Source organism: Budorcas taxicolor, chromosome 1 (assembly GCF_023091745.1).
Source record: "Budorcas taxicolor isolate Tak-1 chromosome 1, Takin1.1, whole genome shotgun sequence".
NCBI classification, from domain to species: domain Eukaryota; kingdom Metazoa; phylum Chordata; class Mammalia; order Artiodactyla; family Bovidae; genus Budorcas; species Budorcas taxicolor.
Window position 1 is genome coordinate 87,496,443 of NC_068910.1, and position 144,179 is coordinate 87,640,621.

At 38.0% G+C, this 144,179-nt stretch overlaps 2 protein-coding genes and 1 non-coding gene across 3 annotated transcripts in view; 2 read left to right on the forward strand and 1 right to left on the reverse strand.

The window, feature by feature from the left end:
• The window catches only part of HSPA13 (heat shock protein family A (Hsp70) member 13), a 10,652-nt gene extending 5,939 nt beyond the window's left edge, over nt 1-4,713 (forward strand). Inside the window, exons 4-5 of the mRNA XM_052647958.1 lie at nt 2,704-2,871; nt 4,035-4,713. Coding sequence (XP_052503918.1) covers nt 2,704-2,871; nt 4,035-4,702 — 836 coding nt within the window. The 3' untranslated portion in view covers nt 4,703-4,713. The remainder of the gene's footprint in view (nt 1-2,703; nt 2,872-4,034) is intronic.
• A 10,762-nt stretch (nt 4,714-15,475) lies between these two features.
• On the reverse strand, nt 15,476-111,245 carry LOC128053856 (multidrug resistance-associated protein 1-like). The gene is made up of 28 exons (XM_052646323.1): nt 111,183-111,245; nt 105,060-105,121; nt 94,690-94,837; nt 93,872-94,014; nt 88,079-88,256; nt 80,502-80,756; nt 77,996-78,061; nt 71,799-71,936; nt 70,292-70,438; nt 68,558-68,642; nt 68,396-68,462; nt 67,867-67,993; nt 59,550-59,726; nt 55,534-55,701; nt 53,297-53,459; nt 48,834-48,909; nt 41,341-41,401; nt 40,625-40,844; nt 34,060-34,214; nt 32,560-32,715; nt 28,970-29,169; nt 27,561-27,687; nt 23,969-24,070; nt 21,353-21,496; nt 18,878-19,036; nt 17,211-17,377; nt 15,974-16,168; nt 15,476-15,632 (listed from the first exon to the last, which is right to left on the reverse strand). Exons 1-28 carry the CDS (start codon nt 111,243-111,245, stop codon nt 15,476-15,478), a joined length of 3,906 nt encoding a protein of 1,301 aa, XP_052502283.1.
• Nucleotides 59,992-60,064, forward strand: TRNAS-ACU (transfer RNA serine (anticodon ACU)). The gene has a single exon. It is a non-coding gene; the product is annotated as a tRNA-Ser (tRNA).
• Nucleotides 111,246-144,179: the final 32,934 nt, after the last annotated feature.

Sequence of the window (144,179 nt, forward strand, 5' to 3'; positions counted from 1 at the left end):
GCTGAAAATCTGTAATGAGGTGTATTATTTTGCAAACCACTTGATTAGGCACCTAGACAAACTATATGGTAGATAAACAATTAAGAAGGCTCCATGGTACAATGTAAAATATGTATATTCTGACAACAGCCTATCAGGTATATGACCAAGGCTGAGAAAAAACATGGACACATTAGCAGTGAGGAGTTTGTTCTCCTGAACATGTTTTAATGTGGAGAGGAATATAATACAATGATTTTTAAAAATCTGAGGTGGGAGAAAATTTATTTGATACCATTCAGCAAATACTGATTACCTAGGTAAACAGAACAGGTAAACCCTTTTTCTCATGGAGCTTATATTCTATTGGAGGAAACAGAAAATCAGTATTGAAGATAAATATAGTGTTCTTACCTTTAACATTCTGTCATTTTTGAGGTTGTACCCAAGTCTGCATTTTGGACTCTTGTTGGTTACGAGGGCTACTCCATTTCTTCTATGGGATTCTTGCCCACAGTAGTAGATACAGTGATCATCTGGATTAAGTTCGCCCATTCTCGTCCATTTTAGTTCACTGATAGCTGAGATGTTGATGTTTATTCTTACCATCTCCTGTTTGACCACATCCAATTTGCCTTGATTCATGGACCTAATACAAGGTTTGGTGTCAGAGGATGAGATGGCTGGATAACATCACTGATACAATCGATATAAACTTGGGCAAACTTCAGCAGATGATGAGGGACAGAGAGGCCTGGTGTGCTGCAGTCCATGGGGTTGCAAAGAGTTGGACATGACTGGGCGACTGAACAACAACCCTTAGCATTATTGACATGTTAGCCTGAATAATTCTTTGTTGGGGAACTATCCTATGTATCATAGGACATTTTGCAGCATCCCTTAACCTGTACTCACTAGAAGCTAGCCAATAGCACTGTCTCTACCAAGTAGTGATAATTTTATGCCTCCAGACATGGCTAGATGTCTTTAGAGGAAGAAAATGATCTCTGGTTGAGAGCCTTGATACAGTGTGTATCAGAAAGTAACATGCTGTGGGAGAGGAAGGTGGGATAGAGGTTTAAGAGGAAGGGGATATATGCATACATATAGCTGATTCACTTCATTGTTCAGCAGAAATTAACACAACATTGTAAAGCAATTTTATGCCAAAAAAAAAAGTAACATTCTATGGCTATGACAACCTAGACAGCATATTAAAAAGCAGAGACATTACATGGCTGACAAAGGTCCGTCTAGTCAAAGCTATGGTTTTTCCAGTAGTCATGTATGGATGTGAGAGTTGGACCATAAAGAAAGCTGAGCACTGAAGAATTGATGCTTTTGAACTGTGGTGTTGGAGAAGACTCTTGAGAGTCCCTTGGACTGCAAGGAGATCAAACCAATCCATCCTAAAGGAGATCAGTCCTGAATATTGATTGGAAGGACTGATCCTGAAGCTGAAGCTCCAATACTTTGGTCACCTGATGCGAAGAACTGACTAATTGGAAAAGACCCTGATGCTGGGAAAGATTGAAGGTGGGAGGAGAAGTGGATGACGGGACGAGATGGTTGGATGTCATCACCAACTCGATGAACATGAGTTTGAGCAAGCTCTGGGAGTTGGTGATGGACAGGGAAGCCTGGCATGCTGCAGTCCATGGGTTGGAAGAGTCAGACACAAATGAGCGACTAAACTGAACATGTTACGGAAGAAAAGACAGGATAAGGGAATGGGCTTGCTAGGTGATCAGAGAGTAGGGGGGACTTGCAGGTTTTGAAGGGAGTGGTCAGATAGACCTCAATGAGAAAGTGATATTTAAGCAGAGTTGAAGGAAACCAGGTAGTGAGCCAAGCAGGTGCATGGAGGAAATATGTTGCAGGAGAGAGAATGGCCAGTGTAGCAGCCATGAGATGAGAATTTAGAAGATGGAAGGTTGGCCAGTGTGACCAAAGGTGAGTGAGTGATGAAATCAGAAAGCTAAGGGGAATAGTATTATGGTCTTTGAATAAATTCTTCAGAGTTTGACTAGTTTCAGTGGCTCTTGATACAGAAAGTCATACTACTTTCAAGGCCACTCATTATATGTGGCAGTTAGTTTAAAGCAGGAATTTTGTTCAAGGAAATTTTGATCTTTTGTTTGCACATCTACTGTTTAGCATTACCTTAAAATCAGATTTTGCTGTATATTTCAAAGTTGCTTTCAAGGATCTTGCATTTTAAATTCTTTTTAAAAATACATTGTAGCTATTAAAGCATATCTTCTCATATTTTTCTTTTTTATCATTTTTCTATCTATTGATTTGTTCTTTTACGAAAAAAGACATTTTTAAAAGAAGAGCACCATAAGCTTATTTCTATAGCTGTTTGTTACAGTATATGGTTAATGTTTCCCTTCCCAAGTAAAATATGAAAGTTAGAAGAGGCTGAGGGATCTTTTAAAATTAAGTATTAAAAAGAATAGAGTGATGTATTTCACTGAATCTGGGCCTTTATTTCTTTATACTGTAGTCATCTTTTAGAATAATTTTAATGATATCCAGTTAGAAGAACCAATATTTGTCCTTCCCGTTTCATTGTTTTATTTGGCTTGTGACTGTTCTTTCTTATTATTACTCAGTGGAGTTCATGTTGGAGAAGATACTAATATGTTGTAGGATTAAGTGAAAAAAAATTCCTTAATCATGTCCTTTAATGATTGTTCTTCCCTCCAACCAATTTTACAGGACTGAAGATCTTAAGAGTAATAAATGAACCCACAGCAGCAGCTATGGCCTATGGTCTCCACAAAGCTGAAGTCTTTCACGTCTTGGTGATAGATTTGGGCGGAGGAACTCTCGATGTGTCATTGTTGAATAAACAAGGAGGAATGTTTTTAACTCGAGCCATGTCTGGTAAGAAAAATGTAGGGAGTGTTAACGCGATTCAGCCATGTTGACATATCTAATGTGTAAAGTGTTCATTTTTCAATGTGTCAGTATTCTTCGCATTCATTTTGGTAATCTTCTGTACTTGTGATCTTAATGCCACCACCTATTTTATTTATAGCAAAAAGTAAAGCCTCTAAAAATGACTGGATATACTGTAAGTCAAATATTTGAGCTAACTGAGCCAGTAGTTTTCACCTCCGTTGTGAAGGGAACAGAATGAAAGAAATCATTTAAAATGAAGGATGGTCAGTTTACTTCATTTAATAATCTGTTTCACTAAATAGCTATGTTTAGGAAATCCAGTAATAGTATTTTGCATTCTAAATTTTTTTATGGTTTTTGTTTTAGTTTAAGGAATTAAGCCTATGGAACTTAAGTTATAGGTACTCTAACTGGACTCCATTTAGAAGCAAGTTCAGTGATGGAAATTTATATCACATTACTCTTTTCCTTATTAAATTACTTTTTCTACTTTTTAGCTCTTAATCATTTAAAAAGGAAATTTTTTTTTTAGATAAATGCTTACTAGTACTTTTTAATTGTAAGAAACACTTCTTTCTTTTGAGACTAATGCCACTTTTTGTTTCTAAATTGCTACTTAAAGCCCAGTCTGTGTTCTCAATTTCTTATTTTCTGAAAAAGTATTTGATGTCACTGAGAGGCTTCCTTTTACATCAGTTGAACCCAGATGTGCACTGTATTTTAATAGTATAGTTTTGAATTAAATACATTAAATAAGGATTTATCATTCCCAGAATATCATTTATACATACATACTACACAGATACATGCATATGTAAACACACACATATAGTCATGCTGCTGCTGCTGCTAAGTCGCTTCAGTCGTGTCTGACTCTGTGCGACCCCATAGACGGCAGCCCACCAGGCTCCCCCGTTCCTGGGATTCTCCAGCAAGAACACTAGAGTGGGTTGCCATTTCCTTCTCCAATGCATGAAAGTGAAAAGTGAAAGTGAAGTCACTCAGTTGTGTCAGACTCTTAGCAACCCCATGGACTGCAGCCCACCAGGCTCCTCCGTCCATGGGATTTTCCAGGCAAGAGTCCTGTAGTGGGGTGCCATTGCCTTAGTCATAATATAATATAAACTTTTTTATTTTTAACTTAGGAAACAATAAACTTGGAGGACAAGACTTCAATCAAAGATTGCTTCAGTACTTATACAAACAGATCTATCAAACATATGGCTTCCTGCCCTCTAGGAAAGAGGAAATCCACCGATTAAGACAAGCTGTAGAAATGGTCAAGTTAAACCTGACACTTCATGAGACTGCCCAGATGTCAGTATTACTAACAGTGGAGGAAAATGACAGAAAGGGACCTCCGCCTAGTGACAGTGGACTGCCAAAGGACAAATTTTCCCCAGCAGATGACCCCCATGTGGACAGCATGTTTGGAGCTAACCTTTCTGAAAAGAAAAATGGAGAGGGTCAGGTTTTATTTGAAACAGAAATATCACGAAAGCTCTTTGACACCCTTAATGAAGATCTTTTCCAGAAAATACTCGTACCCATTCAGCAAGTGTTGAAAGAAGGCCACCTGGAAAAGACTGAGATTGATGAGGTGGTCTTGGTTGGGGGCTCAACTCGTATTCCTCGAATCCGCCAAGTCATCCAAGAGTTCTTCGGAAAGGACCCCAACACGTCTGTAGACCCTGACCTGGCCGTGGTGACAGGAGTGGCTATCCAGGCAGGGATTGATGGAGGCTCTTGGCCTCTCCAAGTCAGTGCTTTAGAAATTCCCAATAAGCATTTACAGAAGACCAACTTCAACTGAAGTACGGAGGGATGGCCATTTGAGATCTTGTCTAATGATCTCTTCCTCTTTATCAGACCACCTCCATCAGCCAAATAAAGTCTCAAAAATGTCTCACACATTTACCTGAAAGATAATGTTTATATATATGAAATTTTGCATAACACTTTAAGATTGAATGTGACCAGATCGATCCTTCTTGATTTTGGAGAGATCCCATTCCTATAAGTACTTATAAAATGATAGAATTGAGGTAAAACTCTCTTATTGGAGCATAGGTGACTGTATTTTCTGGATTCTGGAAGTAGATATCCATGTGCACTTAAAATTATATTCTGTAAACATTGCCTAGTGCCAGTTATATGATTCCCAGTTCTTACTAAATTGTGTTAGCAGGGGCTGGCAATTTATTTACTTGGTTATCAAATGTAATTCTTAATTTGAACTATACTTGAAGGACAGTGTTGATGTCATGTACTTACATTGACTGGGAGATGATAGTGTTATTTATATAAGTGCATATACAATATTCAATAACGGCCATATTATATGACAAAGTTAACCGTCACAAATTCAGTGTCCTGTTATGTGTCCTATTCATGTAACCTGCATTCTCCAGATTTTTAAAATATATTTATTGAATCAGTTTGTTTTCTTTCTAAAAAAGCTACAAATTTATTCAAATATTTCATTACCAATTTATATTTTATTTCTTTAATCTGCTATCATTCTCTGCTTCGATTTCCATGGTTCTGCATGGTTAGAAAACAAAAGAGAATTATTAATTGCATTTTAAAAATGTGTTAATATCACAGTATTTATTACTATAATAATTTTTTTGGTTATTTAAGACCTTTGTAGATGTTGATAAGGGGCTTTCCTGGTGGCTCAGTGGTAAAGAATCTGCCTGTCAATGCAAGGGACACAGGTTCAAGCCCTGGGTTGGAAAGATACCCTGGGGAAGGAAATGGCAACCCTCTCCAGCATTCTTGCCTGGGAACTCCCATGGAGAGGAGTCTGGAGCTACAGTCAGTGGGATCCCAAAGAGTCAGACACACAACTTAGCTACTAAACAACAAGACATTGATAAACAGCAGTAATTAGGTACAGTATTTATTTATTTTATGTTTTTGGGTTTTTTTCAGTGTTTATTGTCAGTAAGCCCTGGAGAATTTAGCTTGCGTTTGTGTCAGCTTTACTGACATTTTTCCCCATATTTAGTTGTGAATGAGGAAAATTGTACTCATTAGCAAAATCCTTGTTATTTGTTTCCTGTCATCATTTAAAAATAATCAGACTTGGACTGTTTTAACCTTAAGGTCAGTTTGTGATAATAACAAAAAACTCATGAATACTGGAAGTAATGTGGAACTCTTACAGAAGGCAATGTTAAAAAATGTCCACAAATCAGTATAGTTTATAGTAATATTGGTTTAGTGCAGTAGTTTTAGTTTGTTTTCTTTTAGAAAAGCTGCAGGAACCAAGGAAGAACACATAGTGGTTTTATTTGTTATGCCCCTATTATTTGAAGATTTTCTTTTTCCTTAATAGAGGCTACTTCCTCTCAATATTCAAAAGTTATACTCTGGTCAACATTTTTGCTAATGTAAAATATGTCTCTATCCATTGCTGAATTAGAAAGGATGTTGAATTTCCAATCACTGAAAAAAAATAAGCAAATTCATTTCAGCAACATCAAAACATTTCTGCTTTTCATAGTAAAATCTAAGTGTTTTTGTAAATTATAAAGAATATTTCTTAGCAATGAAATTGCTGTTAATTTCAATCAGATACTTCTGTGAATAGAAAATGTCTGTAGTAGATAAATAGAAAAATAGAAAATGTCTGTTCACATGTTTTGTTTTAGAACTGAATGGAGAAATGCCAAAGAGGAAGCCTTCACTGCATTATAAATATATTCAAGTGTTCTTTTGAACTTTACAAAAATTTTTACTAGACTTAAAAATTGAAAAAGATCTTTGTGCAAAGGTCTTTTAAAAGAAAAGTGTTCAATTTATTAAAATCTCTGTATATGTATAGCTTTAACTAAAGCATTTTAAGATTTTTTAAAGTTCGAATTTCTCCGATACATGAGATAGTTAGGACAGTCTGTTAAGAGTTCTTAGAAGAAACAATCTGCAAAACAGAACAGCTAATCTCATACTCTAAAATTGGAATTTAAAAAATTTGATTGTGTCTGAAAAATAGAACGGCAGTGTTGGAATTTGGAGCCAATAGTTCAGCATATTCTCTAGTATATTACACTTTTTAAAAAATAGTGTCTGTCTGCAATCATATTTAGGAGGCTATGTATAAATAGTCTTGAAGTCAATGTAGTTTATTTAAAAGGTAAAAATGCATTCTGAAAGGGATCATTTATATATAATAATCTGAAGACATTTTGCATAAAACTATATTTTGGTTGTACATCTTGCTAGTGTTTTTTGAAGTACATAACTTTAAAAAAAAATTAACTGTCATATGATTAGAATATGTGAATAATTTATTTGGTGTCAGGAATGTTTTGGTACCTCCTGTTTTCACTGGAACCACTGATGTATCAGCAGACACTATTGTGTGTAACATGTTCTGAAAATCATAGTTACTGCGCATAACATTGTGCCTCTTAACTTTGTGTGCATACAGGTGGTTTACGTTTTAATGTAAATAAATGCCACTTTGCAGTTTGTTTTTTAAACTGTGTCCTTTATTTTCTATTTGAGACTATGCCAGAGCACATTTTTGAGGTATATAAATAAGAAAGGAAATGGGAATAGAGCTGATCTGATGCTTACGGCACATGACCTCAGCAGATATGGCCTAATTTCCTGCATCCTGAATGTCCCTGATTGCTTACTTTTCTACTTATTTATTTTTTAATTAATGTTTATTGGAGTATAGTTTCTTTACAGTGTTTTGTTTCTGCTGCACAGCTAAGTGAGTCAGTGGTACGTGTACACATATCCCCTCTTTTCTGGATTACCTTCCCATGTAGGTCACCGCAGAGCACTGAAGAGACTTCCATGTGCTATATAGTAGTTTCTCATTAGTTATCCATTTTATGTATAGTATCAATAGTGTATATATGTCAGTCCCAATCTCCCAATTCTTCCCTCCTCTCTGCTTATCATTTGTTCTCTAGGCCTGTGTCTCTGGCTTTTCTTTGAAAATAAGTTCATCGGTATCATTTTTATAGATTCCATGTATAAGCAATGTAGTGTTTGTTTTTCTAGATTAGTTTTGGCTCCATTATAGTCAGAAGCTGTGAATTTATATTTAGAATTCTGGGTATCCTATTCATGATACAGGAAATGTCTCTTCTAATTTAAAGAAATGACATATACCTAGAATTCTGAATACAAGTTCATGGCTTTTGACTAATGGAGCCAAAACTAATTTAGATAGTTAATAACCCTGCTTAATAACTTTGGTTGGTGATTAATACTTTATAATTCTCCAATAAAGTTTGCATTATTCTTTGGATAAAAAAACTTTTTTTTAAAGAAGTTCATTCGATTCATGTAGTCTTTTCAAATGAGCCCTTAAAAACAGATTCCTGGAAAATCCCATGGACAGAGTATTCTGGCAGGTTCCAGCCTATAGGGTTGCTAAAGAGACACAACTGAAGCAACTTAGCATGCATACACTGTTAACCCATTTTCAGGTATGTAAATTAAGGTACAGATGTATTATGTAATTAATACATCATTACACAGCTAGTAAGTAGCAGAGTTATTCAAATCCAGTCCATGAACAGAGGAGCCTGGCAGGCTATAGTCTATGGGGTCACAAAGAGTTGGACACAACTGAGTGACTGAGCACACACATTTAATTCTTCACATTACTGAGAAATTTGAATTTACAGATTTTTCAGATACAAAATGAAGATAATATTACCTAATTCACTGGGGTTTGGTAAGTGCCTGGCACAGAAAGTGCCAAGTATTATGAATGGAGATGATAAATAATTCTCCATAAGAAACATTGAAACAAGTTTCAGTGACAGGCTAATTTTATAAGAATTGTAAGAAAATGCCACAAATGTAGGTTTTTTTCCCTAATATACTCAAAGCCCTAATTCTATGAGTCTAAAACTTCTGAAAATTTTTGGGAATTCTGAAGAGGAGAGAAGATAAATTTGCCATGGTAAAGCATTTATTTAATTTTGGAAAGAATTAATAGCTTGCCTTACCTCAAGTTATTTGGATGTTAAGAAAGTAACAAATGCAGTTTCTTTTATACCCCTTTGAATTAACCATGCTTTGGCTTACCTAAAAAGACATTTAAAATGTTTTAAAATGGCTTACATAAAATATGTAACACAACTTTGATGTGGACTTTTTTTTTTAAGTTATTGAATGTGTTACAATATCACTTCTTAAAATCCTTAAGCCAAGGGATCTTAGCTCCTTGACCAGGATCAAACCCACACTCTTGCATTGGAAGGCAAATTATTAGTCACAACTTTGTATATATACATATATATAATAATATAAATACATACTTCTGTTAAGAGTTTATCCATTCACCTTAAATTGTTTAATGTGTCCTATGTAGTATTGGAAACTAGAAATTGGATCTTAATTATTAGTTGTAAATAGTACCTCTCATTTGTCTCCCAAGTAACTAAGAGTATTTTGTCAAGATTGAAAAATATTAATACTTTGTTACACGCCAAAGAATTGGTGCTTTCTAACTGTGGTGCTGGAGAAGACTCTTGAGAGTCCCTTGGACTGCAAGGAGATCAAACGAGTCAATCTTAAAGGAAATCAACCCTGAATATTCACTGGAAGGAAAGATGCTGAAGCTGACGCTCCAATAATTTGGCCACCTAATGTGAAGAGCCGACTCATTGGAAGAGACTCTGATGTTGGGAAAGATTGAAGGCAGGAGGAGAAGGGGTCATCATCAACTCAATTAACATGAGTTTGAGCAAACTCCAGGAGACAGTGAAGGACAGGGAAGCCTGGCGTGCTGCAGTCCATGGGGTCGCAAAGAGTCAGATACAATTTAGTGACTAACAACAACAAAAAAAGTGGTCGTGGCAGATCCTGCTAAATGCTACCGCAATATCTTTTCTGTTCATTCTTGCTTCAGAAGTGAGTTTTTTTGGAGAGGCAACATCCCATACTTTTAAATTATTTTCCAGCTTCCTCTGCAGCTAGGGATGAGTATGTGACATAACTCTGACTTACCTTCTTGAAATACCTACATGAGGCTGGAGATAAAGCAATGAATTTGCAACTAACAATCAACAGACATGTAATGGGTGGTTGAGCCAAGGGCAGAAGCAGCCAGTGGTGTCATGTAACTGCTCTGGCCATGTTTGTCCTTTCTACCTTGGGACTTCTTTCTGCCTAAGAAAAATAAGCCCTCAGTTGTTTACACTTCTTTGTTTTCCTTCTTTCGTTCTTTGTGTTTTTGAACCTTTGACCCTTAATTTATGGTTAAACATTTTGTTAAATTGTTATTTGTTGGCTGTCTGGCCAAGATGGAATAAAAAGGAAGTGGTTTAAGTAAAAAAGAAGAAAATACACGAAACGGTTTTTTCAAGACCTTATGCATCACAGTCGACATTAATTCTTGTCTGTTATCTCTGTAAAATCATAGCTCTGGCAATACAGGGAAAGCAGAGTCTGTTGTGTAATACCTGGAGATTGTTGCACAAATGCTCAGAACAGAAAGCCAGAAGCAAATGTTCAGACAGAATTAGTGTTGACTAAAGCTGGATTAATATTTATGCCTAGTTCCTGTGGTACTCCACTGTAACACATTCTCAATCATTCATTTAGTCTTATTCTCTGACGACCATATTACATTTTCTATTATGTCTATTAAAAGTTGAAAAATAGCAATAAACCCATAATCATCCCCAAGTATATTAATGATAAGCTGAGTGCTATAAGTATGAACTCAAAATCAACCCTGTATCCCTTCCTTTGACACACAAAAATGCATATGTGTCATTTTCCTTTTAAATGTTTTGGAAACATATTTCTCAAAATTTTCACAAATATCACAGATAATTTTTTAGTTTATGATGTTATTTTTACATTTTGCTCATATGCCTATTCATTTTTCTTTTTCTCTTGTGCTGCCCTCATGAGATAAAATGTTACTATCATTGATCAGCTATGATAACTAAGCATGGGTTCAATCTGGTCAGTCTGTAAATAGCAAGTGACCAAGCTTGGTTACCTAGTCAGCAATCATTAACAAAAGAAGCTGAAATGGAGCGGGACCCTATGGATCCTTGTCCCCCATGTCCTCTGCCTGACTTTTGTCTGTGGAAAAACTTTTGCCAAAGAATAAGGCTAATCAGAGATGTGAGAACATACAGAAACAAAGGAAAACAGTCAAAGGAGACCAAATAATAAAATGTACTCATTAAGCATAGTCCAGGACTTTTAGTTTCTTCTCAAAGCCTATAGATAATACTCTGAGCCACATCCTGTGAGCTGTTTAATAGATACTGAAGGCACCCCACCAGGTGGAGAAGTTAACTACATGATGATCAGGCTTTAGCCATGACATAGCTGACAATTCTGAGAACAGGCCGCAAGAAATGGAAGCAAAGTGCCCTGGAATTGAAGATTAACTGTACTTAAAACAATCAAGATGATGCTGGTCAGACCACTGACCAATTTCAAGGTGACTGTCAGAGCTAACTATGCTGTTTCTGTATGTAGCCCCCTCTGTCTAGAAAAGCTCTTGCTCCCTGATTGTTTGAGCTGGGGGGAATTGGCCTTTGGACAGGAGTCTGTCCTCCCCCTGCCCCCAACTGTCCACATACAAAATAAAGCAAACTTTCCTTTACCTCAACCTTGACACTTCATTGGCTTTTAGAGAGGTCTGCAGCCAGACCCCACTTTTGGTCACAAAACCAATCAGCCTTTACCAGGTTTATTACCCATTACCTTGGCACCATTAACCCAATGGCGTAGCAGTTGCCATACAAACTACTGAGGTAGTCTTCATTTTCATGAAAAAGATTTAGAGAAATGTGGCTCAGAATATTGCCAGAAGTCCTGATTTCTATATTCCACAGATGGTCTACTTACTCGGAAAACGACAGCTAGAAAAGCAAGAGCTAGGCTAACTGAAAGGACTAGAAAGAGATCTGCCCTGCTACTGCCTTCGCAGTGTTGCTTAATCTCACCAAGATCATATTGTACACAATTGAGGACCATATCTTATTTTAATATCCAATTATCCCCAAGTTGCTGTGCAATAGACTATCATAAATATTGGTTGTTTCACCCTTTTTGTTTACTTAAAACTGTGTCCTATGTGATCTTGTTTGTAAACATGAGACTATATATAACTACAAGAAACTATGAATGTTAATATCTAAGTGGTTATTAAATATTTTCTATATTCCAGAAAGTGTTCTCTCTGTCCTAAATGTTGTGTCATCTCATTTAATTTCCAAAAAAAGAAACTTTAAGGGGTAGATAAAATTCTTACACCCAAATAAGTTCAGAGAAATAAGTTAATTTGCCCAAGTTTGCACATCTAGAAAGCTGTGGAGTTGAGATTTAACAAAAATATTCTGTCTCTAGATTCTGAACTCTTTTAACTACAATAAAATTTTCTTATTTTAATTTTGTTGATTATTTTTCCCAGAATAAAAGCCCTCTAGATCAGTTATAACTACTTGTTATTTTCATGTGTATTAAAATACTTCATTACATCCTCTTAACACTAACTTAGATATCAAAGTTAAATTGAAAAGTATGTGAAATTGCCTTTATTCAACCATTTTTTACCTACAATGATAACTAATTCATTTGGGTTTAACTAATATTATATTTGAAGAAGAACCCAGACCCCAAGACAAATACCATTTATCTACTTGAAAGCTATTGGTTTAAAATTCTTCTCTCCCATTCTTTAATTATAGACTCTTTAAGTGGCTCTTCCAGAAATGAGACATATTATTAGAGACCTGAAATGAGCATCAACAGTTTTACAGTCACCTGGGTCTGGATTTTACAATTTGTTGTCTAAGATCCTCTTGGTATCTTATCATGTTTGGTAAAAAAGGGTAGGTAGTAATACCTTCCTTATGTTCTTCAGTGAGAATTAAAAGTAATAAATTATTCTAGTGCTTTGTACATCACTTGGAATATAGTGGGCTTTCAGTGATAAATATTCTTATCCTAAAGTAATTCAACTTAATGCTGCTTAGAATTTCCTTCTGTTAGCTAAGATGAATATTTCTGCATGTCAAAAATAATAATTATTTTCTTAATCTATTTTTTAAGTTACAATTTGAAATAAATCAATCATTTAATCAATGCAGGAGATCCAGACTTGATTCCTGGGTCAAGAAGATCCCCTAGAATAGGCAATGGCTACCCACTCCAGGATTCATGCCTGGAGAATTCTGTGGACAGAGGAACCTGGTGCACTATAGTCCATGGGGTCACATAGAGTGAGACATGACTGAGCAAAATTTAAATTTACTACTTCTCTATAATCCAGTCTTTTAAATTTCTCGCATTTTGCTTCAAAGACCACATAAATCATTGAACAAACTTGATGGACATAGTAGAAATTAGAATGAAATATTAATTGTTTAAAAAACATTTAAAATTTTACTTTTTTATTCTTTAACTGTATTATATAAATATAAATATTTATGACATAAATATATACTATATAAATATATATTATATATAAATATATAAACTATATTATACATGCATGCATATATACTAATGTCACTTCAGTCACCTTCGACTCTGCGATCCTATAGACTGCAGCCCCAAAGCTTCTTCTGTCCATGAGATTCTCCAGCAAGAATACTGGAGTTTCCATGCCCTCCAGAGGATCTTTCCCAATACAGGGATTGAAGCTGCATCTCTGATGTCTCCTGGATTGGCAGGTAGGTTCTTTACCACTAGCACCACCTGGAAAGCCCATACATGAGATAAATATATAAATCTATCTACATTTGTACAAACCATGATGATTTTCACAAACTGAACCAATACTCAGACCCAGATCAAGAAACAGTACATGACCATTTTCCAGAAACCCACCTTGTTTACCCTATCATTACCCATCATTGGAAAAGACTCTGATCCTGGGAATGATTGAGGGCTGGAGGAGAAGGGGTAAACAGAAGATGAGATGGTTGGATGGCATCCTTGACTCAATGGACATGAATTTGAGCAAACTCTGGGAGACAGTGAAGGATAGGGAAGCCTGGTATGCTGCAGTTCATAGGGTCACAAAGAGACAGACATGACCGAGCGACTTAACACCAGCAACCAAGAGTAACCAGTATCCCAACTTCTAGGAGTATAATTGTCTTTTACCTTTTTAAAAAACAAACTTTCATATCAATGGAATCATGGGATCATATAAGAGTATTCTTTGTGCTTTACTTCTTTCACTCCACATTATGCATGTGAGATTCATTGGTGTTATTGCCTGTAGTGATTGTTCATTCTTATAGCTGTGTAGAATTCCATGGTATGAAGATACCACAGTATATCTACGTGACTGTTGACATACCATTAGACTGTTAAATTATGCAATGTCTCTGACTGACTTATTACAGATGTAAAGAAGCTAAGACATAAACTTTAACTGATGTTAATGAAATATACAATTCCTTTCTTAAGAGATTTCAACAAATATTTATTCAATGCCTACTGAACACAAAACATAATGGTAAGTACTACAGGAATATCAAGACAGGACAACACTGTCAGTAGCTAATGTTTTAAGCAAGGAAATTTTAGATAATGTAGGGTTTTACAATTTAAGTTAACATTTCAGAAATACCTGTAGGGGATGAAGCAAGGTTATGCAAAGTTGTTAAGGAGAAAAGGAGGATAGAAGAAATGACTGACGGGTCTGAACAGGGTAAAACATTTTATTAAAATAATCTTGAAAGGAAAATATAATTGAAGTTTGGAAACTTCAAATTTGAAGGGCAATTCAGAGAAATAATGTTGCTTCTATTACATAAAACTACCAAATGAACAAGCCATTCAAAATATAATTAGTACCACAAATTAACAATTACTTGTGAATGCATACCATCTGATATATAACTCACTGAGCTTAATCAATTAAAAAATGACATTCCATAGAAAATACTGGCTTTTTACTCAAATGGTAAAAATATTATAAAATATTATTTTTAAATAAAGCACACCATAAATAATATATACTTTCTCTTTCAAAAAAGCAGCTGAATAACTCAAAGTTTTTCTGATTCCTCCAAAATTTTATATACTGTACGGTAACTCAAAACTTTGTTCATATGTAAATAGGTGCCTATATAGTATTACTCTAAAGTGCCTAATGATTTATTCTACAAATGTTTGTTGAGTATCAACAATCTGAAAGCACTATGCTAGCAACCCAACATACAAAGATAATAAAACTAGGCTCTTGCCTTCAAGTAGCTTTAAGGGGAGGCGCACTAAAAGAATTTAAACAGATTTTGGTCCTTGCCGTGATAAAGGTATGCACATAGGGCTAGTCAGAGCATATCAAAGGGTATCTAGATAAGACCGGGGACCAAGGAGAGAAACCAAGAGATACTTTGTGCAGAAGATAACTCCTGAACAAAGTCAGAGACTTAAAGGATAAGTGGCATTTTGCACTTTGGAAAATCAGTAAAAGGCATATATTCAGGAGGGCAGAATGGAAGAAAGAAGGTTGGACACAGTTCAGGATGGTTAGAACTATGGTGCTTATCTCTGTTTGTGCCAACCTAGGCCTACTTTTCGGCATTTCTCTCCTGTCTTTATTTTTTCAAATAATATTTTTTTATTTGGTATAATCCATAAATAACTGTTTATTTTTCGCCCCTGAGTCTCCCGTTATTCCGGCTTCTGTTAGCATGTCAAAGAAAAGTCCTCTCTTGTGTATCAAATTCTGTGGTGTTTCAAATTCTATAATTCTTCCAGAGTCTAGAACAAGTACCCTGCAATGTGAAAAGAATCCAGTCAGGTAACCTATAATCAGTATTTCAGTTCACCTTTCTTGTTCTTGCAACTGTAAAGTTTAAATTACTAGGTAAGTTCTATCAGTACGAAATAAAAGTACAATTTGACTCAGGAAATATATCAAGTTTTCTAATATTCTCTTAGCATTAACGCTTTCCTCTAATTATTTTGGAAAGTATCTTCCATACTATTAGGGGACACTTTGTATCTCTCAGCACAGATAAAATCCATTATTAGTGGCAAGTAATTACTGTGTTTCAGATGTGCAATAGCTATCTCTATAGAAATTGTTTTACTTCTGAAAACAAATAAAGCATACCTGTCTGAATCAATGATAGAATGCAGTCTGTGAGCAATCGTCAGGATGGTGCAATCAGAAAACTCCTTCCTGATTGTGGTCTGCACCAAGTTATCAGTCTCAAAATCGATGGAGGCTGTTGCCTCATCCAAGATGAGAATTTTTGTTTTTCTCAGCAAAGCACGAGCAAGACAGACTAGCTGTCGTTGTCCAACACTGTTATAAAAAATAGTAAAATGGTCTCAACAATGGATTTTATGGTCACACACTTCCTATTCTAAAATTCTGATGACATTGTTATTCTTTTCCTAAGCCACATTCATTCATTCTTTAAGAAGTATTCCCTGAGTGATTATGCCAGCCTCTGGTTCAAGTTCTGCAAACAGAACAATGGATTAAACAGACAAAAGTCTGTGGGTTTTCATGGGGAGACAAAAAATATACAAGATAAATGAGCAAAAGGCATAAGAAGAATTCGAATATACAGAAAGGCAGGATGTAAAATGTGGGCATGGGGTGGAGATTTTTGATGAGCATGCCAAAGAAATCCTCACTGAGACAATGCCTTTAGATTCAAGACCTGAAAAAAATGGAAAGTGAATCCTACCGATTTCCAACGGGAACTTGCTCCTGGCAAAGTGATTGGCAGATGTAAAATTCCTGAGGCAGGCAGGAACTGGCCTGGCATATTCAAGGAACTGTAAGAAACCAACGAGGCCAAGGTGGCAGAAACAGAGAGAGGGAGAGCAGGGAGTAAGCAAAGAAGCAGCTGAGTCATGCAGGCTGCGTCTCTTAGGTGCAGAGAGGGTCTGATTGATTTTCCTTAGGTTTCTGACAGTGATGAAGAAAAAGCAGCATTTTGTTGTCGTTGTTCAGTCTTTCAGTCGTGTCTGACTCTTTGCAACCCCACAGACTGGAACATGCCAGGCTTCCCTGTCCTTCCTATCTCCCAGTTTGCTCAAACATTTTTTTCAGGAAAGAAGCTATTAGGGTAGGAGTCTTTACTAAAGAGGAGTCAGTTAACTAATGACTTTCCACACTGCATTGTTGCTTTCCTTCCCCTCCATTTTCCTTCACCAGCAGTTTTCCAGCTGGTGGCTACCATTTTATTTATTCCTGTCTCTCTTCTCTAGAAGGAATGATGTGCTTTGAACAACAAAATCCATGGTGGCTCAGGAGTGACTTCCCTCTGGGGCCAACTTGTTTCTAAAAAGCCCGGAATGAGTAACTCAGGCAAGCTCTGTTCTTTTAAGCTTACCTGAGGTTTTCACCACCCTCTGAAATCTCATGCAGCAGCTTCTTGGGAAGGGACTGCACAAACTCTTTTAAGTGACATAGTTCCAGCACCTCCCATAGCTCATGATCAGGATACTTGTCTAGGGGATCCAGGTTCATTCGAAGGGTTCCCGAAAATAAAACAGGATCCTAGAGAATAGAACAATCACTGGTAATCTTATTGTCACATGAGGCATGGGTACATTAAATAAGGAAAAAGCAAAATGATGAAAAACTAAATAGTTATCAAATTCATTTTATATTGAAACCAAAAGCAGAAGGTCAGAATAAGCTGTGTTTGATTAAATTATTATAAACTTCCTGATTCTTCTTCTTTCTCTAGTTCACAATGTTGACAACAGCTTTCCAACCACAATAATAATGATGACAGTAGACACCATTTAGTCAGGGATATAATATAATATGGGCTTCCCAGGTGGCTTAGTGGTAAAAGAATCCAGCTGCCAATGCAAGAGATGGGGGGGTTTGATCCCTGGGTAAGGAAGATCCATTGGAGAAGGAAATGGCAATCCACTTCAGTATTCTTACCTGGAGAATCCCAGGGACAGAGGAGCCTTGTCGGCTACAATCCAAGGGGTTGCAAAAGAGTCAGACATGAGCTAGCAACTAAACAACAACATAATATATAATATAGAGAAGAATAGAATAAACGTCTCTATAGTATGTATATAATATTATCAATGAGCCCACCAACCCAGAAATAAGGAAGCAAACACTCTTGTTAGACAGATAGAGAACTAGAGGTTCCGAAAAGCTCCTGTCCAAGGACACACAGAACGTAAGTGCTTAAGCAGAATTCAAAGACAACAAGCCCATGCTTTTTCTAATACATTTACACGTCTAGTGAAACTGCATTTTACTACACCTGTTTTGATTTATAAGAAAGGAACGACAGTTCCTTTTCTCCACCAATTTTTTTCCCTGCCAAAATTTCAGATTTTACTTAAATTTGTTCCAAAATTAATTCATGAATGCCAGTATATGTTTAAACAATATGACAAAGAGATGATAGCATTTTTAGAAGCAAATATAAACATACTTCATAAATTCTCAGCTCAAATCTTTCAAACACAACTGAATGAGTCATATTTGACTGTAGAAGCATATTATTGAGCCGATTTGCATACTTGTTAATGATCAAGTTCCTTTGATGCCACAGATGGAAAAATCAAAGGAGCTGGAAAAAAAGATCTAACTGAATTATGGTTCCTTTAATTTAAAAAAAAATTTTTTTCTAAACCTCAAGTCAAAAAGTCAAAAAAGTCAAAATTCAACAAAGTACCAACTAATAAGCAAAAGCCTTACTAATTGCTTTTTTCTTCTAAGAAATACCAGTGTGTTTCAGTATGATTTCTTCATTTAAATTTTATTTGTATTTACTATTATGAAGGAAACTTGCAAAGCAACGTACTAGTTTTTCAAATAGATAAATGCACTTAGGAAGAATGCATCAGGGTAGAGTATTTAATAGGACTTAATTACATAATTATTTTTCACAATATATTTAAAATAGTTTGGCTCTCAAATCCAAATGTATAGGCTTGAAAGGAATATATTCTTAAAAAACAACAACAAAAAAGAAGTTTACCAGAGGGAGTTAAGAAAGACTAGCAGCAAAACCATCTTTACCTGTGGAATAATATTAAGTTTGCCACGAAGGTCATGAAGCCCAATAGTAGATATGTCAATTCCATCAATTATAATTTTGCCTCCCGATCTTTCTACAATTCGAAATAGGCAGTTTGATAGTGTTGATTTGCCTGCTCCAGTTCGTCCTACAATTCCAACCTATAATGAATTAATCATAAACAATTTACACCACACTTTGTGTAAGGGAAGGAGACATTTGTACTGACCAAAAAATACATTATGTGTCTGGTAAGTGGGATCTAACTGCCAACTAGAGTAAACCTGACTATCATGGAGGACTTAACATGACTTTCAAGGATCCATCTTTATCTAGGTACCACTTACTATGGTGGCTCAGAGCTACAGAATCTGCCTGCAGTGCGGAAGACCTGGGTTTGATCCCTGGATAGGGAAGATCCCCTGGAGAAGGAAATGACAACTCTTTTCAGTATTCTTGCCTGGAGAATTCCATGGACAGAGGAGCCTGGTGGACTACAGTCCATTGAGTTGCCAAGAGTCGCACCCACCTGAGCAACTAACACTTTCACTTTACTCACTAGAAAGGCTTGGGCTAATTTGTGTGTTTCCTCTGGTTTTGAATAGTTTAGTTATCACCCAGCAAGAACGGCCCCAGACAGAGCAGATCATCCCTGAACCATCCCTGAACTAGCCATTAAATGTGGGGTTTAAGGAGAGACTGATAAAGGGGTTGATTCCATGAGACTTTCTGAACGAGGCTTCTCTTCCATTCTTCCTCCAAAACAAACAAGCAAACAAAGGAGATGGGAACCCTGTGCTGAGATAGGCTAGAAAATCTAAAGGAATGCCTGCAAAACAACTATTGCATCAAAACTACTAAGGGTGGTCATAGATTATGTCTGAGGATTTTGGACTTTTGGAGAAAAATAATCAGCTTGTCATAGGCATCCAGTGATTGCAGTGTTCCTTTGGCCATGAGATCTAAAGCAACCTCCTCTGGGTGTTGGTTAGTGTCTTGGTGTTAATGGAAACAGTGGATGGAAAGAACATTTGGTGGTTGGTTTGCCCTAATTAAAGATCTTAAATCTGACATACTACATCTGACAACCAGGAATACACTGAATGAAATGGAATAATTAAAATTCCACAATTATTTCCAAAAATTAATTCTTCCTTGAGGCTGCCTCAGTGGACCTGGTTTAGAGGGTTAGAAAAGGAGAATTTGGGTTTATCTGAAACAAGTCTTAGGAAAGGGGAAAGTGGAATACTGCTGTTCCTTAAAAAAATTTTTTTTTACCTTTATTTATTTGTAAAATATCAATCTGATCAGGGAAATAATATGTTTTCATAAAACACTTTCAAAAAATATAGAAGCGAAAATCATCTAAATCCCAACACCTGGAGAGAATCACTGTTTATATTTTGTAACCATTCTTTTTGCTATTAGTAATATGTCTATCTGTTTGCTTTTTTAAAACACAAAAATGATACATTGTCAAAAGATTTGTATATTGTTCTTATTAACTAAATTACATCTCAAGAATTTCCCCATTTCACTGATAGTCTTGGAAAACATAATGTCACTGACTATACAAACATTCTCACCTGTGTATTACTGGATAGTAACTATTATCTTACTGTCTTATTGCTGCACTTCACTTACTAGAGGAAGTAAAAATAAAATATACTAATAATACTGGATGTGTAGCCAAAGGAAATGAAATTTGTATGATGAAGAGAAACATGCATTCTCAAGTTCATTGCAATACTACAGTAGCCAAGAAGATATCAAAACAACCTAAATACGTGCTATGGATGAATGGATAAAGAAAGTATATATATATATAATTCTGCCATAAAAAATGTAGAAAATCCTGCTATTTGTGGTAACATGGGTGAACCTGTAGGACATTAAGCTAAGCAAAAGAAGCCAGACGGAGGAAAGTATTTTATAATCTCACTTACATGTAGAATCTCAAAATGTAAAATTCACAGACAGTAGATAGTGCTTACCAGGGGTTGAGTGGGAAAATGGGAAGATATTGGTCAAAGGGTATAAACTTTCAGTTATAAGACACATAAATTCTAGATATCTAAGACATAGCATGGTGACTATAGTTAATAACACAGAAATTTGCTAAGAGATCATAAGCGCTTAAAATTATGATAATAATTTCACAATTTATGCATATTAAGCTGTACACCCCATGTATACTGTACACTCTAAATATACACAATTTTCATTTGTCAATTATACCTCAATGTAGGTAAACATAGTAAAATCATGTTTCAGAATAGATTATGAACAATTTAAAATATATATTTTTATTTGTAGAGGAAAAATTTATTCTTTACATACCAACAACGTCTTTACTATTTTTAAATGAAATTTGAACAAATGACCATCTTATACTCAATACCACAGTATATTTTGGCCTTGAGAATAAATATATTCAGATAAAAGGTAAAGTGAAACTTATGAAATATTTATGGTACCTTCTCTTCTCCATGAGTCTGGAAAGTGATATCTTGTAATGCTAAACCAAGATCATCTCGGTATCGAGCTCGATAATCAACAAACTCCACTACCCCTTTATTGGGCCATTGTGATGGAGGCCTCTTAGACGTTATCCAGGGTGCCTTAAAACAAATAAATACTTTTTAAACTGCAGTTACAATAAAAATACCTTCCCTCCAAAAAAAAAAATTGTTCTCAGGCATAAAAACAGAAGTGATGAAACAAAAATGAGGAAAGACAACATTTGTAAATATTACGATTTTTCTGAAAATAGTTTTAAATAATACCAACATAAAACTTCTCATCTAGTTATAAGAAGATTTTATAAATCAATTTTCACACATAAAATGGCTTCCATCTTCTATTAAGTTATCAAGAAAAGTCTTCTATAACTTAATAAAGGATATGAAAGTAACCTAAAATTTTAACTGACAGGGGACAGTTTGTCATTTATTTCCCACATACTGAGTGTTTACCACACCAGTCAATGCTTTAGTTGTTGGAGATTTAGCAGTGAGAAAAACACAATAAATAATAAACATAAACTCTCCCTTCAGGAGAGTACTTGCTGGTGATGAGAGACAGAAAGAATCTTACAGTTTATGCAGAATACTCTTGCTGTTGTTGCTCAGTTGCTAAGTCGTATTCAACTCTTTTGTGACCTCATGGACTGTGGGTCACCAAGCTCCTCTGTCCATGGGATTATCCCAGCAAGAATACTGGAGTGGGTTGCTGTTTCCTCCTTCAGTGGATCTTTCCGACCCAGGGATCAAACCCGTGTTTCCTGCAGTGGCAGGTGGATTCTTTACCACTGGCCACCAGGGAGGCCCATGCAGAATGTTAGTTGATGATAAAGTTTTGAAGGTCAAGAAATAGGCAGTGTTGGTGTAATTTTAAGAAGGGTGGTTAAGAAAGTCTTGACTGGACCTGATTGGGAAACAAGCCATTTGGATATCAGAGGAAGGGCTTTCCAGGTAAAAGAAGCTGGGTATATAATCTGAGGACCTGAGACACTGGAGGAAGAACAGGAGGTAGAATACACAGGAGAGTGCGTCCGGCCAGTGAGGGGAAGTGTTTTCATGAAAGGAAGTGATCACAAGCATCAAAAGATAGTCTAGGTAAAGTGAAGACTGAGAGGCTGCCGCTGGTGACGTTGACCAGGGCAGGCGCAGTGAAGAGGTGGGAGTTAAAGCCTGTGTGAAGAGGTTCCAACAAAGAATGAGAAAAGGAGTTAGACAGAGCAAGTACAGGAACTATTCCCAAGAACTTTGCTGTAAAGAGGAGCAGAGAAATGGGGCTATTGAGTAAATATGGTTATTTGGACGTATTTACTTTTTTCCATATCAACAGTTTTTGTAATGGTATCTCTTACCTTACAAGGCATCAAATTATACAAGGGTAATTTTTAAAAATGTGTGTGCACACACACACATTTTATTGTCTTTTTTTTTTTGCAAAATAAAAAATATATATTAATAGCAAAAGGTTTAGAAAATACAGAAAACAACTTCTTTTTCCTTTCTTTTGTCCATGCCATGTGGCATGTGGGATCTTGGGTTTCCAGACCAGGGATCAAAACCACATTCCCTGAATTGGAAGTGAAGTGGAATCTTAACCACTGGACTACTAGGGAAGTCCTGAGAATGATAAAATTTTAATATAGTCCTTATATAGCAGTAGGCTGAACAAACTAAATATTGATAATTATGATTGTGAAGGTAGACTAATCTTTCAAGAAATTTTTGTGAAAAATGAAGGTAAGACTCAGGGAAGAATCTGGAGGAAGAATCAACATTTAGGTAGGAGTTGGAGTATGCAGAAAATATTTTACCATATTTGTAGGCTGAAAGGAGCAAAGGGGTTAGGGTGCTGAAGTTAGGACTTAGAGAAGATGGTTAATGGAACAAGGTCTGAGAAAAGACATGAAGAGATGTTACCAAAAATACAACTGGAAATCTGCAGGTTTTTATTTGGAGGAGGAATACACCTTCTTGAGTTATGAGCAAAGGAGGAATTTTTCATGAAGATTTAGATGTCTTTATAGTCAGATTGAAGAAGATATAGAAATTCAACATATAACCTTTATCATCTGCCCTGTTAATTCATGGAACTGGGAGACAGAGTAACTGAAATTAACAAAATATGCAGATAATGCAACCATTATACTCTGTCGATAGTCTAATTCTTCTGTCCCTCAAATTATACTTAATTAAAGGGAAAAAAGCAGACTGATTTATCCTCTTCTTCCTTCCCGTCCACAGAGATGCTAATGATGAGTAAATGAAACAGAAGGTATAAACAATAAAGGCATACTTAATTTTTAAATTATACAATCAGACTCTAAATAATTAAGAGATGACTATATTAAGACACTTCTCAAGGTAAAATCTTTACAAAGTTGTAATCAGAGGTCGCATATTTTACTCTACATTGGTAGGGGACAAATCACTGTGCCTCTTAAAAACAGGTGATCATGTTTCATTTTTATAACAAATACAGATTTTGTTCAGAATTGATTTTCAGAATGTCTGTTCAAGGTGCACTGCAATATCTTAAATTCTGTATCTGTTTATTGGTTATTCATGAGTGCTTACCTCTTTATCCATATCTTCATATTCACAAACTCTTTCAATGGAAACTGCATTGGCTTCAATTTCACATGCTTTTCTTACCCAAAAATTCAGGGTTCGAGTAATCTGGGAGTGAAAAACCAAGAGCTTAATGAATAAGTAGCCGTCTTTTACACAACATTAATAATACTTTACAAAGCATTTTCCCCAGAGTTTTAGTATGTTTTATCCCTTTGAATTATTTAACAACTTAATTCAAAGTAAGCATTTTTATCTACAGACACACATATGTGCTGTTTTAGGTTTGTTCAATTCATTAATGCCATAAATAATGGTTATTTGGCAGAAGATAGACTGGTTACTATATATTAAAGGGGCCCATACTTGGTGTAAGGAAAGATGAGTACCAAGACTGATGGGATAGGCCCTAAGAAATGTACATCCTAAGCGGGGGAAAAAATTTGTGCACAATGTTACCTTTGCCACACTTTACCATTTTCCACTAGAAGGATTCTTCTAATTTTCTGACTACAACTGTCTCCCTTTTTCCCCCCCAAATTTTACATTCTTCACACTCACCTTTCTTCAAAATACAAGTTCTCCAAGGTTATAACCTCAAATGTACTTCTGAAAGTCAAAAAGCCCTCACAATTCAAATTTTTCTTGAGTTTGTTGTTAAAAGATTTGATGGCCAACCTGACTTGAACTAATGTGGGCCTCTTTAAGGTGTTGATTTAATTCACTCAGGCTACACATTCACATGTTTCACTGCAGAACAAATAGTTTGACTACAGAGTTCTGCCCAGGCACTCCACATACTATGTATATGCATGTGTGCATGCCAAGTTTCTTCAGGCATGTCCAACTCTTTGCAACTGTATGGAATGTAGCCCGCCAGGTTCCTTTATCCACGAGATTCTCCAGGCAAGAATCCTGGAGTGGATTGTCATGCCCTCCTGCAGGGGATCTTCCCAATCCATGGATCAAACCCATGTTTCTTACGTCTCCTGCATTGGCAAGCAGGCGCTTCACTACTAGTGCCACACCTGGGAAGCATATATATATATGCTATATATATGTATATATGTATATGTGTATGTATACATATATATGTATATATATGTATATATGTTATATTTCTTTTCTAGAAGCCTAAATTCTTAATTCTGAAATGCAACTGACCTTGAAGATTTTAGATAAGTGATTAAGAGCATGTATGCAAATTATCTACACTCACCTTATAAATAATATGTGTATATATATATATATATAAAGCAGTATAAGACATTTTCTGTTTTACAAAGGGGACCTGAACACAGTCATACCACTAGCACTTTGCAGTATAATATACACAGAGCTTATTAGGGAAAAAAGTAAAAGCAGAGAGGAAGCAGAGGATATATTCTTCCCAGAACTTGCATTATTTCTGCTTAGGTTGGATAAACTATCAAGTTAGTGCAAAAGTAATTGCAGTTTTTGCACTGTTGAAATTAGCCATTTGTAAGAATTAAAGATTTTAAAATTAAAAAAAAATTAAAGTTGATAATAAATTGCATAATATAAAAAAAATAAAATAAAAAAATCTTAAAAAAAAAAAGAAATTAGCCATTTGATGTTGGAATTCATTCTTAAATGTGGTTACATTATACATCATTTTAATGTACATTTCTTGCTTTGTGTCTTTGCTAATGACTTATTATTTGCTGCTTATTTTATATTTATTTTAGACTATGGAAATGATGTTAGAAAAAGAGCAAATTTGAGCAATGTTATTATTCGAGTTCAAATTGGGTTGTAAAGCAGCAGATACAACTCGAAACATCAACGACGCATTTGGCCCAGGAACTGCTAATAAACATACACTGCAGTGGTGATTCAAGAAGTTTTGCAAAGGAGACAAGAGCCTTGAAGATGAGGGCATAGTGACTGGCTATGGGAAGTTGACAAGATCTAATTGAGAGGATCATCAAAGCTGATCCTCTTACAACTACATGAACAGTTGCCCAAAAACTCAACATCAACCATTCTACAGCCATTCGGCATTTGAACAAATTGGAAAGGTAAAAATGTTCAGTAAGTGGGTGCCTTATGAGCTTCCCTGGTAGCTCAGATGGTAAAGAATTCACCTGCAGTGCAGGAGACCTGGGTTTGATCCCTGGGTTGGGAAGAACCCCTGGAGAAGGGAATGGCAACTCTTCCAGTATTCTTGCCTGGAGAACCCCATGGACAGAGGAGCCTGGCAGGCTATAGCCCGTGGGGTCTCAAAGAGCTGGACACGACTGAGTGACTTTCACTTTCATGAGCTGACAAGAAATCAAAAAAACTGTCATTTGGAAGTGTCACCTTCTCTTATTCTTTGCAACAACAACAAACCATTTCTTCATCAGATTGTGATGTGTGATGAAAAGTGGATTTTATACACAATCAGTGATGACCAGCTCAGTGGTTGGACCAAGAAGAAACTCCAGAGCACTTCCCAAAGCCAAACTTGCATCAGAAGAAGGTCACGATCACTGTCTGGTGGTCTGCTGCCAGTCTGATTCACTACAGCTTTCTGAATCCTGGCAGAACCACTACATCTGAGAAACATGCTCAGTAAATCAATGAGATGCACCAAAAACTGCATGCTGCAGCCAGGACTGATCAACAGAAAAGGCTCGATTCCCCATGACAGTGCCCTACTACATGTCACACAGCCAATGCTTCAAAAGCTGAACTAATTGGGCTATGAAGTTTTGCCTCATCTACTTTATTCACCTGACCTTTCGCCTATTGACTACCCCTTCTTCAAGCATCTCCAAAACTTTTTGCTGGGAAAATGCTTCCACAACCAGCAGGAGGCAGCAAATGCACTCCAAGAGGGCATCAAATCCTGAAGCATGGAGTTTTATGCATCAGGAATAAACTTATTTCTCATTGGCAAAAATGCATTGATTTTAAAGGTTCCTATTTTGATGAATAAAGATGTGTTAGAGCCTAGTTACAAAGATTTAAAATTCATGGTCTGAGACCACAATTACCTTTGCCCCAACATAATAGATGGACAGGACATGGTAGAGAAAGTCCCTACCCTTGTTGTGTGCATGGCATGCGTGCTAAGTTGCTTCGGTCTTGTCACTCTTTGTGACCCTACGAACTGTAGCCCTCCAGGCTCCTGTCTCCATGAAATTCTCCAGGCAAGAATACGGGAGTGGGTTGTCATGCCACCAGGGGATCTTCCTGACCCATGGATTGAACCTGTATCTCTAACGTCTACCCTGCATTGGCAGGCGGTATCTTTTTACTAGCACCACCTGGGAAGCCCCCTACCCTTGTTACACTTTACAATCTATAAGGATAGGAGAGAATGAAATGTCTCGGTAATGATGCAACACTAGGATCCTGGTCCTCTAGCACTGAGCCTTGGGGATCAGCTTTCTTTCTGTGAACTGCCTTAGAACTGCTGAGCCAGCTATTTTGCTAGCAGCAAAAGAGAAAAAGAAATGCGCCTCCAGAGCAATCCAGATTTGTCTCTCATTACTTAGTTACTACCATCTCTTATTCAGACAGGAAAAGAAGAAAGCTTAATTAATTGTATTATAAACATGTCATATACCACACAATCATTATTACTTACATTTAGGGCATAGGATATAGACAAACCAACTATTGCTGAATCTATAGAATTGCCAGCCAGCACAGTAAGCACTGCAGTGAAGAACACCATTAAGCTGCCAAGAAATTCAAGTCTAACAGACAGCCACCTGAAATAATGGAAAATATTCCTGAAATGAGATGCAAAAGCTTTGGTGCACTCAATATGAACTCTCCTCTGGGAAATGAAGACATAAACATCAATAGCTGCTTTCTACTTTTTTTCTCACTTAGTTAGAACTCAATCAAACATAGAATGGTTGCAATGACAATAAAGAATTTATTTTCATAAAAATATGCTTTACTTTTGCAGAACTTTGCTTTTAAACTTCAGTTCAGTTCAGTTCAGTTCAGGCGCTCAATCATGTCCGACTGTTTGCAACCCCATGAACCACAGCGTGCCAGGCCTCCCTGTCCATCACCAACTCCCGGAGTCCACCCAAACCCATGTCCATTGAGTCAGTGATGCCATCCAGCCATCTCATCCTCTGTTGTCCACTTCTCCTCCTGCCCTCAATCTTTCCTGGCATCAGGGTCTTTCCAAATGAGTCAGCTCTTTGCATCAGGTGGCCAAAGTATTGGATTTTCAGCTTCAACATCAGTCCCTCCAATGAACACCCAAGACTGATCTCCCTTAGGATGGACTGGTTGGATCTCTTTGCAGTCTAAGGGACTCTCAAGAGTCTTTTCCACACCACAGTTCAAAAGCATCAATTCTTCAGCGCTCAGCTTTCTTTACAATCCAACTCTCACATCCATACATGACCACTGGAAAAACCATAGCCTTGACTAGATGGACTTTTGTTGGCAAAGTAATGTCTCTACTTTTTAATATGCTGTCCAGGTTGGTCATAACTTTCCTTCCAAGGAGTAAACTTAGTCAAAATTAAAAAGAAAAAGGAAAGAACACCATCTGAAATGATGCATTTATTTTAAAATCTCATTGGAAAATCACTTACCTTTCTGATTACATGCACATTTTATACAATAAAATTAATCTCTAAAAGTTAAAATGTGCCTAAGTACTATTTAACGTTCCCCCACACTGGGTGAAATGTATAGCATTAAATTCAAAATATTATAAATGATTTTATGCAAATAAAATGTATGTTCACATATGTAAATACAACATAGAGTCATATCTTTAGTAATTCTAATAGCATCCTGTGTAACTTTCAAAATATGTAGGAACTTATATTTACGTAAGTAGCATGGACTATTCATATGGATATAAATAGATGTACTTTAACTTAAATGTGTATTAAATACTAGAAATATTTAAGGTTTTAATATTTTTGATGAAATGTTACTAAAAATACTCTATTTAGATGTCAATAAACAAAACATCCAAGAAGGGGCTAGTCCTGAATTAGGTATGTGGATATGACTTACCTGTTTGAAATCACATTGTTGTAGAAACAGACCAAGTTCTCATTCACCACCTCTTTGTTTTGCTGGATGAACCTCTGTTCATGTCCAAACGCCCTGATAGTGGACACCCCCAGCAGAGTCTCACAGAAATGGGAAATGACTGGAGAGTGAGATGCTCCTGCCAGGCGTCGAATCTGCCGAGAACTCGCCATGTAGTATCTCTAACAGGAAAACAGAAAGAGGGGGTCTCGCAGATGTAGCCAAAATTTCTTCAGCAGTTTGAAAATGCCAAGATACGTGTGTAGTGGGCTAATGAACAGCCCCCAGAAGTTAAACTCAAGTTCTAACCTCCATTGCCTGTGAATATGACCTTATTTGGAAAGAGGATATTAGCAGATGTCATTAATATCTTGAGATGAGATCCTTAGGGTTGGCCTGAAAGCCAGTCTGAGTGTTATAAAAAATAGAAAAGGAGAAGACACAGACATAGGGAGAAACCCATGGAGGACAAGATTGGAGTGATGTACCTGGGAGCCAAGGAAAATGCCAGGGGTCACTGACAGTCACCAGAAGCTAGGACAGAAGCATGCAACAGAGGCCTACTCCTGGATTTTGGACTTGTGGCCTCTAGAACTGTGAAAGAATAAAATTTCTGTTGTTTTAAGCGACCAAGTTTGTTATAGGAGCCCCAGGAAAGGAATGTACCTTTGTAACAGTGAAAGTGAACCTGTTAGTAACAGTAAAAAGCCCAAATTCCGGATAGCACAACTCAAACATAATTGGGCAAAATTTCACCTTGGTAATGCTCTCAAACAACCATTACTGAGCACCTACTGTGGAAAAAGCTCTGTTAAATAGTTGAAATTGCGGCCAGGTGGTTAACCCATTAAATGAAGGAAGCCTACCGAGTGCACAAGCAATAATATTTTTGTGATAGTGAATGTGTTCAGTCATTCAGTCATGTCCAGCTCTTTGTAATCCCATGGACTGTAGCCCACCAGGCTCCTCTGTCCATGGAGTTTTCCAGGCAACAACAATGGGGAAGGTTGCCATTTCCTCCTCTAGGAGATCTTCCTGACCCAGGGATCAAACCCAGGTCTCTTGCATTGTAGGCAAATTCTTTACCATCTGAGCCACCTATACCTAACTATAATTATGGAAAATTTTTCCACTAAAAAATTTCTATATGCCCACACTTATAATTGGTGCTTCCCCTCTGGATAGTTGAGATGAGTGGACTGTGGAAAGCTAGAAGGAGTAAGCCTAAGTTAACTGGACCATCATCATTCATCAGCCCCAAATAGTTGCTATAAACTGGAAATGAAAATAAAGAGTTGCCACATCTTACAATTTTTTTTTCAGAAAAATCTTTTATGTAAAATTCCTGATTTTAAAAATGTCTTCATTTTAGTAAGAAACATTGAGCTAGCTAAGTGAAAACACATCTGAAGCCACATGTGGTCTATCATCTGGGCGTTTACAAGCTCTGCTCTATGCTAAGTGCTCTGGAGAATACAAAGGATGATGGCATTCTGAGCCCACCAGGGGACTCAAGAGATTGTCCCAAAAAGAGTTTCATAACAGTTCAATGAATTGTTGAAGCCCTGGAGTCTCTCCATAAAATTATAGAGAGCTCTGAGCTTAAGAACCTTTGATCTAGATTGTTGTGTTAGTAGCTCAGTCGTGCCTGACTCTCTGCGACCCCATGGACTGCAGGCCTCTAGGCCCCTCTGTCCATGAGATTTTCCAGGCAAGGATACTGGAGTTCCTTCTCCAGGGGATCTTCCCAACCCAGGCATCAAACCCGGGTCTCCTGCACTGCAGGCAGATTCTTGACCAACTGAGCTACAAGGGAAGCCCCTTGATCTAGATTAATGCTTCTCATAGATCAATGCTTCTCATATTTCAGCAAAAATTACCAAAGGATTATAAAAACACAGATTTCTGGGCCCCAACCTGAGAGATTTTTCATCCCTCCACCCCAGCTCTATTAGGGTATGATAAATAAAAATTATACATATTTGCTTGCAAAATATGATATTTTTAAAAGAAGAGGTACAATTGGAGATTCTGATTCAATAGGTCCATGGGTCCAGGGACCACACTTTGAGTAGCACTGATCTAAAGCAAACTTCTTATCTTACAGGTGAAAGAAATGTAGGTTGGAAAGGGAAGTGATGTACCAAGCACAGGAGTCAAGAAAGCGACTAGAATTTGAGGCTCCTGACTCTACCTTCTGGGCTCAACCTATTAAGTTCCCCTTCACAAAACATGGTTTCTAGACTCTTTTCCATTCCTAGTCACCCTATTAGAGTGCACCAAGCACAAAATTTTCACTTGTGATATGCTTTGTTGTTTTTGGTTTTTTAAGCAGATACAATTGATTCTCAATGTCATTCATCAATTTTTTTGGTTATTTTTAAACTATAAGACATAGTGTCTGCCCCAGAGAACTTACAATCTTATTGAGCAGACAATTTTAGGCCCACTAAAAAATAAAACAACAACAAAACAACCCACAAAATAATATAGCATAATACAATAATATTCTGTAATAATATAGTATAATAAATCCATAATACCTTCGTAAGTCATATCTTTGCACTGTTTTGGTAGAGAATGCTTCACACAGAAAGTAGAATATAACCTATGCATAAAGGGTGAGTAAGATCCAGTGGCAGAGAGAAGAGGGGCATCATAAGAAATAGGAACAATAATGATAGTAGACATGTAGAAATGAGCAAATGATTAACAGCTTGGTTTGGACAAATTGAACTCCAATAAGAATTTTAAAATTTGGATTTTGAGAAAACACTAAACTACAAGAATGGCATCCTTTCATATAAAGAGCCTCAAAACACTATTAAATTTAATTTAAACAAGTGTTAAATTTTGTTTTTACACTATAGCCTCCCAGTGACATTATCTTGAAATTCAAATTGGCTGACTACATTTTAATTAGAATATAAAGTTGTACACCTATCATTAGAGATGTGTTTAATACTTCTAGCAATAGTTTCTTGATAGCAGGGTAACAGGGCAAAAGGGAATATTTGTTTCTCTCTTGAATCTTCAGGCAAATTGACTTTCTGCTAAAATGTAAATAACACCTAGTTTTTGTGGTGGCCATCAAAACGCACAACTCGGTTCTCTTGTTGCAGGGCACATTGCTGCCTGACTTGACTTTCTGCTAAAATGTAAATAACACCTAGTTTTTGTGGTGGCCATCAAAACGCACAACTCGGTTCTCTTGTTGCAGGGCACATTGCTGCCTGACAGCGTGGCTGCTGTCTTTCCAAATCCACTCCTATTTTAGAATGGAGGCCATTTTCCCCTCAGGTGGCTCCCAGGAAATGACTCAGCAGGGAAGGGGTTTTAAAACAGACTCATTCAGAGGTCACATGGGAGTATCAATGGGCAGTATTGGTTGTGGACTTTCTATTCATTCAACCAAACCTCTTATGAAACTGTCCTGCAGTCCAAGACTTCCTACCATCCTCTTCCTTTCCCTTCTTCCTCAGACTCCTAACCATCTGAGCCATTAGGGAAGCCCAACTAGTATTTGACTGTGAACTTGGAAGTTATTAAAACATAAACATTCATGAACTTACCTGTATAGTGAAATAGAGGAAAACTAAGGGAATAACCCCCAGAATGAAGAGTGGTAAAGCTCCCACAATGACCAAAACTGTTCCAATAACATCCAGTGTACAATTCACCCAGGTCCGTAGATAGTAATGGAAACGCATATCAATTATAAACATGTCCTGAAAAATTTGACATGAGATCACTTTATTTTTAACTCTTCATGGTTTAAAATGAGGGGAGGAAGACATATATCATTCAGTGTAAAAATAAAAACATTTACCCAGAAGTGACAATCTGAATCTTAAGTGATTTTTGCCCTCCTCAACTCACCCCTACATATTTTTCAGTTATAACAATTAAGAGGGTTTTACAGTCCCAAGATGTCTATGATCAAGCAATCTGCATTTCCCAGTCACAACTACATGACACTTGATTTATACGGCTGCCATAATTTAAGGTTATGGCTATGCACAGTCTAATACAGGAGCCACTAGCAAATATATGGCTATTGAGTACTTGAAATGTGGCTACTGCAAATTGAGATATAACCTAAGTCTACAACACAAATCAGATTCTAAAGATTTGGTAAGAATAAAAAATCAGGTATGCAATTAATATTTTTACATTTATTACACTTTAATGTTTCAGATATTCAGATATTCTGTCAGCTACTCTACACATTAAGATACATTATTAGAAATAATAATGTCAACTGTTTCTTTTTAATTTCCTATTGTTGCTACTAGAAAATTTTAAATTACCGATGTGGTTTGCATATTTTACTGGCCAATACAATTAAAAGTACTTAGCTGTAAACACAATGGGTAAGCAGAGACATTCTGGGAACCTCCAACCATTCCTCATTCATTACTAGTGAGTCGATAGTTTTTTTAAAAGGTTTTTTAAAACTTTTTTTTTTAAGTCTCTAAGCATGTTTAGGGACTTTCATGGTGGTCCAGTGCTTAAGAATTCATTTTGCAATGCAGGGGATGTGGGTTCAATCCCTGGTCAGGGAACTAAGATCCCACGTGCCATGGAGCAAATAAGCCTGTGTGCCGTAACTAGGGAGCCCACTTGCCACAACTAGAGAGTCTGTGGGCTGCAATGAAAAATCTTACACAATGCAACTTAGACCCAATGCAGCCACATAAAGAAAGAAAGAAAGATATTTTTTAAAAGGTACAATGCTTAAAATCCAGATATCTCAATATAGACTTACATATTCTTCCCCTTCTCTGTCTGAACCACTGATTCTCAAACTATATGTGTGTAAGAATTAGAGCTCTAGACACCAGGGCACATGCACTTCTTGGATTCTTTCAACAATTTTTTAAGAGTTTTAATTATGTGTATTAGATGCGACTCTGTTATACATCAATTATGAATGTCCCAAGAATTAGAAATGAAACAATGAAATCTACACTGAACATAATCTCATTTTTTGAGAATGAGACTTTTCACAAATGAGATTATAAATCATCATTTATTTACATATGCTATCTAATAAGATAGGGTTTCCTTACCTTGGTGAACCTATTGATGACCTGGCCTATGGGATTGGTTTCAAAAAACTGGAGTGGGAGATGCAGCACATTGTCCAAAAGCTGAGCATGCAGAACTCGAGAGGCAGCCAAGGATCCCCTGGTGACTACGTAAGCTCCAGAGCACACAAAGAGACCTAAACACAAACTGCTATCAGGGACATGTTAACAGCCTAAACTTCACATTTTAACACTCAAGAAATTGCATATAATAGAATTTATTTTTAGTGGAAAACTCAAGTATCAAACTTCAGAATGTGTAACTCTGGACCAAACTAAGTATAAACGTACATGGCACACTGAAAATAAATACAGATGCTCTGATGGGGTATCAGAGCAGGGCTCTCTTATTTTTGAGCATAGCTTCTAGAGAAATGCTCTGAAGATAAGAGATCAACCAGGTGGATAGAATGTTAGCAACCTATTAATTTTATAATGTCCTGAGGGACAATGGTAGTCACTGGTGCTACTAGGTGAACAGTTTCAGTTCTCCTAATTTCTAGGTCCATGGTAGAATTGTACTTTTTGACCCCTTTGTGATTGGAGAGAACAAAGAGATAGTTCTGTACAATACATTGAGGGAAAAACAACACATGACACTTCCAGATTGGAGCATTTAATTGTTGGTGCCGGATCTGCTAAAGCTCCTATTCCCTTTGCACGGTGCCTGCCAAAGTTTTAAAAAAAAAACATAGTTGGGTTGGTTTTTCAACATGGGCTCTAGAATCAGAAAAATCCCCCTCGCAATCCACAATGCACAAGTGGTGTGAGTGAGGAATAAATGTTTTTGGCCTGTCAAGCCACGGAGGTGTGGTTGGTGGAAGGGTTGTTCTTGATGAACTAAAAAGTCAGAAAATATAATCAACATGTAACTTTAGTGGAAGAGGTTAAAAAACAGTTAACAGAATCTATTGACAATTGCAAGCTGTGTTTGACAAAATACTGAATATAACAAGAAAGAGGCAAGCTCAGAAAAGAGCTATCCAGGTGTGCAAGAAGAAATGAAAGGACAAAGAATCGCCAACTTGGGGAACATGTAAGGTTGGAAGAAGAGATGTTTGGTTATAATGATTGATTCAAAGATGGATATATAACTCGGTTGTTTCAAGGAGAGTAATTTCCTGGGTTTCTATGAAGGGAGATTCTTTGAAAGATAACATTTCCATCACCATGTGAAGCTTAAGGATTAAGCCAATGAGGAAAATGAGTAGAACTGATAAATAAAGAGTAGTGGATACTTAGTTTGAGCCGCCTGGATCAAATGAGTTTAAAGACTTGTGCCTGGACTTCTCCATTTGAGACATCAATAAACTTTCATGTTATCTGAGACATTTGCTTTTGAGTCTTCTGGGATACACAATTACTTTGTTGATCTCTACTATATAAAATTGCTGATAAAAGTGTGTTGGCAACATGATTCTTGTAGGTATAATGTGTAAAACAAAGCAAAACAAAAATAGTTGACCCTGACTATTTCAAATTATTTTAGCTACTTCTATTATATTTTAAATAATATCACACGTGACTGTTTAATAATTTCTTACTCTTAACTATTTCTTATTATATTCCTACCTCAATCCCCCATACTTTCTTCTAGCCCTTCTAAAAATAGGTTGTTGGCCTTTTTTCCCTCAAATATTCAGTGTTTACATTACTACTAAACATGGTATTCATGAAGTTCACTACATTTACAATGCTTATACCACTATTTTTCTAGGCAACAAGAAATCATCTATTACCAAACAATTCAATAGTCAGCAAAATTCTTTTGAATATATTCAAACTTATCAGATATTCTATTATTTCTTTTATCCTCTTTTGCCCCCTCCTCTTGCAACATAAATACTATCTTGGAATCCCCTGTATTTCTGCTCTGAACTGGAACATTTGTGGGGACAGGCTTCAGTTTTCTTTAATTACAGAAAACGTCGTTAAATATTATATATTTGATAATTTCTATCTGCATTTACCTAAAGTCTTACTATAGGGATGTTGAACATCCTGGATTGTTACTTTAATTTTTCCTTATTTATCATTTGCCATCTGTTTCTGATGTGGTACATCTGGGACTATCTCCTCCAATTTATCTTCTCACACTTGTACAATCTCTTCAAATTCTTTAAATTTTTTAAGAACTTTCTTGCTCTTAGACTGACCTTATTTCAGCATATTCTGCACTTGCTTTTCTTCTGCCATTTGAATATCTAAAGATACTAATTAGATATTTTAAGCTTCTCTTATATACTGAGTATGAGCATTTTACTTCCTGGTTCCACTGTTCTATTTGTTAGCTCTTATTTATACTGTTCACTGGATTAAAATGCATGACCATCCATCATGACCAGTTTAAACATGAGAGATAAAGAGATGGTTAATCAAGAGGTACTTGGCATGCCTTTCTTCGGCCAATGTATACATTAATTTCCCCCAACATTTCTCTCCTCTGAATGGAAGTTCCACATAAGCGGGTGTGACACTGCAAGTCTTATATCGTGATTTAGACATGCAGGCTTGGAGAAGGCAATGGCACCCCACTCCAGTACTCTTGCCTGGAAAATCCCTTGGGCAGAGGAGCCTGGTGGGCTGCAGTCCATGGGGTCGCTAAGAGTCAGGCATGACTGAGCGACTTCACTTTCACTTTTAACTTGCATGCATTGGAGAAGGAAATGGCAACCCACTCGTGTTCTTGCCTGGAGAATCCCAGGGATGGGGAGCCTGGTGGGCTGCCATCTATGGGGTCACACACAGTCGGTCACGACTGAAGCAACTTAGCAGCAGCAGCAGCAGCAGACATGCAGGCTGGAACTTCTTCAAAAGCCACATAAGGAGGCCATCCTTAACATATGCCACACACACAAGTAACCTTCATTTTCTTTTTAAGCATCAGCTCCTAGTTTTCACTGTACTACTGCTGTGCCAGTTGGTATATAATAATACATAGATAGTGCTGGGGGTGGGGCTGAGCTTGTAGGAGAGGCTGACAGGCCAGAACAAAGCTCTAGTGAACCACTTTGATTATTTCCATGCTACTTAATCTTACTCCCTGTACTTGTCTTTCTCCAGTGGATGGCCTGAACCACTTTGCTTTTACAGCTTCATCTAGTATTTGTTCCTGGTTACAGGTTCTTCTACCCTTGATTATCAGTATAATCGCTTATGTAGAAATTCCCTGAACCCTTTACTTTTGGATTTGTTCACTGTCATTTCAGTGGAATTTTGTGAGGTAAGTAAAGTAAATGACCCACTCATTCATCTCAAACAGGGAGTAGCAGTGTACTCCTTAAATACTACACGTTGAAAATAAGGTGTCTATATTTTACACATTGGGTTGGAAAAGGAAGTTCCTAACAAGGGGGCATAAAACACAATAGATTAGGGATGTCCAGAGTGTTCCAGAGAGGCAGCACATAGCTGAGAACCAGAAATAAAATGTTTAGGGCTATTTCTTTTTCAGAAGATAAGGTAAGATCATTACTATTGTTATAAAATATAGATGCAGTATTTTCTGCTTCAGTACTCTAGTTTTGTTTGAATGTTAGCCTTCTATATTATTCATAGCAGTCCTCTGGTATTAACACGTGAAAGTGCTATTTATGCTTTAAAGCTCAGAAATTAATGTAAGCTTTTATGATATCAGTGAATACACCCTGCTTTTGATTGGATCAGGTTCCAGAGGATGCAGCTGTGGATCACTAATAAAATCAGAAATTATATAGAGTTTCATTTCTTATGAAATACATTTAAAATTTATAACATAATAAGTCAAAACTTTAAATTTTTAAATGTAAAAAATAAAAATCCAGTCATGAAAAAATCTTTTTGATTAAATTGTATATAATCTGTTACTTTCATTACAAAATACTTTTTATACCTCCTGACAGTTAGTTAAAGTAAACGAGTAAAATTTTGAATACTAAACTTGCACACCTTGCCTAGTATAGGAAAATAACGGTATTTGGTCACTTAAAACATTCTCCAAAGGATACTGAATCTCCCTTAAAATTGCAACATGAATCTGCCATGGGTGTATATGAGCTCCCAATCCTGAATCCCCCTCCCACCTCCCACCCCATATCATCTCAAAACCAATACAGTATTGTAAAGTAAAATAAAGTAAAAATAAAATTAAAAAATATATATATTTAAAAAATTAAAAAATAAAAATAAATAAAGAAATAAAATAAAAGAAACTCTAAAAAAAAAAAAAAACTGCAACATGAGCTCACTAGGTTGATAAAAGTTTAACTCTCCTATATATGATGATAGACATAGGTATAGAGATGTATGTGGGATATTTTTTTTGCTGCTCAGCATTCTATTGATATATCTCTAAATCTACCTTCACCTCATTGACTTGCAAACCACGAGCCAATAAACTTGACTCACTGGTTAGAACCAAGCAAATTCTAAGTCCCTGAATCTCATTTTAGTTGTTAACATAACAACTCTTTTCCCAATGCATGTAACAAAACAAGCATAAATTTGCCTCAAAATATTTGTTTACTTTCCGATGGAGATACTTATAGGTAGTACTAAGGCAGTCCAACCAGTCCATCCTAAAGGAGATGGACTTATGTTAAAGCTGAAACTACAATACTTTGGCCACCTCATGCAAAGAGTTCACTCATTAGAAAAGACTGATGCTGGGAGGGATTGGGGGCAGGAGGAGAAGGGGACGACAGAGGATGAGATGGCTGGATGGCATCACTGACTCAATGGACATGAGTTTGGGTAGACTCCGGGAGTTGGTGATGGACAGGGAGGCCTGGCATGCTGCGATTCATCGGGTCACAAAGAGTCGGACACGACTGAACAACTGAACTGAACTGATGGTGACATAATAAAAAATATGATGGGAGAGGAGAAAACAAAGCAAGGCCTTGAATCACATACTTTTAAATGTTATCCTCATTTTCTGTTACCAAAAGTATGTATTCTTTCTGTCTTCCCTTATGCATATCCTTAGATAGCAAGATTTCCATGTAGCTGATTTGTTATTTAACTTTATCACTCTCCTTCACGTTATCCTCTTTTCTCCTTATAAATAAACAAAGATTGTCTCTAATTTAAAAAACCTTTCCTTTAATGGTTCTGTACTTTTGAGTACTGTATTTTTGAGAATCTTTCTTCTTACTCTTTCAAATCACTTAACTTCTTTGAAGGACAGTGTGAATCTACTTTGCTTACTGGGGGGAAAAGCAGCAGAAAAATATATCCACACTTCCCACTAAATGTGTTTCAAACTGAATTAATAATTTCTCTGTTTTATCACTTAAGACTCTTCCCCACTGGTTTCTTTACTTCTGTCTTCATTGTTTTCCCAATTACTCGAACTTCAAAATCTCAAGTGATGCGCTCTTCTTACCTACAACAAATTTTATATATCTTTTCACCACAATGTCTTTCCTATCCATCCCTTTTCTCCACCCCCACTGCAGTTCTCTGACCCTTCCTCCATTCATACTTTATATTCAGCCTTATTCCACACCCTACCCATTGGTTAGCACTGGACTAGATGCTTTGGGTGACAAGGAGATTGATCAGATAAGAGATCTTTTTGTACTAGAGTATCTCTCATCTAGACGCCTGACAATACTTGGTTATTTTTATCCCTGCCGATCCCAACTTCTCCCTGGTCTCTGACTTTAGTTCCTCCAATAAAAATCCATCTGTTTTTTCATCACGCCAAGTTTATTCATATTCTGAAAAATAACTCCAAATTCTGTCATTTCTTTTTCCCCCAATTCTCAAAGTTTTCCACTTGCCTTTCCAACCATCATGTTTAACACATTTCCATACTACCTTTCTACCTCCAGTTCCTCTCCTGCCCCATCAGTTACCTGAAGATGACTCAGCCTGGCATCCTCAGCTATGCCTGGATCCCCCTCCCCTTTCCTATCCATCTTTATGAACATCTTTCTCTGGACCTCTCACCTTCCCTTCTCTGTGATCTGGTAAAACTCAATCCGTCTTTTCAGTGTCGCCTTGAATGCCAACTATGCCTTGGGAATTATCTTAATCTCTCAATCAAATATAGTTTTCCCCTGCTCTAAATCCTCCGAGTGTCATCTTTTACTATTATACAAATATTGCTTGCCATGTAGTATTAAACTTTACTTACAACGCAGATTTTAACAGACTCACTTACTGATCTTCACATCAGTCACAAGTCTCCCACATACGGTGAATGGCCATGTAGTCAAGACTTTGAGTCCTGAATGACTTAACAGATAAACCTCCATTTTCTCAGCTGTAAAATGGGGATAATGATACCTTTCTAAATACTTACTGGCAAGATTAAATGAGATAAATTTTTTAGCATGGGTCATGTAGTTGACACATACAAGTTTCTGTGTACTCTTTCAAATATGCTGAATTAAAAATATATGCATTTGAATTATACCAAAGTATCTGAATATTATGATGTAGATTTAAAAACAAACAAACAAACAAACAAAACATGCCTTATGCTTGCATCCAGATCAGTTAGGTTAGAAAAAGAAAAGAAAAGCAACTGAAAAAAAAAAAGCTAGACTTTTTTTTTAACCTTGCATTAATCCCAGTAATCCATAGATGCTTAATTTATTGCTTCTTATTTGCTTCCATTGTGTGAAATCATTCATGTGCTTTGCTTCTTTTGCCCAGGTACTAAGCCAGAGATTCTGTCCAGTTCCCACCAAATTCTGCCCCAGGCAAGTGACCACATTCAGCCACACCCAGAGCCAGCCGAAGGCTTGAAGATACTTCAGAATGACTGAAAACTTCACCTAAAAGCAAAATTATTTTTTTAAAATGATAAATTACTGTAATTAAAAGTCACACTAAAAGCTAGATTTAAACCTACTGTGATATATTCTAAGCTTTATGACCTTGATTCAAGTTGCTAACTCCTCTAATCCTCAGATTACTCATTTATAAATTGGAATAATAATAGTAGCCACCTTATACGTATAAGCAAAGTACCTGCACAGTTTCCTGACGGCTTTAAAATAAGTGCTCAAATAATGTTAGTTACTATCACTAACAAGCATATACATAGTGAAATATACACAGCTAAATAACTTTGGTAAATAAGAGTATACACAGCTAAATATACATAGCTAAATAATTAAACGTCACTCTAATGTCCGATAGGTCATTTAATTTCTTCAAAATATTATATAGCAACTCCCTTCAAATTCAATAAACTATAGATGGTATCTGTTAATAATACTTACATGGGAGTGGTTAGTAACAAATAACAATAATTACTCTGGTACTCACCCCACCAACAGGAATCTTTTCTTTTCTCACTGAGAACTGTTTCCTTTGATCCAATAAGGGCCTGATAAAGCAAGACAACGTTATTTTTTTCCTTTTGATTTTTAGATCAACCAAACATTTTTTAAAAGTTATACATTCTCAATCCATTTTTTTACATATTCGTCTGCTTCATTAACAGCAATCTGACTTGCCTTGATAATAACTTTGTTTCTTTAATCTTCTGGAAGGGAAATTGTTTATTCTTCCATACTGCCTGATTTTTCCACTGTTTCTTCTAGAAAATTATCCTGCAAACTTGAGCCGAACTCCTAGATTGTTTAAGCTAATTCCATCTGGCTGGACCATAATCTGTGCCTCCTCAGGTCCTTGCCTCCTGTCCTACCAGAAGACTAGCATCAAGCTAATTCATGTCACCTCATTCTGCCACCATTCTGGGAGATGGCATAGGTGACAAAGGACAACTGCATTCAACTCAATCTCTTTTCAACTTCATGACCTCATACTTTCAAAGTCTGTCAGCAGCATGCTACACTGGCCATCAGCTTTCATGACCATAAACCATGAATCTTATTACCTGGAACTAATCCACCTTTGAAAACTCAGCTCTAATTATTCCAGCCTCTGGCCATAATGTAGCCTCTTCTATTTCTAAATTGTACCTTCAGTTAGTCTCACTATATTTGGTTCTTATTCTATCAAGACTCCCAGTTTAAAAATGCAACTTTCTATCATCCATGCTCCCTAGGATGATCAATGATCCTGGTTTACCTGGGATCTTCCTGGTTTTAGAAACAACGGTCCCACGTTCAGGAAAACTCTCAGGGCTACGCACACCTATGTCCTGTCTTGAATCTTTTCATTATTCAGCCTGTACTCCATGATTACATTTCACCCAAATGGTGGTGATATTGTAAACTTTAATAGTTTTCCTTTTCCTTCTATTAAGCTTCAACATTAGAACTCACAAGTCAGTGCTGATCATACTTGCTCCCTATATGTGGAGTGCTACTTCAGAAGATCATAAAGCCCTGCAAACTGGCTCCACCATAAATTAGTATCTTCCTTCCATGTGGGTTTTCATAGTGCCTAGAAATTCTTGCATCTCTCAGAAGGGGCCTTCACATCCTTTCTGATGGAGAAAGTCAACACAGACAGGGAAGTCAGTCGCCACACTTCTACATTTACCCGCATCTCCACTCTGCCTTTTCTGACTCTCTCCTATAAAAAGCAAAGATAATTCTCTCCTCAGACCCAAGGAGAACCTTATGACCCGAGTCACATTCTGCCCATTTCCTCAAAATACATTTACTAACTATAATTGTTTCCATACTTTCCTGCTGATGAGTCACTTGACAGTGCTTGATAAAAATGCAGACTGTAAGATTCCCCCTCTGGAAACCTATCGTTAAAGGAATGATGCAAGGGATCATTTTATCGTAAGGCAAATTTTAAGACCCTCAATTGTTCTCTCTTTTTTAATCTTCAACTTCCTTTCAAGCATTTCTTTCCCATCAGCCCACAGAGAACTACACATTTTTCTCATCTTATAATTAATACCATCACCACAAAAATGATTCCACCCTCCTTCCTATGTTCAGTTACCCTCTTACTTCCTGCCTTCCTTCTGTAGCCAAATATTTTTCTGCCAAACCACCTTTTTTTTTCTCCTTGAACTTTCCAACACCTGGCTGAAAGAGTTTCCATCAGTGGGGCCTTGATAAAGAAAGTACAATTGTACTTTATCCCAAGAATATATTCTTGGGAAACTTTGAAAATCACCTCACCTAAACTCTTCATAGAAATTAACATCATTCATCATCCGCTTGTTTAAGATATGTTTCCTTTTACTTCCTTACCATCATACCTTTGTGTTTTCTTCCACCTGTCTGGGTTTCCATTAGTTTCTTTGTCTTCTTTTAACATTTATATTTCATGACACTCAGCTCTAGCCATTATTCCTTTCGTATGCTCCTCTTCTGAGCAATCTCCTCCACCCCCAGTTTCAACAAACTTCTCTGTTGGTAACTCTCAAATGGATTTCTCAAGTCCAAACCTCTTTTCTGAGCTCCAGATACATACAGCAAAAAGCCTACTTGCCATCTGCTTCATCTCTACTTGTTCATCTCAATCACCCTGCACTGAACCAGTTATTTCTTACCTCTTCTAAAGCTTACTTTGGCCAAAACACTTCCTCTGTCTCAATCTTGACACATTTCCAACCATCATCATGGAACTGTCAATTCTTCTGGAATTGTATTGCTGAAGAAATATTTGGAAAATACCAAATAGCACAAAGAAGAACAAGGACAAAGGAGGAGAGACAAGAAAGAAAACAGAGAAGGAATAGAAGCCGAAGGAAAATACTCATAATGCTAATATTCCAGAGATATCTGGTACTAAGGTGCTTGTGAGTACTGCTAGAGTCTTTATGTGTGGTGTGTGTGTGTGTCTCTCAGTCATGTCCGACTCTTTGTGACCCCATGGACTGTAGCCTGCCAGGCTCCTCTGTCCATGAGGTTCTCCAGGAAAGAACACTGGAGTGGGTTTCTATTTCCTTCTCCAATATGTGTGGTGTCATAATTCAAATGTTGCTCCATAACCAGTCTTACTTTTTTTTTTAATGTATACATGGTCTTTGCAACTCAATATAAAATGCAGAGATATTTGTACAAAGGTACAGACCTTTGCCAACAAAGGTCTGTACAGTCAAAGCTATGGTTTTTCCAGTAGTCATGTATGAATGTGAAAGTTGGAACATAAAGAAGACTAAGGGCCAAAATATTGATGGTTTTGAACTGTGGTATTGGAGAAGACTCTTGAGAGTCCCTTGGACAGCAAGAAGATCAAATCAGTCAATCCTAAAGGAAATCAACCCTGAATATTCATTGGAAGGACTGATGCTGAAGCTGAAGCTCCCATACTTTGGCCACCTGATGTGAAGAGCTGACTCATTAGAAAAGACCCTGATGCTGGGAAAAATTGAAGGCAGCAGTACAAGGGGATAACAGGGGATGAGATGATTGGATGGCATCACCAACTCAGTGGTCATGAGTTTAATCAGGCTGCAGGCGATGGTGAAGGACAGGGAAGCCTGGCGTGCTATAGTCCATGGGGCCGCAAAAAGTCAGACACGACTGAGTGACTGAACAACAACAAACATAATCAACCTCAAATATCATTCTATAATAACATTTTATTCTGTCATATGGCAACATAAGATTTTATCTATTTACTAAAGTAAGACTTAACAAAATCAAAATGTATGCCTGTTGCAGATTTTTCCTACTTCATTATTGCTATAATGCTCTTTTTGTATATATCTCTCATGGTCCCTTGGAAGGACATAGGAGCATAAGACACGCTAAGTTTTAAGTCATTTGATATATGAAATATCAAACTGACCTCTAGAAATTCTGAGTTGAGGTATATGCATGCCCCCATTTCTCCATGCTTCCTATTCTGTTTATCAGAATAAGAAATGGCTATTTGATCAGTTCAGTAGTTTTTCCCTGCCCATCTTTGGCATTTCTGTCAAGAAACATTCTGTGGGAGGTCGCGATACATGCCCTTTGCCAGATCAGTTTCACCATCAGAAAAAAAGATACACTATTTCACAGACACTTTCATTGGAATAGCTCCTGGTATATGATTTGGGTTAATTACTGTCATCATCCTTCAAGCCCTTGGCATGGCTTCTGTTTGGATAAGCAAATTTAGCATTGGTGTCAAGCCAAAAAATTAATTCTTAATGTAGTGGGATATAAAATGCTATGAAACCCAACTGTTAAAAGGGAATTAAAGCATCTTAATTAGATGTAACTAACAAAGACCAATAATCTAATGAACACTACACAAAAAGTTTCAGTTTTTCCAAACCACAATGTTAATTATTCTTTTTCCACAAAAATACTGCATTTGATCCTGGGCATTTTGTTGTGAATAACAGGTTTTATTTGAATTTTAAAAAAGCAAATTATTTTGTGCTGGTAGAGAAGTTTTAAAAATGAGTCTTGTTCTGTCCTTCAGAAACACTTGGGAAAGTTGGCACAATACCTGTCTGCATATTTTTGTATAAAATATATAAAATTAACATACTGAAACCATTAACCCTGAACTGAGCATACAGTTGTAAAATATGGAGTATGTATGGGAGAATTAAAGTGAGTAATAGAATCTGACATGAAAGCCAGAAGGGGGCAGTCTAGATACTAAAATGGCATTTCCAGTTTATTTTATTCAAGGAAGATAGTAATAAGGATTTTAAGGAAATAAAATAATTAATATATACCATACAAAATTAAACCACAAAAGGAAGAATAAAATGTTGAAACAGTTCCAATTATTTTAGTCCCTATTTGAAAACAAAACTAATGTCATAAAGCAATTCTAATTCTTAAATTTCAAAAGGAGAGACTCTCAAACATTATTTGGTCCACATTCCTTTCCACCTTTTCTCTTGATGGGTAGTCAGTTTTCCTGAGAATCCTTCCACAAGGAAGGTTCATTGTTCTATCTCAGTACATCCACCTGTAGAGAGTCTTTGTTCTCGTTATTACTTCCTTGTACCTTCCAATCTCTAATTCGGCACAAATTGAAATAACTGAGTAAGTTTAAGAAAGACAAGTTAGGCTGAAAGTCAGGAAAATTTTCTCCATATAATGTTATTTTATCAAAAAGGAAAGTGGATTAAAAAAAACGAAAGCTAGACTAGGGATCGTATAGAAAGTCATAAAGTAGGAAACACATGGAAATATGTAAAGAAATGCACATATTTTGGAGAAATGAAAATAAGTCTCTGATCTCTCTCTCATAGACAACATAAAAATGGAATGGAGGACTCAGGGACCTCCACTAACACTTTTATCATTTTTAATTACTTTTAGTAATTAAAAAGTAAGTTTGAGGCCAGACTGTGTTGACATGAATGTACCATAGTAGAATGAGGTAATCTTTTTGATGTGATCTTTACTGAAGAAGTAACTTTCGGCAAGCTGGTTTCTGTTTGAGCCTCTATAACTTGATAAATGTTTAGAAATCAGATCTGTAAACAAACCTCTATAAGGACTGGGGTTCTTTTTTTAAGGAAAAATTTTGCAAAAGTGGTCCACCAAAACTTTGAGAGGCTCAATGACTTATAAACAAGGAAAATGATTTATTATAGAGGAAAGGGTATGATTATGTTTACAACAATAATTATTACTTTTTCACTTTTAACCTTTAAAGCAAGCTACTTGTTGAGTGTATGGTGAGACCATACACAAATGGAAACTATGATTCAGAGATGTGTGCCACAGCACACAAATTTCAAAGTCTGCTTCAGTGTTTCTGCTTCAGTGGATTTGCTTTTCTTGGAGACCCTTAAAAATTGCACTCATATAAATGAAACACTGTTATAATGGTAAGAAAAAATAAAATGATAGTTTAAAGTTCCCTGGGTGTTCTTTCAGTCTCTAGTTTTTTATTCATCCATTCAAAATGCTTATTGAACACCAGGTTACAAGCTGTTGAGTGTTTAGTTGAAATGTGTTATTTAAATGGCAGTAACAGAGAACAAAAAGACAAAAATTCCTGCTCTTATAAAGCTTAAAACCTAGAAGTAAGAGAAAGACAAAATACAAGCAAATACATTTCTACTATGCAGGTAATTAATAAAAATTATGGGGAGAAAAGCACAGAAGGGATAGGAAGTATTGTGATATAAAATAGGGGGGTTGGACAAGTCTTCATTGATGAGGTGACACTTGAGGAAAGACTTGCAGAAGGTGGGAGAACATAAGCCATGTGCATATCTGGGAGAAAAATGCCCTAACCAGTGGGATCCAAGGGAAGGAGCGTGTCTGATGGCCCAGGAATAGCAGAGTCAGGGCTGCTGGAATAGAATAGTGAAAGGAGCTTTAGGAGGTTCTGAGATAAAAAAGATAAACAGGTTCAGGTCCCCCAAGGCTTTAAGCATATGTGCGTGCTAAATTGCTTCAGTTGAGTCTGACTCTTTGTGACCCCGTGGACTGTAGCTTGCCAAGGGATTCTCCAGGCAAGAATACTGGAGTGGGTTGCCATGCTCTCCTCAGGGGATCTTCCTGACTCAGGATGGAACCCACATGTCTTACATCCACCTGCATTGGCAGGTGGGTTATTTACCACTGGCACCACCTGGGAAGCCCTTAACAGGCCCTTGTAAAGACTTGAGATTTCACTCTGAGATGTGAATCTTTGGAGATTTGGGACAGAAGACTGATATGATCTGACTCATATCTGTGAAACAAACAACTTCATGTATGTTGTGAACAGACAGTACAGGGACAGGCTGTTGGCAGGAAGACTCATAAGAAGACAATTACAATCATTCAAGTGAGAAATGATAGTGATTTGGACAAAGGGTAGCTGTGAAATTGATGAGCAGTGTTTGAATTCTGGGTTATTCGATATACTTTGAAGATAGAGCCAATGGGGACTTGATGATGGATTGGATGTGGAAAAAGAGAGAGGTCAAGGGTGATTGCAAGATATTTTTATCTAAGTAACTGGAAGAACAGTGTTGCCATGAGCTGAGATTAGATGTCAAAGAGGAGGGTCCACCTCTGGGGTTCAGAGGACAGGTTGGGCTGGAGATATAAACTTGGAGTAAAGGTAACTAATGTCAAGAGACTGGATGACAATACCTAGCCAAAAAAAGAAGCAGTCCAAGGTCTTTAGGATCAAAGAGGAACAATTTAGTTTACCTACTCATCTAAACCTGGTATACAAACAAAGCTCCAATGTGCAGCATCTGTATCATATACACATTCATAGGACTATCAATCCTTTAAAACAATTCAAGGCTGAAACTACAAAATTCTGAGCTATTAGATTCTAAAGTATTCATTTCTCTGTAGTTCATTCCAGCTCTCAACATTAGCAACTTTGACACAAGGCAGCTTTCAGTAATACTAGGTATTTATTTTTAAATGACTCGTTACTATTATTTCTTTATTTCTTTCAATCTCTTCTTTGCAACTCTTGGGGGTAGAATTAGGGCAAATAGCTGATTAGGCTAATTTTCTTCAATCACTGCTCATTTTAGTTATTTACAAAAAGGAAAAATAAGTATAACAATTCAGTCAGAGTCAGAGTTTTATTATTTTTTTTCTCTTTCACTTTCTCTTATTCTTTCCTCTCTCCTTCCTTCTCTCCCTTCCTTCCTCTCATTTTTCTAAATAGATTCATTTGGGGGATATTATTAGCACTTACATGCACAAATCAGAGTAGATTTCTTCTAGTAGAATTTGACTAGAAATTACTAAGACTTACTATGTTTCCCAAACTAAGTCAGATACATCTCACTTAAATACTTTGACACAACCGTGTAACTTATAGTTTAAAATTTGGAAACCACTAAGTACATTTTATATCCATCATAACATATAGATCCTTTTTATAGGATACATTTTAAATGCTAAAAATGTAATCAATTAGTCTATAATCCCCAAAAATCTAGTATTGTCCTTAATACTCACCTGTCATTTTGCACCAGGATTTGGTCTTTCAGTACAGTTCTGGAGTTGATTCCACTGACTTGCTTTAAAGCATGAGCTGGGGAAGAAGATGGTGAGTGCTTTTATATCCATAAAGGCAATCAATGCACAAAATAGAAACATCATGGAGGATTATACAAATTAGAGGATTCTTTGTGTTCTGGATTCACAGGTATACTGGGAGCCCTTCCATTTCCCCCAGTATTTTCCCCTCATCTAAAATGTCCTGTAATGTCCTGATAAAACTAAGGTTCTATAATGAAAAAGCCTACAGAAAATTCTTTCTTAGACATTAGAGAGAGTGCTAAGTTGTTTTGGATCTTCCACAGAAGGGTTTCATGCTTGCCAAAGTGGAATGATTTTCTTTCTTTAAAAGAAAAATGGAATATTATCAAGTCTTATTATTGTAAAATGCTATTATGGTGAAAATCGTTGAGAAAATGCAGTGTGAATTCCCAAATCTCTGTCTTGTTCTTACTAATGTCAGTAATATTAACAACAGCTTCCTATGTGTCAGCAATATTCTAAATGTTTTATATATTTTAACTCTTATGTTTCAAAAGTAACCCTGTGAGGAAGATCCTACAATTATCCTTATTTTACAGATAAAAAGTACAGAGAAGTAAAGCAGGTTACACAAATCAAAGTCGCACATCTGGAACTATAAGAATAAGGCTCAAGTTGTGTGAGCATGAATGTGCGCTCAATCATGTCCAGCTCTTTGACACTCCCTGGACTGTAGCCTGGCAGGCTCCTCTGTCCATGGGATTTCCTAGGTAATAATACTGGAGGGGGTTGCCCCTTCCTTCTCTAGAGGATCATCCTAACCCAGGTATCTATCCCTTGTCTCTTGCATTTCCTAAACTCCAGGCAGGGTTTTTATGAGCTGAGCCACTGGAGAAGCCCCGAGGTACAAATTGCTGTTAGTGAATTCCATGGGAAACATCTCGAGTTCGGCAGACTTTTGTCTTTTTTTCATAGTATAATACTTGAATTTCAGACTTCCTATTTTTAAAAGGAAGGAATTGGAGATGTCTGAGCTCTCTACATGCATTCTATGCTTTTTATTTCTAGAAATAAACATCTGGCCCTTAAAGGAAGCATCTGATTTGCATCAAGTGCCTCTTTGAAACATAGGATTCCATGTTTCACAGAATGAAAATCTGGGGATGTTGTAGCCTCTTCTGCCTAAGGCACATTTTCATCTTCATAGTTGATAATGATAAACATTTAAATTTACGTATTTACAATTTACAGAATATGTTCACATACATTGTACAATTTGAGCATCAGAATGACCCGATAAGATAAACAGAATAGAATAGGTAAGCTTATCCATATTTTTCAGGGAAAAGTAAAATTCAGGACAAGTGACTTGCCTAAAGCCCAAAGTTGTCAAAGAGACAAACAGGGAGAGAGAGAGAGAGAGAGAAAGATTGACACATTCCTTCCTGTCTTTCACTCTAAGTCAATGGGCTTGTTCCTACAAATTTGATATAATGTTTAAGAGCTTGATTGGCCCCTGGCATGCAACAGAGGCAGTGATGGATTTAAATTTTGCAATTTATCATCTGTCTTAACTTGTGCAAGATACATATTCTCTTTGTAAAATCAGGACCATGCACCCTCAGGAGGTTTTGGGAGAGATTTAAGCAAAACATTTGTGAATATACTGACAAAATTAATATCCAAGACATCCTAGCTATCATAAGTATTATTAATATGAATAAGAGCCTAAAGTGATAAATATGTAAATTTACCTTTATGTTTCATACTTTTGGCTTTTATTTTTCATATCTTTTTTGATAAAGTCTTCTCTCACTCCTGATCGATTCTGGTTTATAATATACCCATGAGGTGAGACTTGTAGGTTTTTCAGAGCTGGATGGATTTTTGAAGATCTGATGTATCCAAACCAAATAATAATATAAACTCTACTTGAAAGAAAGTGAAAGTCGCTCAGCCGTGTCCGACTCTTTGTGACCCCATGGACTATACAGTCTATGGAATTTTCCAGGTCAGAATACTGGAGTGGGTAGCCTTTCCCTTCTCCAAGGGATCTTCCCAACCCAGGGATTGAACTCAGGTCTCCCACATTGCAGGCGATTTCTTTATCAGCTGAGCCACAAGAGAAGTCCAAGAATATTGGAGTGGGTAGCCTACCCTTCTCCAGTGGATTTTCCTGATTTAGGATTAAACCGGGGTCTCCTGCATTGCAGGCAGATTCTTTTATCAGCTGAGCTATGAGGGAAGCCCATAAACTCTACTTATCTGTCATCAGCTCTGGTAGCGAGAGGGCGAATGATAGGAAAAGAACAAGTGTCTGGGTCATCAGCAGTGAGGAAAGGCAGAGCAGGGACATAGTAGAGGACTGGACACCGCTGGCCCAAATCCAAGGGAAATCACTGCAGGCATGTGACACTAACTGTAGCTAGATTTGAAGTTGTTTGCTGGGATGTTTTATTATCAATTTTATATCAGTTAATCTATTTTTTGCCCTGTTCTGTGTGATCAGTAATAAAATGACAATATATATGGCTGACCTTTTACATATATCTATCTATCTAGCATTACCATGAGTACTATTTTGCCTGCTTTTTAAAAGCTTTCATGCATTTTTTACTCAGCATCCAAAAAATCAAAATCCCAGAAATATTCACTTTGGAAAACATATTCTAGTTCCAGTATAAAAATGATCTCTACTCACCACCTTTCTGAATTGTAACAGAGAACACACAATATTGAAATAATTAGAAAAAAGTTCCATTTACATTTTTCTAATTATGGCATTTTTCTGATGGTGAGATTGTAACATCTATTAATGTCAGCCCAGCTTCAAGAATATTTTCCACTTGTTACCGCAGAGGACTGGTGTACTTAAGAAGTTTTATCAGTGCTGGGAAGGAATGATGTTTTTTTCCAAAACTGGAGATTTAAACAAGAGCCGCAGCTTTCAAAAGTGTGTTCCATATTTTATGGGCAATTAAATATTGAACTTAAAACTTACATATTGCCTGCTTTTAAAGCTATATTTCCCAAGGTAATGTAACTTATATTTCATGTGATCTTTAAAATAAATAGCAATACTGGCTCATTACAAATCATTCCATTAACTCTGAATAGACATACTTTTGGTAGAAACAATGGAGGCAAATTCATCTGTTTAACAGTTATGGAGTGCCTAGCATGAGGCTACCTAAGTGCTGGGGACAGAGACAATGACAGACTGCATCCTCATTCTAGCCCTCAGAGATACTCATAGACCTGCCTTTCCTACACACTAAACGTAAGTTATTACTTAGGCTGACCAAGCAGGCAAGGGCTCATTTCCAAAATTGCTAGCCTTTAAGAAAAGATAAGGTGCCTCTCTTACTAAGAATGACCACAGCCATCTGACGATGCATCAGATATTTCTGAATGCATCTACATGTAGAACATTTCAATTTGAGAAAGGAGTGTAAACAAGGAATAAAAAAATAGTAGTGCATACCTAATGTGTTTAGCTTAGAAAAAACCAGCAAAATGGCTTTGTTTTGTTGATTTCATGGCATTCAAATACTAAATTGCACTGATCCTATTATGAACTGGTTTCATATCTTTCTGACCTTTACATCCAGGTAAAATGTAAAGCGAATTAATAGATAACAGTTCATGCAGAAAATTCTAAGACATAACCCTATGTTTCTTTTTAGCCTGGAATTTTGAAATAGTTCACTGATTTTATAGTCATTTCTCAGTGGTGTCCCAGAAAGGTATAGCACAAGGATCATGATGGTGGTCTATATGAGAAACCATCTATAGCTGGGAAAAGAGATAATGGCATATCAAGTTTTCAGAGTGGGAAAATGATGTATCTCTAGAACATTAAACTAATGCTGATTTCAAACACCCTCGTGTCCTAATTACATAAAGATTAAACAGCTTCATTTCTACAAACATCTTTGGATCTTAATTTAAAATGCTAGGACTATAGAAATAAGAATTAGTAGTAAATAAACTCATTAGTTGTTTTGTAAAAGTTAGACAGCAATTATTCCCCTTTGTCATTCTTCAGATTTTCTTTTTGTTTGTCTCTCTCCCACAACATGCAATAATACAGTTTAAAGACTTATTATTTATTTGATATGGATCTAATGTAAACAAAGCAGAATGTTTAGATTCATTATATTCTAAATTTGCAGTAGAGTTCATAAATTATCTAACCTCTTATTTCATAGATGAACAAACTGATCCTGGGGCATAACATTTTGCTTAAAAATCATATATGAGGTTGATTTTTAGCTGATGTATCCCAAAGTATTTGTTTCTTTTCTAGAGAAAGGAAGATATTCGGCTCCTGACTTAACAATCATGAATGAAGAAAAATGCGGAGTAAGAAATCAGACAATCAATGGCCTTTCAGAATGGGTTAGCACACTGTATCTTAGGCTTATTTGTGTCCTCACCTTTTTCTTGTTCATTGAAGGCCTGAAGCAAACTCGTGAGATTTTTGGTTTTAGACAGAATTTCCTGGTATGTTCCCATCTGTGCTACTCTGCCACTTTCCATCACAACAATGAGATCCATCTGTGGTAGAAGTGTGAGGTTGTGTGTCACTAAAATTCGAGTCTGAAAAAGAGTATTTTATCCCTTGGGTTAACAAAGGATGGTCAAAATAACTATTTTAAAGAGAGCTTCAGGGCGTCTCTGGTGGCTCAGTGGTAAAAAATTCACCTGACAATGTAAGACACGGGTTCCATCCCTGGTCAGGGAAGAGGAGCTAAGCCCACGCGTCACAACTACTGAGACTGTGATCTAGAGCTGGGGACCACAACTATTGTGCTCACATGCCGCAGCTACTAAGCCCGATCCCCCTAGAGTCTGTGCTCCACAACAACAGAAGCCACCACAATAAGAAGGCCCATGCATTGCAGCTAGAGAAAAGATTGCACAGCAATGGAGACCTAGCACAACTAAAAATAAATAAATAAAATTTAAAAAAAGAGAGCAGCAATCATTATTTTTTGTCTTTACTATTTTAGAGTATAATTCTTGGGAGGCACCAGTTTAAGATAGCACATAAATATTTCACAGTGAATGATGATACACTACTTGACAAAAATAAAAAAAATAGTCAGCAAATGTTTTACCCCATTAGTTCAGTTTTTCTTCATTCATTAAGAATGAATCAAATTTACAACAAATTAAAAACAGTCTTATAACTGTCATTCTTGCATCCTTTTTTGAAGGTCCTGTACTGTTACAAGGGGCTTCCCAGGTGGTGCTACTGGTGAAGAACTGGCCTCCCAATGCAGGAGATGCAAGAGACCTGGGTTCAAGCCCTGGGAAGATGCCCTGGAGAAGGGCATGGCAACCCACTCTAGTGGGTTTTCTTGCCTAGAGAATCCCGTGAACAGAGAAGCCTGGCAGGCTACAGTCCATGGCGTTGGAAAGAGTTGGACACAACTGAAGCAACTTAGCATGCACGTAGTGTTACAAAAACATGTTTAAGTTATAACACATAATCTTTAATTTTAAATCTTTCCATATTATTGTATAATATACACTAAATTGAATGAGAAGATTTATCTTGGGTTCATTTCAATAAGTAAAGACATTTGTCTGTGATTTACCTACATATTCATTTTGCCATCTTATACATTTATTTACTTTTTCCAGAATTCTCTGTTTAAATAAATTTATAAGCACACACTGTGGATACATGCATATGGCTCTGCAGTCAGAGAGACTTTTAAAAATCTCTGTGGTTCTTGGGGTTTCCCTGGTGGTTCAGTGGTAAAGAATCCATCTGCCAATGCAGGAGACATTGGTGTTATCCCTGATTCGGGAAGACCCCCCATGCTGCAGAGCAACTAAGCCTGTGCGTACCATAGCTATTGAGCCTGAGCCCTAGAGCTGAGAACCACAACTATTAGCTCATGTGCTGAAGCTACCGAAACCCCTGCCCACAGAGCTTGTGCTCTGCCTCAAGAGAAACCACTGTAATGAGAGGCCCGTACACCGCAACTAGAGAGCAGACCCTGCTCTCCACAACTAGAGGAAGCCTGCACAGCAATGAAGACCCAGCACAGCCAAAAAAAAAAAAAAAATTTCTGTGGTTCCTAAATTGGGCAAACTATATCAAGTCATTATGAGTTCCAAGTCTCTTCATATATAAAACAGGAGTATTGATAATGCTTATCTCAGAGACTTTCTATAAGAACTAAATGAACAAATTTAGTGTCAAATTAGTCATATTTAACTAGTGTCAAATATGATATGCACTTGGTAAATATTAATTCTTTTTTCTTTTGTTCCTTCACAAAACAATTGGATTGTTATTAAGGTTGTGTTTAAAATACCTAATTTTAAGTAAAAAATAATAAATACTATTTTCCATAAGAGTGCCATACAACAAAATTCCATTTTTCCAAAAAATGGTCAGCTAAACTTAAATCACTCATTTTGATGTGTAAATCACCTTTGGACACAGTATGAATCAATGAGGTAGTAATCACATAAGTAAACTTGTAAGAATTTTTAAATGTTCATTAAAGTCTGTGAAAGAGCAATATACCATCCCATTCTTTAGGTGAAATTTGACTACTCTGCACCAACAAATAAAATATTAGAATTCGGTGCCCAATGCTACGTAGATTATTCTCCCTTTCCCTCACACAAGCATCTGTGATGCTGTGGCTACCTTGTTCCTTAACATGCCAGAGGACCCAATCACATTTTCAAAAAGCTGCTTTGCAACACGAACATCAACTGCAGACAAGGGATCATCCAGGAGGTAGATGTCAGCCCCACTGTAGACAGCTCTGGCCAGACACACTCGATGCTTCTGTCCACCACTTATATTCACACCCTGAAAATGAAGCAGGAGGAAAAAAAGTAGGAAAAATGTGTAAATCTCAAAGAACACAGGCGTGCATGAGCGTGTGCTCAGTTGCTCCGGTCATGTCTGACTCTGCGACACTAAGGGCTGGAGCCCACCAGGCGCCTCTGTCCATGGGATTCTCCAGGCAAGAATACTGAGGGGGTAGCCATTCCCTTCTATAGGGGATCTTTCTGACCCAGGGATCTAGCCCAGGTCTCCTCCACTGGCAAGTAGGTTCTTTACCATGGCGCCAACTGGGAAGCACCAAAGAACAGTTATGTCCAAATTCTCTTCTGTAGCAGGGATAGGTAATAACTCAGGATTCACATTTCAACCTTTCTTTCTTCTGAAATTCCAAAAGCCTCTATTTCCCAGTGCCATTAATTTGTGTAAATTAACAGACATATCTGCTTTCTCTTAATTGCTTGCTTTTAAAAAGTAGATACTAACAGTTATGGAGAAAACAATGTCCAATTCCTTACCTCTGAAAGGTTGTGCCTGTGGAATATTAAAGGAGACTTTTTTGGCTGTCATTTGTATACTCACACTGCTGATAATTTTTAAATTGACATATAGGAAATTGAGAATAATAGCTAAATTACCAAAGCAGTAATCAACATGTCCTATTTTCTTCTGTAGAAAGATTACTACAAGTCTTACTGGCAAAAGTACAACTCTAAGAAGCAAGAATAAGGAATATACATCACTCTATGTGAGAATTAGAATCGACATGTACAGCTATGTATGGAGAATTATGTGGCCAGGCCCAATGTACTTGATTTATTTTATATTCAGTGTTTACAGATCTGGTTTAAAAGCTCTCCATGCAGCACATAACTTAACCAGTGCCCTTTAATTATAAAATGCCATTGCTTCTTTGCCTTTTTCATCTTCCCTCTACTCAACAAATATCTACTATATTCTGAGAGCTGTTAAAGAATATGAAAGTGCTAGTCTCTCAGTCATGTCCGACTCTTTGAGACCCCACGGACTGTAGCCTGCTTCCCTCCGTGGAATTCCCCAGCAAAAATACTGAAATATGTTGCCATTCCTTCTTCGGGTGGAGAGCTATGCTAGCACTTGGGATTTAATGATAAATGAAACTGAGCCTCTGTCATGGGGAGGTCATATTTTAGCAAAGGAGACAAGAGCAAAAAAATACATACAAAGTAATATGATACATAAATACAACAAAGTAATATGATTCATATATCTGTGAGTATGTGTGATTGTAACAGTCTCCAATCACGGGTTTGTCATGAGCATTTAATGAGCTTAAACTATCTAGGATGAATCCAATACTGAGTACAGATATAATACACATTAGCTATTGTCACTCAATCACTTCTCTCTCTAATCCGTCCTCTGACTTGTCATGATGTATCCTGCAATTATGTCATCTTGCTTAAAAACCTTGGATAGCCACTTCTTTCTCTTCTCATCATTCATGAGCAACAGCAAATTCCTTAGTAGAAATCCAAGGCACTTATATTTTGGCATTAATTCATCTTTCAACCACTCACCCAATGCTGCCCTCAAGTGACTGACCTACAATCAGACTAGCCTGCCGTCTCCTATCTGCACAGAGTGTTCACTCTGCTTGGGCACCCACACCCTCCCTTTGCAACTCAAAAGCTACACACTGCAAGTATTCTTTGAAATCAATCTTCTACCCAGAGTTTCAGGTAAAGCGATTCCTTCCCTTCCTTCTTGTCTTATAGTTTTCTGTTTACTCATCCATTGCTAGAAATAGCAATACTCATGTCAGCATCTCATTCTCCTATCCACTCCTACCTAGTTTACCCTTGCACTCCCAGCACATAGTGTCCAAATAAATACTGGTAAAGGCAATTGATAACATCATTGGCAGAGATCCAGTTGATTCCAATCCCTTGCAGACAAAGCGATAGCTCTCTTGCTCACCCTTATGCACTCCATTGTAGAAAAAGGGCAAATAACAGATTAATAAATATTTGTGTTCAATTGAATTACATCAAAGAAAAAGATAATAAAGATGAAGAAAAATCCCACATTTATTATCTTTGTCATCTCATTTTTTAGTTGGCAAGTCGAGTCTGACTCTTTGTGAACCCATGGACCATAAACAGCTGTAAACAGATATCCTTCCGAAATATTCGATTACATTTTTAAGGTACATCATCAGATTGGGAGAAATTTAATTATAAAATATAAAAAGCAGAATTTAAAAGTGGTAATAACACTTAAGGACTATTAAACCTATAGTTCACATTTTTAATTTTCCACTTTAATTTTTTAGTTACATATGATTAGCTATTTCCATCTTCCCAAGTGGCAATAGTGGTAAAGAACCTGCCTGCCAATGTAAGAGACATAAATGATGCTGGTTTGATCCCTGGATTGGGAAGATCCCCTGGAGAAGAGAATGGTAACATACTGCAGTATTGTTGCCTGGAGAATCCCATGGACAGAGGAGCCTGGTGGGCTACAATAGGGTCGCAAAGAGTAGGACATGACTGAAGCGACCGAGCATGCACACACGCATTAGCTATTTCATATTATTAAAGATTGGCTTTATCAGCAAAATATTCAACATGTATTAACAAGTTTGAAGGAGTCGCATTTCTGTATAATTTTAGCTATGGTGCTATTGCCTAGAGGGATAGTGAAGATGCCAGAAAAAACACAGAGGTTGCAAAAAATTAAATCTACTTTACACTTTGAAAACATACATCTGCAAAGTAACAGGTTATGAATAAAAACAGTGTAAGTCTAGTTAAAAGGTAAGATCTACCTTGTCCTAGCTTTTATATTTTATTGAAATATAGATGATTTACAATGTTGTGTTAGCTTCAGATGTACAGCAAAGTGTACATCCTAGATTTTAAATACTGGCACTTTCTACAATTTTGTTTATGGTTTTCAATTTATATAACAAGACAATTAAATAATAAGAGGCCAGGGTAAAAACGCTTAACAACATGATGCTAACTCTCTTCTCAGAAATTCAAAACACTAAGGATTATTTACTTATCTTCATAGTACATGTGAATCGTAGGCAGAGGCTGCTTTTGCATTCATGTTTAATTAATGGATTTTAGTCAAGGATTGGGGATAATCTCTTGGGATTCATTATTTGACTTGTGATATCTTACTTTGTTTTGTTTTTAACTACAAAACACTGGGCAGCATGATAACTCTTCATCCAGTTCAGTTCAGTTCAGTCGCTCAGTCGTGTCCGACTCTTTGTAACCCCATAAATCACAGCACGCCAGGCCTCCCTCTCCATCACTAACTCCCGGAGTCACTATTCATTAACTCGATGAAAACAAATAGAACAAAGAATATGACGTCTGGGAAACAAGCTCCTCCTAAGGAAGAATGTGTGAGCATGGAACGGGTACATAATGACAGTGCCGTCTCGGAGCTTTGTTGGAACCTGGTCTTGGTGCCACCGCTGGAGACTGGGGCTCCGCTGCTACTCTCCTAGGCTTGACTTTGTGCGCAAGAGATTCACAAAGAAACAAAACTACTGCTCCCTCATTAGATAGCGAAGAGCATTATGCCAGAAACTAAGGCAAAGTGTTGATGATCCTCTTGGTGGGCTTTCATTCCCCTGTACAGACACTAACAACAGAATTTCCTGCTGATTTTTAACCTGCTTTCCAAGTAGTCAATAAAAAATAAATAATTATTCATCCTTAATACTGCCATGTCTTTCATAGGACTTCTACAATAACTTTTAAAAATTATAGTTGTGTAGCTCTTCAAGACCTCAGGAAAAGGGCTATAGATGTTTTATTAGTGCTGCTGATTGGAATGTTATTCCTGCATGGGATAAAATATGTTTTCCTTACTTTTTCTCCAATCTCAGTTTGATCTCCATTTGGTAACTGCTCCAAATCAGGAAGGAGAACACAGGCTTCCAAAACTCTCTCATAAAGCTGCTTCTGCATGACAGAGCCGAAGAGAATGTTTTCTTGCAAAATGCAATTCTGAATCCAGGCCTGCTGGGAAACATAAGCCACGGAGCCCTAAAAAAGAAAAAATAAAAGAAATACTCTTAACAGGGGAAAGGAGAACTTGCATGTGCCTGATAAGGGGAACATATTTGTCCAAGGTTTTGGTTCCTTTAAATTGAATTTTTAAAAAAGATTAGATTATTTCTTAAATGTAAATATATTCCATATATATTTTAATCTTATATCCTGTTTTAATCTTATGTATTTTTATTAGAGGCCCCTTCAAATGAATTACTTTGTGTTTTTTATTTACTTTCAAGTAGCTTCTACCAAGACTTCCCTGGTGGCTCAGATGGTAAAGGCATCTGCCTACTATGCGGGAGACCCAGGTTCGATCCCTGGGTTGGGAAGATCCCCTGGAGAAAGAAAAGGCAACCCATTTCCTTTCTATCAAAGGTCCCTGGTGAGATTTTTGGCAGACACTGCATTTACTAGTCAGCTCTTCCTACTCTCACAAGGTAACATGAACTGAGTGGCTTAAACAATAGAATTTTTTTTTTTTTCTTCTCGATTCTGAGATCAAGGTGTTGGCACATGTGAGGAGAGAGTAAATTAGCCAAGATGGTGTGTTCAGACTCCCTCACCCCACATTCTATGAATAATGACCCTGTGACAGCTGAGGTCATTCATAGCACTGCACACGCACATCATGAGGTACTTGGTTGGTCACGAGCTGTTTGTGCTGTAGGGATATGTGAGCTCCACCTAGAAAGTGGTGGCATTACTGCTATGTCACAGCTGTGTCTGTTGGGTCAGCCATGAGAGCAGAGAAAATAGCGTGTCTGCTGCTACGGCTGCTGTGCCAGCCAGGAGAGAATAAACATGTCTGCAGTTCCTGCAGCTCTTCCCATCTTCTTCCAGCCTCTTAGCTTGCACCTTGCCTACCCTGGGTTCAACGAACAGTGGGCACAGTGTGAACAGCAAGACAACTGGCATCATGACCAGGACAGCATGACTGGTTTCTCCTAAGACCCATCTCCTTGGCTTGAAGATGGCTGTCTTCTCCCCAGTCTTCACATGGTCCTTCCTTTGTGTATGTGTCTTAATTTCTTTTCCTAAGATATCAGCCAAAGGGCCCACCCTATTAACCTTATTTTAACTTATGGCCCCCTTGAAGACCCTATCTCCAAATACAGTCACATTCTCAGGTACTGGGGGTTAGAACTTTGACATATGGATATGGCGAGAAGACAATTCAGTCCATAACACTGAAGTCTGGGTGCAAGTTGTTTTGGAGGGATGAATTCCTGTGGAATTCTTATGGAAAGGAAATGGAGAAGCAGGATTGGATAGAGGGGTAGGTCACATGGTGACCCAGATCCAAGAAAGATTTGATCAACCTTCCAGAGAGCTGTGGAAGTGTATTACCCAGCAGAGGGATTCTGTTGTTAGGCTGAACTGGCCTGGCCTTTATGGTTGGAACCCAGCAAGCCATCACAAAGGTGCTAATGTGTTTGATGTACTCCCAAAGCTGGTGGCAAGCCCCCTAGAAGGGGGCTCTGGACACCACATTCCTGTGTCTTCCATGCACTCACTGCTCTTAAATTCATTTTCTGATAATCTGATGTCTTGACATTATTCCTGAATAACTCTGATGCATGAAATATTCTTTTAACCAACCTTTGTCTTCTAAAGGACTCCCAGTATTTGAACTAGAGACTCACCTTTCAATCTGCCCCATGGACTCTATCCAAACACTGACTTGAGTACTCTGATTATTCCTCACTCTAACAATACTGTACATTTAAAGTACTTTCTGACATAGACCTGTAAGTAACTACCAGTCTTGTGATTTCTACCAACTGCTCTGAAGAACGGAGATTAACTTTTAATTCTTCTTTGTTGAGCAAGTAAGACACAGAATGGATTTTGAGCCAAAACAATATAATTCGATCTGACTTGATCTTGAACCCAAAAGTAATTGCTCTTGAACTACCTCGCTTAGTGAATAACCTTTGATTAGGATAGCATAATAAATCAGTCCTCAGGTGATGGAGATTCTGAATTCTTGATATACATCAGGCAAGATAAGGAGAACAGAGAGTGAAGAACATAGGAAAGAAGAATGCAGAACAGGGGAAAATGGTGTATAATATAAAATAGAAACTAAATACTACATTGAGAAATAGGGACTTAATGTATTGGTGTAACAGGAGCTGAAAAAGAGTTGATAAATTTTCACAGAGATGTAAAACTTTCCTTGTATTATCATTACATCTCACATACAAATGAAAATGTGTATTTGTTTCATTTCATTCTTAATAATAAAACTACAATAGCAGTTTGATTAATTAAAAAATGGACTCTAAATCTCTGATGTTCCATCAAAGAACACTGAATATTGGATATGCTACATGAATGATGTCTGGTATAAACTTCTGATACTGGGAATAAGGGATCTTAGAATTTGTACACTGTAATGATATGCATCAAACAATTGAGAATGTGAAACCTTGAGAAACAGAAAGATGTAAACAAAAGCACCTTATAAATACCAATGTTAGGTTGGCCATGCCATTATTATGATTGAGAGTGAAAGCATCAGTCACCCAATGGTGTCCCATCTTTTCGTGACCCCACACATGGACTGTAGCCCTCCAGGCTTCTCTGTCCATGGAATTCTCCAGGGAAGAATTCTGTAGTGGGTTGCCATTCCCTTCTCCAGGAGATCTTCCCAACCCACGGATTGAACCTGGGTCTCCCAAATTGCTGGCAGACTTTTTTTTTTTTACCATCAGAGCCGCCAGGGAAGCCCATTACTATTAAATTAGAGATAATCAGGGTAATACTTATAAGTTTAGCATTAGACTTGTTTTAGGAAATAACTGAGAGTATGGAATATGGAATAATTCAGAATGTGAAATAATTAAAATCTTGCCACTGATCCAGACCAATAAGCTTCCTAAAGAACAAAGTGGCCAGTTATATAGACAGATAATACTGTCTCTCTTTCACATCCCTTGCTTAATATAAACAAAGTGAGTCCTCTCTACTTTATGATTAGTAATAGCAATGTTATGGTATCTATTATCACCATGAACACTTTCATAACTATGAATCCTCAAAAGTATCAGAAATAATCTTTAAGTCTTACCACGAGCCCCTCAACAATCATAATGAAGATAACAATAACCATAAAAATTCTTAGGGAGCCACATGACTGACTCTGTGCCAAGAACCAGTCTAGGTCTTCGCGCATTATCTTATTCAATCTGATCCTTAAAATTTAAGTTTATTATTATCATTTATGTATCATGTGAAACTTAAAAGTGATATTGGTTTTATCTTGATGAATTCCTTATCATTTTTCAAGATTAAATAAAAGGCTACCTATTTTGATTATTTTTTTAACTCTTCAAAGCAGAATTTGTTGCTTTTTATAGTTTCATTTCAAAAATCAAAATATTTATTGTAATTGATTTTAGCATCTCCCTCACTTGACTACAAACTCTTTAAGAAAAGTAGCATATCCTATTCATGTTTATTTCCTTGGTACTACACCAGGCACATAGTATATGCTCAATAGTCGCTTTCTGAAAATTGAAGAAACTGAATGAAAATAAAATCAATATGTCAATAAAATCATATATACCAATATGACAAGTATTATATTTTTAAAGGATATTTACTGGCCATGTGGGGCCACCCAAGACAGCCGGGTCATGGTGGAGAGATCTAACAGAATGTGGTCCACTGGAGAAGGGAATGGCAAACCACTTCAGTATTCTTGCCTTGAGAGCCCCAGGAACAGTATGAAAAGGCAGAATGACAGGACACTGAAAGATGAACTCCCTGGGTCGGTAGGTGCCCAATATGCTACTGGAGATCAGTGGAGAAAAACCTCCGGAAAGAATGAAGGGATGGAGCCAAAGCAAAAACAACACCCAGTTGTGAGTGGGACTGGTGATGGAAGCAGAGTTCAATGCTGTAAACAGCAATATTGCATAGGAACCTGGAATGTTAGGTCCATGAATCAAGGCAAATTGGAAGTGGTCAAACAGGAGATGGCAAGAGTGAACATCTATATTCTAGGAATCAGTGAACTAAGATGGACTGAAATGGGTGAATTTAACTCAGATGAACATTATATCTACTACTGTGGGCAGGAATCCCTTAGAAGAAATGCAGTAGCCATCATAGTCAACAAAAGAGTCCGAAATGCAGTACTTGGATGCAGTCTCAAAAATGACAGAATGATCTCTGTTCGTTCCAAGGCAAACCATTCAATGTCACGGCAATCCAAGCCTATACCCCGAATAGTAACATTGAAGAAGCTGAAGTTGAACAGTTCTATGAAGACCTACAAGACCTTCTAGAACTAACACCCCCAAAAGATGTCCTTTTCATTATAGGGGACTGGAACGCTAAAGTAGGAAGTCAAGAAACACCTGAAGTAACAGGCAAATTTGGCCTTGGAGTGCAGAATGAAGCAGGGCAAAGGCTAATAGAGTTTTGCCAAGAGAACGCACTGGTCATAGCAAACACCCTCTTCCAAGAACACAAGAGAAGACTACACATGGACATCACCAGATGGTCAACACCGAAGTCAGATAGATTATATTCTTTGCAGTCAAAGATAGAGAAGCTCTATACAGTCAGCAAAAACGAGACTGGGAGCTGACTGTGGCTCAGATCATGAACTCCTTATTGCCAAATTCAGACTGAAATTGAAGAAAGTGGAGAAAATACTACATCATTCAGGTATGACCTAAATCAAATCCACTATGACTATACAGTGGAAGTGAGAAATAGATTTAAGTGACGAGATCTGATAGACAGAGTGCCTGATGAACGATGGACTGAGGTTTGTGACACTGTACAGGAGACAGGAATCAAGACCATTCCCAAGAAAAAGAAATGCAAAAAAACAAAATGGCTGTCTGAGGAGGACTTACAAATAGCTGTGAAAAGAAGGGAAGTGAAAAGCAAAGGAGAAAAGGAAAGATATACCCATTTGAATGCAGAGTTCCAAAGAATAGAAGGAGAGATAAGAAAGCCTTCCTCAGTGATCAATGCAAAGAAATAGAGGAAAACAATAGAATGGGAAAGACAAGAGATCTCTTCAAGAAAATTAGAGATACCAAGGGAACATTTCATGCGAAGATGGACTCAATAAAGGACAGAAATAGTAGGGACCTAACAGAAGCAGAGGCTATTAAGAAGAGGTGGCAAGAATACACAGAAGAACTGTACAAAAAAATCATCATAAACCAGATAATCATGATGGTTTGATCACTCACCTAGAGCCAGACATCCTGGAATGTGAAGTCAAGTGGGCCTTAGGAAGCATCACTATAAACAAAGCTAGTGGAGGTGATGGAATTCCAGTAGACCTATTTCAAATCCTAAAAGATGATGCTGTGAAAGTGCTGCACTCAATATACCAGCAAATTAGGAAAACTCAGCAGTGGCCACAGGACTGGAAAAGGTCAATTTCATTCCAATCCCTAAGAAAGTCAATGCCAAACAATGCTCAAACTGCTGCACAATTGCACTCATCTCACACGCTAGTAAAATAATACTTAAAATTCTCTAAGCCAAGCTTCAGCAATACAGGAACTGTGAACTTACAGATGTTCAAGCTGGTTTTAGAAAAGGCAAAGGAACCAGAAGTCAAATTGCCAACATCTGCTGGATCATGGAAAAAGCAAGAGAGTTCCAGAAAAACATCTATTTCTGCTTTCTTGACTATGCCAAAGCCTTTGACAGCGTGGATCACAATAAACTGTAGAAAATTCTGAAAGAGATGGGAATACCAGACCACCTGACCCGCTTCTTGAGAAACCTGTATGCCGGTCAGGAAGCAACAGTTAGAACTGGACATGGAACACCAGACTGGTTCCACATAGGAAAAGGAGTACCTCAAGGCTGTACATTGTCACACTGCTTATTTAAATTATATGCAGAGTATATCATAAGAAATGCTGGGCTGGAGGAAGCACAAGCTGGAATCAAGATTGCTGGGAGAAATATCAATAACCTCAGATACAGATGATACCACCCTTATGGCAGAAAGTGAAAAAGAACTAAAGAGCCTCTTGATGAAAGTGAAAGAGAAGAGTGAAAAAGTTGGCTTAAAGCTCAACATTCAGAAAACAAAGATCATGGCATCTGGTCCCATCACTTCATGGCAAACAGATAGGGAAACAGTAGAAATAGTGGCTGACTTTATTTTTGGGGGCTCCAAAATCACTGCAGATGGTGATTGCAGCCATGAAATTAAAAGATGCTTACTCCTTGGAAGGAAAGTTATGCCCAGCCTAGACAGCGTAATCAAAAGCAGAGATATTACTTTGCCAACAAAGGTCCATCTAGTCAAGGGTATGGTTTTTCCTGTGGTCATGTATGGATGTGAGAGTTGGACTATAAAGAAAGCTGAGCGCTGAAGAATTGATGCTTTTGAACTGTGGTGTTGGAGAAGACTCTTGAGAGGCCCTTAGACTGCAAGGACATCCAACCAGTCTATCCTAAAGGAGATCAGTCCTGGGTGTTCATTGGAAGCACTTATGTTGAAGCTGAAATTCCAATACTTTGGCCACCTGATGTGAAGAGCTGTCTCATTTCAAAAGACCCTGATGCTGGGAAAGATTGAGGGCAGAAGGAGAAGGGGATGACAGAGGATGAAATGGTTGGATGGCATCACCGACTTGATGGACATGGGTTTGGGTGGACTCCGGGAGTTGGTGATGGGCAGGGAGGCCTGGCATGGTGTGGTTCATGGGTTCTCAAAGAGTCAGACACGACTGAGTGATTGAACTGTACTGAACTGGGATAGGAAAATTTATAGTCATCTTAATCAACAGACTAATGGCTGATTGTAATCTTTAAAGAGAACATAAGTAGAAAAGATAGTATATTTAAAGTTAAAAGTAGTGGTATTTATTAAGTGTAATCTTATCAGAAAAAGTCCTTGAAATTATGCTTGATTCCAAACTAAGAATATGTTTCGATGAGAGAAAAATAAATAAAAAATTAATCACTAAAAACCTGGAATCAGGAAAAATATAAAGACATGAAATTGAACTTGAACTTGAAAGTCACTCAGTTGTGTCTGACTCTTGCAACCCCATGGACTACACAGCCCATGGAATTCTCCAGGCCAGAATACTGGAAAAGTTGCCAGTCCCTTCTCCAGGGGATCTTCCCAACTCAGGGATGGAACCCAGGTCTCCCACATTGTAAGTGGATTCTTTACCAATTAATCACTAAAGACCTAGAATCAGGAAAGATATAAAGACACGCTTAGTTGCTCAGTTGTGTCTGACTCTTTGTGACCCCACGGAATGTAGCCCACCAGGTTCCTCTGTCCATGGGATTTTCAAGGTGAGAATACTGGAGGGGGCTGCGGTTTCCTTCTCCAGAGGAGAATAAATATACACAACAAGGAATAATACATCATGAACAAAAATAAAAAGGTCTGGAGTTGATTTTTCCTAGAGGAAAAAAACAAAAAAACTATGAAGACATTAGTTTCATATTCACAGAGCCTCTCCATATTGTCAGAAGTGAGAAGGAGTGATTAGGTAATATTTTACCTTCTTAGGGAGTAGGTCTAAGGAAAAATTCATTGGCTAGCCATTGAAGTACTACTTCAAAAAAGAAATAGCAGATGAAGAACGTGTTGAATTCTTATTCCTATTGACCTTTAAGAATAGAACAAATGGCTGGAAGTAGACCTCTCCATAGTCCAAAAGCTGAAATTTAAATGTAAGCTATTAATGATTATTATTTTCCTGAGATTTTCCTAGGTCAGAGATCCTTCTTGTGAGCAACTACACCATTTCTTAGAAATGGAATGGCCGTAATTACTTAGGAAACATTGCAATGAATGATAATTAGAAACCTAATCAAATTATGTTATAAACCACATTCATTTCTCCATAATTGGTTGCAATTTAGTTAATATCATCAAACAATTACCATAAGCATTCCTAAATGATTTGCTGAAGTATATGGAGGACAGAATGCTCTGACTAATCCATCCATAGCAAATCAATTTCTGTAGAAATTTAAATGTTTGTTACAAACTAGAAATGCTCATTAAATACTTCGTTCTTCAATTCAACTTGATAAATTCTTATTGACACTAACGATGTGCTGGCTGTAGTCCATTACACTAGGAGATGTGCAAAGAATGCATTGTTGACTTTACCTTTCTTTGGACTACTCCTTTTAGTTTCTCCATTTCCCCAAGAATTGCAGAAAGCACAGATGATTTTCCAGACCCAACTTGCCCTACAACAGCCACTAAGGCTCCTTCTGGAATCTTTATGTTCAAGCTGCACAACAAAGAAAGAAAGAGATGATATAGGAAGTTCTGTTATAATTGTTTTTAATGTATATTCCCAGAAAAGTCACTGTATCACAAGTCACTATATACAGGGCATCATCTTTGAAATTGCTGCTATTCACATTGTCCTACATTATTATACAAACACCCAACCTTTCAAAATGAAAGCAGTAAATGCTGCAAAGAAAATAGAGGAAATGAACAGGGGGTAAAAAAGATTGTAAAACAATCATAAACATGAAAGATGTAGTGAGAGGTTTTTAAAAAAATCCTACAAATTCCAATAGATTCATCTTCTGCTTAAAACCTCTAAAAAATAAACACATGAGGCATGATAGAATCTATGCTAATTTTCTGTTTTGTTTTTAATTTTCCCCAAATCATGACTTACTCTTTTAATACTGGAGTCCCTGTTTTATCCCAGGAAAAGGAAGCGTTTATAAAACCAATGGCATGATCTAGGAAGAAAAATAAATACAGAAATGTATCTTAGAATCAATTGTCTTCAGCCCAGAAGTCAAATAAACATTAAACACAAAAAAGAACTGCTAACCTCCTATGTAGTTTGCTTCAATACTATGTGGAAGAAGTTCCTCAGTGTTCAGAAAGTCTTCCAAATGAACCAGTGATATTCTTGTCTATCAAAATAAATACAAATGGAATTTTTGGGTTTCAAGAAGTTAAATGAAAAAACATTTAAAAGTTTTTGATGTAAACTGGAGATATTGATACAAATATTCAGCAAGCATGATTTGCATTGTTTTAATGTTTATAAATAAGTCCATTGATAAAGAAAAAGAAGTTTCAAGAATCAAAAAACAAAACAAACATATATATGCAGGAAAACATGAGGGGTTAGAAGCCAAAAATTCTCCTTAACATTCTAGCAAAAACATAACTGATTAATTAATAATCATAGAATAATTAGTTTTTAAGAGCGACTTCAGGTTGGTTGAATGAAATCTGCTTGTGAGAATTAACAAAATAATAATTTTAGCAATGGTAACATTTAATTAATAGAATAGCTATAAATGTTTTGCTACAGATAGGATAAATAGAATCATTTTTCCTCTGATACTGACTTGCATGAAACCTCTAGTACATTTTTATTCACTTTATGTTAGGATATGTCTACTGTTAATGGATAAGATATAATTAAAAGCTGTGATTTTGTTTACCAAGTGTGTCATACCAGTATGCAAGGTTGGTTCTTTTTCTTTTTTTTTTTTGACAATTGTTCTCCTTATTTGTTTAGTGACAGTAGTAGCATACCACTAGGAGTTGGAAAACACTCTGGGATACCAGACATTTAGCTAGAATATAGTTTCAAAAGCAAAACAGAACCATTATTCTAAGAATATTTGTTTTAAGAGAAGTGTGCTGTGAAATGTGCTAAAAGCATCAATAGTGCTTCTATGCCCTCTGCTGGTGATTATTAGCAAAAGAATATAAAAACAGTATTATGGAACAAAAATAGCTTAAGTGCTATTTACTATAGAATTATGTTACTTTTCATTCAGATATAATTTCTATATCTCAATTTTTATGAATTAAAAGGAAAAGTTCTTAGATCAAAGAGCTAGTTCCAGTAAGCAAAAATTCACTTTGTTTATGAACCCAGACTTGAAAAAGTTTTGATCGGTGAATACCCAAACCTGATATTGAAAAAATTTAATTGAGAAAATCTAGGGGTAAAGGGATCAAAGAACTCACTTCTTTAGATTTCCTATGGTTTTGGCTGCTTTCTACTCATCATAGCATCTAAAGAGGCTTCCGTGATTGGAGATTACAATAAAAGCAGGCTAAACGAGATACCTCATACAAGGTTGGCTGACAGACTGATATCATCAGTGCACTTTTGTCCCTAGTTTATTATTTCAGTACAGATGAAGTTTTGCTGAACCCTGGGAAAATTCAGACCTACTACTGTGCAAATCACTTACTCAAAATTTTTCAACTGAAACCGGAAAATAAACCATTTGATGGCATAGCGTCAAACTCCAAATTTTAAAAAGCTAAACAAGAGAACCAACACTTAGCAAAGAAAACAATATCACATGTTGAAATGCTTAAAAGTCATTTTTATACATGAAAAGCATAGGCAAAGAAAACATGATTCTTTTCATTATATAATATGCTCTATTGCTCATTAACTTAGAGAAATTTTGAAAGCAGCATAAAACAACTACAAAAAGCAAAATTTAAAAAAAAGATTAAGAAGTGAAATATGCAAAACTAAAGATTTCAGTGAGGAATGATTCTCAGTTTAAGGATAATTTGGACGTACCTGGACCACAGCTGAGATCACCATCGGTAAATCAAACAGAGGAAGCCTCAAGATATTAAACAAAGACATAGATGTGAACACTTTAGTGGCTGTTAAAATGTTTCCTTCATCCAGTAAGAAATAGACACCAAATGTTGCCAGGGACACCTTAAAAGTAGACATGTAATTTTCTTCAATTGTGCAATTATTAATTACAGACTCAAAATTAGGAAAGAAATCTTCAATAACATTTGTTGTTGTTGTTTACCAAAATTTGGTACTATTTAGTACTATTGCTGAAGAATATGAAATAAATGTTTAGTACAGACCATACAATTAAGTATCTTAGATAATGACATCCTATGAACATGTCATAGGTCCAGCTCCCTTCTTTGACATGGCACATTTTCACTACATAATTATCCCCATTTAACACATACAACAGTTCATTTTTTCCTTCCTTGTGTAACTTTTTCCAGTGATGCGTGCATACCTTTTGTCTCATATGCAGAAATTTTACTTTCTCTGTGTCTTAATATTAACTGAAGAATGTATAAATAAATCATGACTAGTAGGATTTATATTTACTTGCATAAGTTTCATTTAGAAAAGGCAGAAAAGTTCATTTATGCATGAGACTGTATTGACTATTTATCATGTACATAAGACTGTCTTAAGCAAATGCTTACTGGCTATTTTTACTAAAGTATTCCAAATGTAAATATTGCTTTTACATTCATAATATCCACGTTTGTTTAAATAAAAAATAATAATATTTTAAATTAACAAAAGGGGAGACATATAGAATGTTTCCTGACCCCATCACTATTGAGAGTGGCTAAAATTGATCCTTCAGTTATACATGGTTTTCTTATCTTTTGGCTTCCAGCCACTGCTTCAGTATCTCAAGGCAATTTATACTCTTTAAATAGAATGAGATTCCCAATATTTGCATGAAGTGACAGAAAGAAAGAGACTTCAATTCATATCAATTCACCTACAAATACTAGTTCTATAACTCTGAGGATATTTCCAAACTATTTCCATTTCCTCTTGTGAAATGAGAAAAGTAATACCTTAGTATTGCAAGAATGAAATAAAATGCATATAATTTGTCTGATACACAGTAGAAATGCTCAATAATGTCCCTTTCCAACTCTACATAATGTGCCTTTCAGTCTTGCTTAAAAGGGATTAATCATGAAAAATAATCGAGCTGAAAAGGAACTCTGAAGTATAGGTTATATTTTTTTAAGATTGAGGATGGCATGTGTTCAATCTATGAAAAATTTACAAAGATGCAAAATCTTATTAAATATAAAAAATACAGACCAGTGTAAATGCACCAAAAATTTTTCCCCATCTTTAAAACTTTCATTCTCTTCTCTCTACAGATTAATGACTGCATTTTTTGAAAATTTAAATTTAGATATAGACTTCACCTTGGAAACCTTAATTCCAGGGAATTTGAAGGTGAAAATGCAAATCAAACTTGAAAATCAAAACAAGAAATAATATACACACTTACCAAGAATGGAATGCAAGTTAAAGTTAGCATGGAAAATACAGTAAGATACCCAGCTGATTTTTGAACTTCCAATTCCTGTTCTCGAATTTCAATAATCTTCTTTTTATAGGAGGGTTCCCATGCATAAAGTTTGAGAATCTGTAAAGAAGTCAGATGATGACAATCAATATCATAGAAGAAATAAAAAAGCATGCACACATACAAATACACACACACTGTAACACACACACACACTCATAACTGTGAAGGTGAAAATGGTACCCAGGAAGTAAATTACTCCTGTTTTCGACTGAGTCATAATATTTCCTGTGGTGTTTTTCTAGGGTGAGTAGGTGGAGGAAATCACCATTTCCCCACTCTTATGTCTCTCTTACCCACTACTAGCTTATTCCTGAGCCAGACTTTGACAACATCCCAGCTCCTGGAGCTCCATAGCAGTTTCTGTCTAGCTTGAAAGTGAAAGTGAGAGTCGCTCAGGTATGTTTGACTCTTTGTCCACAGATGCATTATGGACATGTCTGAGCCACCAGGGAAGCCCTCTGTCTAGTTTAATCCTGACAAATGTTCCACTGGTCCAACTCTCAATTCTATTCTTTTCACATCTTTTAATAGTTAAGCTTCTCCCCTGGCCTCCCAACTTCTTGAAAACTTATGTCTTGGGATGTCAAGCCATTTTCCGAAAGGTTACAGGTGTTTTGAGATTGCAAACTACTTCCTGAGATGGAAAACATGGAGAAGCAGAATCATGCAATGGCTTACCACATACTTTTTAGAATTAGACAGACCTACATTCAAATTCCAGGCCTCTTATGTTGTTCATTTGCTCAGTCACGTCCAACTCTTTGTGACCCCATGGACGGTAGCTCACCAGGCTTCATTGTCCTTCACTGTCTCCTGGAGTTTGCTCAAGCTTTTGTCCATTGACTTGATAAAGCAACCAACCATTTCATCCTCTGTCACCCCTTCTCCTCCAGCCTTCAATCTTTCCCAGCATCAGGGTCTTTTCAAATGAGTCAGTTCTTTGCTTCAGGTGGCCAAAGTATTGGAGCTTCAGCTTCAGCAGTTCTTGCAATGTATATTCAGGGTTGATTTCCTTTAGGATTAACTGGTTTGATCTCCTTGCTTTCCAAGGAACTCTCAAGAGTCTTCTCCAACACCACAGTTCAAAAGCATTAATTCTTTGGTACTCAGCTTTCTTTATGGTCCAACTCTCACATCCACACATGACTACCGTAAAAACCATACCTTTGACTATATGGACCTTTGCCAGTAAAATGATGTCTCTGCTTTTTAATATGCTGTCTAGATTTATCACAGTTTTCTTTCCAAGGAACAAGCATCTTTTAATTTCCTGGCTGCAGTCACTGACCACAGTGATTCTGGAACCCAAGAAAATAAAATTTGTCACTGTTTCCATTGTTTTCCCATCTATTTGCCATAAACTGATTGGATTGGATGCCATGATCTTAGTTTTCTGTGATGGTTAGTTTTATGTGTAAATGTGGCTAGGTTATGTTGCCCAGTTATTTTATCAAATACTAGTAGATGATACTGTGAAGGTAATTTTTAGATCTGATTCACATTTAAACCATTAAACTTTAAATAAAGAAGACTGCCCTCCATTAAATGGGTGGTAACAAGCTATGTTGCTTCAGTTGTGTCCAACTCTTTGTGACCCTATGGACTGCAGCCTGCCAGGCTCCTCTGTCCAAGGGATTTTCCAGGCAGGAATACTGCAGTGGGTTGCCATTTGCTTTTCCAGGGGATCTTCCTGACCTAGGAATCTAACCTTCATCTCTCACGTGTCTTGCATTGGCATTGACAGACAAGTTCTTTACCACTAGAGCCACCTGGGAAGCCCCTCAGATGGGTGAGCCCAATCTAATCAGTTGAAGGCCTCAAGAGAAAAAACTAAGGTTTTCTGAGATGGAAGGAGTTTTGCCTCCAGACTCAAGGCTGTAGCATCAACTCCCGCAGGAATTTCCAGCCTCAACAGATTTCAGACATGTCACTGCCTATACTCATAAGCCAGTTGCTTAAACTAAATCTTTGTTTCTCTATTCATCTATCTATCTATATGTCTATGAATCCTCTGGAAATCTCTAATAATCTCTTACCAGCTCTGTGAACTTAGACATGACCCTCAACTGCTCAGATACTTTGTTTCCTTATTTGTAAAATGAAGATGAGAAATCTTTTTCTTTAGGTTTATAAGAATTATATGAGGAAACAGATATAGGGATAAGTACAGTGTGTGACATACAGAAAATGTTTAATAAATGCTAAGCTATTATCAATGTTAGAGAGAGGCTTTATGACACCTGTTTTCAAACACCAAGGATGCAAACTGCCCCCACTTTTAAACTATCCTGATTTCCATTTGGACCTCTTCCAATATTCTAGTGTATTTACTGCTGGGACTGCTATTTTAAATCTTGAACTTTGCTTAGATCTTGAGAAAATTTCTTTTATCTACATTGTCTTGGTCCTACTGATAAAACAAATTTCATTTTATGAATATCAATACTTAACAGCATATAAACATACATCACTATTTTCTAATGGATGCTGGGGGTCTCAGTTAACCCACAAAGAGGTGCAAGGTGCGTCTGGAGCATATACTTTGAGGATGTGTGACTTTATAGAATAATCTGAGTTAAATTTCAGTTCAGTTCAGTTCAGTTCAGTCACTCAGTCATGTCTGACTCTTTGCGATCCCATGAATCGCAGCACGCCAGGCCCACTTGTCCATCACCAACTCCCGGAGTTCACCCAAACTCATGTCCATCGACTCGGTGATGCCATCCAGCCATCTCATCCTCTGTCATCCCCTTCTCCTCCTGCCCCCAATCCCTCCCAGCATCAGGGTCTTTTCCAATGAGTCAACTCTTCGCATGAAGTGGCCAAAGTATTGGAGTTTCAGCCTCAGCATCAGTCCCTCCAATGAACACCCAGGACAGGTCTCCTTTAGGATGGACTGGTTGGATCTGCTTGCAGTCCAAGAGACTCTTAAGAGTCTTCTCCAAAGACTGTTCTATACAAAGCCTCCAATTAAAATAAATTTAAATTAAAAAAAATAAAGGGGAAATGATGAAAAAAAAAAGTCTTCTCCAGCACCACAGTTCAAAAGCATCAATTCTTGGCACTCAGCTTTCTTCACAGTCCAACTCTCACATCCATACATGACTACTGGAAAAACCATAGCCTTGATTAGACGGACCTTAGTCGGCAAAGTAATATCTCTGCTTTTTAATATGCTATCTAGGTTGGTCTTAACTTTTCCTCCAAGGAGTAAGTGTCTTTTAATTTCATGGCTGCAATCACCATCTGCAGTGATTTTGGAGCCCAAAAAAATAAAGTCTGACACTGTTTCCACTGTTTCCCCATCTATTTCCCATGAAGTGATGGGACCAGATGCCATGATCTTCGTTTTCTGAATGTTGAGCTTTAAGCCAACTTTTTCACTCTCCTCTTTCACTTTCATCAAGAGGCTTTTTAGTTCCTCTTCACTTTCTGCCATAAGGGTGGTGTCATCTGCATATCTAAGGTTATTGATGTTTCTCCAGGCATTCTTGTTGCCATTCATGGATATCAGTCTCCTTTCAAGGCATCTTCAATCTAACAATGTCTTTCACTTCAGTAATGTATATTTTTGTAAACATGTTATACAGCACAATACAGCATATCATTTACGGATTCTAAGGTGAATCAGTGTGTACGTACAATGGGTTTATTCTGTGGATAAATAATTTATTTGTGTATAAAGAAAGCTGAGTGCTGAAGAATTGATGCTTTTGAACTGTGGTGTTGGAGAAGACTCTTGAGACTGGACTGCAAGAAGGTCAAACCAGTCAATGGTAAAGGAAATCACTCCTGAGTATTCATTGGAAGGACTGATGCTGAAGCTGAAATCCAATACTTTGGCCACCTGATGCAAAGAGCTGGCTCATGTGAAAAGACCCTGATGCTGGGAAAGATAGAGGGCAGAGGAGAAGAAGACAATAGAGGATAAGATGGTCGGATGGCATCAGCAACTCAATGGACATGAATTTGAGCAAGCTCTGGGAGATGGTGATGGACAGGGAAGCCTGGAGTGCTGCAGTCCATGGGGTCGCAGAGAGTAGGACATGACTGAGCAACTGAACTGCACTTACTTAGTGGCTCAGTTGTGGCCATCTCTTTGTGACCCCATGGACTACAGCCTGCTAGGTCCTCTGTCCATGGGGATTCTCCAGGCAAGAATACTGGAGTCAGTTGCCATGCCCTCCTCCAGGGGATCTTCCCAACCCAGGGATTAAACCCAGGTCTCCCACATTGCAGGTAGATGGAAATGTCCAATGGAGTTTTAAATGTCATGAGGAAATTCCATGTGAACTTTGCAAATTTTGTACTTTAGAAAAATCTGATGAGCTATAATCCAAGTGCAATAGGATTTGAAATTATACACAGATGATCTCTGATATACGGTGATTTAATTTAGGATTTTTCAACTTTAGGACAGTGTGAAAGCAATACTCATTCAGTAGAAATTGCACTTCCAATTTTGAATTTTGATGTTTTTCCTAGGTTACTTCTATGTGATATAATACTCTGTCATGGTGCTGGGCAGCCACACAATCTAAAGGATAAATAACCAATATACTACCAAGCTTTCTGCAACCATACTACCAGTCTGTTTTTCACTGTCAGTACAGTATTCAATAAATTAGTGAACTTTTCAGTGCTTTCCCTGGTGGCTCAGATGGTAAAGCATCTGCCCGCAATGCAGGAGACCCGGGTTTGATCCCTGGTTTGGGAAGATCCCTTGGAGAAGGAACTGACAACCCACTCCAGTATTCTGGCCTGGAAAATCCCAGACAGAGGACCCTGGTAGTCTTCAGTCCATGGGGTCGCAACTGAGCAACTTCACTTTCATTTTTATTATAAAATAGGCTCTGTGTCAGATGATTTTGCCCAACTGTAGTCTAATGTAAGTGATGTAAGTGTATGTTAAACTATGGTAATACGTATGTTGCTGCTGCTAAGTCGCTTCAGTTGTGTCTGACTCTGTGCGATCCCATAGACCGCAGCCCCCCAGGCTCCCCCGTCCCTGGGATTCTCCAGGAAGAACACTGGAGTGGGTTGCCATTTCCTTCTCCAATGCATGAAAGTGAAAAGGGAAAGGGAAGTCACTCAGTCGTGTCCGACTCTTAGCGACCCCATGGACTGCAGCCTACCAGGCTCCTCCACCCATGGGATTTTCCAGGCAAGAGTACTGGAGTGGGGTGCCATTGCCTTATGTTAGGTGTATTAAATGCATTTTCGACAATGGTATTTTCAGCTTCTGATGGGTATATCAGGATATAAAGCCATTGTAAATTGAGGAATGTGGTGGTGGTTTAGTCTTAAGTTGTGTCCTCTTGCAACCTCATGGACTGTAGCCTGTCAGGCTCCTCTGTCCATGGGATTTCCCAGGCATGAACACTGGATGGATTGCCATTTCCTTCCCCAAAATTGAGGGGTATCTCTATGCAAAATGTATAAGGCTTCACTCATTTTATCACAGAGAAAATGTTAGGTGTGTGGAGTGGAGGTAGTTTTTCTAGGAAACAAATAATCAGTAACATACTTTTCATAGAATAGCCAGGTAAGTGGCTCAGACAGTAAAGAATCCGCCTGCAATGCAGGAGACCTGGGTTTGATCCCTCGGTCGGGAAGATCCCTTGGTGAAGGGAATGGTAACCCACTCCAGTATTCTTGCCCAGAAAATTCCATGAACAGAGGCACCTTGTGGCTCTAGTCCCTGAAGTCACAAAGAGTCAGACATGATTGAGCAATGTATGATGTATAAAAGAAACCGAATGGCCTCTTATCACTTTCCCCATGTATCTGCCTTCACACTGATGACAGTGTAACTGCCACTCTTCCCTGCTTCATTCCCAATTTCTGTCTTTAAAACGAGTAATATTTTGTGTCTTTTGAGATATTTGTGTTTAGTTGTTGGTTGAGAACAAAAAAAAGCACCTTACATTTTATTTGGCTTTATTTAAATGCTATTTCAATGTAAGAAATCTTATATATTTGAAATCTAAATTACTCTCTCAAAATTATACATATTTCATTATTTTGATATTGAGAATGGTGAGTGATTCATTAATTGGTTAGCTTATTGCTATATTCTAAATAGATAAATTAAATGCATGTCCTTTTTTTATTACCTTAATTCCATGTAAGATTTCATTGAGCAGTTTTATCTGTTTGTCCTTGTTCTTCCTTTGATTTTTCTATATAATGGAAAGAAAATGACAGTATATTTGACAAAAGTTGCTAATACTTTAATTTACATAACTATTTTTTAAAATGCAATCTACTTCCTCTATTTTATATAATATTTAGTTGAAAAAAACTATAACATTCATACATTATTCTGTTAATGTTAGATAACAGTTATAAATAGATACTTTAAAACTTAAAAGTAGCCAGCAGTAAAATAAAAACAAGGTGTACACTTTCCAAAAGAGTAGAAAATATAATATTTATTCAGAAAAATTTTGTTATAAATGGAATAAAAATATTTATATTCAATCAAAATAGGAAAAATTCCCCAAACTCTATCAATTATATGTATGTAAATCTTTATTTTTATTCCTGTGGTACTTCTATTATCACAAATATATATATACATACATATATATACATACCAACTTTTTTTGCAAGTATTATATAAGTATTATATAGCATACTATTTATAATATAAAACTTTATTTATAATACTTATTATCATTTGATCATTTCATCTTAAGGATTTTCTCCAATAATATTGCCACAATTATGTTATATGGAATAATATGCACTTGTATATCTAACAAAGTACACATTTACAAGCTAACATCCTTTATATCTTTTGTGTGATTAAAGTATATTTTTTATTTAGAATAATTGTACATAATATTGGAGTCTCTTTGGATGTTTTAGGACTCTAGATAAATTCCGGATAATGTAATTCCATTCCTAAAAGTTTAACTTACAATTATTTAAAATCCAGAATATTAAAAAACATATTTTAGAATTATTCATTTAGAAATCTGTTATTCTAAATACCCATGTGTTTAGTAATTCATAATTATTTTATAATTATATGTTATTTCCTAGTTCTTATCTTTAAAAACTAGGCTTTTGGGTAATTATTTGAAAAATTCAAAAAAAAGTAAAAGAAGGTATAAATTCTTTGCTTCTAAATGTATTAAAGTAATAAGTAAAAAAATCTTCCCTCCTTCCATTTAATTTCACTTTACAGGTAACTACTCTTGAAAGACTAGTGTTTTATCTCTAGGTTATTTCTATGTTCATACAAATACATTCAAACCTATGTTTATACATCTTTATCACTATATAAATAGTGATATAAATATATCACTTTATATATATATATATATTCATGTGCAAAGGTATATTCACATTTTAAAAACTGGATCATATATACATATATACACACCATATAAATGCATGGCATACATATTACACATTTTTGTTGTTTAGTCGCTAAGTCGTGTCCAACACTTTTTCAACCCCACTGACTGTAGTCCACCAGGCTCTTCTCTCCATGAGATTACCCAGGCAAGAATACTACAGTGGGTTGCCATTTCCTTCTCCAGGGGCTCTTCCCAATCCAGGGATCAAACCTGCATCTCCTGCAACTCATGCATTGGCAGGCAGATTCTTTACCACTGAGACACCTGGGAAGTGTCCACATATACACATAAATATGTATATATAATATATATATATATGTGTGTGTGTGTGTATGTTTCTCTAATTTACTTTTTCCTCTAATAGGGATTGATTCATTTCCATGTCCATACATAAGATGTTGTTTGCCCTTTATTCATTTCAAATAATAAAATGATTGTCATAAGCAACACATCTGCATCTCTCTTTGTCACTTTAACATGGGAAACCATCTGTCTCTCCCATTACAGTGTGATCTCCTTCGGAGAAGTGAACTATGTCTTGGTCCTGTTCCCCCATTCCTACAGTACAGCATAGTACACACTGTCTTGGAAATAGCAGATGTCAAAAATATATTGATAGTAAGACGACTAACTGAATGTAGAGGAAGAATATTAAAATTAATTCAGTTAAGCATTTACTGTCCCCTGGCTGCATGCAGCCATGCCTCACTCACTTTAGCTCACTAGCCTTCTTGCCACTTCTTAAGGCAGACCAAGCATGCCCCCACCTCTAGGCTGCATACACACCATTCTGTTTGCCTGATATCTTTTTCTCAGACATCACATGGATTGCTGCCTTACTCAGCTGATACATCATATCTTTCCTGAGGATGTTCCAGACCTTGTTTGTGAAATGAAATTTTTTGTTACTCTATCACTTTATCCTAATTATCTTTCTTCATACACAAATTAACACCAGGCATTATGCTATCTACCTATTTATTTACTTGTTTGTTGCCTTTCTCCCCCAATAATCCAAAGAGAGCTGGAACTTGTCAATTCTCTTCACTACTATACTTTATGTGCCTTTCACAGTGACTGACAGGATAGATGCTCAATCAATACTGGTTCAATAAATGAATGATTCATTTGTATTATATCCATTTTAAGCCTCTACTTTCCATATTGAGAGAATTAGCTAGATGCTTATTATCAAGTCTGGAAACTCAAGCTTCTGTTTGACACAGGTAACATGAGGCAATCATTTTCTTACCTTCAGCGTTTTCATTCTATTTGCAACTAAAGCATTCATTGGTATAACAAACACAAGGACCGCCACCCCTGCTAACACTGCTGGACCCAGCTCTTGCCAAAGGAGTGATACGGCCATCAGGATTTGAAAAGGAGCCGACCAAAGAAGATTGATGTTTGTCATCAAGTCCATGAGCTGCTGGGCATCTGTTACCATCAGGTTAATAATTTCCCCAGTAGAAAACTGTTTTCTAGAAACATTAGATAGAAGCAGGGCCTGGGAAAAGAGAAGCAGAATACTTAGTTATGTAGATCATGCAGGATCTTTACAGTCAAACAATGATAACTTTTAACTAAAACTAAAAAGATTTCTAGCTCTGAGCTTCCTTTCTATTCGTTGGCACCCTTACTAAATCGTCTAAAGTTTATCAATACAGAGTATACAGGTGAATCAATGAAAATGTAATGAAAGTTGTTTTTTAATGATATAGTTTCAATCTTAAAGAGATTACAGTCTAGTGGTGGAGTCCACTCCCATCCTACACACAGGCTGATTATAAGGGCTTCCGAGGACTCAGTAAAGAATCCGCCTGCAGTGCAGGAGACCAGGGTTCAATCCCTGGGTTGGGAAGATCCCCTGGAAAAGGAAATGGCTACCCACTCCAGAGGACCCTGGCCAGCAACAGCCCATGGGGTCGCCAAGAGTTGGACACAACTGAGGGACTAACACACACACACACACACACAAGTGTAACAGTAGCTAAGACGGGCCATGAGGTAAGAGTATTGAAAAGCCTTCATTAGAAGAGGGAAATACATCTTCTCTGTTCTTCCAAGGCCTAATTCTCCCTTTCCCTCTGTATATGTCATTTAATATTTGTATATTGAATTCAATATACTTAAGGCATCACTGACTCGATGGACCTGAGTCTGAGTGAACTCCGGGAGTTGGTGATGGACAGGGAAGCAGGCGTGCTGTGATTCATGGGGTCGCAAAGAGTCGGACACCACTGAGTGACTGAAATGAACTGAACTGAACTGAACTGATTACTTAAGGTTAACTACTGGTAATTTCTTACTAAGGCTAATATTAGAAATTCATTTATTTAATTTCCCACTCATTTAAAATTCCCAGAAAAATGCATGAAAGTGAAAGTGAAAGTTAGTTGCAGAGTCGTCTCCAGTTCTTTGCGATTCCATGGACTGTAGCCTGTCCTGCTCCTCTCTCCATGGAATTCCCCAGGCGAGAGTACTGCAGTGGGTTGCCATGTCCTTCCCCAGGGGCCTTTCCAATCTGGGGATCGAACCCAGGTCTCCCACATTGCAGGGAGATTCTTTACCTGCTGAACCACAAGGGAAGCCCAGGAAGCTCAGAATGCCCAGGAAAAATGCATAAACAACGGTAAAATAAGCAGGAAATTGATATTCATACCAGAAATTAGGTGAAAGTCCCACCATATGCCAAAAGTTTTAAGAAACTCCTACCACACTGATTTAAAGAGAGACAGGATTGAGATCTAACAACGGTAAATAGGATACAGGGGACACTCAAGTTCTCTTCACTCAATAAATGACTAATACAAAGTCCAGAGAAAAAGCCCCTCTGGAAAATGAGTAGGCAGGGCCTTCAGTGGGACACTTCTAACATGCCCTAGCTTAAAACCCATGGGCTCAGGGCATATGGCAGTCTATGGGGCCAGCAGAGGAAAGGCACAACCCTGGGAGGTTCACAAGGGGTCAGGATCCTCCTAACCTTGATGGCTGCTGCAATGCTGAATCCTTTAATTTTCTGATACTGCCTTCCAAGGTATGGTGCTGATGATACGACAGAATAAACACTGCTCCCATAAGAGGAAATAAAAAAGGAAAAAAATACACTACGATAGTTAAGCTTCTAGCTATGTCTCCTCCAAGGCAGCTTTTTAATCTCCCCTAATAAGTTACTGACCATTTAATGTGGCCAAGAGAAACAATGGAAATCCAAGAACAGTTATTCTCATTTCGTTAAGACTACAGCATTTTTTTAAGTGAGATCCATTGATCTCTAATAGCATCCACCTCCAACTTACTATTATAAACAAATACAAACACTTTATCCTACTTTTCTAGAAGGAAAATATAAACTGACTTATGTAAAAACTAAAAGACTGGGTAGTTCAAAATAATCAAATTACCCAAGGAATCAAATAAATGCCCTCCTTTAGGAAAACACACAAAGCACAACTGTCATTAGCAAAGGCCAGTAACAATTCTCAGGGAATTGGGTAATAAAATAAAGTCTTACCTTTTTTTCTTTTTTTAATCCACTTTTCCCTAGCACTTAGTCTATTCTCATTTGCTTACAGGGAGGCCATGTGCAGAGCCTTGTATCTGGCCCTTCAGACCAGGGTTCCTCCTGTGAAATGAAACGGCCGAGCCTACACTCAGCTGGGGGTCCACGTTCAGAAGCCATGTGTGACACAAAATCCAAGATGGTAGCTGCAGGCCACGTGCAGAGACGCTGCTCCAGGAACTGCCATCTGGAGCCTAAGCAGCCCAGCTGCCCCTGCTCCAATTCCGCAAGAACCTCATTTTGAAAGATCCCTATAAAGCAGCCTTACCTACTGCCTATTGGAGGAGTGGGTGCTCAAGAGAACAGGCCCACACCTCTTCATTATCTGATCAAAGAATAAAACCTTCCTTCGCTTCTGAACAGAACTCAGATGCTCGAAGGGCACTAGGCAGAAGGACCCATGTTGGGGTCCCACTCAGGAAGACTGCTAACACAACCTTGTGACTCCTTAATTTTTGAAACTTCATTCATGTCATTCATTGCATTTGCTCTAAAAAAAGTATTAGTTGCTCAGTCGTATTCGATTCTTTGTGAAAACGTGGACCATAGCCCGCCAGGCTCCTCTGTCCATGGAATTATCTGGGCAAGAATACTGGAATGGGTAACCATTTCCTTCTCCAGGAGATCTTCCTGACCCAGGGACTGAACCTGAGCCTCTTGTGTCTCCTGCATTGCAGGCAGAGTCTTTACCATCTGAGCCACCAGGGAAGCCATAGAAAGACCCAGATAAAGCATATATGGCTCCCAGCCTCAAGAATCCTTTTTATGGACTGGAAATATCTTGTTTATTACTGACCTCAATTCAGTAATGGTTCATTTTGTCACATGATTATGAAATTTGCTTTGCAATTTCACATTCTCCCTCATATATTTGTTCTTTGCTGAATTTTTTTGCCACAGCCCTGGTTCATATATTTATTTCTTGAACTATTTTTCCTGACCACCCTAGCTCTGAGTCATAGACATTATATAATTTAGAGCTGGAAGAGCCCTAAACATTTTTATCCCAGTGATTCTCAGTGGTTACCATACTTCTAATGAGTCATGGTGTATGTAAAGGTGAATCCTCATAAATCTATGAGAATTCATTTTCTTCAGCTCTTTTGGATGCAAAAAAGTATGCCAGGATTCTCTCTTCTCTTTCTGATCACATTTAAGTATCTCTATTTTAAAGAATGGAAAACGAATTTTATCAATTTTCTTTATACTATATTCTTCCTACAATTAAGAAAAGAATATCCTTTAGGCACAAATGTAGACAGTCTAGATATGGATATTAAATTTAATTGAAATTAAAATTTTACTTCCTTGCTCTTACTTGCCAGGTTTTCAGTTTCAACAGTCATATGTGATTAGTAGCTACCAGACTGCACAATGTGGATATAGAATAATTTAAAAATCACAAAAACTTCTACTGGATGGCATTTGACAAAAAGCCCACAGGCTGCCCACATTAAGCACAGGACTAACTGATGCTGCTTTTGGAACATATCTTGTTCTTAGTCCTCAAAAACTCTCATGGAGCCTGCAATTGGGAACGAAGGGATAACAAAACTGAGTTTTGAGACCCAAAGACTCATGAAGTGGTCAAGTAGAAAGAGGTCCGTGTTCTTCCCCACAAACCTTAAAAATGAATTCCCTTGAACTTCACTAGAGTAGCAACAGTCATGCGGATGGGTAGAGATAAAGAGCTTTCTAACACCTCCCCTCCTCACCAGGAAAAGGATGTGAAACTAGCTTTACCCAAGCCTAGTAATGAATTCCTGATGAAGGAGTGCCAATGTCAGATGACTATGAGTTATCTGGTCATCAATGAGAGCTGAGGCTATCGAAACATGATAAACATCAGAATCCTAAAATCTGTAAAGGAGACAAGAGATCTAATAACCCCAATTAGTCCCTTTGGAAAGCAGATATAGGATAAGAGATTCACAAGACTGCCTTATATTAGTGTCACCGCAATAGGCTACCCAGGGCATCTGAACACTACAGGTCACTGACTAATGTCTTCTGCTGCTTGTCTGATGGACTAAGAATTACATTTTAATCCATACTGCAGGACCCACTGAACCCCTCTGATCTTAGAATGCTCTCTGTTGTTAAACAATCTCTAAAGACCCATATAGTCTCACTCCTGTAGATGCTCTTCCCTCTTACATTGTCTCCAGGGTCTCCTTGCTCTTGTTATAATGTACTCACCCACAAGACTTGACTTTCCTTTTTATTTCTGATGGTTTGCTTCAATTTCTACTGCTATCTATTCTTTTATACTTGTTCAGTTCAGTCGCTCAGTCATGTCCGACTCTTTGCAACCCTATGAATTGCAGCACGCCAAGCCTCCCTGTCTATGACCAATTCCCTGAGTTCACTCAGATTTGCGTCCATCGAGTCAGTGATGCCATCCAGCCATCTCATCCTCTGTCGTCCCCTTCTCCTCCTGCCCCCAATCCCTCCCAGCATCAAAGCCTTTTCCAATGAGGCAACTCTTCGCATGAGGTGGCCAAAGTACTGGAGTTTCAGCTTTAGCATCATTCCTTCCACAGAAATCCATTCAAATCCTATATCCAAACTCCAAGGCTTTAATCAATGACCGAAGACCTGTTCCATTTAGGCCATATATGTGAAACATGTTAGCATTTAAACTGATTCCTAGATTCTTTAATATTTGTATTTCATATCTTTTCTCTATATTTGTATTTCTCAGAAGTTACAACCTGTAGAATTACAAACAGCCTCTCTGACCCTGTATCTGGGGTGTGTTCAGTTCAGTTCAGTTCAGTCGCTCAGTCGTGTCTGACTCTGCGACCCCATGAATTGCAGCATGCCAGGCCTCCCTGTCCATCACCAACTCCCGGAGTTTGCTCAAACTCATGTCCATCGAGTTAGTGATGCCATCCAGCCATCTCATCCTCTGTCGTCCCCTTCTTCTCCCTGCACCCAATCCCTCCCAGCATCAGGGTCTTTTCCAATGAGTCAACTCTTTGCATGAGGTGGCCAAAGTATTGGAGTTTCAGCTTCAACATCAGTCCCTCCAATGAACACCCAGGACTGGTCTCCTTTAGGATAGACTGGTTGGATCTCCTTGCAGTCCAAGGGACGCTCAAGAGTCTTCTCCAACACCACAGTTCAAAGCACCAATTCTTTGGCTCTCAGCTTTCTTCACAGTCCAACTCTCACATCCATACATGACCACAGGAAAAACCATAGCCTTGACTAGCCAGACCTTTTGTTGGCAAAGCAATGTCTCTGCTTTTTAATATGCTATCTAGGTTGGTCATAACTTTTCTTCCAAGGAGTGTCTTTCAATTTCATGGCTGCAGTCACCATCTGCAGTGATTTTGGAGGCCCCCAATATAAAGTCTGACACTGTTTCCACTGTTTCCTCATCTATTTGCCATGAAGTGATGGGACCAGATGCAATGATCTTTGTTTTCTGAATATTGAGCTTCAAGCCAACTTTTTCACTCTCCTCTTTCACTTTCATCATGAGGCTTTTTAGTTCCTCTTCACTTTCTGCCATAAGGGTGGTGTCATCTGCATATCTGAGGTTATTATTTCTCCCAGCAATCTTGATTCCAGGTTGTGCTTCTTCCAGCCCAGCATTTCTCATGATGTACTCTGCATATAAGTTAAATAAGCAGGGTGACAATATACAGCCTTAACGTACTCCTTTTCCTATTTGGAACCAGCCTGTTGTTCCATGTCCAATTCTAACTGTTGCTTCCTGACCTGCATACAGGTTCCTCAAGAGGCAGGTCAGGTGGTCTGGTATTTCCATCTCTTTCAGAATTTTCCACAGTTTATTGTGATCCACAAAGTCAAAGGCTTTGGCATAGTCAATAAAGCACTGTGACACAGAGCTAATTATACAGGACTTCCCTGGTGGCTCAAATGGTAAAGAATTTGCCTGCAATGCGGAAGACCCAGGTTCAATGCCTGGGTCGTAAAGAGCCACTGGAGAAGGAAATGGCAACACACTCCAGTATTTTTGCCTGGAAAATTCCATGGACAGAGGATCCTGGCAGGCTACAGTCCAAGGGGTCTCAAAGAGTTGAACACAACTGAGCAATTAGCACTTTCAGTTTCGCACAGAGCTAGGTTTACTGCAAGTTCAGTTATATTCTGGCTCATTTGGGCTTGGATCATTCTAGAATCTCTAAAATCACTTGCTGCCTCCATTTTGGCCTAATATGGCCAAATGATCTGTGACACTTCATGTCCAGGTCAACAAATCCTACAGTTTTCCCAAAGATTATTTCAAGGCTCCTTTCTATGTGAAACCTTCTTTAACTGCCTTCAAATATTGTAAATTTCCTGCTCATCTGATTTCTTAAAACATGTGCATTTATTGATAGTTTCACACATTTATTATGTGTGCTTAATAGTCCCCTAGTTTTGAAGGTAATGGCTCATTTATTCATTTACTCAGTCTTCCAACTTTTATAAAAATATGTGAAAGCCACTGTCTTAGATGATAAAGGTACAATAGGTAAGTTAAGTTCCTATTCCAAATTTGAAGAGCACAGATTGACAGTTCAGTTCAGTTCAGTTCAGTCGCTCAGTCGTGTCCGACAGATTGACAGAGGACTACAGAATAAGAAGGCAAAATATATTTTTGACTGAATAACTCAGTAATAACAACAGAAGGGAGGAAGGCTTTTAATTGTTTATAATTATGATGTAAATAGGCTCTGAATGATAAAGAGGTGAGATTTAAAACTGCATTTTCAAGAAAGGACAAATTAAACTTTAGAATTATGCTAGGTATAAGGGTCAACCAGCTTTTGGGGTCGGTAGGAAGGGGCTTAGACTCAAAGATAAATAGATAACAACTCTGTAGAGAAGTATGGCTTTGTTTCATGAAAAAGTAGAGTGAGCAGAGGAAGAAGGAAAAGGTGTTAATGTAGAAGGAAAATGACCATGGAAATTAATTTATTGATACATAAATACAGACAATCATGAAATAGTCAATTCCATTCATTTTCTGAGGAGGAGTTAAGTGACATGAAGAGTGGACAAAGAACATCATTTAGTTTCAGGCATTAGGGTTGACTAGAAGCTTCAGGAAATATAGAGAGAGGACCCTGTAAAGAAATTGATGTAACCAATATTGATGAGTCACAGTTATTTTTCAGCAAAATAAATATATATTCAAAGAGCATGCTAGAAATTTTTAAAATACTGCTTCTATTTTTTCAGATCCCTTATTTTAAAGCACATATTGGACACAGTCCACTTAGAAACTTGGAATTTTTTAAATCTCTTACCTTTTTGTAGATCAGTCCAATTACAGCTGTCTTAATTTTTGCTGAAGTGAGCATTTTAAAACACTGGTATTGCTGAAGGATCAGGGTTTGCAAAAAGACTATAACAAAAAGCGCCAAAGCATAGCCATAACCACTCCAGCCAAAATCTGGGCGTTGTTCACAGAAAAGGATCATTTGCCTGAAGGTCATATACAAATCGAGAAAAGGGAAGAAGTGTTAAACATCCAAAGTAATAAAATACATGTGTGAACTAAGTACTGTCAAAATGTTACACACATACACACATACCCACACACATTCTGGCCTGCTCTTTTTATCCACTTGTCCAATTTTGCATCCTTCCTCCCTTTATTTTCACTCACACTTTATATAAATAAGGCCAGATGCCGGAGACCTGAGTTCTATTCTAGGAGGAAATGGCAGCCCACTCGAGTATTCTTGCCTGGCAAATCCTATTCACAGAGGAGCCTGGCAGGCTACAATCCATGGGGTCACAAAAGAATCGGACACAACTGAGTGACTGAGCACACACTCACACTCAATCAACACTTAGCTTCTCAGGCTTCTGGGTAGAAAGGTATTTTCTCGTTTTCACACGGTAATCTCATCAATATTGTACAGGAGGTGATGACCAAAACCATTCCAAAGACAAAGAAATTCCAGAAAGCGAAGTTGTTGTATGAAAAGGCCTTACAAATAGCTGAGAAAAGAAGAGAAGCAAAAGACAAAGGAGAAAAGGAAAGATATATCCACCTGAACACAGAGTCCCAGAGAATAGCACGGAGAGATAAGAAAGCCTTCTTAAGTGAACAGTGCAAAGAAATAGAGGAAAACAATAGAATGAGAAAGGCTAAAGATCTCTTCAAGAAAACTGGAGATACCAAAGGAACATTTCATGCAAAGATGGGCACAATAAAGGACAGAAATGGTATGGACCTAACAGAAGCAGAAGATATTAAGAAGAGGTGGCAAGAATACACAGAAGAACTCTACAAAAAAAGTCTTAATGACCCAGATATCCATGATGGTGTGGGCACTCCCCTTAAGCCACCTCATTGGAAAAGACCCGGATGCTGGAAAGGATTGAGGGCAGGGCGAGAAGTGGGTGACAGAAGATGAGGTGGCTGGATGACATCACCAAGTCTGAGCAAATTCCGGGAGATGGTGAAAGACAAGGAGGACTTGCATGCTGCAGTTCATGGCGTTGCAAAGATTCGGACATGACTTAGTGACTGAACAACAACAAGGAAGCCCCTTAAAGACTCAGCATCCAGGGTACCCTCTTTCTAACACAGGCAAAAATTCCAAACTCTCAGAAAAAAAGGAGGAATTCAGCATGGATCATGTATAAAACAGTCTGGTTATACCGAACCACTCTTATCAACTAGGGTAAGTGGGAACCCTCCTGAAATTCAAGTTCTAATTGCCAGCCTGAGGCCAGCCATATAAACAATCTTTCCAAAGGATGGCAGTCAGGTCTGTTAATTTAATTCTGCAGAAAATCTAATGCGTATTTCAAATTTAGCAAATTGCTCTCCTTACTCTTTTCTGAGCCTTCTGTATGTCAGTAAATGGTAATTCATTCATCTTGTGACAAACAAAAACTCTGAAGGCACCATGACTCCTTTTTTTTTCCTCTCAACCTACATTCAACTATCAAGGTATAATGTTGACTCTACTTTTATTTTATTTATTTATTTTTTAAGTTTTTTATTTTTTTAATTTTAAAATCTTTAATTCTTACATGTGTTCCCAAACATGAACCCCCCTCCCACCTCCCTCCCCATAACATCTCTGTGGGTCACTTTTAAAATAAAGCCAGAATCTGACCACTATCACCTTCTTTGCCACAATCTTGAAGCTGCCATTGACTTTTGCCTGGATTACCATAGTTGGTTAATAGCTGCTGCATCTTCCACTCTTGCTCCTCTTTACTTCATTTTCTAGATAGCTACTAGAGTGATTCCTATGAAACTGCAGTCTAATGATATCATTCTATGCTCAAAATCTTCCAGAGGTTTCCTTTCTAACATGAAATGAAAGCCTGTATCATCACATTCTCTGCATGTGTGCTGAATTGCTCAGTTGTGTCCAGCTCTTTGCAACCCCATGGACTGCAGCCTGCCAGGCTCCTCTGTCTATGGAATTCTCCAGGCAAGAATACTGGAGTGGGTTGCCAATTCCTATTCCAGGGGATCTTCTTGACCCAGGAGTCGAACCTGAGTCTCCTGCATCTCCTGTATTGCAGACAGATTCTTTACTGCTGAAACACTGGGTAAGCCCCACACACATTCTGTAAGGCCCTTCAAAATCTTTTTAGCTGCCCAAACTTTCTGTCCTCAATCTTTTTTTCTCCCTGCCCCCACAATGTCTTTATTTTTTTTTTAATTGGAATATACTTGCTTTACAATGTTGTGTTAGTTTATGCTTTTCAACATCACAAATCAGCTATAAGTATACATTTATTAACCTCCCTCTTGAGCCTCCCTCCCAGCCCCCAAACCTATCCCTCTAGCTCATCACAGAGCACTGAGCCGAGCTCCCTGTGCCATACAGTGGCTTCGCACTAGCTGTCTGTGTTACACATGGTATATATGCATGTATATATCTGACCTCAATCTTACCACTTTTCCTCTCAGCTTCCCTGCTCCACTCACTTGGGTCCTATGAGTCTTCAAAAATACCAAGCATGCTGCTGTCTCATAGCTTTAGCCTTCTTTGTTCTTCCTATTTGCAACAGATGTATCTTGGCTTCCTCCCTAACTTCGTTCAGAACTGTGTTCAAGTTTCACCATTATAACCAATGTCTTCCCTAACCACCTCACAGAAAACAGCAACTTCCAGTCCCTCAGACCAGCGTGCTCTGCCCCACTACCTCACTGTACTGTTTTCCTTAGCAGTAATTACCTCTTAATAAAATTTATACTTATTCATTTATTGTTTATCTCTCCCTTCTAGGTGTCATCAGAGCAGGGAATTTTTGATTTTTGCTCAATTCCCATGGTCTACTTAGAACAGTTTGGCATGTAACGTGAACGTGAAGTTGCTCAGTCGTGTCCGACTCTTTGCGACCCCGTGGACTATAGCCTACCAGGTTCCTTTGTCCATGGGATTTTCCAGGCAATAGTACTGGAGTGGATTGCCATTTCCTTCTCCAAGGGATCTTCCCAACCCAGGGATCGAACCTGGGTCTCCCTCATTGTAGACAGATGCTTTACCGTCTGAGCCACCAGGGAAGTCGTTTGGCATATAGTAGGTGCTTAATAAATATGGGCTAAATATGTACCTGGATGTGATTTGGGATCTGGCAACTCAGAATTAATTTTATTTTCATGAATTAAATTGTTCTTAAAAACTCCAAATTGAAAACATATCCAAAACAAAAAATTTATAATAATTGGTTGTTAAAAAAATCTTTCCTTATACCCTTGGAGGCATATAATCAAGGAGACATATAATCGAAGACTCAATTTTACTGTCTGCTCATGAATCCTTGCATATGGACACTATTAGAAATAGAAATTACTTAAATATTTTCTCTATATTTATACATAAATACATGCATTATTATGTATTATTATTTGCTTGGCTGATAAAGTTCAATTCCAAAAAGTCACTCAGTTGTGTCCAGTTCTTTGCAACCCCATGGACTACAAAGTCTACGGAATTCTCTAGGCTAGAATACTAGAGTGGGTAGCCGTTACCTTCTCCAAGAGATCTTCCCAACCCAGGGATTGAACTTAGGTCTCCTGTACTGCAGGTGGATTCTTTACCAGTTGAGCCACCAAGGAAGCCCGCACATAAATACATGCATATATATATTTATATAGTATTACCTTGGCTATTTGTAAGGCCTCCCCAGACAGCCATTTTGCTTTTTTGCATTTCTTTTCCATGGGGATGGTCTTGATCCCTGTCTCCTGTACAAGGTCATGAACCTCATTCCATAGTTCATCAGGCACTCTGTCTATCAGATCTAGGCCCTTAAATCTATTTCTCACTTCCACTGTATAATCATAAGGGATTTGATTTAAGTCATATCTGAATGGTCTAGCGGTTTTCCCTATTTTCTTCAATTTGAGTCTGAATCTGGTAATAAGCAGTTCATGATCTGAGCCACAGTCAGCTCCTGGTCTCATTTTTGTTGACTGTATAGAGCTTCTCCATCTTTGGCTGCAAAGAATATAATCAATCTGATTTCGGAGTTGACCATCTGGTGATGTCCATGTGTAGAGTCTATTTTGTTGTTGGAAGAAGGTGTTTGCTATGACCAGTGCATTTTCTTGGCAAAACTCTATTAGTCTTTGCCCTGCTTCATTCTGCATTCCAAGGCCAAATTTGCCTGTTACCCCAGGTGTTTCTTGACTTCCTACTTTTGCATTCCAGTCCCCTATAATGAAAAGGACATCTTTTTTGGGTGTTAGTTCTAAAAGGTCTTGTAGGTCTTCATAAAACCATTCAACTTCAGTTTCTTCAGCATTACTGGTTGGGGCATAGACTTGGATAACTGTGATATTGAATGGTTTGCCTTGGAGACAAACAGAGATCATTCTGTCGTTTTTGAGATTGCATCCAAGTACTGCATTTTGGACTCTTTTGTTGACCATGATGGCTACTCCATTTCTTCTGAGGGATTCCTGCCCGCAGTAGTAGACGTAATGGTCATCTGAGTTAAATTCACCCATTCCAGTCCATTTTAGTTCGCTGATTCCTAGAATGTCGATGTTCACCCTTGCCATCTCTTGTTTGACCATTTCCAATTTGCCTTGATTCATGGACATGACATTCCAGGTTCCTATGCAATATTCAAAATATTCAAAAGCAGAGACATTACTTTGTTGACTAAGGTTCGTCTAGTCAAGGCTATGGTTTTCCTGTGGTCATGTATGGATGTGAGAGTTGGACTGTGAAGAAGGCTGAGCGCCGAAGAATTGATGCTTTTGAACTGTGGTGTTGGAGAAGACTCTTGAGAGTCCCTTGGACTGCCAGGTGATCCAACCAGTCCATTCTGAAGGAGATCTGCCCTGGGATTTCTTTGGAAGGAATGATGCTAAAGCTGAAACTTTGGAAGGAATGATACTTTGGCCACCTCATGCGAAGAGTTGACTCATTGGAAAAGACCCTGATGCTGGGAGGGATTGGGGGCAGGAGGAGAACGGGACGACCGAGGATGAGATGGCTGGATGGCATCACGGACTCGATGGACGTGAGTCTGAGTGAACTCCGGGAGATGGTGATGGACAGGGAGGCCTGGCGTGCTGCGATTCATGGGGTCGCAAAGAGTCGGACATGACTGAGAGACTGAACTGAACTGAACTGACCTTGGTTGATAAAGTTCTATTCCAAAAAGGTTGCAGCAAGGAATAATAGTAAAGGTATGTGTCATTTCATTTCCTAAACATATAAACTCAAGCCAGATTTCCTAGATTTGTGTTGTGACTCTTGTATTTTCTAGTTGTGTGGTCTTAGGCAAATTACAGAGATTTCTTTGTTTCTACATTGTGCTAGTGAGTACAATATTACTTCCTACATTGTAGGATTGCTGTAAAGATTAGATTAGATAATTAATATAAAGATTTTAGAATACTGTTAATACATGGTTGTTTCAATAATTACTATATTATCGTAATTCACATTCATATCACAAGCAAACTTAATAGAATGCCTGTATCCTAAATAAAACCTGTAATATGAACTCACTCCACTCTTTTTTAGTACATTTTTAAAGTGAAACAGTAAGCTTTCTTATGAGGTACTTGTGGGAAAGGAAAAAAAAAAAAAACTGCAACTTACTTCATTATGAGTGGGCTAGTGAAGGACAAAACATCAGCCAATACCTTGAATAAAGCAACCTTAATCAGGACAAACTTAAAAGTGTTCCACAATGCCCGGAGTAGAGATGGCTTCCTGGTGTGTGCCTCTTTATGAAAAGATGACTACATAATTAAAGAAAGCAAAAAACAATGAGAAAAGAGAACAGAACTAATCCATAAAATATATATAATCATAAAATTGGTAATGTACACCAAAGATAAAAAAGCAACATGAAAGGAATAAGTTCAATTAAACTTGAAAACAAGGTCCCTGTTATTGGTATAGAATGGTGCCAAACCACTTGGTGTTATTCATATCATGTGGCATAAACAGAAAAACAAACCATTTTTTTTGTATCACTGTTGTGAGTTTTGAAACTGGTTCACTAATACAGTTTTTATCTTCAAATTATATTTTCTTTTTGAGAAGTCTAGCGTGTGTGCATGATGCTACATGTGAAGAACCTACTCTTGCCCCCCATAAGTCTTGGCCTTGGCCACTACATGACTTACTTTGACCAATAGATATGATGCTCTGAGATATGGAAACTATCTTTGCTACAATGGATGAGGAAGGATCCTGGTGAGAAGCCCCAAATTATATACATATAACACAGTTGCTCCCGAGCTTTAAAGAGATGCTGAATAATTTGATGACAGAAATTAGCTTTAATAACAGCTAGTATTGTTAGGGAAATGACATGTTATTTAACATACTTAAGGGATTTTCTATATTAATAATAATATCTCATATTTGGAACAAGTTATGCAGTTAAGTACTAAGGATTTAATAGTTACCTTTACTTTTTGCCTCTCTTGAGTCCTTAAAACTTCCTTCCTCCACTGTTTCTCAAAGATGGGACACACAATATAGGAGGAATCGCTTTCATTAAGATCTAAAAGATCCTCTCTTTCCAAAGGTTTCTTATAGCCTAAAATAATTATTCTAAAAATGAAAGAGCAAGGAAAACAATTCATCAAAACCAACAATTGTTTAAACTGCATACATTCGTTTCACTTCGTGATTTATTTTATTGATCAGGTTGGACTCACTAGAGTGTGTGTTTGAAAAATCATACAACTCTATCCTGAAGTTCAATAATATATAATAATCCTTTGTAGCTTTTAAAAGGGCTGTTTAGATATCCAATTACTCAGTGAAACACTAATTTCATTTACTCATCTCATATTGGAGACACCCACCTACTCTGTTTCCTTTTCTGTTGTTTAGTTGCTTCAGTCATGTCCAGCTCGTTTGCAACCCCACGGACTATAGCTCACCAGGCTCCCCCGTCCCTGGGATTCTCCAGGCAAGAACACTGGAGTGGGTTGCCATTTCCTTCTCCGCTTACCTCCCTTACTGGAACTTAAATAGCTAATATTGACAGTAAGATATTCACGCCAAAACCCACATTTGATTTTTAAGCTTGTGCGAAAATAGAGATGAATCTGTCCTCTGCTGGGACTATATAGACCCTCTGACACTTGACTTCACAGAGTGTCCAAGTGGAGGACCTCTATCTGCCGCATCAACTTGGGTCTCGGGTCAAATATGACTTACTTTGACCAACAGAACATGAGTCAATATCACAGAGCCGTTTTGGAGCTGAAGCCTTAAGATATCGTCAGTCTGGTAGTACTTCCACATTTCTCCACTCAAAGCGCTTGCTCCAGAGTACATTGTGAGTAATTACGCAAGAACAATATGTCTGAACTGGGCTTGTCCCAGGAAAACTAAAGCGCATGGTCTAGTTATACCCCAGATGATATTGTTGCAGACAATGATTTATATTTACCTTACATCCATGCCTTCTTCCTCATCATCTTCCTACTGACTAGAATTTGATATTTATTCAGTTGAAAATCTCTTAAACTCAGAGTAAGTCCATATTCCAACCACAGAGTTATGAACTATTGGTCTAAATCAGTCCCTGCAGTTCAGTTTAGTCGCTCAGTCGTGTCCAACTCTTTTCGACCCCTGGACCGCAGCACTCCAGGCCTCCCTGTCCATCACCAACTCCCGGCGTTCACTCAAACTCATGTTCATTGAGTTGGTGATGCCATCCAACCATCTCATCCTCTGTCATCCCCTTCTCTTCCCACCTTCAATCTTTCCCAGCATCAAGGTCTTTTCCAATGAGTCAGTTCTTGGCATTAGGTGGGCAAAGTATTGGAGTTTCAGCTTCAACATCAGTTCTTTCAATGAATATTCAGGACTGATTTCCTTTAGGATGGACTGGCTGCATCTTCTTACAGTCCAAGGGACTCTCAAGAGTCTTCTCCAACACCAACTGATGTTCTTCTCCAATTGATGTTCAAAATCATCAATTCTTCGGTGCTCACCTTTCTTTACAGTCCAACTATCACATCCATACATGGCCACTGGAAAAACCGTAGCCTTGACTAGACAGACCTTTGTTAGCAAAGTAACGTGTCCCTGTAATCTCATTACTATTTGCTTGACATTAATAAGTCACTTAAGGCTGTGGCTCAGATGGAAGAATCTGCCTGCAATGTGGGAGATCTGGGTTCAATCCCTGGGTTGGGAAGATCCCCTAGAAAAGGGAATGGCTACCAACTCCAATATTCTTGCCTGGAGAATTCCATGAACAGAGGTTATAATCCATCGGGTCATAAAGAGTCGGACATGACTGCGCAACTAATACTTTCACTTCAAAGCTAAAAAATCTATTTAAAAAAATCTACTGAAGAGAACTCTCTATTTCAAAAGATGAGACAAAACAGGGAGTTCCGTGGTGTCCTAGTGGTTAGGATTTCAGGCTTTCACTACTGTGACCAGGGTTCAACCCCTGGTGGGGGAACTGAGATCCCACCAGCCTCACAAAAATTTTAAAAGTAAAAAGAAAAGGAGACACAAAACTTCAAAATGAGAAAAATGTGTGCCTCCCTTTTCCTGAGCTTTCCTCCGTCCTCCCTGTACTGAAGACATGATGGTCTGAAATGGAGAAGCCATCTTTGCCACCATGGGTGAATAGCCAAATACTGAGGATGCGGTGGAAAGAAAGAAGAAGCCTGGATAGAAGAAGCAGGATAAAGGCTGGTGTGTAGGGAACAAGGTATAAGGAAGGTTGAGAAGTGCTTGCAAACGAGACTCTCAACCAGAGCTGAACATTCTTGCAAACGAGATGTTCAGCTAAGAATCCTCTGTTTGTTCCCGTGGGAAAAAAGCATTTCTTGCACACAAGGATGTTTCTCTGATTCCTCAAAAGGAACAGACCCAGGGACAAAACAGATTCTAAGTTCATAAGGAAGTTCCCCAAACCAAAGTCTTAGCTGCAGTAAATAAGTCAAGGTAAAGGTTATCTCGCCCTGTGCCTGCAAACTGTATAGTCTCTGAATCATAGTGCTTGGCAGCTTGCCCTGTAGGTTGTTGTGCAAGGGATATAAAATAAAGCAGCTGTAAGAAGCAAGTGTTAAAATACAAAGATTCAAACCACTCTGCAGTGTTGGTGTTCATTCTGTCGCCAGCACTGGTGTATTACCCAATAACATAAATTTTTTTAAAAAATCTATCTGTTTAAGCTATTATTATTTGAGTATTCTGTTATGTGAAGCACTCCTAAGTCATGTGTTTCAGATATACTCCGTTTTGAGCCTTATGACATGACTTGTTCAGTGAGAAATTAAACTTCCATTTAAACCTGGGCCTTCTGATTCTATAGATTCAGTTCTTTTCATTATAAAGTATATTAGTCCAAGTGACCATAACAAAATATTACACTGCCCCAAATTGAAACTGCTTTCATTGTCATTGTTACTGAACAATCTGAATTGATTGACCCTGGAATGGATTTAAATCCCGTGGTAACCAGTCTCCACTGGATTCAATTTCACTTTTATTACACACTACCTAATATCATATTACAATTCATATTTAACAAAAAAGCTTAAATGTACTAAGAAAGGACCTTTTGTAATCATGTTTCTGTTGGCTCAATATGCTGGACATTTTTCTGCAGTGCACTTTTAAAAACATATTAAGCAATAGACTACTTTAATGTCATATTAAGTTCTTCTATCCCATTCCACAAAATAAATATTCATTTTCAAAATAAGATTGCATTGATTTGCACAAAAGCATTTTTAATAACATTTACTGCCTCAGCATTTTGAGGTAGAACTGTGCAAAACTCAGCAGTTTTGGTTCATGGGGATAAGTGACCCCTGGCTTTCATGCTGAGTCTCCAAATAAAGAAGCATCTAAAAGTGACACTTAAGCCAAATTGACTGTAGTGTACTTGGGCTCAGCAGTGACTTCCTTTTACCAGGTGTGTGCTTCTTCCACCTCTTTTGCTCTCTTCTGTGTCTAACTTTTACACATATGAATCCAGGAGAAGAGGAAGTGGTGCTTCTTTAAATCAACTGATAAAGCAGCTTTGGGGAAGCTTCTTGGACCAATAGCTGACCCTCCCAACAATGAAATGCACCAGATCCTACAAACTTGTGGACTTTAGTCCTTAAGCAATAATAAAGGTACATACAAGCATCTTGGTTTTTTATAGACTGATACACTTTTCTCAAAGGACAACTCTCTAAAGCATACAGAGCAATCATTTCTATCAGCTGTTAAACAGCAGGAACTCTAGGGCCTGGTCACAGGTTTTTAAATGTGATATACACCAGTACTTACTTACCCAAAGGCAGGCAATGTCATTAAATGTAATATTTACACTGTATATTCATTTTTATTACATTAGAGAGAATCTTGAGTGTATTTAACATTAACAAGTGTGCATAAACATCTTATCCAACGGATATTAATGGTAGTAAACCAGTGGCAGTTGGCTAACAGGGTGAGATGAAATATACATTTTGCAGATGAGTAATAATTGAAATACTTGGAAAGTTTAGATATATGGCAGCACTGTCAATTTCATTATTGCTGTGCTGTGTGTGCTAAGTCAGTTTCAGTTCAGTTCAGTTCAGTCGCTCAGTCGTGTCCGACTCTTTGTGACCCCATGAATCCCAGCACGCCAGGCCTCCCTGTCCGTCACCATCTCCCGGAGTTCACTCAGACTCACGTCCATCGAGTCCGTGATGCCATCCAGCCATCTCATCCTCGGTCGTCCCGTTCTCCTCCTGCCCCCAATCCCTCCCAGCATCAGGGTCTTTTCCAATGAGTCAACTCTTTGCATGAGGTGGCAAAGTACTGGAGCTTCAGCTTTAGCATCATTCCTTCCAAAGAAATCCCAGGGTTGATCTCCTTCAGAATGGACTGGTTGGATCTCCTTGCAGTCCAAGGGACTCTCCAGAGTCTTCTCCAACACCACAGTTCAAAAGCATCCATTCTTCGGCGCTCAGCCTTCTTCACAGTCCAACTCTCACATCCATACATGACCACTGGAAAAACCATAGCCTTGACTAGACGGACCTTAGTCAGCAAAGTAATGTCTCTGCTTTGGAATATACTATCTAGGTTGGTCATTACTTTTCTTCCAAGGAGTAAGCGTCTTTTAATTTCAAGGCTGCAGTCACCATCTGCAGTGATTTGGGAGCCCCAAAAAAATAAAGTCTGACACTGTTTCCACTGTTTCCCCTTCTATTTGCCATGAAGTGATGGGACTAGATGCCATGATCTTCGTTTTTTGAATGTTGAGCTTTAAGCCAACTTTTTCACTCTCCTCTTTCACTTTCATCAAGAGGCTTTTTAGCTCATCTTCACTTTCTGCCATAAGGGTGGTGTCATCTGCATATCTGAGGTTATTGCTATTTCTCCCAGCAATCTTGATTCCAGCTTGTGTTTCTTCCAGTCCAGCATTTCTCATGATGTACTCTACATATAAGTTAAATTAGCAGGGTGACAATATACAGCCTAGACGTACTCCTTTCCCTGTTTGTAACCAGTCTGTTGTTCCATGTCCATTTCTAACTGTTGCTTCCTGACCTGCATATAGATTTCTCAAGAGGCAGGTCAGGTGGTCTGGTATTCCCATCTCTTTCAGAATTTTCCACAGTTTATTGTGATCCACACACAGTCAAAGGCTTTGGCATAGTCAATAAAGCAGAAATAGATGTTTTTCTGGAACTCTCTTGCTCTTTCCATGATCCAGTGGATGTTGGCAATTTGATCTCTGGTTCCTCTGCCTTTTCTAAAACCAGCTTGAATATCAGGGAGTTCACGGTTCACATATTGCTGAGTCACTTTAGTCATGTCTTTTTTGCAACCCTATGGACTGCAGCCCACCAGGCTCCTCTGTCCAGGAGAATCTGCAGGCAAGAATACTGGAGTGGGTAGCCATTCCCTTCTCCAGGGGATAACTTTCTGGGTCTCCCATATTGCAGGCAGATTCTTTACTGTCTGAGCCACCAGGGAAGCCCTCATTATTGCTAATCATCTGTTTAAACATTTCTGGAAAGGGGTGATTGTATAATGGGAAAAGGCAAGGCATTAGTTGGTATAAAAATTTTAGGATGAGACAAAGTCAGATAATGTACAAATTTTACTAATATGTGAGGAAAAGGTAGGACAGATTGACTAGTGTATCCCCAGTTAAAATAATTCAATTGTGAACTATAAAAATTTTAACTAGATTTTTCCATGTATGTCAAGGGGATCATTCTATGACCATGATTATTATACACTGATGACAGATTATATTTGCTAATAAAATCTTCATAATTATTAATCATCAACATGATTTAAACAGCTACTGCCTTAGGAATTAAGGCTCATAAGCATATAATTTCCTAATCATTTTCATCATCTGAGGACATTTTAATCAAATTATTCATATAATTAGGGGAGCTTGAATTTGGCCTAGGAAATAATTTCTGACTTCATTCTGTAACTCAAAGAACAGATCTGAGAACACAATTAACCAGTGTCTTGAAAGAGACATTCTCTTAACAATAGCTATGATTCAGCTACAATTGTTTCATCACCAGATAAGCAACCACATTAGTTTAATGCCAGTGATAGCTTCAGATAATGGCATGCCATGAAAATATTTCCTATCTAGTTCTGACATGTGAGAGTTAAACAGAAAATAAATGTAATATTCAAAAATTATAGCTTATTGGTTGTTTGATCTAAAATATAGACTTTAAGATATTGAGTTGCTATATTTTAAATTCTGCTGTTTTATTTGATATTAAATTTAATTTCAGCTTCGTACTTCATGCCTCCTAAAATTGTGTTTGTAATATTGAATATAAATGCATATTGTTTTCATTTGCCAAAATGCATATAGTTTGATAATAAAAGTTTTTAAAGTACATGTACTTAAAATTATTTGCATCATTTAAATTCTGTTAGCTTGTGACTTAAAACTGACAGTCTGAATATTTTAAAGCCAGTGTAGACATCACTCTTATTCTCCATTCATGGATGAGACAGAACTCAGGTTTGAAAAACATATCTAAACATACACAAATTTGAAAAACCAAAATCATTAACTGTAAATAGTCCACACTTACATAGTTTCCATTTAAACTTTATTTTTTCTAGTGCATAATTTAATATAGCATATTGTCATAAAATTTCTGCAATCCTCTTTAAGTGATTCATAAATTTGTATAACAGAATTTTTATCGTAATTCAACTTCTGCCCAATTATTTGCTTATCAAGTCTATCAGTTTTCTACTTCAACAACTTTTACAAAGATCACCAATAATTTTTACATTGCCAAATTCAATGGAGAGTGTTCATTTCTTATTTTAATTTTCAGTATTTAGTCCTATTGGTCACTTAACATTTTTTCCTTTTTTGACAGTTTCCCTACCTTCCAATCACACTGTTTCTTTGGTTTGTCTGTTACATTCTGAATACTTAGCTTCCTTTGTAGACTCTCCCTCCTCTTACTGTTTAAATACTGAGGATTCCCAATACACTGTTTGTTGAATAGATTCTCCTGCTTGATTTCAATGACATTCATGACTACAGATCTACAGTCAATGAGGCTCAAATCCACAACTGCAAGCCCGAGATCTACATCTCCAACGTGTAAGTTTTGTTTTGTTTTTTAAATGGGGATGAGTCAGGCACCAGAAATTAAAACTTTGCTAAACTGAATTCACAAATTTTCACCATATCTGAAACTCTCAGTTATCTGACCCAGAAACCCAACGTTATTCAACGCTTTCCCGTTCTTCAATCTCCTCTTCCAATCTTTCTCTTAAATGTATTCCTTCCTGTTCATCATCTTTATAATTACTATGGTTCAGGTGGTAACCATAAATCTACCAAGATATTCAAAGAGCCTCCTAACCAGTCTCTCTCCATTTTCATCTCTTACATATATCCACAGAATTGATCAGGTGATTTTCTGAAGTGCAAATCGTATGTCACTCTCTGTTTAAAATCCTTCAGCGCCTTCTCACTATCTTCAGAATATCCGACAGAACTCTTACTGATCTGTCCTTTCAACTTGATCTCTTGACATACCAACGTGGAAGGGTCAGTTCTCCCCTGCCTCCATGATGTGTATATGGTGTTTGCTCAACTGGGAATGCCACTTTGGCTCAGTCCTATACTTTTTAAATGTTGGGTTAAGGCATTAATCACTTGTGAAACATTCCCAGTTGTGCAGACTTGGTTAAATGACAATTCTGAAAATTGTGTTTCTCCATCATGCTTAGACTGCCTTTTTGTGTAATTGGTAGTATACTTTTTAATCTTTTTAATTCTATTATGAATTCCTGGAAGACAAGTTCTAGATCATTTATCTCTGCATTTTTAAAGGTTAGCATAATGTAGGACATCTAGCATGCAAAAAACTTTTTTTTTTTAAAGCATTCATCTACTCTTAAAAACACGCTGGGTTAGCCAAAAAGTTCATTTGGATTTTTCCATACTATCGTACAGAAAAATCCAAATGAACTTTTTGCCTAACCTAACAGTGGAAACAGTGTCAGACTTTATTTTTTTGGGCTCCAAAATCACTGCAGATGGTGATCGCAGCCATGAAATTAAAAGATGCTTACTCCTTGGAAGAAAAGTTATGACCAACCTAGACCGCATATTCAGAAGCAGAGACATTACTTTGCCAACTAAGGTCCATCTAGTCAAGGCTATGGTTTTTCCAGTGGTCATGCATGGATGTGAGAGTTGGACTGTGAAGAAGGCTGAGCGCCGAAGAACTGATGCTTTTGAACTGTGGTGTTGGAGAAGACTCTGGAGAGTCCCTTGGACTGCAAGCAGATCCAACCAGTCTGTCCTAAAGGAGATCAGTCCTGGGTGTTCATTGGAAGGACTGATGCTGAAGCTGAAACTCCAGTACTTTGGCCACCTCATGCGAAGAGTTGACTCATTGGAAAAGACCCTGATGCTGGGAGGGATTGAGGGCAGGAGGAGAAGGGGACGACCGAGGATGAGATGGCTGGATGGCATCACGGACTCGATGGATGTGAGTCTGAGTGAACTCCGGGAGTTGGTGATGGACAGGGAGGCCTGGCGTGCTGTGATTCATGGGGTCACAAAGAGTGGGACACTACTGAGTGACTGAACTGAACTGAACTGAATACTTGTAGATCAAATTGGGCAATTTTGTTTCTACCAACTATAGAGCAAGGGGCATTAAGTTAGAATGATCCATTTAGTTTCACATTATCATAAATTTTCTGTTATAGGAGAAAACATAAAGAAAGTTGTTGAATGTATAAAATTAGAAAAAATGAACTCTTCTCATTCAATATGATATAATTCTTGTGTTAAAGCCCTTATCACATATTATAAATATTCTGTAAGACAAACCACATTATATGCCTTATGAAATGATTGTGTGTGTGTTTTAATGGGAGTATAAATAAGTATAAATGAGAAAATTTTCAGCAAAAAGCAGAATAGGTGGCTCAGATGGTAAGGAATCTGCCTGCAAGGCTGGAGACCTGGGTTTGATCCCTGGGTCAGGAAATCCTCTGAAGAAGGAAATGGCAACCCACACCAATATTCTTGCCATTTCCTTCTCCAGAGAATTTCCTGATTCAGGAATCAAGTCCAGGTCTCCTGCGTTGTAGGCAGATTCCTTACCATCTGACCAACCCACTCCAGTATTCTTGAGTTTCCCTTGTCGGTCAGTCAGTAAAGAATCTGGCTGCAGTGCAGGAGACCTGGGTTTGAGTCCTGGATCGGGAAGATTCCCTGGAGAAGGAAATGGCAACACACTCCAGTATTCTTGCCTGGAGAATCCCATGGACAGAGAAGCCTGGTAGGCTCTCAGTCCATGGGGTCGCAAGAGTTGGACACGACTTAGAAACTAAACCACCACCACTGATATTCTTGCCTGGAGAATCCTATGGATAGAGGAACCTGGTGAGATACAGTCAATGGGGTCACAAGAGTCAGACACAAATGAGTGACTAATGCTACACTACATAGATAAGTATAAATGAGAGCATTTCCAGTAAAAAGTGAAATAGCAAAACAGAACAAAGAAAGCTTGAAACGAGAACTCAAACTGACTTCTAACATCAGGTCAGTCTGCTCCTCCTACCTAGGTACCTCCTACCTGGATATCAAGCCTACCTGGCTTCCCTTTCCTTGAGCCTCAAATGTCCTCTCCGTAAATGCCTATCTCATAGGGGAAAATTACATGAAATAAAATATATAAAGTGGGTAAAAGTAAATAGCAGATACATGATGATTAAACACATATGTGTATATATACGTCTGCTGCTGCTGCTTAGTCGTTTCAGACGTGTCCAACTGTGTGTGACCCCATGGACTGTAGCCCACCAGGCTCCTCTGTCCATGGAATTCTCCAGGCAAAAGTACTGGAGTGGCTTTCCATGCCCTCCTCCAGGAGATCTTCCCAACCCAGGGATTGAACCCAAGTCTCTTGCACTGCAGGCAGATTCTATACCACTGAGCCACCAGGGAAGCCCTATGTATATGTATACATACATGTACATGTATATGTGTATGTATATGTATACGTATATGTTCATTTTCACTTCCTAGTGCTAACAGGGATAGAAATACTATAAATGGGCAGCCATATTGCAGGAGTATTAACAGTCTTATCTGTGGACCTAATTTGTATGTTACTATTTGTGATGTTTTTGGAATAAATCACATGAGAAGAAAACCTTTGCAACGTTATTTTGTAAAAATATACACGCTTAGATTAAAGGAATAACATGTAAGTGTCATTTCACTCAGAATTTTCCTCAATGTGTTACACTACAGGTAAATTAGTAACATTCTTACCTACTAAACCAGGAATAGGTCATCTTACTGAAGAATGAAGCACTTTTCTCTGGACTGCATCTCTAAAATAAATAAATAAATAACAGCTAGTGTACAAAGAAAATGCCTTTATTTTACATTTGAAATATCTTTGTCAGCAAATGGAAAGTAAACATGAAATAATTTATATTTCATCTATGTTGGTAATATAATCTTTAATTAATACAATTAAGATATCCTTGGACAATGCATTAGGGGAAAATAAAGATTTCTCTAATATTATGGCTTTTACATAGCAAGAAACCATGTAGAAAAGGAAAACTATTCCTAAATTTCCTATTATTTCTTCTTTTTCTCTCTGTCTCTCTCTACATATGAATCAGCACACGTGTATATATATATATAGCTTCTCAAACTAAAATGACTGTGTATATATGTATGTATATACATGCATATATATAAATACATAATTTGGCTTACATATATGCACAATATAAGCTAACTTTAAAATATTTAATTGCTAAGTGAAAAACAGTTTTATCTTTCTTCTGATAAATAGGAAAACAATAGGCTATAATAGGCATTTGGTTTACTCACTTCTGTGTAAATGCTTAATTACATAATTTATATAAATGTATATACACATACATAATTATATATTATCACAATTATATATTATTTGGGAAGGTTATAGTATTTCCATAATACTCTTTCCATTGACCTGATAAATTTGACCAAAAGAAGAGGGGTTTAAAAGAGAAGGTCTCAAAGGCAATAATCTTACATTTTCTAAGGTCAGCATCAATCTCTATTTTTACAAAGTTAAACTAACCACAAAATTAAATTTCACTGTTAGAAACAGTCTCATATTTAACAATTTTGCATTAATCCTCTCTAATCCAGTTCTGATTTCATATTCACAAACTGTTTATCGTGTTAAAAAATAATTCTTATTCTAAAAGAATGAAACAATATTTCATCCTGAACAGCAAAATATTCTTGGAGTAGGAAATGGCAACCTACTCCAGTATCCTTGCCTGGGAAATCCCATGGACAGAGGAGCCTGGTGGGCTACAGTCCATGGGGTCACAAAAAGTTAGAGAAGACTTAGCGACTAAAGAATCCGCCTGCAATGCAGGAGACCCCAGTTTGATTCCTGGGTTGGGAAGATCCACTGGAGAAGAGATAGGCTACTCACTCCAGTATTCTTGGGCTTCCCTGTTGGCTCAGACAGTAAAGAATCCATCTGCAATGTTGGAGACCTGGATCCGATCCCTGGGTTGGAAAGATCCCCTGGAGAAGGGAACGGGTACCCACTCCAGTATTCTTGCCTGGAGAATGCCATGGACAGAGGAACCTGGCAGGCTACAGTCCATGGGGTTGCAAAATGTGGGAGACGACTGAGAGATTTTCATTTTTCACAGCAAAATATTCTGATTAAAGATGAGAAAGCATAATACTTCAAATCTGTTCTCTGAGTTATAGCAAATGATACACTATAAATCATTGCATGTGTGTGTGTGTGTGTGTGTGTGTGTGTGTGTGTGTTTATGAAGAAGGAAATGGCAACCCACTCCAGCATTCTTGCTTGGAAAATCCCATGGACAGAGGAGCCTGGCAGGCTATAGTCCATGAGATCGCAAAGAGTCAGATACAACTTATCGACTAAACAACAACTATATATATACATAAATATATAGTTGACCCTTAAAGAACATGGGTTTGAACTGCATGGGTCCACTTATATTTGGACTTTTTTTCGTACCACACAATCATGGATTGGTTGAACCCATGGATGAGGAGTTTCAGATACGGAGGAAACACATATATGGAATGAGAATGTGTGTGTGCTCAATCGTGTCCAGTTCTTTGCAATGCCACGGACTGTAGCCCTCTAGGCTCCTCTGTCCATGGGACTTCCCTGGCAAGAATACTGAAGTGGGTTGACATTTCTTTATCCAGGGGAACTTCCTGACCTAGGGACCAAACCTGCATCTCCTGTGTCTCTTGCATTGGCAGACGAATTCTTTACTACTGAGACACCTGGGAATCCCACATACATGAAAGGCTGACTATAAATTACAGGCAGATTTTTTAGTTTGAGGAGATTTGACACCTTTAACCTCTGTGTTATTCAAGGGTCAACTGTATTTTAACAAATTGCTATATATCCTTACACTGTTGTTTCAAGAAATAAATGCTGTAACAAATGTAAAACATTTATCACACAGTGGCCCAAAACAACCACGCAAACACGTGGTTGAACTATGATGTTGTCATAAATCTTGCTATCAAACACATTATTTGGAAAATTAGTACATATATCAGTGAGGAAAATGTGTGAAAACTCTGATTAACTCAGTGGTCACATTTTATTTTATAGGGAGTTGCCAATTTGGTAATTGGCCACCAATGTGAAGATCATATTCACATCAAAAATACACATATTTCCGTGCCCAACTGCAAATGGCTGCAAATACTTTGCAGCTTTTCCCATCCAGAGACTGATTCTATTTCCCACTCCTTGAATCTGGGCTAGCATTGTTTCTTATTTTGATTATGAGAATGCAACAGGAGTGATGTTAAGAGAACTCCAACTCTTAACTTCAAAAGTCTTGCTATGCATGGAACCCTGAGTGCACCATGTGACTGAGCCCAAGCTAGCCTCCTGAAGGGAGGCTACATGGATAGACCACATGGAGTAGAAACAAGGTTCTCATCTGACAGCCCATCATCCTGACCAACAGCTTGAAGACTGCCCAACATACGAGGACATTGGTCCTACATTATCCAGCCACCAGCCAACTCTCCAGCTGACAGTACATGTCTGAAAGAGCTCAGCAGAGATTGGCCAAGCTAACCCAATTGAGGCCATGATCCAGCTGGGCCAGGGAAACATCAGCTAAATAACAACTTTTCAGGGCAAAAGTCTTGCAGGGCTAGTAGACAAGGTTACTTTAGCAGGCCAAGGACTGGGTATTTGACATCTGCTCTAGGTCCATTTTTCATGTGAAAGCATCTTATACAAGATTCTTTGAGTTCTCTGGTAAATAAACTGCCTCATTAGATGAAGGCCAGGCATCTTATACTGAAGTTATTACAGTGAATTCCAAGCATATTTACCTTCCAGAAGAAATATCAGGCAGGCAAAATATCTAGTAGAGGCAATTAAATCTTACCAAGTACCAAGAAGATACACATGGCTTCTCAGTAAATAATTACTGAATTCATAGCATGGGTCTCACTGAGTGTATTGTCAACATATTGCTGCAAAGCAACATCTAGAATGAACCCAGTAAGTTCATTCTATCTTCAGGTCATAATTCTACGCCCTCAGCTCTACCTGTTACGTGCTGTTACTGTCTGCTGCTACTTAGCAACCCCTTTCTTCTTGTCCATTTCCTTGTACTTCACTTCTGCTGGCTAAATCTTCCTTGTGCTTGAATCGTCTGGAGGATGTATTACCATTAGTGATTCCTCTCCTCCCATCCCTACCTCCAAGTCTCAATTTCTTGTTCTGTGTTACCAAAGCAAACTCAACAAATTCCTTACATGAGATGTAAAGGCTCTTCAGACTTGTCCTCCCTGAACTTACCCTCACTCTTATCTGACTATCCAATAATTTGCCTGCAGGTACTTTTTCCTTCCAAACTTATCTTCTCTGGAGGGTAGAAAATACTATGTTTCAGTTCAGTTCAGTCGCTCAGTCATGTCTGACTCCTTGCAATCCCATGGACTGCAGCACTCCAGGCCTCCCTGTCCATCATCAATTCCCGGAGTTTACTCATGTTCATTGAGTCAGTGATGCCATCCAACCATCTCATCCTCTGTCATCCCCTTCTCTTCCCGCCTTCAATCTTTCCCAGCATCAGTGTCTTTTCCAATGAGTCAGTTCTTCGCATCAGGTGACCAAAGTATTGGAGTTTCAGCTTCAACATCAGTCCTTCCAATGAATATTCAGGTCTGATTTCCTTTAGGATGGACTGGTTGGATCTCCTTGCAGTCCAAGGGACTCTCAAGAGTCTTCTCCAACACCACAGTTCAAAAGCATCAATTCTTCAGTGCTCAGCTTTCTTTATAGTCCAACTCTCACATCCATGCATGACTACTTGAAAAACCATAGCTGTGACTAGATGGACCTTTGTTAGCAAAGTAATGTCTCTGCTCTTTAATATTTAATATTTCCAGGGTCCAGCTCATAAAATGTTTTACATGAATAAATATGTGAATGAATTAATGCTAATCACAACCAATAAAATTTTTAAGAGATTTTCTATTTATACCTCACTATGCCAGCCCTAGAAACTCAATCAGAAAGTCATGTTCTTGGCTTATAGGTTAGGCTGGGATTTTTATCTGAGTTCTACTATGCCAAAAATATAGTCTAAGTAGTAAAATATAACCATACAAGGTTTTCAACATGCCTGAAAGCCATCAACTTAAAAAAACAAAAAAAAAAACTTGGTGTCATAGAAGTAACAAACAGAAAATGCTATTTAAATTAGTATTTTCAATCTTTTCTAAATGGATTCTTGGTCCAAAAAGCGACTGACATTGAGTAACACCTGATGCGAAGACCTGACTCATTTGAAAAGCCCCTGATGGTGGGAAAGATTGAAGGCAGGAAGAGAAGGGGACGACAGAGGATGAGATGGTTAGATGGCATCACCGACTCAATGGACATGAGTTTGGGTAAACTCCGGGAGTTGGTGATAGACAGGGAGGCCTGGCATGCTGCAGTTCATGGGGTCACAAAGAGTTGGACAGGACTGAGCGACTGAACTGAACTGAATAGCCAAGGAAATAAACGTAGTTGGAATCTTAAAGGAAGAGTTCAGTTGAATTTGGAGTGAAGAAATTGAGTTTATAATTTCCCACCACACCTGTTTGTAATTCACTGCCTTTGGCCACCTCTGAGGTTAGACTGATGATGTTAAACCAGTTTGGCTGATTAAGCCTGACATGTCTCAAGTTAAAAAAACAAACAAACAAAAAAAAACACGAAAGGTATATTGTCCTAGTGGAGCTCTTGCACATTTTAAGAGACTTATTCACTACCTATACTTTATAGATTCAAAAAGAGTACATATAATTTGTCCTACTTTTAAAGAAATATATAGTTTCATATGTAATTAATAGACTGTCTTACTTATTTGACACTTTAAGTTACTAACAAAAGCCAGGATGAGAACAAGATCCTCTGAATCTGAAATTTTCTATCTTGCTTTTTTAAGTACTACAGATCTAAGTGTATTAAGCCGATTTCTAAGACCTATCTTGTGTAGTGATGAGAAGTAAAACAAGTAAGATATTTTTAGGAAATCGGACTTCCCAGGTGGGGCTAGTGGTAAAGAATCAGCCTGCCAATGTAGGAGATGCAAGAGAGGTGGGTTCCATCCCTGGGTTGGGAAGCTCCCTTGGAGAAGGAAATGGCAACCCACTCCAGTGTTCTTGCCTGGAGAATTCCATGGACAGAGGAGCCTGGCAGTTTACAGTCTACGGGGTCTCAAAGGGTCAGAGGACACGACTGAAGCGGCTTAGTACACGTGCCGGCATACAACAGCAGAATTCACGGCACATGAGTTCCACTGTAGAAGACGCACCTGTTACCACAGCGTGGCGGTAGGGATAGGGTGCCGGGGGAGCAAGGCACAGTCAAATGGCCGCAGTTTCTGGATTTGCCCCAGGCCTCGGGTTCGCAATACCATGTCAGTTGACAGTTTATTTATCCCGGGTCCCTTCCTGTGGTTTTATTGGGCTCTACCACTGGTTGTAGAATTCCATCCCACCCTCTACTCCTGCAGCGGAAGTCAGGTCCCTTCATTCTTTTCTCAAATGCTCGTTTCTGTTTACAGGGGGGGGCCACTTATCCCTTCAAAGATGCCTCTTTCCCTCCTCCAGCAGCCACCTTGACTGAGATCTTGCTCGGTGAAGTTTCACACCATCCCATGGACAGATCTTAGCTCTTCAGACTCTGTGTGTGTGTGTGTGTGTGTGTGTGTGTGTTTGACTACTACGCATACAGGGATCTAAGACATCAATTCACGTTTCAGGGTCTGCACAGTCAACTCTCCCCAGTTCCCTTGGTCCCCAGATTGGCCGGAAAACCGCCCCGCCTCTCCCACCGCCACCAAAGAGCTTTACCTGCGCCTCGGTGACCCGCTGGTAGAAGCCGCTCGCGCCCCATCTCCCCAGGATGGAAAACATGGTCCACGCGGACTCCCGGCGACGGGAAGCGGAGAGAGGTCCGGGCTGACAGCTCTCTTTCTGGGGGACTGTCAATCCGGCGTCTGTAAGGTGGAAGGACGCGAGCGCCCTGCCCGGGCGTGTCGGCGGTCGCCCAGCCCTTCCCCAGCCCTCCCCCGCCCGCGCCCGGGCGGCGGCTGGAAAGAGGGAGGGGCCCGCTGGGAAGTGGGACCTTCCTTAGAATCAAAACATCTCTGCCTTTTGGGGAACTTGTACTGGACTCAGTAATTCTCACTCCAAAATGTGTCCCTTTATAATAGAAACTCAAAGCTCTTTCCTCCCTGGGGTGACATTTATGTGTTTGCAAACAGAATGTTAATATCTGTCCCTTATAGAAAACAGGTGTCAGTAGAATTTTACAGAGAGAAATTAACTGCAAGGGCTTTAAGATTAGAAACTTAAAAAAAAAAAAAAAAACTAAAAATGAAATGCTTCTCTTAGTATTAAGAAAAAATGACAGTATAGGGAATCTAAATTTTACTTTTCATATTAATCATCAGGCTATGTAATAAATGGAGTAACTTCGTAGTAACTAAGGTTAGCAAAGAACTAGGTGAAATATGATACATAACATATAAAGGGGGATATGAAAATTAAGGATAGCATTTTGACATTTAATAAATACTCATGGATCATGAACCTTGTATAAAGAAGTATTGGTTTATGCAACAAATCCCTTTCTATGAGATGTGTCATTGGTCTAATGAAATATTTTGTTTTGATTAACTTAGAACTTGAAATAACAGAAGAGGGACTAACTTTAAGAATTCTGTATAATGGAGATAAGGATAAGGAAATGTGATAATTTTACAAGAGTGGGTATTATGTTTCAGAACCAAGAAATATTCTGTCTGCTTCTTGAAATTAATGTTAGAAGTAGAAAAAAGAATTGAGTATTTAGAGAAAGAAAAAAAAAAAAACCAGCATCCTGGAAAACATGGTTCAAAGATGTTATGCAGGGGGAGTTTTAGCCTGCCCACAAAGTGGATCTACGACAGTGTCTACATAAGACACAGACCAAATGACACCTCATGGAGTTACAGTGCTAGAGAATGTTTAGAACACCATTAATGTGGCTTTCTTCCTGTCTTCAGACCGTATTTGTCGGACCCCATGCAAAGAGGAAGTTGTAGATTTCACTGTAAATGTGTCTGTGAAGAACTGGAGTCAAAGTTCAGGATTTAGAAATCGTGTTTCACATTTTCCAGGACTTTTCAACAAATTCACCTATCAGTTTGGGGACATCTTTTACTCATCAGCCTCAGCCTGAGGGATTCTTTCCCCATCTACAGGTTTAAACCATTTATTCTTTGGATTCTAATCAGAAAAGTCATCCTCTTCTTAAAGAGATATCTCCTGATTGTTAGTTACAAGGAAAGAAGGATCTTGAACCTGTACCACAGAGGGGAAGACAAGAAAAGCAAGGCCTAGAACTAGATCAGGCTTCAGACTCAACATTTTCTTCCTTCCTGTTGGAATTAATTCCCTCAGGAAAGGGTAGTTCTAACAACAGGGAACAGACAGATTTCCATAAATACTCAGCTCTTTAAAGTGACCCAGCTCCTGGATTGGTGGGAAAGAGGAATGCCTAAGGCAGTGGAATAGATAAAGTTAGAAAGGCTTTAAGGTGTGTTGGGGAACTGGAGTGCTGGAGTCCTCACCAAAAGGGATTGAGGGAAACATCCTTGGGTGCCCCAGAAAATTACATTTTAATGTCAAGTTTCTGCAGGAGGAGATACAAGATAAGACGGTGCTAATGAAAGGGAAGGCCTGGGGTTTTTTGTTTGTTTTTGTTTTATGAAAGAAATTACAGTTTTTATTGCTCCAATGCTTAATTAAGGGAAACTCAGTGAAACATTCCAATTTGTCTAAGGAACAGAAAATGTTAAATAACATGGCCCTGGCATAAACAAAATCTTCCCACAAAATTAGCATTCTGACTCAGTCCATTCTCATGCTAGTTGAATTGGGAAATAAACATTTCCTTTTCCAGCAAAAAGAAGATTAGAGAGAAGTAGAATATAAGGGCTTAGGGATTTAATAATGAGCGGGGCATATTTTAACATCACAATATTTCATTTTTTTAGGTTGCAAGGAAGATTCATTACTAGAGTTGTTATCCTTCCAGGGATTTTGCTCTACTTCCTACATTCCGCAGGCACTGCACCTCACCCTTCCTTATCGTGGAAAGCATCATAGATCAGGGTCAGAACCTCTGAGGCTGGGATTTCCCTGGTGGTCCAGTGGTTAAGCCTTCACCTTCCAATGCAGGGGATGCTGGTTTGATCTCTGGTCTCGAAACTAAGACCCCACAAGCCTCAGGGCAAGTAAAACAAAACATTAAAAACAGAGCCAATATTGTAACAAATTCAGTAAAGACTTTTAAAAAGAAATGGTCTACAACAACAAAATCTTTAAAAAAAGAAAAAGCATCTCTGAGGATGATTAAAAAGTAAAACTGAAAAGAATCTGCCTGTTTCCTGTAATTCTCTGGGGATATGTTTATCATCCTGGGTGAGAAGTCACTCATCTTTCCTGACTGAGGGGTGGAAGAGATTTTTTTTTTTTTTTGCTCTCATTAACCTTGGTATTAAAAATTGAATTCATGACACTATTCAGTTCATGGCATAGCATCATCATTTTGTGAAGTATCATTTTTATTTTATTTTAATTTATACTGTTTCCCCATCATAAGTCACTGATTTGGAGTTACGAATAAGTGTCTTTTCAGTTCAACTTCTACACATGTATTGAGACGCTTCTTTATACTTAAAAGCACTATGGTGCTATTTTATCTGTTTCAAATATATAGACAAATGGTACTTTCCTAGGAAGTTATCGGACAATAACAACTTTTTATTATTCCCTCTATCCCCCTGTATTTTTTAATTTAATGTGATTAGTACAGCATCTACCTATGTGAGGCTATGTGATATCCCACTCATTGTTCCTGGCCGCTGCATGATGTTCTGTTCCATGCACACACCACACCTACCAGGAACTCAGAATGTGACTGAGTACAGACTCTAAAGAAGCCTGCAGACGCAGGCCTGGCATCACTATTTACCAGCAAATCATTAACACCTCCTGGCTCACTTGTAAACTAGAAACGTAGTGCCTTTCTCATAGGTTTGCTGTAAGGACTGTGTGATTCAATCATGTTACAAGTAAATTACTTAGAACAGCAAGCGCACGTGGTGAACACTGCATAAATTATTGTGATGATTATTACTTAGCTAGTCACTTAGTGAACAATGCATAAGCTAACTCTAACTCTGCCTCATGGTCAGTGTTTGGAGGACTTTCTCTTTTTGAGGACTGATATTGCATTTTTCTTAGATCGAGTGTTCTCAATATTTTTTTTTTTGACTCAAGACTTTAAATTTTTGAAAGTTATTGAGTACCCAAGTAACATTTTTGTGTGTGAGATAGCTCTATTGATGTTTGTCACCTTAGAAATTAAAACTGTAAATGTAAAAAATTAATTAATTTTAAAACCCATTAGATGTTTTTTAAATGCTGGAAATTAAAACTAAGATTACAGGGTTTTCAGGATATATCCCAAGCCCCCCATGTCACAGAGGAGGTGACTAGGTCTGGAGAAAGTCTGATGACTTTCCCAACATTACAGTCAAGGAAAACTGGGGGAAAATATCAGATTTCCTTGAATCCAGGATTCTTTGTGCTTTTTGGTCCCCACTATACCAATCTAATACCCTTCTACTGTGCCTCACATTGCTACTGATTTGCAAACTTGAGAGAAAAGCTGAAAAGTCTGTGCATTTAGGGGGTTTCCCCCTTGGCTCAGTGATAAAGAATTCATCTGCAGTGCTGGAGACATGGGAGACAGAGACGTGGGTTTGATCCCTGGATCAGGAAGATCCCCTGGAGGAGAGCATGGCAACCCACTCCAGTATTCTTGCCTGGAGAATCCCATGGATAGAAGATCCTGGGCTTGTGATCATTTTTGTTGCCATCCCAAAGTTGTAGCCATACAAGTCAGCAAAAAAGGAATTTCCAAATATTTTACAAAATTTTTCTTTAGAGCTCCACTATATTTTCCTGAATGTTCCTCTTAATTTTTTTAACAAGCATTAATTTAGTACCTCCCTGTACTAGGCATTCTGGCAGGTGCCAGAAATATAATGAATCATTCCCGTCCTCGTCAAAGTATACACTAGTGGGAAAAAAGAAGAAACAAGTACACCAAGAATAAATAAATAACTGCAAAATCTATAGAGCAATGAAGTAAGTGAACAGGATGCAATATTAGAGAATAGTCAACCAGGGTAGGCACCTCTTCCCAGATTAGCTAGTGAAGCCTCACAGGTTTAATGTGATGAACACACTGGACAGAATAATAAGTGCAGAAAACTGAATTCATCTGTTTTTCATACTTTTTATGATGTGCGTGCATGTGTGCTAAGTTGCCTCAGTCCTGTCTTACTCTGCAGTCCTTTGGACTACAGCTTGCCAGGCTCCTCTGTCATGGGATTCTCCAGGCAAGAATACTGCAGTGGGTCGCTATGCCATCCTCCAGGGGGTCTTCTGGACCCAGGGTTCAAATACATGTCTCTTGCGGATCCTGCATTGCAGGCAGATTCTCTACCACTGAGCCACTGGTGAAGTCCCTTTTATGGTACAAATTACTTATAAAATCTTCCCATGACTAAGTGTACTATACCTGCAGTACTTTTCTTCATTTCCCTGCTTTCCTCTCCCTACCATCATCTGAAACATTATTTGGTTTCTAAGGAGGCAGACGTGAGATAAAGTGCACACTTACATGCACACCGGCTGAATCTTATTCCACATATCTCTATGGGATTCTTTCTGGACATTCCATACATAATGCATTTCAAATAGATTTGAATACTTTTGTCAAACTCATATAAGAAGCTAGAACAGAGACCAGGGGACCTTACAACTTAATAATAGCTCATATTTAGAGTGTATTTATTATGCATCAGTTGCATAGTAAAATACTCACATTTAGTTCAGTTCAGTTCAGTTCACATTCAGTATCTAATTAAGTTCACACAACCAAACCCGTGAATTTTTGTGGAAACAGATAACGTGAAAAGAGACATATAGTCTCTGAGCCAAGAGTTGACCAGAAACAGTTTTAAAATCAAGGTATTCAGAATGGAGGGAAAGAGTGTACCCTAAATTCAAGAGCTGTGGTGGCTTGTGTGCACATTGATATTAACACAACTAGGAAGGATGATGTGAGCAAAAAGGGACAGGGTTGTTACCGTAGAGGAGTGTTCCTGGAGAAGTACACTTTCACTGTGCAAACCTTTTCATTCTGATTCCAGTGAACTAGGAATACTTGTATGAATTTTCCATAGTTTAGGTGGGTAGTCTCTGAGTCATTTATCAGTTATTCATTACATATCTATTATGGGATAGGCACTGTGATAGGTTTGGGGTTAAAAAAAACGGAAGGTGGAAAGGGAAGTAAAATCTTGCTTCATAAGCTTCAATTTAGCATGTTTGAGGAACAGAAAATAAAAACATAAGTTGAGGAAATGTTTTGATGTCGGGGGGAATAAATGCCAAGGGAAAAAATAATGAGGGGAAGAGGAAAAGGAATATGGGTGGTTTTGTTGCAATTTATTTATGATCAGCAAAAGATGCTAATGAAAAAAGGTCTTTCAGCAAATACCTGAGGTAAAAGAAGAGGAAGGAATGTGGTAGTATTTGGTAATATTCAAGGAAATCTTGACATGAAAACTAGCAACAGTTTGGAAGAAAGCTGGATAACAGTGGGGCACTTTTCAGAGTATCCACCCCACTGCAGTTCTTGGTGAGGCACAGTGGATGAGACTGTGTGGACAAGGATGACCAAACTACTCTAATTCAAAGAAAGACTTGTTAAAATTGGATCTGAGTCTAAAGACATTTAGAAATATATTAATTGGTTCATCAACATAAATGGATGAACTTAGAGCCTGTTATACAGAGGGAAGCAAGTCAGAAAGAGAAAAACAAATATATTAACACACACACACACCAACACATAAATCTAGAAAAACGATTGATGAATCTATTTGCAGGGAAGGAATGGAGATGCAGATACAGAGAAAGGGCTCGTGGACACAGTAGGGTAAGGAAAGAGCGGAACGGATGGAGAAAGTAGCATTGACATAAACAGACTGTCATGTGTGAAACAGATAGCTAGTGTGAAGCTGATAGGGAGACCAGGGAGACCAGCCTGGCGCTCTGTGATAACTAGGGGATGGCACAGGGGGAGCGGAGGGAAGCTCAAGAGGGAGGTGATACGTGTACTATTATGACTGATTTGAGTTGTTGTACGGCAGAAACCAACACATTGTAAGGCAATTTTCTTCCAATTAAAAAAGAAAGTAGAAAAAAGATTTAAACATTTTTAAAGGAATATATTAATTGATTTGGTTTGATTCTATTTATCTTGTTTAAGTAGGCACAACAGTGATACAATAAAACCTCTGTCTAAACCTAAAGGAACTCTATAAGTGAAGTGAAGTGAAGTCGCTCAGTCGTGTCCAACTCTTTGCGACCCCGTAGACTATAGCCTACCAGGCTCCTCCGTCCATGGGATCTTCCAGGCAAGAGTACTAGAGTGGGTTAAGGAACTCTCTAAAGAAGTATAAAATAACACACCTAATAGATAAGAGAACACTGGTTTATAGTTACATTGGTAGTTTTTGGTTTGTTTATTTAAAAACACATCATTTCAAAATAATGTTAAATATTGTTCAAGTACCTGGAATAGAGATAATAAAATCACGTGTATTTGAAAGCTTGAAAAAGAAGTCACAACAGGTTGTTTACGATTTCTGCTTCTTTGCCTATCCCCTCCTGGGCCAATATTCTCCTACTTAGAATCACTATTAAGCTTTGTCTATTAAAGAAAAGGTGGTGGTTATGAAACAGGAATGCAGTTATTATCTTCCAATTAACAGTAACAAGATGAATTTATGGGACAAGGATGAGATACAGGAGGAAGAGTTTTATTAATTAGGTTTTAAAAATGTCACATTAATGACCAGAGAGAAATCAGAAAAGTTATAGATCCTTCCAAGACTATGGAAGTGATTATCCTTAATCATACTAAATTCTTACTAAAATTTAGACATGGTTTCTCACCCTCCTCCAGTGATTAATTATTAGTTTGGAATTAATTTAAGGATTAAAGAGATTAAATACAAAGATTAAACAAAAAATTATTTTTTTCAAATTTGGAAAAAAGTGAAAATATATTACTTAGTGTGTTAAATTTATCCCTTTGTAATGAGCTGAAAAAATATAATTAAAGCACATCAATTTGAATTTAAATGTCAAATATACTATGTGTCTTTGGAAATGATAATTATATTAATGATTATATTAAGCAAATTACCTAAATATAATACCTCCCAGTTTTATGAGTTGAACAAACATAAAAAATATTTTTTTAAAAAAGCAAAGAAAAGAAACACTGAAACTCCTTATCCTTGGGATGGTAACTCTGTGTGATTTTCTCTGTAAGCATCATTATTGCAATTAATTACTTTTTTACCAAGATTACATTTATGTCCTTCCTTTTGCTGCATTATCACTTAATTATCACTTAAAATAATTAACCTTCTATTCTATTGTGATAATGCAGCAAATTTAATTAATGAAGTAATGTCAATTCTTCAAGTTTTAGGTGATTTTCAAATTTTTACTGTCACAGAGGAGCTTTTCCTTTGTGCAGAAAATATTCTTATTCACTTTTTTGCTACCTCCTTGAAAAAAATACCGAGAATCACTAAAACAGGAGGTTTAAAAATTTGAATGGCTCTTGGTAACCTTGGACAACATCATGTAAAGGTATACTACTAATTTACCTTGTTTCCAGGCCATATTTATTTCTAAACTGGTTTATTTATTTCATCAATTTTCCAACTCTCCTGTAATTCTGTGGATAATAATGATTGTAATGATGTAAACACCACTAACAATGATAAATTTGTTTAGTTCAAAACATGTCAGGCACTATTCCAAGCACTTAGTATAGAATTGTAAAAGAATAGTATAGATTTTGTATTTAAATAGACTTGCATGTGCTTCCCTGTGGCTCAGTGGTAAGAATCACCTGCCAATGCAAGGGACACATGTTCAATCCCTGGTCTGAGAAGACCCCACAGGCTGTGGAGCAGCTAAGTTCTATCCACCACAATTACTGAGCCAGTGCTATAGAGCCTGGCAGTCATACCTACTGAAGGCCTAGAGCCTGTTGCTCTGCAACAAGCAACAAGAGAAGCCACTGAAATAAATAAATAAAATTACTAAAAAGTAGACTTGCATTTGACTACTTACTCTTTGCTGGGAGGGATTGGGGGCAAGAGGAGAAGCAGACGACAGAGGATGAGATGGCTGGATGGCATCACTGACTTGATGGAAGTGAGTCTGAGTGAACTCCGGGAGTTGGTGATGGACAGGGAGGCCTGACGTGCTGCGATTCATGGGGTTGCAAAAAGTTGGACACAACTGAGTGACTGAACTGACTGAACTGACTTACTCTTTCCGTAATTAGCACAGTGACCTTGGGTAGGTTACTTAACGTCTTTGAGATAAGCTTTTCCAGTCACACTATGCAAATAATATCAAAAATCTTGCAGGATTTTTGAGAGGATTGGCTTTTCTTAAGACTTGATTTTTTAAAAATTTAACCTTTTAACCTGATTAGAATTTATTTCTTAACATGTTATAATATTTGTATCCATTTTTCTAAATGGTTAATTTACCATAACATTGTTTATTAAATGTTATCCACTTTGGCCACCTCATGGGAAGAGTTGACTCATTGGAAAAGACTCTGATGCTGGGAGGGATTGGGGGCAGGAGGAGAAGGGGATGATGGAGGATGAGATGGCGGGATGGCATAACTGACTCGATGGACGTGAGTCTGAGTGAACTCCGGGAGTTGGTGATGGACAGGGAGGCCTGGCGTGCTGCAATTCATGGGGTCGCAAAGAGTCGGACACAACTGAGTGACTGAACTGAACTGAACTGACTGATCCCTTTTGCCAATACTTAGTGATATATACTTCCTTATATTTAAGTTATCATATACAGTTTATGTTTCTGAACTTTCTGTTCTTTTTCACTGATATATTTTCATGCCAACATGATAATACTTTAGTGATTATTGCATCCAATATGTTTCATTCTTTAGTAGTAGGCTATGCTTTGCTATGAGAGCTCATGGTTCTCATTGTTCCATTTGTTTCAAAACACTGTTTAACAGTTTGGCAGATTCATTTTTATCAGAAATATTTAGAATTATTTTCTTGAGTTGCAAAATAAGTGTATGTGGTAGGGTTTTATTAAATGCAGTCATTAACTTCAGGAGTACTGATAAGTTTTCAATATAATCAAAGTCACACTGAGGACTTCATGGATAGTTGCTCAATGTAAACAGGTGCAGCATTCTCCATAAATGAGACCTTTGGGGAGAGAGGAGCCCTCCAGTGTTCGTATGAAATTCAGTCAACTTTAGCAAACTTTTGCACTAGAAGAAAACCCATAGGTGGTTGTATCTACAGAATTAACTGAGATATATTAAGTTGAGCACTTTTTTAAAATACATAGGATAAAATAAAATAAAATACATAGGATGTGCATTCTAAACTATTTATTCCAGTTAAGCATAAAATTCACAACTATATTTTAATTATCAAGCATATAAATATTGGTATATTGAAACAGAATGTGTCAGTCATAAATAAGTCTAAGGAAATTAATTCTGACTAATGAATATAATCCTGATTTAAAATTGAAAGCCATTTCAAGTTACTTACATATACCCCAAATGTCATGCTATTTAAATGGAAGATAACATTGCATTTTATAAAGAAAGGTGATTTGCATGAAATATTTAAATAAGAAAAAAGGACAAACTTAAATGAACGGCCCAAATTATACAATAAAATTTTAATAATTCAGACATCTATTTACAAAATTTAAATTTGTTTATTAAGTAATAATGACAATAATATTTGAATTTATTTAGTACTTCCCACGTGCCAAACATGTTCTAAAAGTGCTTTCTTTGTACTCATATGATTTCAGAGTAAACTTGTGAGAAAGAAATTAGAAAGAAATTTTATTGGTGAGGAAAATGAGGCACAGAAAATCTAAGTTTTCTCCAACTTATACAGAGCATTTGAACCCAAGCTGTTCTCCAGAGCCCGTGCTATCAAGCATTTTGACCAGAACAATTAAACCCTTTATATGGTCTAACTTTTTTCAACTTTGCCTAGCAATTGCTTTAGATTATCTATAGAATTGTGCATTTTAGCTGACATTCCCCTTAATATTTTGACTATTTCACCTGATGAGGGAGTCTTAGAAAAATCAAACAAGCTTTACTGAGTGTTCTTGTTCAGGATTAAAGGCTAATTGTAGAACAAAATAGTGTGCCAAGCAAGAATTAAAATTAGAGCACACCTTTCAAATATGACTTTTCAATTAAAAGTATAGCATATGATTATAAAGTATTGTTGCCCTTATGCCCATAACACTTTCTGATTTAATTTCAAGACGATTTTATGATTCCATACAAAAGTGTATCAGTAAAGGTCTATAAAAGCTGTAAGGTATTGGTTTGACCTTTATTCTTTCTACACGAAAAGTTAAATAAGCAATTACATTTAGCTCCTATATAGAATCAGGAGGCTGTCCAGCTCTAGCATTAGCAATTGCAAATCCATCCTTTACCTTTCTCAGGCGAAGGATGGCTGGCCAGGAGCAAATCGGCAGGCAATGGGAGCCCCTAAGTCAACCATGCATTAATAAGTTGCTTGAGCACCATCTGCTGGACACTTTGAATAACAACCAATTTGATAACACCAACTGCCAGAGAATGACCTGAATTCCAGATTCACAATACAGTGTTTATATTTATGCCCTGGTGTAGTAGCAATCCATTTATTCTACCTACTCAGAATTAATTACCCAGGCAGGTCACTCCCCTCCATCTTTGCACGTTGATTTATTGGTATGAGAAGCTCTACGTGGCCAGGTAATAGGCTCAACTTTTAGTTTAATGGAACTATATTACTGGGTCTCATGGTGGAAGAATCCTCCCTTGAGAACAAAGATGACTAAACTAGCAGAACTACAAATCCTGAGGTCCCTAAAATTTCTGACACAACTACTCCACTTTGCCTCTGTAATGTGAAAGCAGCCACAGGCAATGGTGTGGCTGTATTGCCATTAATACAATAAAAACTTACACAAACAGAAAGCTGAATGTAGCCTGTGGTTCATAGTTTACCAATCCCTGATGTATATATGACTTCTCAGGTGGCTCAGTATAAAGAATTTGCCTGACAAGCAGGTGACTAGGGTTCAGTCTCTAAGTCGAGAAGATCCTCTGGAGAAGGGAATGGTTACCCACTCCAGTATTCTTGCCTGGAGAATTCCATGTGCAGAGGAGCCTGGTGGGCTATAAGGGGTTGTGTGAGGTTGGACCCGACTATCACATAATGTGATACATACATGAGATAAATATATATCCCTGCTTATTTTTGACAGATAGATACAGACAGAGTTAGGAATAGAGATAGACATTACAGAGATAGAAATACATTTCTAGTAACTAGGAGAGTCTATTTTGATGCTGTGACTGTTTTATCTCCCACCATGAACCAATAACCCTTAAAAACCCTGTGCTAATATTTTTCTTAATAATGATGGTGTGTGTACGTCTCTCTGTGTATGAATATTTAAGTCTTCTGTGATGACTAAACTCATCCTGCTACTTGAGATCGTAAGATTGATTCTAATCCCATATCCATGAATTAATGAAATATTCAAGGGACTCCCCAAGGTTTCTGGGAATATCAAGCCTATTCTTTAGTCACAGCCATCTTTACTCTCAAACTCTTGCTTCCACTAAATTATAGCAAATAATTGACTGCCACTGCTCCACACCCTGTTAACTTAGTGAACTCAGAGTGTTCTTTCTTTTCTTCTTTTAAAAAATTTTTTATTTTGTGTTGGGGTGAAGGAGATCAACCCTGGGATTTCTTTGGAAGGAATGATGCTAAAGCTGAAGCTCCAGTACTTTGGCCACCTCATGCGAAGAGTTGACTCATTGGAAAAGACTCTGATGCTGGGAGGGATTGGGGGCAGGAGGAGAAGGGGACAACCGAGGATGAGATAGCTGGATGGCATCACGGACTCGATGGACGTGAGTCTGAGTGAACTCCGGGAGATGGTGATGGACAGGGAGGCCTGGCGTGCTGCAATTCATGCGGTGCAAAGAGTCGGACACGACTGAGCGACTGAACTGAAATGATAGCTGATTAACAAATGATGTGATAATTTCGGGTGAATGGCAAAGGGACTCAGCCATACATATACTTGTATCCGTTCTCCCCCAAACTTCCCCATCCAGGCTGTCACATGACACTGAGCAGAGTTCTCTTTGCTATACAGTAGGTCCTTGTTGGGTACCCATTTTAAATATAGCAATGTGTATTCATGTCTATCCCAAACTCTCTAACAACCCCTTCCCTCCATTCTTTCCCCTAGCAACCATAAGTTCATTCTCTGAGTCTCTGAGTCTCTGTTTTGTGAGTGTCATATTGAGTGAAATAAGTCAGACAGAGAAGGAGAAATATTGCATGACATCCCTTATAAGTGGAATCTATGAATAAACAATACAAAAGAACTTACAAAACAGAAAGAATTTTCCGTATTTTCAACACACACACATATGCACACACTTTAGTGAAGGCCTTTCCTGGCATAACTGACTTTACCGATGTTCTGGACAGATGACCTAGGTTAACCTAGGCGGTAAATTAATAATTTGAAATTGAACATGAAACACTATTTCATAGTGTTTTTCACCAAAAAAGCGTCCTGACTCAGAATTTTAATCAGCTCATTTTCACACCCTTCTATTCTGACACATTTTATTTTGTATTTTTTATTGTATTTTTTGTTTTACATTAGCACAGTTCTGACACATTTTCCCAATTTCCCACTGCCCTCTAGTGGCTTCTTAAGGTATTTTCCTAAACACAGACCCACCTAAAAAGAACTCGGTGTCAGTTGTTCAGATTAACTCATTTTAAAACATTTCACTTGCACTGGACTAAATCGGTGTTCAGCACAATCTTTATATAATTTTATTTTGTGATTCATTTAGGGTATTGAGTAATAATTAAGACAACATTAAGTATGCTTCCACATATATTGCAAAAACATGGCATCTCAAAAACATGATCTGTCCATGAAAAATAACAAAGACATTCTAACAGCGTGATTCACTCGGCCACATTTCATAGTACTTCATGTTATTTTGTGTAGCAGAAGAAATAATGAAAATTAGAAGGTTTAAATGAACTATATTGATGTTTTTGTTGTTTTGTTTAATGATAGTGGCAACTGGATTTTACTACCCATTCATAAAATTCCATGGGCCAAAATAATATGATTTATTCTCAATGATCAGATCTCAGTCAAATACCTATATAGACACTTGTGTGATTAAAAGTATCTTTTCAAAGAAAGCCATCCCTTGTCACATTTTTCATTATCTTACGATACAACTCTGGAGGGCTCCCTGTCGGAGAGAGAAGGTGGAGAGGACTCCTTATTTCTTGGAGCAGAGCTATAACCTCAGCTTTTCTCAGTCTGGTTGTCAATGAGTTACGTCGTGTATCTGCAGTTAAGGCACACTGTAGGCGCCTGTGAACAAGAGATCAGTTTTCAGACATGAGCTCAGAGATGGGGTATGAACTCAGGTTTGAGCTACAGAGAGCATGGATGAGACGTTTTTGACAAAGAGAATAGTGAGAGAAGAGCAAACGGTCAAGGAGAGTTACTGGTCAGTCCTAAGGTTTACTGGATTCCCTGAATGACTCAGACAGTAAAGAATCTGCCTGCCGTGCAGGAGACCTGGATTGGATCTTTGGGACAGGAAGATACTCTGAAAAAGGGAATGGCTACCCACTCCAGTATTTTTGCCTGGAGAATTCCATGGACAGAGGAGCCTGGTGGGCTACAGTCCATGGGGTCACAGAGAGTTGGACACAGCTGAGTGACTAACATTTTCACTATTGGGTCTTTCCAGGTGGTGCTAATGGTAAAGAACATATCTGCCAATGCAGGAAACATAAGAGATGCAGGTTTGATTCCTGGGCTTGGAAGATCTCCTGGAAGAGGGCACTGGCAATCCACTCCAGTATTCCTGCCTGGAGAATCCTATGGACAGAAGAGCCTGGTGGGCTACAGTCCATAAAGTCGAAAGAGTCAGACATGGCAGAGCAACTGAGCACACATACAAGGTATCCTGAGTGCACTCGACTCTGGGTCTTTTGCTAAAAGCTTAATGTCTAAATCTTCTTAGGTTGAGGCTCTCGGAGTGAACCTTGATTTTGCCTAATGTTTAGTTGACCACTTGCTGTGCTTTACTGGATTTGATAATTCAGACTTAAAAAAAAAAAAATCCTCCACATGGGATTAGTGGGATTAATAGTCAAACTCTGTCTTTAGGTTTATTTACAGAACCCCAGGAATGTGGCAATGGTGAGAACACAAGATGAGGAATCCTATTCTCTGAAAGTAGTTTTTAGTTTGCCCTTATTCTCAGGACTGATATGATTTTCTTAACCTTCCTTTGACATCTGCTGTGAAGATCTGTGATTCTGTACAATGATTCTATATTCACAGCTGTTATTGATCTTTTTAGGAAGCTGTATGATTATATTACAACTCTCAGACATGTGTAAATTGTGATTTTTCTCTTTTCTATTTCTTATTCCAAAAAATGAATTTTGTGAGTGATTTTAGATGATGATGTTATATCCATGGTAGTTAAGAGGTTGATGAATCAAAACATTAATGTTTTCCTTTCATAGAGAACATTAGAGAATAAAGTTAGGGGGCCTCTTAAAGCTTGAATGATCTAGGCATGTTCCTATATCATCGTGGCACTCTGGGATATCCAGATGGTTACTTTAGATTATGCTAAAAAGAATTTTACTTTACTATTTTTGCTGTGTCACATTGCAATAATCTGAATGTGGTAGTTAGATAATGGGCAAACAATTTAAGGAAATGAGATACATTTCTCCTGATCATGTCTTTTATGATGAAAAATATTAAAATTTATCCTTGCACAGATAACTTGCATCTGGGAACTGTATCAATGACCTGTCTCAATGGATAAGCACAGACAGAGAAATATGGAAAACTGAACATAGTTATAGTTAAGTGTTAGTCACTCAGTCATGTCCAACTCTTTGTGATCCCACAGACTCTAGCCTGCCAGGCTTCACTGTCCATGGCATTCCTCAGGCAAGCATACTGTAGTGGATTGCCACTCCCTTCTCCAGGGGATCTTCTCAACCCAAGGATCAAACCCAGGTCTCCTGCATTGCAGACAGCTTCTTTACTTTCTGAGCCACCAGGGAAGCCCAGTTATAATATGCAAAAGTGCTCAGTCACTACAATCCTGTCCAACTCTTTGCAACCACATGGACTGTAGCCCGCCAGCCTCCTCTATCCATGGGATTCTCCAGGCAAGAATACTGGAGTGGTTTGCCATACCCTCCTCCAGGGGAAGGCATGAAACACTGAGGAAGTCCCAGTTAAGTATGAAAGTGAAGTCGTTCAGTCGTGTCCGACTCTTTGTGGTCCCATGGACTGTAGGCTTCTCTGTCTATGGGATTTTCCAGGCAAGAGTACTGGAGTGGGTTGCCATTTCCTTCTCCAGGGGATCTTCCTGACGCAGGGATTGAACCCAGGTCTCCTGCATTGCAGGCAGATGCTTTACCCTCTGAGTTATAGTATATCCTTGTATTAATATTGAAAACTACCAGGAACTTCCCTAGTGGTCTTGTTGCTAAGACTTCCCCCTCCAATGCAGGGGCTGTGCATTCGATCTCTGGTTGGGGAGCTAAGATCCCACGTGACTGATGTCTAAAACCCAAACCATAAAATAGAAGCAATATTGTAGCAAATTCAATAAAGACTTTCAAAATGGCCCATTAAAAAAAAAAAACTTAAAAATAAGTTACTAAACTGTGCTGCTGTGTTGAGTGTTTTCTCTTTGTTGTGCAATAGAAGTTTGCTTTTGCTTTTAAGGACTGAGAAAACATTAGTCCATTTCCATGCACCTTTCATGGTTACAAGCTGAATTCTTAAACTGAATGTGGCATTTTAGAATTTTTGTGGTCCAGAGGAAAAATAATGTATATTAAGCATTTATCAGATATCTAGGACATTCTTGGTTGCTTTATCTTTAACAAGTGGGAAAGATCATTTCCCACTTCATGTATGAATAAACTGAGAATAGAAATTGTACAAAGTTTTGTGGGTGCATGTTTCTATATTTGATTTGGAATGGGTATGCATTTCAGATATTCAGCTTCTAGAAAAAATGATCTTCTCTCTAGAGAACTTAGGACAACTAGAATATGATAATTGAGGAAAATGTTCTAAAATAAAAGTATGTCATTTAAATATGTATTTTCCAGCAATAAAACTATTTTTTTCATTGCACTTTGGCTTAAATATTAAGATTAGTAAACAATGATATCTTCAGATGAGTGCTAAGAAGAATCAATGCACAATCCACTTGATTTAAAGGTACTAATTATCTCCCTCAGAAATTATGATGAAAGAACAGATAAACTTGGTTTCATGATATGACTGCCTTTAAGAGAAGTAATCAGGACTAACGTGATTTTTTAAATGATATTTACTGTTCCTGTTTAAGTTAATTGTGCCCCTAGCATGTATTTAAAAGCTTTTCTTAGTAGAAGATAAACAACAGAAACTATCCAGAAGTTTTCTTTCTGGATAATTTGGAAACAAAATCAATCTTTTATACAGTATTTTCCTGACCTGGTTGCTTTGGTTTCCTTTTTATACCTCATGAATTAAAAAAAAGAAAAAAAGAAAACTTCTAGTTAATCATCTCTTGTCTTTTGAGAAAATGGATGTAGTGAATTTGCTTCACTCAGCTTCTGACTTGACTCACATAAACGATTCTAGACACAGAAGAAAATAAAAACTCTCAACAGCCATGGTGGTAAACTTCAGTGCATCTGGAAACACGTTCTACAAAATGCCAGGATGATCGGGGGAGAAGCCAATACGTTCAGTGATGAGAAGTTAGCCATTCTGTCTCCATCCTCTGCCATTTTCTTCCAGTTTCAGAACTTGAACACTTTTATCAAATAGAAAAATTGACAGGCATGCTTCCACTTCTTAGATGCTACTTTGTGATGTCAACATCTACAACCCAACTCAAATTTTCTACATCTAATTAGAAACCAACACTTTGGTAATACTAGTGGGATGGCACCAGGGCCCACATTTAATTGAGACAGGTGGTGGCAGCTTACTATCTTAAGCAAGATGTAATATGCAAAAATAAATCATTAGAAAGAAAGATGGGGTCAGGAAGCCCTCCAGTCATGGTACACAGACAGCGTTCTACAAGTCCATGTACATCATTCATTCCAAACATTAAACACCCAGGTGGTGAATATAGAAAGGGCTCATCTCATTCTTATAGGACCCACATAGACAAAAACATTTTAACTAGTGAAAGAGTATATGAATTCAGCAAATGCTTCTGAAACATTATTCTGGATTAAATCCCAATGAAAGATTAGGACTTGCATCCAAGTTGGCTCACAATCAACACAAACTTATTCCTTGGTCCTTGTAATGTAGTAATCACTGTGTCTGGGGAGAGTTCTCCTTATTTAGAAATGAGTTTCCCTGGTGATTCAAATGGTAAAGAATCTGCCTGCAATGTGGGAGACCTGGGTTTGATCCCCTGGAGGAGGAAATGGCAACCCACTCCAGTATTCCTGCTTGGGTAATCTCATGGACAGAGGAGCTTGGCGGGCTACAGTCCACGGGGTCACAAAGAGTCAGACAAGACTGAGCACACACACACACACATTTTTAAAGAGGGAAATTTAAATATGATAGATTTACATGATAAAGCAACAGCAAAGAAGTCTGTGAAATTTCAGGGAAAGAGAAAACTTCAAAAGTTATTTAAAGAAATATAATGATGATTATGTTAATTCTCCTCAGGACACAAGGTGTTTCCATATTAATTACGAATTGCAGAAGACCACAAAGAAAGAGCAGGTTGGCATGAAGGTGAATAGACACGATAAAAAGGAAACGGGTGAGGAACATAAAGACTTTATGTATTCCTTAAAGGAAAAAAGCCAAACTGGAAGGAGAGTACAGCATTCCAGGTAAAGTCTATGATGATAAATTCACACCTTTAAATATCCTGTGAATGAAAAGAAATTAACACCTTGAATATGCATTCACATTTAAAAAAAAAATGGTAAAGAGAAAAATCCTACAAGTATCAAGGCTGACTAACGAAGTTGCTTACAAGAATAAAATAATATTCATACTCAGTTCAGTTCAGTTTAGTCGCTCAGTCATGTCCGACTCTCCGCAACCCCATGGACTGCAGCATGCCAGGCCTCCCTGTCCATCACCAGCTCCCAGAGTTTATTCAAACGCACGTCCATTGAGTCGTTACTGCCACCCAATCTCATCCTGTGTCGTCTCCTTCTCCTCCCACCTTCAATCTTTCCCAGCATCAAGGTCTTTTCAGATGAGTCAGCTCTTCACATCAAGTGGCCAAAGTATTGGAATTTCACTTTCAACATCAGTCCTTCCAATGAATATTCAGGACTGATTGCCTTTAGGATGGACTGGTTGGATCTCCTTGCAGTTCAAAGGACTCTCAAGAGTCTTCTCCAAAAGCATCAATTCTTCTGTGGTCAACTTTTTTTATAGTCCAACTCTCACATCCATATATGACTACTGGGAAAACCATAGCTTTGACCAGTTGGACCTTTTTGGCTAGTAATGTCTCTGCTTTTTAATATGCCATCTAATTTGGTCATAACTTTTCTTCCCAAAAGCAAGCGCCTTTTAATTTCATGGCTGCAGTCACCATCTGCAGTGATTTTGGAGGCCCCCAAAATAAAGTCTCACACTGTTTCCCCATCTATTTGCGATGAAGTGATGGAACCAGATGCCACAATCTTAGTTTTCCGAATGTTAAGCTTTAAAACAACTTTTTCACTCTCCTCTTTCACTTTCAATAAGAGGCTCGTTTTTCTTTGCTTTCTGCCATAGGGTGGTGTCATCTGCATATCTGAGGTTATTGATATTTCTCCCAGCAATCTTGAGTCCAGCTTGTGCTTCATCCAGCCCAGAGATTCTCATGATGATATGACATGATATTCATACTAGACTCAGCATTTATCTTTGGAACATTGTTTTCATGTACTCATTGGCAATTTGCTTTTTTTCTTTTGTGAATCACTAGTTAACATTATTTGGGCTTCCCTGGTGGCTTAGTGGGAAACAATTTGCCTGCCAATGCAGGAGACCTGGGTTCAATTCCTGGTCCAAGAAGATCGTCTGAAGAAAGAAATGGCAACCCACTCCAGTATTCTTGCCTGGAAAACCCCATGGGCAAGGGAGCCTAGAGGGCTACGGTCCTTGGGGACACAGAGAGTCAGACATGACTTAGTGACTGAACAACAACAACAGCTAATATTATTTACTATTTTTAAAACTAAGATTTCAGTTTCATAACTTGTTGAAGTCCTTTAATGGACTGGAACCTGGTGGTCCGGAGTTGATGATAAGAAAGTAAAGGAGAGAAAGAGGCTGATATTCCTTGGTTTACACAGAAAGTCAATAAAGCCCCTGGCAGGGGCTTGCTCGGTTCACGGAGGCCTCAGGCGCCCTCTCGATGGGGTGAAGGTGCAGAGCGCCTTCTCGAGAAGGTCTTAGACGCCCGGGAAGGAAAGTGAACTCAGAGGGCCTCTGTGCTCCGAAGAAATAGCCTCAGAGAGAGAGAGAGAAAGAATGAGAAAGAAAGACACGGGAACCAGAGCTCTGATGGAGCAAAGGTGTTTTAATCAACATGGTGTGGGCATATATACTCTTACAAGGTAGTTATTCTCAGCAAAGATAAAGATTAAAATTCCAGACTTATGAAACATAGGCGATCCATATTAAAGAGACAGTTGTAAACGGTCACTTTTGCCGTATGGTTCACTAGGAGGAAGAGAGTGCTTATCACCATATAGAAACACTAATGAGGAAATGCCTGGATTCCTCAGTCCCTGGAGAGGCTTGTCTCTCCTCTTAATTCCTGAGTATTCAGGAATTAATAAGGAACAGAGAATTCCCAACAGATCCAAAACAGCACACGGGAAGCCTCCTGTTAAATGCTTCCTGACAATAACTGATCTTAAATGTTGGTTCTTATTTTAAAACTCAAACAATATACAGGTATAAAGAAAAAAATAAGCCTCCTGCATCTCTCAGTATTCACCATAACTCCTCTGAGCAGAGATAGCTACTCTCAATTAATGTTGAGATGGTTGGATGGTATCACCAACTCAATGAATATGAATCTGAGCAAACTCCGGGAAGTGGTGAAGGACAGGGAAGCCTGGTGTGCTGCAGTCCATGAGGTCCCAGAGAGTTGGACACAACTTAGTGAATGAACTACAATGTTTTAGAAAATATCACGGAGGAAGGTTAAATTAACACTTTGTACCAGGGTCCAGCCCCGGTGGATCCAGGGAATTGGAAGGGTGGAAGGAGTCGGCGAAGAGAGATTTATTTAATTAGAAATATAAGATTAGATTCGGAAAGAATAGTGTAGTAGGAAAATTAGTGGAGAAAAGATGCTGAATAACTTGGTTTACGTAGAGGAACTAATAAAACCTTGAGACAAGAGGTTTGCACCATGTAAGTTAGGCCACCGGTGCCCATTTGAATAGTGGAGGGTGCCCTGCCTTGGGCTCCCTCTCGCGTGGGTCTTAGAAGCCAGGGCAAGTAAGTATACATGGTGAGCCTCCATGCCCCAGATGGGAATTCAGCCAGAAAATAAAGAAGACACGGGGAGACCAAGCTGCTTTGGTGAACGAGGCCCCAGTAATTTTATTTTTTAAAAGGACTTTTATACCTTTCACACAAATGATGTTGTGTACATTATCTTCTGGCCTTGGAGGCCTGTGAAACATTTTAAGACCCTCTTTTGATAAAGGCTGCTCAACCAGAAAACTTATTTTCCCTTGAAGTGTTTTTTCTTTATATTTCTAATCTATGTCAACCTCAGAAAGTATCAAACAAACTTACATTTTCACCAAGCAAAGGTGCAGTAAGTTACAAGAAAGAAAGAACCAATTAGCTCAAAAGTCTGATGTGGTCGGTTTCAAGGCTGCACTTGTTTTTTCTTACATTCTAACTATGTTAACCAATGTGCTCCCAGGTGCACAGTGGATAAAGATATGGGAACTTAGCAACAAGTATTGGCCCAATAATGAAATCCTACACCAGCACTACTCTAATAACTTTTAACTCTTTGAAAGGCTTTATGTATTAGGCTTCCTGAGCCTCTCACAGTTGGGGGGCTGTAAACAATCACATGCGTAGTTGTAAAAGTTCGGGTAAGGCAAGTTAGAGAGCCATCAGAGGGGTTTGAGCTGAAACACTCCTTTCAAATGCAGAAGACTGAAGCCCTAAGTTAACTTTTTCCAGAGAGTGTCAGAAGAGTGGAAAAGCACAGTACAATAAAATCAGGCTGACTCTGGTTTTTGGGGGTAGATGTTCAGGAAAACTCAGGGGGAATCCCTAAAGCCAGATCACGCCTTTGCGTTTTGTCGGGCTTCCTTCCTCATGACCTTTGCCATGGGCGGGATTCCTCACGCTGGCTCCTGGCAACTTTGATGTTTGGAGTTAGGAGGCCTGAGAATGACAAGGCTGGATCTGCGTGAGAATCACTGTGCAAACCAGGGTGGATTTGGAAAGAAAATAAAAAGAGACTATTTTGTCTCCTTGAATGAAATGTAAAGAAATGAAAGGTATTTAGTTAGATAAATAGCGCTTTTGTAATCTAATTGACCTGAAGTTAAAGTGGGTTTGAATTTTTCCAGGTTATGTGGCTTTGTGGTAGCCAGAGTTCAGATGTGACAAAGGAAGACCAAGAGATAGCTACATAGTTGGCCAGCTCAGAAAGGAAACTAAAAGCCAAAAATAAGCAGAATATGCAAATTCTTAGGATAGTTTTAATGCAAGTTATTTCCCAATACTTTTTAAGACCAGGTTTTAAACGTATGTTTATGGATAGAGCGTATGATTAAATGGGATTTTTTATGGTTAAAATTAAATGAGCAGTAAAAAATTTTATAGAGTAACTCTCAGGATTAAATCTCTATAATTTTACTCATCTCTAACCATAAGGAGGGAGTGTAGATATAAACTTTCCAGTAGACTTAAACTTTCCAGTTAAGAGATGTATTGCAAAAAGATTAAAAGGCAGATTGACTTGCAGAAATGCATTTAAATTGTTCAGTGAGCATATGGAAAGTTATTTGCATTGGTTAATGGAACATCACAAAAAATGAAGTTCTTTCTTTTTCATCTCACTGGTATTTAAAAGCAAATAAAACCAATTTGATTGCATTAAAATTCTGAAAGTTGGGTTTGGCAGAAATACCTCAAAGAGGAATGAGAAGATATCCCCCCACATCTCTGCCTGAATTCCAAAGACATGTGAAGATAAAGGACTGGCAGATGGAGGTCAAAACATAGCAATTTTTATTAATAAAGCTTGTGGGGGAAATATGTAGTGGCATAATAGATTCAAATGGTCTCCAATTATTTAAGTCCAACATTCAAAATTTTTACTGAGGATTGTGCTGATATAATCTATGATATGAGAAATAGACAGTTAATACATCTTGAGGCCAACTCACAGCTAAGAAGAAAAAGTGAAAAAGCAGCGCTTCTTTGTTTCCATTTTAAAATGATATGAATTTTTTTTTTCTATATCCCAGCAGTTGCATACGAGATGTCTCACACTGAAATGTCTTTCCTGTTATCCACGGTAGTGTAATAAATTGCCCCCAAATTAAGTGGCTAAAAATAAAATGTTTTATTATATTTTATGGTTCTGTGGGTCAGAAATCCAAACAGGGTTCAGCTGTAAATTCTTCTGTTCCATGTGGTATTGATTGGGGTCATTTGGGAACATTCAGCTGATGGGCTGACTGAGAAATCCAAAAGGGATTCATTTGCTTTGGCAGAGACTGCTGGAAAGTTAGGTTCAACTGTGTTCTTCTTCCTCTCCACGTAGTCTCAGGACTTCCCCACATGCTTCCTCCAGCTGAACTTCTTACATGGAGACTCAAGACTCCAAAGGTGAGTATTTAAGATACAGGAAATGGAAATATTAGTCTCTTAAGACTTGGCCCCAGAACCTGGCACCTCATCATTTTCATCACATCTTATTTTCAAAGCAGTCAAAGGGCCCTCTCAGATTCAAACAGCAGGGCTGGGGGTGGGAAAGGGGGCACAGGCACCCCATAAGTCCATGAGAGGACTGCCAAGGAATTTATGTCATTTTTACTGCATTATAGTTTGCCTGTCCTCTGACTTCACAGAAGACACATTCAGCCCCTCCCACGACTCCTGCATTTTCCTCGCACCACAACATCACACTCAGGCCAGGTACCAGGTGTGAATGAAGCATCTTCACTTTAGGGGCTTGATTTCTATCTGATAAGCTATGAGCTAAAGACACAAGTTTTTCCACTACCACACAGTGCTGAGACAAAATAAGAGTGGTAGAAAATCCAGTTTGAATAAGGAGGGAATCAGAGGCAGAGTGTTTCATGAAATCTAGAATGTGTGAAAGTGTTAGTTGCTCAGTCGTGTCTGACTCTTTACGAGCCCATGGACTGTAGTCCGCCAGGCTTCTCTGTCCATGGATTTCTCTGGGATTCTCCAGGCAAGAATACTGGAGTGGGTTGCCATTCCCTTCTCCTGGGGATCTTCCTGACCCAGGGATTGAACCCAGGTCTCCTGCATTGCAGGCAGATTCTTTATCGTCTGAGCCACTGGGGAAGCCCATTGAAATCAGGGATTGGGGATAATTTTATTCCCTTGGAATGATTCCCCTCTACTCTTGGCATTGCTTTCTAGCTCTTGGTTCTGCTTTTTAGGTCCTTCTTTATATCTACTGATGGATTGTTTTTTGCAACAAGGTGACTTCAATAGCCTGCTTCCTGCCCACAGTAGGTTGGAGAGATCCAAAGACGTCTTTGTATTTTGTACTTTTAAAATTCATTCCATTAGCATAAACCATTCACAATTTTCCTTTTGTCTTTTTCTTTCTTTCTTTTTTAACCAGATAGGCCCTTTCTACCTAGGGCTAAGAGTAATGATGCTGTGGGGAAGCATCTATATATAAGTTCCTCTAGAGCCTTAGGAGTCAAGGTCTTACATTTGTTGAGGTCTCAACAAGGGGATATATAGCAGCCACACATTTACAATCTTTACTGTAAGTTTCTTTTAGGTGCATTGGATTTTATATTTGTTAAGGCTATTTCTTTCTTTGAAAGTTTTTGGGGAATGATTAGGTAGGAAAAACAGTTTTCAAGCCCAACAATCCCTGGATCCTTTATATTTTCTCTAAATTCTTAAAGGCTAAGTGAAAATGGTACAATTCTTTCTTTTGTTTCTCTTTCATTTCCCACATTTTTTTTTTTTTTTTGCATTTAATCATAGGAAGAAGCCTGTAGGAATTTTCCACATTCTGTCTATACATTTCTTCAACAAGTTCATTAAATACCTTGTTTATTTTCTACATTATGACTAAGAGCTATGTTACCAAACTTTCCAATACCAATTTTCTCACTGTTTTTCAAATTTTCACTGTCTTCTGTGGTCTTATCAACTTTACTCAGACCCTTCCAGCTTCTGCCTTTTCTCTTCTTCCTGCCATGCTGTACCCAAATCAGTGTCAACTGATTTAGGTTTTTGTTATGACAGCACCTTGATTCCAGGCACCAAATTTTGTAGGATGCAACCCAGGAAGTAGTACTATGAGTGATAAAGGATGTGGCATAATTTTAAGGATTAAACCTTGCACAATTGTGGAACCTGGTGTACAACTCTTGGAAGAGTGTTATCTCTGCATCTAGTAGCCAGCCTGAAGTTGCTATAGGTCATTATGGTCAGAAGCAGAGAAAAGAAAAGTGGGTGTGAAAGTGGGTGATCAAGGACAAACTGGAACCCACATCTGTTTCTCAGAATCTCCAATGAGGATGATGTGGGTGACTGCAGAAGCAGCTGACACCTTCACATAGAACTATGCACATGCCTGCCCCAGGACTCAGAAAAACTGAACAAGGAGATCCCAGGGATAAGGAAGGGCTGTGGGTTTGAACATTGCTCTGTACAGGAGCCTGCAGATCAGTAACCATGTGGCAGTGAGCTGCAACAGCTTCTGACATCCTTCATGCACCTGCAAAGCCTAGTTGTTGCTGTTTCCATGTTTCCTTCCAAATATGATTTTCACTATGCCTACTGTGACCTGAAATTACAGAGATAAGAATTCTGGGAAATGTAGTTCCAGTTCAGCTAAATTGATACTCTGCAAATTCACTGAAAATGGAAATAAGTCCTTAGAGGTGAGTCCATTCTCTCAAGTCTCTGAGGTACCTCAACTTTTAAAGAGTTCAAGAGTTAATAGGAAACTTATAAATATCCCAACCCTCAGCAAATTTAGAAAAAAAGCCAATTCTAGCCATCAGGGCTATTATTCTGGAACTCAGTATTTAGCATTGCCGAAGTCTGTTGCAAGAGACTTAGTTGTGAATGAGTACAGTGATCAGTGGCTGCCGTGATGGATAGGATATTCTGGTTTCAGCTCTGACCAAATACTAGTGCTATCCATTTAATACCAGATAGTCAATGCTCATGGTATAGACACATAAATTAAAGTTCAACTCATTCCTGTAGGAGGATTATTTTGATACAGGTATTTACCATATTTCTGGGGAAAATCCACAATGACATACTTTTTTCTTTTCTTCTGAAGTGGCAATCAAAACACTGTTAATGTCTTAGAAAAGTGTGGGTATTCGCAAAGTTGGAAGCTTTTCTTTGAAATCTGGAAAATCCTTATTTTTCACTTCCTGACTCTTCACTGCTGTGTTAAAGCAGAGTTTGTCAGGCAATGTGGGCTCCACATGTGGGAAGGTAGTTTTAGCCCTGTTGTTTTCACCTTTCAGTTGTAGACTCGCTTAGAACCACAAAATCTTCCTGGTTTCACATTTGTTTCAGCTGGAGAAAATGTACTCTGTAGGTTTCCCAGCTGAAGCTGCTATTGATGTTTCTGGTGTCCATGTAACTAACCACCCAGAAAAAACAGATAACTCTGCCAGTGTCTCCTCCACTTTTGAATTTCATAACATTCATGTACATGTTCATTTAAGACAGTTAATGTTTGCATGCCCACCTGTAATAGCTCTACCATCCTGATTGTTTCCAATAACACTAGTGCTTCCTGCTCTTAAACTGGAAGTCAGGTTACATGAATTCCAGATTAGACTCTTCCTGGTTTCTGGATGCTAAAGGGCCATATCACTGAAAGTCTCTCCATAAGGCAACACTTGTCTAAAATAGATATAACATATATATAGGCACTAGGGGATGTTTAGAACTTTTAAGGTGTTATATGCAAATATCACTGGAAAAAGAGTCAATACATTTTTATAACTAGAAAATAATTTGAAGGAAAATAATTTTCATGTTACAAGAGCTACCAATTGAACAAATAAGACAAGAGTCAAAAGAAAAAAGAGAGCAATATTAGAGTGTTCACTTTCCCTTACTATTTATTTCTAATGACACATTCATATAAATGTTCAAAAACATTGATTTTATTTTATCCTTTACACCCTGATTAGAGACTACTTAAAACTGGAATGACTGATAAAATGTAAATTACACTGACACAAGAGGGCAGGATTCTCATATATATTTTTGAAATAAATTGCCAGGACTTCAAAAATTCTAGATATTTTGACACATTAGAAAAGAAGTAAAACATATCCTAAGCAAAATTAGCCCTTCAAGGTGATTATTTTACCAGGTTCTTTATTTAATCATTGGTAAGTAGTTCTTGAATTTAAACTATTTACATCAATAAAATAAAATAAGCAGAAAAACAAATTTAACTGAAATAAAATTGTGCAGATTTAAATGTTTTACGGAGATGCAAGAAATAGCATCATATATTCTTATATTCTTTGTTGTATATTAAAACAATGCAGTATTTTTGAAAAGCCAGATACTTCAGTGGAGTGTAATAAAAAGCATGAAAACACAAAAAAGTAAGAATTTATTATATAACAGAGAAATCATTTTAATTAACCATTTGAAGAATAAATAAGGTTAGATCCTTAACTTACACCATGCAATAATATTAGTTCTATATTGATTATATATTTGAATGCTTAATATGAAATAACATGACAGAGGGAAAGCTGGAAAAATTCACATAGTTTAATGATGAAAAGGCCTTCTGAAGAATGCCACCCAAAAGATGGCACCACAAAGGAGAAAATGACAGTCTTGAGTACAAATTGCAAGTTTTTAATTTCAAAGATCCCCAAGCAAAACTTGACAAGTAAGGAAAGTACATTTACAGCAACTATGTATGCAATGGTTTGTATTCCTTTCATATAAGGACTTAAAAATGATTAAAAATGACTGAGCGACTTCACTTTCACTTTTCACTTTCATGCATTGGAGAAGGAAATGGCAACCCACTCCAGCGTTCTTGCCTGGAGAATGCCAGGGACGGGGGAGCCTGGTGGGCTGCCGTCTATGGGGTCGCACAGAGTCGGACATGACTGAAGCAACTTAGCAGCAGCAGCAAGGAAAAAAATGGACAAAGAACTTAACTTACATAGAGCAGGAAATTATCAACAATTAAAGTAAAACACTCACCGTCACTTCCCTGGCCTGCTGCAGTCCATGGGGTCACAAAGAGTAGGACACAACTTAGCGACTGAACAACAAAAACAACAAAATCACATACTTGGCTTATTATATTAGTGATTGGCAATCTTAAAAGAAATTAAATATCTAGAAGGCTAAGACTGTTGGAAAATGAGCTATCTAGCTATCTTATATTGTATGGCTGGAGGCTTGGTTCCCTTAGAGTTCATATGTTGAAACCTTATACCCAATGTCATAGTATTAGGGCATGGGACCTTTGGGAAGTAATTAGGATAAGATGGGATCATGCCAATGTGATCACATGGACCACATCCTTGTCTAACTCAATGAAACTATGAGCCATGCCAAGCAGGGCCACCCAAAATAGACGGATCATGGTGGGGAGTTCTGACAGAACGTGGTCCACTGGAGAAGGGAAAGGCAAACTAGTATTCTGGCCATGAGAAACCCATGAAAGAATGAAAAGGCAAGAAGATAGGACACTGAAAGATGCTGTCTAAGTGCCCAATATGCTACTGGAGATCAGTGGAGAAATAACTCCAGAAAGAAGAGACAGAGCCAAAGCAAAAACAACACCCAGTTGTGGATCTGACTGGTGATAGAAGCAAAGTCCAATGCTGTAAACAGCAATATTGTATAGGAACCTGGAATGTTAGGTCTATGAATTAAGGCAAATTGGAAGTGGCCCAACAGGAGATGGCAAGAGTGAACGTCAACATTTTAGGAATCCGCCAACTAAAATGGACTGGAATGGGTGAATTTAACTCAGACAATTATTATATCTACTACTGTGGGCAAGAATCCCTTAGAAGAAATGGAGTAGCCATCATGGTCAACACAAGAGTCCGAAATGCAGTACTTGGCTGCAACCTTAAAAACAACAGAATGATCTCTGTTCATTTCCAAGCCAAACTGTTCAATATCATGGTAATCCAAGTCTATGCTCAACCAGTAATGCTTAACAAGCTAAAGTTGAATGGTTCTAAGATCTAAAAGATCTTCATAGAAATAACACCCAAAAAAGATGTCCTTTTCATTATAGGGGACTGGAATGCAAAAGTAGGAAGTCAAGAAATACCTGGAATAACAGGCAAATTTGGCCTTGGAGTGCAGAATGAAGCAGGGCAATGGCTAATTGAGTTTTGCCAGGAGAATGCACTGGTCATAGCAAACACCCTCTTCGAAGAACACAAGAGAAGACTCTACACATGGACATCACCAGATGGCCAACACCAAGATCAGACTGATTACATTCTTTGCAGTCAAAGATTTGGAAGCTCTATCAGTTCAGTCGCACAGTCGTGTCTGACTCTTTGCAATCCCATGAATCGCAGCACGCCAGGCCTCCCTGTCCATCACCAACTCCCAGAGTTCACTCAGACTCACGTCCATTGAGTCAGTGATGCCATCCAGCCATCTCATCCTCTGTCATCCCTTTCTCCTCCTGCCCCTAATCCCTCCCAGCATCAGAGTCTTTTCCAATGAGTCAGCTCTTCACATGAGGTGGCCAAAGTACTGGAGTTTCAGCTTCAGCATCATTCCTTCCAAAGAAATCCCAGGGCTGATCTCCTTCAGAATGGACTGGTTGGATCTCCTTGCAGTCCAAGGGACTCTCAAGAGTCTTCTCCAACACCACAGTTCAAAAGCATCGATTCATCGGCGCTCAGCCTTTTTCACAGTCCAACTCTCACATCCATACATGACCACTGGAAAAACCATAGCCTTGACTAGATGGACCTTAGCCAGCAAAGTAATGTCTCTGCTTTTGAACATACTATCTAGGTTGGTCATAACTTTCCTTCCAAGGAGTAAGTGTCTTTTAATTTCATGGCTGCAGTCACCATCTGCAGTGATTTTGGAGCCCCCAAAAATAAAGTCTGACACTGTTTTCACTGTTTCCCCTTCTATTTCCCATGAAGTGACAGGACTAGATGCCATGATCTTCGTTTTCCGAATGTTGAGCTTTAAGCCAACTTTTTCACTCACCTCTTTCACTTTCATCAAGAGGCTCTTTAGTTCCTCTTCACTTTCTGCCATAAGGGTGGTGTCATCTGCATATCTGAGGTTATTGATATTTCTCCCAGAAAGCTTGATTCCAGCTTGTGTTCCTTCCAGTCCAGTGTTTCTCATGATGTACTATGCAAAAAAGTTAAATAAGCAGGGTGACAATATACAGCCTTGACGTATTCCTTTTCCTATTTGGAACCAGTCTGTTGTTCCATGTCCAGTTCTAACTGTTGTTTCCTGACCTGCATATAGGTTTCTCAAGAGGCAGGTCAGGTGGTCTGGTATTCCCATCTCTTGAAGAATTTTGCAGTTTATTGTGATCCACAAAGTCAAAGGCTTTGGCATGGTCAATAAGGCAGAAATAGATGTTTTTCTGGAACTCTCTTGCTTTTTCCATGATCCAGCAGATGTTGGCAATTTGATCTCTGGTTCCTCTGCCTTTTCTAAAACCAGCTTGGACATCAGGAAGTTCATGGTTCACGTATTGCTGAAGCCTGGCTTGCAGAATTTTAAGCATTACTTTACTAGCACGTGAGATGAGTGCAATTGTGTGGTAGTTTTAGAGTTCTTTGGCATTGCCTTTCTTTTGGAAGCTCTATACAGTGAGCAAAAACAAGACCAGGCGCTGTCTATGGTCAGATCATGAACTCCTTATAGCCAAATTCATACTTAAATTGAAGAAAGTAGGGAAAACCACTAGACTATTCAGACATGACCTAAATCAAATCCCTTACAATTATACAGTGGAAGTGAGAAATAGACTCAAGGAATTGGATCTGACAGACAGAGTGCCTGAAAAACTATGGATGGAGGTTCATGACATGGTACAGGAGACAGGGATTAAGACCATCGCCAAGAATAAGAAATGCAAAAAGGCAAAATGGTTTACTGAGGAGTCCTGACAAATAGTTGTGAAAAGAAGAAAGAAAAAGTCAAAGAAGAAAAGGAAAGCTATACCCATTTGAATGCAGAGTTCCAAAGAATAGCAAGGAGAGATAAGAAAGCCTTCCTCAGTCATCAATGCAAAGAAATAGAGGAAAACAATAGAATGGGAAAGACTAGAGATCTCTTCAAGAACATTAGAGATACCAAGGGAATATTTCATGCAAAGATGGGCTCGTTAAAGGACAGAAATGGTAGGGACCTAACAGAAGCAGAAGATATTAAGAAGAGGTGGCAAGAATACAAAGAAGAACTATTCAAAAAAGATCTTCATGACCCAGATAATCACAATGGTGTGATCACTCACCTAGAGCCAGACATCCCAGAAAGTGAAGTCAAGTGGGTCTTAGGAAACATCACTGAGCAAAGTTAGTGGAGGTGATGAAATTCCAGTAGAGCTATTTCAAATCCTGAAAGATGATGCTGTGAAAGTGCTGCACTCAATTTGCCAGCAAATCTGGAAAATTCAGCAATGGCCACAGGACTGGAAAAGGTTAGTTTTCATTCCAATCCCAAAGAAAGGCAATGCCAAAGAATGCTCAAACTACTGCACAATGTCACTCATTTAACACACTAATAAAGTAATGCTCAAAATTCTCCAAGCCTGGCTTCAACATTATGTGAACTGTGAACTTACAGATGTTCAAGCTGGTTTTAGAAAAGGCAGAGGAGCCAGAGATCAAATTGCCAACATCCACTGGATCATCAAAAAAGCAAGAGAATTCCAAAAAAACATCTATTTCTGCTTTATTGACTATGCCAAAGCCTTTGACTGTGTGGATCACAACAAATTGTGGAAAATTCTTCAAGAGATGGGAATACCAGACCACCTGACCTGTCTCCTGAGAAATCTGTAGGCAGGTCAGGAAGCAACAGTTAGAACTGGACATGGAACAAAAGACTAGCTCCAAATCGGGAAAGGAGTACTTCAAGGCTGTATATTGTCACCCTGCTTATTTAACTTTTTTGCAGAGTACATCATGAGAAATGCTAGGCTGGATGAAACACAAGCTGGAATCAAGATTTCTGGGAGAAATATCAACAGCCTTAGATATGCAGATGATACCACCCTTAGGGCAGAAAGCCAAGAAGAACTAAAGAGCCTCTTGATGAAAGTCAAAGAGGAGAGAAAGCTGGCTTAAAACTCAACATTCAGAAATCTAAGATCATGGCATCTGGTCCCATCACTTCCTGGTAAATAGATGGGAAAACAATGGAAACAGTGAGAAACTTTATTTTCTGGGGCTCCAGAATCACTGCAGACAGTAATTGCAGTCATGACATTAAAAGACACTTGCTCCTTGGAAGAAAAGTTATGACCATCCTAGACAGAATATTAAAAAGCAGAGACATTACTTTGCCAACAAAGGTCCATCTAGTCAAGCTATGGTTTTTCCAGTAGTCATGTATGGATGTGAGTTGGACTATAAAGAAAGCTAAGCACCAAAGTATTGATGTTTTAGAACTGTGGTGTTGGAGAAGACTGTTGAGAGTCCCTTGGACTGCAAGGAGATCCAACCAGTCAATTCTAACGGAGATCAGTCCTGAATATTCATTGGAAGGACTGATTCTGAAGCTCAAACTCCAATCTTTTGGTCAACTCTTGTGAAGAAGTAACTCATTTGAAAGACTGTGATGCTAGGAAATATTGAAGGCAGGAGGAGAAGGGGATGACAGAAGCTGAGATGGTTGGATGGCATCAGTTACTCAATGGATATGGGTTTTAGTAAACTCCAGGAGTTGGTGATGGACAGGGCTGCCTGGCGTGCTACAGTCCCTGGGGTTGCAAGGAGCTGGACATGACTGAGTGACTGAACTGAACTGAATTTACCCAAAGTAACCTGAATAAATTTGAAATTTGTACTAAGTTTAGGCACAGTCTTTACCCAGAACCTCATTTTTAGTCACACTAACCATAAGGTACAGGTTTATGTCTAGGAAAAGTGACGATGAAATCAACCCTGAGTGAGTGTTAAATCTCTCCGTTATGTCCAACTCTTTGCGACCCCATGGACTATATGGCCCATGGAGTTATCCAGGCCACAATACTGGAGTGGGTAGCCATTCCCTTCTCCAGGGGATCTT

Excerpts from the sequence above, each read along its gene's own strand:
- LOC128053856 (XM_052646323.1), bottom strand. The coding sequence starts at position 111,245 with ATGTTTTCCATCCTGGGGAGATGGGGCGCGAGCGGCTTCTACCAGCGG. Across the intron at positions 67,994-68,395 it reads GGGACTCCAGTATTAAAAGA|CTTGAACATAAAGATTCCAG; the intron begins GTAAGTCATGAT and ends TTTGTTGTGCAG. Across the intron at positions 16,169-17,210 it reads GAGGGTGGTGAAAACCTCAG|TGTTGGACAACGACAGCTAG; the intron begins GTAAGCTTAAAA and ends TTTTTATAACAG.